This window comes from Nycticebus coucang, chromosome 10, assembly GCF_027406575.1.
Source record: "Nycticebus coucang isolate mNycCou1 chromosome 10, mNycCou1.pri, whole genome shotgun sequence".
Taxonomy (NCBI): Eukaryota; Metazoa; Chordata; class Mammalia; order Primates; family Lorisidae; genus Nycticebus; species Nycticebus coucang.
The window spans coordinates 15,946,098-16,058,838 of NC_069789.1; the positions used below are offsets into that span (position 1 = coordinate 15,946,098).

General features: G+C 43.4%; 2 protein-coding genes across 2 annotated transcripts; one reads left to right on the plus strand and one right to left on the minus strand.

The window, feature by feature from the left end:
* Positions 1-7,477: 7,477 nt before the first annotated feature.
* Positions 7,478-111,882, minus strand: LOC128596346 (tripartite motif-containing protein 67-like). The gene is given in 13 exon segments (XM_053606023.1): positions 7,478-8,865; positions 10,609-10,771; positions 13,497-13,800; positions 15,144-15,282; positions 17,399-17,544; positions 23,829-23,834; positions 26,217-26,281; positions 26,283-26,374; positions 27,415-27,525; positions 28,415-28,537; positions 45,356-45,451; positions 45,601-45,743; positions 111,708-111,882. Coding segments are annotated over 13 exon segments (1,629 nt in total). The 3' UTR covers positions 7,478-8,799.
* On the plus strand, positions 32,163-32,754 carry LOC128595770 (zinc finger protein 677-like). Its single transcript, XM_053604722.1, has one exon. The coding sequence runs from the start codon at positions 32,247-32,249 to the stop codon at positions 32,418-32,420; it is 174 nt and encodes a 57-aa protein (XP_053460697.1). The 5' UTR covers positions 32,163-32,246; the 3' UTR covers positions 32,421-32,754.
* Positions 111,883-112,741: the final 859 nt, after the last annotated feature.

Sequence of the window (112,741 nt, forward strand, 5' to 3'; positions counted from 1 at the left end):
GTGCCACCTCCTGGCACTGCCCACCCTGCCACCAGCTGGTAGCCCAGCTGCTCCCAGCATTGCAGTTGTACCTTGTTTCCTGGATTTTCTCAGCTATGTTGACTGGTCACCTTCTCTCCTCTCCGTATATACTTCAAGCTCAGGCTCTAGTACCTGAGCACTCAGCTGTTTCCTTGTGAGTAATGTTCAAACCCAAACATACCCATACTGAGCCCCGATCTCAAGTCAGAGGACATGCTGGGTGTGAAGAGATACAGATGTGACAGAAGCACAGCGTCCCTGCCCTCCAGGGACTCTTCCTGGGTATGTGTGTGATGACGTGGGTGGCCCTGACACAGGTTGAGTTTCACCTGAGCGAGTCCAGGCAGGTTTCCTAAGAGGATCTTGAAGTCTTGACCAGTTCTGGATTCTTCCTCTGTGTTGTGTCAATCCTGCCTAGGGCCCAGGGACTGTGAAGAAGTGCTGGTCGGGGGGAAGCACGTACCAAGAGGGCAGGGACTGGGCAGGTTCAGGCAGCGGAAACTATTCAGGGTGGAAGGACCATCAAGGTCCGGTTGTGAAGGTTTCTGAGTCACTTGAAGGAATCCATGTGTGATTGGCTTCAAGGGAGGCGCAGGAGAGGTGTGATCCAGTGGATGTTCAAAGGGATTGGTAGCAGGACCGTGAGAGGAGGAACACTGGCTGGAGCCTGAGTCCTGAGCCTGGGAACTTAGGGAATCACAATAGCTACAGAAAAACCAGCTAGTGGGCCCTAACACCAGTGACCATGAGTCCAGAACACCCGTGATGAGCCGGAGTCTATGAGACCCACCAGGTCACAAAGTTGGGTAGGTCCAACATCAATCCCCAGGACACCCAGGGTTAAGTATAAGCAGGCTGTATGGCCCAGGCACCTGTATCATCCCACGTCACAGTGCCTTTCCCCCTTTGGCCCACACCCGACACCATGTGGCAAAGGGGGTAAGATCCTCTGTGCGTGGACGGGTTCAACCCTGATGTGGATGGTGGCACTGTTACATTCTCTTGGCCATGGATCCAAGTCCCACTGCTGCTGAATGGAGTCCAACACTGGTCTCTAGTTATGGGCCTGCCTCTTTGGAGATCAACCAGCCGCCTGGTGGCATGATGGCTACAGTGAATTCTTTGCACCCTTAAAGGGGAAGTAAACCATTTTGATGGGAATAGATACCCATTCATATCATAGGTTTTCCTTTCTTGCCTGAGGACTCTCCACAAGCTCCATTATCTCAAGGGCATGTAGTGTTTGATCATCCCTGGCACAGGGTCCCACAAGGCAACACTGCTTCCAACTGAGAGACCATTTGACAGCAAAGGAGGTGTGAGACTGGCTGTATGCTCTGGGGCCCACTGTCCTGAATCGCTGGCCTGATGGAACAAGGGGGAGGCCTGTCGCGGGTGCACTGAAGTGCCCTTTCAGAGGTGACGCTTTGTGAGCAGGAGGTAGCATTTTCCAGGGAGCAGCCTATTGCCCTAAATCACCTTGAATATCATCACATTTACTATGTATAAAGTGCTGTGTCCCTAAGGGAAAAAAACCATGACTCTTAGGGACCCATTCAGGGAACTGGGGATTCCCAGCCCTACCTCTTTTGGCCCTGTGGACTTAAGAGGTCCTGCTTTGCAAGGGAAGTGTCCCACTGAACTTAGCTTGTTGCCTGGGCAACAAGAGCCACCAACATACAGGGCTGACTGATCATGAATGTCAAGAGGACAGTGCTTCTATCACAGGATGGTAGGAAGGAACATGTTGCCCTAAGGCCATCCATTTGGGCATCGATGGACACTGCTTTTGTCCAAGTTCAATGGTTAACTAGACAAGTGCAGCAACTCTTCACAGAGAGCTCAGGGAGCACAGGCTGACTTCCCCAGGGCTGAGGGCCTGGGTCACAACACCAGGTCACACCGAGGTCACACACACACCCCAAGGTCAGCAGGAGGCAGTGAGTATCAGTTACAGCACCAAGGCAGGGAATGTCATTTGTCACCTTACCTTGTTCTTGTGCCTTATTGGAATTCTGGCAGAGCTTCTCCTTCACACTGTGTAAAGCACAGACTTGTGTGGCCCTGCTGGCAGATTATGATGGACACCATGATGGCCCACTGGATGCCCTTTCAGAGAGGAGAGACTTCTTCCCTCAGCTGCTGAGAGGGGTTAGGGCAGATGGGCTTCAGGTGTTAGCAATTCCCTCAGCCCTTTCTGGGGGGTGGTCCACATGAGGGTGTTGAAGCCCAGGCCTCTCTTCCCAACTTGGGACAACTCCAGAGTCGAGTTGGCCGAGGCCTCTGTTAGGTCTGCACTGAGGCCCCATGCCTCCCTCCAGCCAATCCTGCTTCTGTCCCTTGGCTTCTGTGGGTGTGGACCCCAAGAGCACCCCCTAAGAAGCATTCCACTCTCTAACCTCCGAATCTGCCCCCACCCAGCTGAGCCCACCCACTGAGCCTGTAGGAAGCTGGTCTCAGAGGCTGCCAGAGACCATGTAAGGTGGCTGCCCCAGGGGTCATGACTGAAGAAAGGCAGCGGGGCCAAGTCTTCAGGTCAGACCATCTGGTCTCAGTCTGTGTGGTTCAAGGGGCTGCTTAGTCTCCTAGATGCTCATTGGTTAGGGTGTGTCCCCAACTCACTGTGTGGAACCTGTGACCTGTTTTGGCACCCATAGATTTATCCATATGTCAACTATTAGGTATCTCCAGCCTTCTTACCTGTTGCAGAAATGAATTCCCTGAGCCCGCTGTTGAAGTGGTGCCTTATAATTAAAGTCATATGTCGCCACCTCAAGATTTCCTGGGCACACAAAGCAGAACCACAGTGACCCTGCTGCCCAGCAAGGCCTCCCCTCCAGTAGCCACTGCCCCTCCTAGGGGGTAGCTGGAAGGGTGTGGAGAAAAGTAGATCTTGGTGCTGAGCAGGAATTACAGACTATGCCTTGTCTTTCAGTTGTTGGCAGTGTCAAAAGAATTTATTTCAAATCTGCTTAAGAGTGTGGTAAAACTAAGGTTTTTCAAAAGGTAATACAGAAAGTTCAACCAACCCCCAAAGACCAGAAAACAGTGTTTGCAATTCAAAAAATACAAAGGTTTGTGGGTATTGATACAAAAATTAGAAAAAGGTTGTTTTCCTTACCACTCCCCCATCCACCCCCATGTTTTCAGTGGAACATGAACAGCAATAGGACCAAGAGCTGCCACCAAATACCAACAAGTGACAAAGTGTATGTGATAGGGGAACAGGTGGGGGGAGGAACACGGGTAAAGGAAGGTAGGGAAATGGAAGTTCTGTGGACAGTCAAAACAAGGACATAAATTCTGGTTAGATTCCTTGGCCAGCGTCAAACACCTCTCATGCTCAATACAACAGCTTAGTGTGAAGGCAGCAAGTCCACATCATGCATTTACACCTTCTGCTTCATCTGCTCCCCACATCCTCTCAGTGCTCAGAGTCTGGGGCACTGGATGGCCAGTCTCCAGGAGTGGGAGAGGCCTGAAGGATTGTCTGGGGCTGGGTCTCACCAGGTAAGCACCTGACATGTTCCTGCTTCAGCAGCTGCAGACAGCAACTACCTTCCCAACCCTGATCTCTGTGAGAGGCTTACCTGTGGGCCTTGACTGGTCTGCGGTACCTACATATCCATGGGCCTTCCCCAGGACTAGGGGGAGCCGCTTTGTCCCCCTTGAGCTGTGCTCCTTGAGAGAACAGGACAAGGGTCTCAACCTCCCACCGATTGAAGTCAATGTGCACACTAAAAAAGCCAGGAGCCCCAGCCCCTCAGCAGCTTGTACCAGTGAAGCCTGGTCATTTTCAGTTGTCTGAAAACAACATGCGATAAACAGCTAGTTCCCTCTGCCTTAGTCCAACCAGCCCCCATGCAGCTGTGCCTGGTCACTCTCCTAGGCACTGGTTTCCAAAACCATTCACACTGCAGGGAGATGCAGGAGACCGGCTATGAGTTGAGAGACCCCTTAAATACCAGAACTTAGGTCAAGGAGGCAGAAAGTCAGTTGTTGAAGGGGACAACTTTGAGGACTAACATGAGATTGGTAATGGGTCTCCTATCCACAGCACTCACACAGATGCCATTAAAACGGCAGCACCAGGAGTGTCACTTCATATGGCATATGAAACCTGTCTTAAATGTCTATTTTAACCACTCAAGACCAGCTCCTTGCACCACTCACAAGGAGACTTGGATGGAAGACATCGTGGTCTGAGAACACTCTGGAAAATCACACAGGTATGATTCATTGAACGTGAGCCATTAGCCTAGGAGCAAGAGATGAAAGTCTGCATTTTTTTCTTTAAAAAATGTTGTTCTCTAATCCTCACAATACAATAGAGGAGGTAGGTTAGAATGACTAGTCCCATTTTCGGGTGGGGATACTGAGGCACAGAAAGATTAAGAGATTTTCCCCGACTCATACCAGGAATCAGAACCAGACACTCTAGGTGTCTGAGTGATGACCTTAGTGTCAGGTCATACATGCTGCCCCAAGCTCCCCTGATACTCTTACAGCCTGCATGTGGCTGCAGCTGCCAGGATCTCTTGGTCGTCAGGAAGGAATTGCCAGGGAAGGCAGTCACTGAGCATAGCTACCAGCTCACCTGCAAAAAAAAGAAAGCCCTGAAATTTCCCAGGATAGTCTTTGACTATCTACTAACAACATATGATCAGTTGTCCTTTTTTGTTGTTTTTAACTAATCGAGGGCAGAAGCCCATTAAGAAGGCCCCATTGCTTCAGTAAAATGTGGCCAAAAAATGGCCACAATGTGTTTTGCCTTCTAGGAAGGCGGATGGTGAGTGGGGGCATCTCCAGCCTGTTTCCCTCTACCTGCCCCGCTGAAGATCTAAGGAGAATCCTGGTAACAGTCCATGCAACAGTGAAGTGGGAGGCCCACAGTCACTCTGTAGATTCACATATGACAAACCACTAGCATGACCTACTTGTCCTCAGCTGGGGGTGGCCCCCAGAAGACATTCGGCAATGTCTATAGATAATTTTGATTGTCACAACTAACTTGGGGGTTGCTACTGGCAGCTAGTGGGTAGGGACCAAGGATGCTACTAAATGTCCTGCAGTATACAGGACCCACCCCACAATGTCAGCAGAGGCTGAGGAACCTGGTTCACCCCCACCAGGGTGTAAGATGCTGAGTGACCCACCCCACAATGCCAGCAGAGGCTGAGGAACCTGGTTCACCCCCACCAGGGTGTAAGATGCTGAGTGACCCACCCCACCATGTCAGCAGAGGCTGAGGAACCTGGTTCACCCCCACCAGGGTGTAAGATGCTGAGTGACCCACCCCATAATGTCAGCAGAGGCTGAGGAACCTGGTTCACCCCCACCAGGGTGTAAGATGCTGAGTGACCCACCCCACAATGTCAGCAGAGGCTGAGGAACCTGGTTCACCCCCACCAGGGTGTAAGATGCTGAGCTCCCCCCAGGATTTGGTCCTCTTTCTCCACCTCGCACTGGCTTCAGCCTCATCAGTGGGTGAGCCACCTGCTCCCTGGTGCTGAAACACGTCTTCCCAGCAGGACCAAGCCTTTCACTTGTGTGTAGAATTAAGGCTTAAATGCAAATGTCCCTGGATGAAGTACACAGAGCTCCTGCATTCTGGCTCTTTCCTGAGAGTGCTCTGGTAGGGCAGAGAATAGGGCACCAAGAGAGAAAGAGCGAGGGGGTGCAGAGAGGAGGGAGGCCTGCCCAGCTCCTGTTGAGCTCCACAGAGCCGCCCAGGCTCACTCTGGAATGAAAGCACAGCCTGCCCCACCCAGGTGAGCTACAGAGTACACACTGGGCTGAAGGTGCAGCCCAGAACTAAACACCATTGATAGCTCTTAGTCAGCTACCTTGTGGGTCCGTGTTACCGGTGTCCTCTTTCATTTCACCGGAATCAGTATTTCCCCAAAGGACGGAGAGGGGAAAAGCAGCCTTGGGAAAGTGTCTTCCCCTGCTTTGCAGGGAGCTGGGATATTACACAATGAGGTGCTAGTGGATATGTTTAAAAGAGATTAATCTGAAAAGGAAAAGGCATACACTTTTACCAAACTTGCTCACTAGCAAAGAGCAAACTGCAGAACTACCTTGTGGAGGTATTATTTACAATACAAGACGCCACGTCTCAAACCACTTTCAATTTTTCTTGCTGAAACAGCTCTACAGATTCATACCAAGTTATTCCTCAGCTAGCCCAACCTAAGCATCATCTAGATGTAACTTTTATGTACAAATGTGCCACCATGTTGTGACATGACAGAGAGTTCCGTGGAGGAGGGGACTCCCAGGACCCGCCTGTTTCTCTGAATCCCAGGGCCTTCCTGGACATGGGGAGTTGTGAAGTTCCTTCTTGGCTCTTTGGGTCCCTCAAAGCCACAAGTGTGTGGCATACGCCTGATCTTCTCTTTGAAGTCTGTTCTTGTCCCTGAAAAGTGTTTTTGTGCTGAAGACATGAGAAGTGTCTGTGAAGGACAGCTGGATACTGTCCATGCTTTCCGCCATATTGCTTCTGGACTCTGGGGGTAGTCAGCCCCAGGCTCACTGCTACAGCAGGGAGAAGGGAGGCTCGCTTGCCCCTCTCTGAACTTGAGAGAATTTTCTTCTTAAAGATGCTACCTGGGTTGGTGGCATTTCCTTCCTGCATTTTGCACATCTCCGCTGACCCGAGTAGTGGCCCCCTGGAGGGTGTTACCAAATCCAGGGTGTCCCTGAGCTGCCCAAGCTCTTAAGACAGGTGTTTCCTCTGCAGAGCTGGCTGCCTGGTGACCCATGGTGGGCTGATTATGAGTCTTCCTGTCTAGCTGATCTTCCCCACCCTCCTTCGATTCTCAGGCTGGGATGCTGGCCTCTCGTTTCCAAAAGAGGGCAGGCATTTCCCAAAGCTGATGGTGTCTGGACTTGCCAGCCATGCTACAGTTTCCTGGGCTCTAGAAAAGTGGTATCCCCTCCACGTCCTCAATCTCTAGGGATCTTCCTCATGCTCTGAGCCGAGGCCACCAGAACTATGGCTAAGGATGAAGCTGCAAGAAAGTGGAAGCACAGAGAGTCAGCCAGATGGGCAAGGACTCAGCAGGTCAGGTCTCATGTGATTCCTTCAAAGCCTCTGGGGCAGGAGGGGGAGAGCCAGAAACCGTCTGCCTGGATGACACAGCACGATCCAGACTTCCATGACGCAGGTGGCTCCTGGGACCCCGGCAGCCACACGGCACTGAGCAGCTCCCTGGTGACCCTGCCCAATGGCCTCACCAGCCACATCACCAGCCTCACCAGCTGTCTCACAAGAGACAGCACACTGGGCAGACTTGTGAGCCAAGAGCATGAGGAGTTTTGAGGTAGGATTGTCGCGTCCACTGGACTGACGGGAGGATCTGCACAGCCCAGGCAAGTGTCACTCAGAAAGCAGGCACAGGGTCCGAACAGGAAGGCAGCTTCTAGGAAGCACGGTTGGCCTACAGGCAGGATTAAGAACATCCAATCCAGCAAATAGGTGAATTATTCCCCAGCCTCAGAGATAAAATGCTACATAGATAAAATACACTCTTTTAAAAAGGAGAGAGAAAGGTTATTACCAGGTAGGGCTGGAGGTGGCAAGTGGCAGGGATGAAGAAAGAAGAGAGGAGAGGAGGGATCTCCGGGAACAGAGCCCCTGGAGAAAGGTGTCTCCAAGAGGTGGGGATGCCTCAGTGAGAACCAATCTTAGAGAGAAGGTTGGTGTTGCCAGGAAGGAGGAGAGCAGCCCTGCCTGGCATGTGGAGCCGGGCACTCCCATTCTGGGAGACAATAGTGCCCTTCTGCTTCCTGCCTTCTCCAAGGGTCATGACACCCCATGAAGGCAGAGCCAGGCCTGCCTGCCAGCCAGCGGGCCATTTGTGTTTGTGTTGCTTTCATGATGGTGGGGGGAGGGTGTTGGATTCGAAACACAGGGTGGACCAGCTGTGAGCAGCTTTCCCAGGGTGGCACATCATAAGAACTTCTGAGTCTGAGAGTGGTACAGCTTAGAAGAGCAACTTGGATATGTGTTTAATTAACGTCTTAGAGGGCCACTTCCAGAAAGAAGCCACCACCAGGTGAAGACTCATCACATAGGCGTTAAAATTCAGGTGTTTTCGTTTGTGTTTAAAATCTAAGAACTAAGTAATGAAAGAATTTCAGCAGACTGTCACACCGATTGGTTGATTAACAAAGGGCCTAAGGAAGAGATTTAGAAGGTTCTCAATAGTTCAGTGAGGCAGGAAAACTCAAGCATTGATGATTAACACCCCTTCATATCAACCCCAAATTAGGTCTGCAAGCAGCAGATCATACTAAAGACGCCAGGACCAGGAAACTGGAGGTGAACTTTCCCAGCAAAGATGAGAACCCGCAGCCTAGGTGCTCTGGGGAGGAAGGATGTCCCAGCAGGGAGCTAACCCTTGGGCATCTGGGATCACCATACACACGGACAGCTCCCTGACACCTGCTCTCAGAAGGCCAATCTCAAAGTCTGCCTTCCTCTCTCCCTCCAAAAAAAAGACAACCTTTGAAGACAGAAGGCAGGAAACAAAGCCAAAATGTGAAAGCCTCCTCACTCCCTTGAGAAAGGTCCTTTTTTGTTGCATTTGTGACATTTGAGTGGAATGGCCTGCAGACCCACTCCCCATCCCCCAAAGGAAACATGTCTCTAAGATATTCCAGGACTGCAGGGTTGCACCCATGACCTTCCCATCCTGCCCTTGTGGGTTATTTGAGCTGCACAAGGATAGCGGGGAGCTCAGTCACAGGCCGGGCTGGATGCTGAGCTGGGAACTAGTTGCCTGAGAGCTTTGGCCTCCCCAGGCTTGTTGGCACTTCCAGTCCTGTGTGCAGGGTGACCTGGAAAAGAAGATGGGAATTTGAGGGTGGGAGAGGCTGCCCCCCGGGCCCTGAGGACTCTGATGGCAGGCCAGCAACACACAGTGTCCTCTGCTTGCTCGAGGGCCATCCCACACAGCAGCCCAGGGCTGCTTGACATCATTGAACAGCTACTTATCACGTTGCTCAGCAGCATGAATTAGGGTCCACGATGGCTTGCCCTCCTTCCTACTAATAGGAAATCACCCCACTGACTGGCCTCTTCTCTGGGCAGACATGCCCGAGACCAGGCAAGGTGACCCTCTGTGCAGTAGGAGCTGTGGTTCTCACGGCTGTATGTTTGAGTCTCCTTTCTTTCCAGGGCCCTCTTTCCCTTCCTATGCTGTTCTATTCATCCTATAGAATAATGGCCCACCTTTCAGGCTGCCTCAAACACCTTTGGCAAATGAGTGAAGGTACAAATCAATCAATGACTGGTCAATATAGACCCATCAATATTCAGTGGGTACCGCCAAGCAGGACCCTCCTCTCCCCACCTCCCATTACCTACCCCAGGGGCAGAGGACTCTACTAGACACAAAGGATGGCACCCCTGTTGCTCTCTCTCCCTCACACGCTCTGTGCTCTCATTTTGTCTGCCTGTTTCAGGCCTCCTGTCCTATCAGCACCTCAAAATTGCCATCACAGAGTCCCTGCTCATTCCAAGTGAATTGTCAGGCCTCGGCTAAAGTAGAAAAATACCAGTTAACTCCTGGCAAATTTCTGGGCTGCAAGTGCTCAACAAAATGAAATAAGTCTAGTTCACTCCCAGGATAAATGAAGAAGTACTAATTGATTTCTTGCTTCTAGTTCACTCCAAGTTTCTTGCTTGGCTAACTCCCTGGGAAATAGACCGGGAGGTACCAACTGTTCCCAGGCTGACCTTTAAACAATACCAGGTGGGGAAAATACCGAAACTAAGATGTATAGAAGGAAAATATTAAAACAAAGATGTATGATGTATGGCTAACTGCAAACTTCTGCTTATGTACAATGCTTCCTTGCTGCCTACCCAAATGCACCTAGACAGCCTGCATGCCAACCAGGATGCAGACCAAGCCTTAAAAACCCAACCCCTTAAGCACTCGAGGCTGCTCTCAAAAACCCCACATTGGGACACTGAGGCAGTCACTGGTCGGCTCTTCAATAAAGGGACTCTGCTATGAATTAGGCTTGTTTGGCAGTGTAGTCTTTGTGGAACTCCTGGGCACAACAGAACAAGTCAGAAAGGACTGCCTGGCCAGGTGTGGTGGCTCACACCTATGATCCCAACACACTGGGAGGCAGAGGGACAAGGACTGCTTGAGGCCAGGAGTTCGAGACCACCCTGAGCAAAATAGCAAAAGACCTTCTCTCTAAAAAAAGAAAGAAAGAAAGAAAAAAACCCTAGCCATGCATGGTGGTGTGCACCTGTAGCTCTAACTGCTTGGGAGGTTGAGGCACAAGGAGATTGGCTGAGCCTAGGAGTTCGAGGCTACAGTGAGCTATAGTCATGCCACTGCACTAGAGCCTGGGTGAGAGAGTAAGATCCCATCTCTGACAAAATTAAAATTGCATAAATAAACAGAAAGGGGCTGTCTCAAGGCAGGCTGATAGGTAAGTTTTGTCTGCAAGGGCACTGTGGTCAGCTTCTCACAGCCCATTTACCCCATGTGCCCTGCAGACAAACAGGGGGAGTAGCCAGGCCAGCACTGCTCCGGGGGTGGGGGGAGCGATGCTTGGTACCTGCACGTTGCGATTGAGGCTGAGGGCCGGCATGAAAACCCCATCCACGTGGCTGAAGGCCGTGGGGCCCTGCTGCTGCCCATTGATGAAGAAGGTCAGGGTGTGCTTGTTCAGGTCCAGCACCACACCAACGGTGGCCCCCTTGCACACACCTCCTTCCGTCCTGGGAAGAGAAGCCTGGGAAGATCCGTCACTATGCTCAGCCTGTGATGCAGGTGGGTACCTCTCAAGAGAATACTCAGGAGAATTACTTAAAAGGATGCAGAGAACACTCTCACCTAAAAACATGGCCCCCAAGGTGGTGGGCCCTATTCTGGGCATATGAGTCCTTTGTGAAAGGGACACACCCTGGTATTGGGCATGCATGAAGATTCTACCCTGCTGCACAACCCCTCCCTTCTGAGAGTGACTGTCTGAGACCTGCACACCAGGCACTCAGGGTTTTGATGAGTGTGTCACCTTTGAAACTGTGGAGCATGGGTAAGAAAGGTGCCTTTACCTGCTAAAGGAAACTACTAACTTGGTGCCCTATTCTGTCAGCCAAGGGAGGATATGGAGCTCAGTGAAGATGCAGACATCCCAGACTTTGAAAAGCCCCCCTGACTTTGGCTCACCTCCTAGACACATCATAGCAGCCCTTGAAATGGCAGGAGGACGGATAATGAATTTGGAGTCCAGTCCTCTGGCTGAGTTGCCATGCCCCTCTGGGCCCCACAGAATGTAAGGGAATCATTAAATGAGGAGCACTCTCCCCAGGGGGCCTTGGCTGATCTTGCCTTGTCCCCAAGAGCCAAATCTCGCTTTAAGGGCTGAAGTCTTCGTCTTCCATCTCTGCTAAGAAAACCACGTTTCTCCTTTCTGATTAGGAATGGGTCGATCAGCTGGAAGGAGCAGTGTGAAGGCTCACAACTGAAAGTCGTGACGAGGACGTGGTGGACGAATGGAGGGTATTTCCTGGAAAGTCAGGTTCCCCCAAGGTGCAGGGGGAGGGGCTGTGGGAGGATGCGGTGGGAGGGAAGCCAGAGTGAAGACTGGGCTGTTTGTGCTATTTGGACGCTGACCCCAAGATGGCAGTAGTGAGCTAGGGCCCAACTTCCTCAGCCCAGGCTTCCTCTCCAATAGCGTTCAGCTCACAAAAGGGCTGCATACCTGGGGGACGTGGGAGGGCGTGCAAGCAGGGCAAACTCCTCCCTTGGCTTTCTCCCAGCCCCTGCTTTCCTTCTGCTCCTCCTATGGAGGAGACACCCAGGGGCTGGCAAGGGCAGTAAGAGCCAGAGAAGCGCTCACTCGCCGGTCCACCCAGACGGTATCATGCCCATGCCCAGGAGAGGGGAGAAGTCTGCCCTACACAGGGGCGGGAATCCTGATTTCAATCCCAATAGTACCACTAATCAGCCATGTAACTCAGGCTGTTATTTGACTTGTCTAAGCACCTAGTCCCATCATCTGTAAAATGATGATGATACTAGAACTTTCACGAGGATTAAGAAATCAAACACTTCAGGTGCTTCTGACAGCATCAGGCCTAAAGTTAAGTGCTCAGTAAATGCTCACTGTTAACAGTCCTGTCAGCAGGCAGGGTATCTGGGTACTGCTTTGGCTTAGGCAAGCAGATGGGGCTGGACTCCGCCCCTCTGTGGGCAGGAGGAGGGAGGAGAGTGATCAGCTGCAGCGTCCAGGCAGAGGGACAGAGCTGCCTGCCTTCCAGCAGACCTCTGGACAGAAGAGGCGTTACCCCTTCTGGTAGGCAAGGCAGGTGGAATCCTGAGTGCTCTCAGACACGTCCCCGGCCCAGACCAGACCTGGATCTCCCATAAGTGAACTCTGGGTCCTCCCAGTGAAGAGAGGGTGCCCTGGGGACTGTTTGCAGAAGCTGCAGGCGGGAGCCTCCAGGGCCAACTGCCCAGAGCTGGGGTCCTCTGCAGTCAGATCCACAGGCTCCTCACCTCTCCTGGGTGGGCAGACCAGGAAGGAGGCCCCAGAACAAGAGGTGGCTCCAGGTGGCTGCTACTGCTGCTCTCTATTTCTGGGTTCCTTGGCCAGTGCTGGTCTGGGGATTCTCTACCCACCGGGTCCACACCACATACATGCTGGCCGGTTGGAGCTAAGAATCCTGGGGGCGGGGGAGGGGTTAAAGATGCTGAGATATGGTGGAAGTGAGGAGGCTTACTGCCTTCTCTTTGTCTGAGGAGAGAGGCCAAGGCACCTACAAATCTCTGGAGGCCCAGACATTTGGGGGTAGCCTTGAAGGGATGAGTCCTTTGTGAAAGGGAGACACCCTGGTATCACCCTCAGGAAGCCCCAGTAGTGACACTGACTTCTCTTCCCCAGAACCTGAGTCTCCAGTGTCCACTGGGTAGCACCATTCCCTCAGGTTGGACCCTCACGTGTGGGCGCCCTTATTAACAGACACATCAGCAGTGGGCACCCAGCCAGGCCCCCCTCCCAGGCCTGCCTGCTGAGGGCTCTGCCAAGGCTCAGGCCCATGGGACACCAGGGTGGTGGCAGGGTTGTTCCAGGCAGACAGCCAACAATGACCTGGTAACAGCTGTGACGATACCAGACACAGTAGTGCCCCATTAATGTTCTGCAGGCACTTAAACTTGGACTGGTAGCTGCAAAGAAAAGTGGAGCAGAACCAGAAAGAAAACCAAGAGCTGAGGTTTCCTACTGTGTGTTTTGATGGGTGACTCAGGAGACACCTGGGCTGGGGCTGTCTGATCACCTGGGCTGCATGTGGAAATGGCCACTTCTACCTGGTCAGAGACAAAGCCTCTGGGGAAACAAGAGACCAGAGTTGCTAAAAACATCCCCCCATTCCTGACAGCTGGCCTTGGGGACAGAAGGAGGGACACTGGCCCGCCCCCAGGCAGTGCCCCCGCACACACCTGTTGGTGTGGGAGTTGCAATGCACGAACCAGCTTCGGTTGTTGTCCACGTACATGGCCCAGACCTTGTCGTCCTTGCCCAGCATCATGTCTTTGACCACACTGGCCCTGGCCACCCCGAAGGCGAGACCTGGATGGCTGTTGTAGGGGTCCACATGCAGCTCCCAGTAGTGCACACCCTTGGAGAACGCGGCCGTGCCCAACACTACCCAGTCATCATAGCTGCTGCAGGTGGCTGTTTGGTTGTCATCGGATAATATGATGTCCCGGTGCCCAGAGTTGGGGTCAAATGTAAACCAGGCCACTGAAAAGGACATGGGGTGAGAGGAGCAGGGTCAGGCAGTGGAATTTGCTAGCTGTCTCTACTGGGCTCAGAGGCCTGGACTCAACTCAGCTCTATTAGAGAATAGCACCCAGCATCAAACTATCTTCCCTGTATAACTGCCATCCACTTCACACACACACACATGCATGCACACACATACAAACACACTTGTGCACCCTGCTATATCCAAGTTCCCAGTCCCATGAACCCAGCCTTGCCAAGGAACAAGGGTTCCTTGGGGTTCAACCCCAAATTGAGATGCCTTACACAGGGGCTGAGTCTCTAACACCCTTCTGAATGTTTCTCCGGGGCTGGAGATCATGTGACATAGATGTAGATGGCCCACCTCATAGGTGGGATGTGGCCGAGGTCACAGAGCTCAATTCTCTGTTCTGCAACCCATCAGGTGGTGTCCCCTTCTATTTTCCAAACCCCTCAGTCTGTGGGAAGTGAGGCCCTTACTCTGAAATTGTGAGCATAACATACAAAGCGAGGACCCCCCCCTTGGGCTGGGGGTGCTGGGGTCAGAGAGCAGATGAGCTCTTCTTCAGAGTGTACACAAAGACTGTGGGCCATGCCATGTCAGAAGAGCTGTGCCCTTCCACACCACCACTGCTGCTCCTCCTCCTCCTCCCCACCCCCGGAAGCTGTCCAGTGGGGTCAGTCAGGGGCCTGTGGACAAGCACAGGACTAGTGCTGACCTTGGGGCTGGTGGGAGTGGGAAACTATGAATGAAATGTGAGAGGGGCCACTCCTGGGCAGTGCCTGTGGAGCAGGACTGTCTCTGGAACGTGGCTTTTATGCCACCGTCACTTCTCACTAAAGACTCAGACGATCAAAATTCCACCCAACACTGACGTGCTGTTGTTTCCTATACCTGGAGAGGATGCAGACAGATGCATAAACTGTCAGGCCTGACTCCGGCCCTGGGTACCCCAGGGACATGTTCCCGTGGGAGAGGGAGCCTGCCTGTGCTAACCACATTTAGTCCCCTGTTCCAGGTCCAACAATGCGAGGAAAGAAAAGTTTCTTTCAAGGCTTGTGGGCAGTGAGCTGGGTGTGCAGACTCCGGATGGGTGGGTGCACCCTTTCCAGCCCCTCCTTCCCTCCATTCCCTCCCTCTTCCATCAAAGCAGCTGATCCTGTCCCCCACCCATGGATGAAAGGGGGTTGGGCCTGAGGGTTCACCCAAGGCCCCAGAATGGCCCAGTACGGAGAACATAGCTGCGCCCAGTACCCCCGGTCATCAGGGCCGCTGCAGGTGTGTCGAGTTGGATAAAATGGTGCATCTCTTCCTCCCACTGAAGGCCCCCGGTGCTCACCATCAGACGTCTGCAGGACGACCGTTTTACTGTAGGGCCCGACACCAGAGGAGTTGAAAGCCTTGACCCGGGCGTTGTAGGTGCTATTAAAGTGGAGCCCATCAATGGTGCACAGCGTCTCCTTGCCCACATACACTTCCTGAAAGAGAACCAGGCTGCTCATCAGCCTCCTCCAGCATTGGAAAATTCCTCCTAGGAAACAATCTCTGGAAACACAGGGACATTAAGGTGCCATTGCTCATGGGCAGTCCCAGCTACTTGGGACTTGGGAGGTGGAGGCGGGAGGATCCTCTGAGCACAGGGGTTCAAGGTGAGCCAGGGCAGCATAGTGAAAACTTGCCTCTAAAAAAATTGTTTTTAATTAAAAAAAATTAGAAAATTAAGATAAGTATTATTGCCCTAATAGAACTTAATGAATAAAGAAAATAACAACCAGTTGCGCCCGGGTCACAGGTCGTGACCAAGGCGAGCACTAACACCTTCCTGTGGGCTGCCTGGCCCTCTGCCCGTGAGACTGGAGGAGGGGGCTGGAGCCAACTAGAACATCCTGCCTCTGCTGAGGTCAACCCTCTCAGACAAGACTCTGGACCCCTGGGGAATGTCTGTTTCTTCTCCCACTCTGAGGTTAGCACCTCCCACTCCTTGGCCCTCCTGAATCTGCTATTTTCCCAGTCTCCCCAGAGGAAGAGACATTTGTGCACCCCAATGATCCTTTTCTTGGGATTTACTTTGCTTCCTCCTCTCTGCAAACTTACCCTTGTCCTATATGTCATTCCATTCTGCTTAGTTGGTCTGAAACTTCTTTCCTGCCTGTTCGTCTAGGGGGTGGCTCTTCACTTCTTAGTCACTCCCACATGCATAAATCCAGGTATTGCATAAGGTATTTTAATCTTCACAGAAACCCAGGAGATGGTTGTTACTTTCCTTGTTTTACACACAAGGAGACTCAGAGAAGGACAGGGAACTTGCCTATAACTGCAGTTAATATGTTTAGGAGCCAACGTTCAAATCCAGGTCTGGCCTCATTCAAAGCCCCTGCTTTTCCCACTAAGCGATGCTATTCCTCATCAACCCCAGTCCTTGGGTCTAGTTTGTGTTAGCAGTCGTATCTCAAAGACAAGGGACCATCTTTGAGTCCTGTGGCTGCCTCTTTTAACACTTTCGGTCTCTTTTTCTTCCCATTTTAAAAAACATGGGTTTTCCTCTTGGTTTCTGGCGAAGGACCTCTTTCATTCCCAGCTTATTTGCTCAACAGGAGTGACAGGGGTCCACACCCAGTCGCTGACCTGTCTCCTGGCTCAAGCTACCTCCTGTCACGTCCCTCAAAGCCCATAGTCACGTGGAACTCAGTCATTCCCAAGGAAGGGCTACAGTTATGTCCCCAATGCTTACATTCTTGTATTTTTCAAACAAACATGAAAGTACACATGCATAAATCCATCTCAGCGAGGTTTGCTAAGTACATGCAACTCCCTGAGAGAAGAAATGCAAGGATTGCTATGATTGCAGTGGTTTGCTCTCTGAGTCGTTTGTCTTCTCAGGGCAGAAAAGGAGGTGGTGTGAGGAGGCCCAGAGGTTGTGCTCCCTGATGCTCGTATCAGCCTGACCTCCACTGAGTGAAATATCACTGCAGTGCTCTGCTAGGGATCTGGGGTCTTGGGTCTGGGATCTGGGGGTCTGGGGCTGTCTCAGGGTTTCCAGCAGATGGGGGCGTAGAACATGCATTTCTGGCTAAGTTCCCTCAATGGGGACACGGATGTAGAATGACGTCCCAACAGTCATTTATCAAGCATCTTCTTCAGGCCAGCACCTTGCCAGGTATAGGAGGGCCAGGACTGCCTCCCCTGCTCCAGAAACGTATGCCTCCCCAGACAAGACCAACACAGGTGAAATAATTTGTGACCCAGACAAGGCAAGGGGAGATCTGTCAAGGGAATGGGTGCTCTGTGTGGGGAACCAGGGGTCAGCGAGGAAGGAGGTACATGCAGGTGATGTACTGACAGGGCCTGCATCTGTCCTCCCAGGAAAATCATCCTGACACTCCCTGTGGCAGACCCCTCTACTTGCAGACCGTTCTGCCTGCAGGCCCTGGGCCTGGACCCTGTGCTCAGGAGGGAGGCTCCCGCTCCTGTGAGCCCGGGCCAACCAGTATTGTCGGTTCTTGTGGTCAGTGCCCCTCCGGCTGGCAGCAGGGCTGTGGGCAGCTACCCAGCTGGTACAGGCCCCACCCCAACAAAAAAGCAGCAGGACCTTACCCGGAACTGCCCCCCAGCGCCATCGTCCAGCTCTAGGATATAGCCATCCACAGGGCTGTGGGTGAAGGGAGGTATCCTCCAGGCCAGCGTGACACTGTTATTGCGGGTACAGCACATCTCCAGCTGCAGCAGGGGCACGGGTGGCACTGTGATAGGGGCCCACACAGGTTAGCATACGATGCCTTCAGAGGGGCCCAGCTCTGTCCCCCTGCACCACTCCCACCCCAGGGGCTCCTGGGGCCCAGAGGATCCTAAGGCTGAATTCCTTCCCTGGCTGCCCTTTGGTCACTCTCCACCATACAGGAGTCAGTCTGCAGGTGAGCAGGGGGTGGGGGCAAGCACAGGGGACCCTGAACTTCTCAACTGGAGAGGGTATCCTAGGATCTCAGAGGGCCCAGGGCAGACAAGCCTATAATGCAGTTGGCTCTCATTCCATCTGCCCACTGAGACTTGTGAGGAACAGGCACCTCCAAGGCACAGCATGAGCCAACATGGACATAGTAAGGGCCAGGCCATGGCTGGCACCCAGGACTGGGCAGGGGAGCAGGTAAACTTAAACCTTTGGCTGGGAGCATTTAAAAGGTCAAATGACCTGACCTGGGCAAGGGAAGCAGTCCTAGAGTACTAGACGGTCAACCAGAAGAATTAAGAATCTGAATGAGCTGGAGGCGGAGCAAGATGGCAGCCGAGTAACAGCTTCCTTGCATCTGGGCACCGTGAGTCTGGGGAGATAGGACTCCAGGCATCTCTGGCTGGTGGGAACTGCCTATCATCACTCCTATGAAGATACAGGGAGTCAGCGAGAGACTTCTGGACCCCAAGAGGAGGACTAAAACAGTGGAAAACCGGCAAGTGGTCGCGTGTGTTCAATCCGTCTAAACCCGCCCACAACTGTAAGTTCAGTAGCAGCAAGACTGCAAACCAGAAAGGCCTTACCTGTGAACTGTTTTGATGTTCTTGGACTTGGCACTGAGTTGAACTGCCTTGGGGAAGGCCTGAGCGGGAGTGCGGAGAACTTTGGCCGTTGTCTAGGGCCCCAGTCTGAGCCGCTGAGCCAGACGGAGCTAATAGTGTTTGGCGGTGGGTCACACGGATCCATTGTCAGTGATCTGCCCCGGCAAGCTCCGCCCTCAGGGTCGCAGAGCTAGAAACGGGTGGGAGCTGGTAACCCAGCAACCAAGTAGCCTAAGGGTGGGGTTTGAGCCGCCTTGCAGCCCTAACCCTCAGGGGCAGAGTTAGACCGGTTTTGGCACACTGGGTAAGTGGACAGCCACTTCAGCAGTGATTCCAGCGAGAAAGCTGGGAAAGCTTCTGCTCAGCAAGTTTACAAGTTCAAAGTGCCTTTTAAGTAGGCTGAAGAGAGATTTTGGGTGTCTACCTGCTGGGGTTTGAGAAATCAGCAGCCTCGAGTCGTATCAGAACTGTGACTAACATCTCATACCCCAGAAGACCACGTGTTGCCCAGACAATATTCAATAACATATACAAACTGCTTTGTTTTTGGTTGTGTATTTTTTTCTTTTTTTTTTGGTTTGGTTTTTTTTTTGTTTGTTTATTTTGACGTTGCTGATGTTCTTTTGTTTTTTTAATTTCAATCTTTTCCACACAGATTCCTTTTTCTTTCTCAATTTTTCTAGTTTAATTATAATTTCCCATTGCTGCCTTTTTTAATAACTTCAACTTCATTTTTGCTAGTGTTTCTACCGATATAATTTGGTTTTTCACCCAATTTAATCCCCGTAAAGTTTTCTGTTTGCTTCTTTTGGTTTGATTTATAGCATTTTTGTCTTTCCTCTCTACTTGGTGGAGGTGGGGTACTGTGTCTGATCAGGTTAGCAAAGAGCTGCTGACCTCAAGGGAACCACGCAACTGGGTACCCCCAGAAGGTGGGGTTTTTTAAAGTTGTGTCAAAGTACCCTACTGTACACCTATATTGCCCTGTCTCCCTCTTTCTGTGCCTCTCTTCTTTTTGTCAATATTCCTTATAACCACCCCCTCTCCTTTCTCTATCTTTCTTTTTTTCTTATCACTCGGTCCTCCTTTCTTTCATCCCCTTTTTTTGCTCTTCAACCTTCTCACCCTTCTGGTCCTGTAACCCTTAGTCCACAGGCACAAGAACTTAAAGAGCAAGAGGAAGTGAAAGGAAAATTAGGGCAAGGAAACAGATAAAAGAAATCACTCATGAGGAAGAATCAGCAGAAAACTCCAGGCAACATGAAGAACCAGTCTAGAACAACCCCACCAAGGGACCATGAGGTAGCTACTGCAGATGATTCCACCAGTATAGAAATGTTAGGAATGACAGAAAGGGAATTTAGAATACACATGTTGAAAACAATGAAAGAAATGATGGAAACAATGAAGGAAATTGCTAATAAAGTGGAAAATAATGAAAAGGAAATCCAAAAACAAAATCAAATAAGAGATGAACAATATGAAGAATATAAAAAGGATATAGCAGACCTGAAGGAACTGAAACAGTCAATTAGGGAACTTAAAGATACAATGGAAAGTATCAGCAACAGGTTAGACCATGCAGAAGAAAGAATTTCAGAGGTAGAAGACAAAGTTCTTGAGATAACTCAGACAGTAAAAGAGGCAGAAAAGAAGAGAGAGAAAGCAGAACGTTCACTGTCAGAATTATGGGACTTTATGAAGCGTTCCAACATACGAGTTATAGGAATTCCAGAAGGGGAAGAAGAATGCCCCAGAGGAATGGAAGCCATACTAGAGAATATTATAAAAGAAAATTTCCCAAACATCACCAAAGAGTCTGACACACTGCTTTCAGAGGGATATCGGACCCCAGGTCGCCTCAACTCTAACCGAGCTTCTCCAAGACACATTGTGATGAACCTGTCCAAAGTCAAGACAAAAGAAAAGATTCTGCAAGCTGCCAGGAGTAAGTGCCAGTTGACCTACAGGGGCAAATCCATCAGAGTGACCTCAGACTTCTCTAATGAAACTTTCCAAGCAAGAAGACAATGGTCATCTACCTTTAATCTACTTAAACAGAACAATTTTCAGCCCAGAATTCTGTACCCTGCTAAGCTAAGCTTCAAAATTGACGGAGAAATCAAATCATTTACGGCTATACAAACATTGAGGAAATTCGCCACAACAAGACCAGCTCTACAGGAAATACTTCAACCTGTTCTGCACACTGACCACCACAATGGATCAGCAGCAAAGTAAGAACTCAGAAATCAAAGGACAAAACCTAGCCTCCACACTGATGCAAAAGATAAAACTAAGCAATGGACTCTCACCAAATAAGACGAATAGAATACTACCACACTTATCAATTATCTCAATAAATGTTAATGGCTTGAATTCCCCACTGAAGAGACATAGATTGGCTGACTGGATTAAAAAACACAAGCCATCCATTTGCTGTCTGCAAGAAACACACCTGGCTTCAAAAGACAAATTAAAGCTCCAAGTCAAGGGTTGGAAGACAATTTTTCATGCAAACGGAATTCAGAAGAAAAGAGGAGTTGCAATCTTATTTTCAGATACATGTGGATTTAAAGCAACTAAAGTCAAAAAAGACAAAGATGGTCACTTTATATTGGTCAAGGGAAAACTACAACAAGAAGATATTTCCATTCTAAATATTTATGCACCCAATTTAAATGCTCCCAGATTCTTGAAGCAGACCTTACTCAGTCTGAGCAATATGATATCTGATAATACCATCATAACAGGGGACTTTAACACACCTCTTACAGAGCTGGACAGATTCTCTAAACAGAAATTAAACAAAGATGTAAGAGATTTAAATGAGACCCTAGAACAACTATGCTTGATGGATGCATACAGAACACTCCACCCCAAAGATAAAGAATATAGATTCTTCTCATCACCCCATGGAACATTCTCCAAAATTGATCATATCCTGGGACACAAAACAAATATCAACAGAATCAAAAGAATTGAAATATTACCTTGTATCTTTTCAGACCATAAGGCACTAAAGGTGGAACTCAACTCTAACAAAAATGCTCAAGCCCACCCAAAGGCATGGAAATTAAACAATCTTCTGTTGAATAACAGATGGGTGAAGGAAGAAATAAAACAGGAAATCATTAACTTCCTTGAGCATAACAACAATGAAGACACAAGCTACCAAAACCTGTGGGATACTGCAAAAGCAGTTTTGAGAGGAAAATTCATCGCTTTAGATGCCTACATTCAAAAAACAGAAAGAGAGCACATCAACAATCTCACAAAAGATCTTATGGAATTGGAAAAAGAAGAACAATCTAAGCCTAAACTCAGTAGAAGAAAAGAAATACCCAAAATCAAATCAGAGATCAATGAAATTGAAAACAAAAGAATCATTCAGAAAATTAATGAAACAAGGAGTTGGTTTTTTGAAAAAATAAATAAAATAGATAAACCATTAGCCAGACTAACTAGAAATAGAAAAGTAAAATCTCTAATAACCTCAATCAGAAACGATAAAGGGGAAATGACAACTGATCCCACAGAGATACAAGAGATCATCTCTGAATACTACCAGAAACTCTATGCCCAGAAATTTGACAATGTGAAGGAAATGGATCAATATTTGGAATCACACCCTCTCCCTAGACTTAGCCAGGATGAAACAGACCTCCTGAACAGACCAATTTCAAGCACTGAGATCAAAGAAACAATAAAAAAGCTTCCAACTAAAAAATGCCCTGGTCCAGATGGCTTCACTCCAGAATTCTATCAAACCTTCAAGGAAGAGCTTATTCCTATACTGCAGAAATTATTCCAAAAAAACTGAGGAAGAAGGAATCTTCCCCAACACATTCTATGAAGCAAACATCACCCTGATACCAAAACCAGGAAAAGACCCAAACAAAAAGGAGAATTTCAGACCAATCTCACTCATGAACATAGACGCAAAAATTCTCAACAAAATCCTAGCCAATAGATTACAGCTTATCATCAAAAAAGTCATTCATCATGATCAAGTAGGCTTCATCCCAGGGATGCAAGGCTGGTTTAACATACGCAAGTCTATAAACGTTATCCACCATATTAACAGAGGCAAAAATAAAGATCACATGATCCTCTCAATAGATGCAGAAAAAGCATTTGATAAAATCCAGCATCCTTTTCTAATTAGAACACTGAAGAGTATAGGCATAGGTGGCACATTTCTAAAACTGATTGAAGCTATCTATGACAAACCCACAGCCAATATTTTACTGAATGGAGTAAAACTGAAAGCTTTTCCTCTTAGAACTGGAACCAGACAAGGTTGTCCTCTGTCACCTTTACTATTCAACGTAGTGCTGGAAGTTCTAGCCAATACAATTAGGCAAGACAAGGAAATAAAGGGAATCCAAATGGGAGCAGAGGAGGTCAAACTCTCCCTCTTTGCTGACGACATGATCTTATACTTAGAGAACCCCAAAGACTCAACCACAAGACTCCTAGAAGTCATCAAAAAATACAGTAATGTTTCAGGATATAAAATCAATGTCCACAAGTGAGTAGCCTTTGTATACACCAATAACAGTCAAGATGAGAAGCTAATTAAGGACACAACTCCCTTCACCATAGTTTCAAAGAAAATGAAATACCTAGGAATATACCTAACGAAGGAGGTGAAGGACCTCTATAAAGAAAACTATGAAATCCTCAGAAAGGAAATAGCAGAGGATATTAACAAATGGAAGAACATACCATGCTCATGGATGGGAAGAATCAACATTGTTAAAATGTCTATACTTCCCAAAGCTATCTAGCTATTCAATGCCATTCCTATCAAAGTACCTACATCGTACTTTCAAGATGTGGAAAAAATGATTCTGCGTTTTGTATGGAACCGGAAAAAACCCCGTATAGCTAAGGCAGTTCTTAGTAACAAAAATAAAGCTGGGGGCATCAGCATACCAGATTTTAGTCTGTACTACAAAGCCATAGTGGTCAAGACAGCATGGTACTGGCACAAAAACAGAGACATAGACACTTGGAATTGAATTGAAAACCAAGAAATGAAACTAACATCTTACAACCACCTAATCTTCGATAAACCAAACAAGAACTTACCTTGGGGGAAAGACTCCCTATTCAATAAATGGTGTTGGGAATACTGGATGTCTACATGTAAAAGACTGAAACTGGACCCACACCTTTCCCCACTCACAAAAATTGATTCAAGATGGATAAAGGACTTAAATTTAAGGCATGAAACAATAAAAATCCTCAAAGAAAGCATAGGAAAAACACTGGAAGATATTGGCCTGGGGGAAGACTTCATGAAGAAGACTGCCATGGCAATTGCAACAACAACAAAAATAAACAAATGGGACTTCATTAAACTGAAAAGCTTCTGTACAGCTAAGGACACAATAACCAAAGCAAAGAGACAACCTACACAATGGGAAAGGATATTTGCATATTTTCAGTCAGACAAAAGCTTGATAACCAGGATCTATAGAGAACTCAAATTAATCCACATGAAAAAAGCCAACAATCCCTTATATCAAAGGGCAAGAGACATGAATAGAACTTTCTCTAAAGATGACAGATGAATGGCTAACAAACATATGAAAAAATGTTCATCATCTCTATATATTAGAGAAATGCAAATCAAAACAATCCTGAGATATCATCTAACCCCAGTGAGAATGGCCCACATCACAAAACCTCAAAACTGCAGATGCTGGCGTGGATGTGGAGAGAAGGGAACACTTTTACACTGCTGGTGGGACTGCAAACTAGTACAACCTTTCTGGAAGGAAGTATGGAGAAACCTCAAAGCACTCAACCTAGACCTCCCATTCAATCCTGCAATCCCATTACTGGGCATCTACCCAGAAGGAAAGAAATCCTTTTATCATAAGGACACTTGTACTAGACTGTTTATTGCAGCTCAATTTACCATTGCCAAAATGTGGAAACAGCCTAAATGCCCACCAACCCAGGAATGGATTAACAAGCTGTGGTATATGTATACCATGGAATACTATTCAGCTATTAAAAAAAATGGAGACTTTACATCCTTCATATTAACCTGGATGGAAGTGGAAGACATTATTCTTAGTAAAGCATCACAAAAATGGAGAAGCATGAATCCTATGTACTCAATCTTGATATGAGGACAATTAATGACAATTAAGTTTATGGGGCGGGGAAGCAGAAAGAGGGATGGAGGGAGGAGGGTGGGGCCTTAGTGTGTGTCACACTTTATGGGGGCAAGACATGATTGCAAGAGGGACTTTACCTAACAATTGCAATCAGTGTAACTGGCTTATTGTACCCTCAATGAATCCCCAACAATAAAAAAAAAAAAAAAGAATCTGAATGAGTGGCGTCATACGTTTCTCTCAAGATGAGAGTGGAAGAATTTAAGAAACCTATCTCTATTTAGGCTCAAGACACTTTAGAAATAGATATAGTCCACTCTGAACTTTTTTTAAAGGGAAAATTGCAGGATTGGTTTCTAAAAACTACATATTTTTATATGTAGTTTTATGTAGTGCCCTGCTTGGCATTATCTTCTGGGTTTTAATGGACAGTTTAGTTAGGTGAAATCTCTGCCTTGATCACAGACATGGGCAGAGATTTCATGCCCAGGGCTGGCTGAGAGCAGCCTTACCCCTGGCCCTTGGTGACCAGATTGTGGAAGTCCTCTCTGTCCCCTGGGCTCTGCTGTCCCACTCTCTCATCGCCTTTCTGAACCCTGCAACCCTGTCCACTAAGAAGCAGCATCTGGAGTGTGGAGCCTCCTCCCTCTGCACCCTCAATTTCTGGGGTGACCTCTCCCTTCCACTGAGGCTACCACTCTCTGCCAGCCCCCATGCTCCTGGGCACAGAGTATTATTCACAACTAGGCCAGGCAGTGTTTCCAAATCTCACCCGAGGTGCGAGCCACGTGGGAACGTGCAAGAGACTTGTTTTCTCCTCATTTTAAAAATGGCTACATGTTCTGCAGGTGAGGACACTCTGAGTCACAGATCCCACAGATGTGGCCCCTAGTCCTCAAAAAGCCAAACACCTTTCATTTCCCTTCCCGAATGTCCCCTTGGCACCTCTGGAGAGGCAAAGTGTAGAATAGGACTCTGGTTCTGACTTTCACTTGCTAGCTTGGTAATGGGGCAGATTACACAAACTTTACTTAACCCTTAGTCCTGACTCCCTGAACCTCCATCTGGCTCCCTCTGCTCTCGCCTCTCACCTCTTTGCTCTTCTTGGAACACAGAAACACATTCTTGCCTCAGCACTTTTGCCTTTGCACACACACCCCCGCCCCCACCTCAAGTTTGTCAATTTGTTCACTGCTTCATCCTGAGCACCTAGGACAGTGCCTGGCATGCAGTGGGTGTCCCACAAGCATTGCTGAGTGAACAGTGACTCATTTTCCAAATGGGAAGGCTCAGGCTCAGACTGGCTGTTTTCCGCCCCAGCTAACAAAGCTAGTAGGGCAGAATAGGGCCTTGAACTCAGGCCTACGGCTTGGATTCCCTACCCTCCTTGCATCACGAGTCTCTCAGTGGCACCAAGCTGTGCCCGCAGACTAGGTGCCTCTTTCGGAAGAAGCACTGACTGGGCTGGAAGCCCGTGGCTCACAGCAGGAGGATTGCTTGAGGCCAGGAATTAGAAACCAGCCTGAGCAACATAGTGAGACCCCATTTCTAAAACAATTTTTTTAATTAGCCAGGTGTAGTGTACGTATGTCCCAGTTGTTCAGGAGGCTGAGGCAGGAGGATTGCTTGAGCCGGGAGTTTGAGAAGTTTGCACTCTACCCTGGGTGACTGAGCAAGACTCTCTTACAAGAAAAGGACTGACTGAGCTGGGGCCGACTGCGGCTCACCCCTACATTTCATCTGGAGGAAGTCCAGCTGATGGATGGCCTGCAGCAGTGGCTCACTGTCCAGTCAGGTCAAACTCCGCTGACACTTTTGGCTCCAAGGTGCCTTTGATCCACTGCTCCTGGGACACCTGGACACGCTTGATCAAAGCATCTGAGATCTTGAAGGGGAACAGAGAGTTTAGGGTTTCAATGTACAAAGGAATAAGTGTGCAGCCCACAGTGGATAAAGGTGGGGGCTTTGTCTCTGTGGGGCTCAGGGGTGGAAGGGGCTGTGCCAAGCATGTGCTTAGAAGGCATAGCAGAGATTAACTGACACTGCTCATGTGACACTGGCCATATAAAAATGCATTGTTTTTTTTTTTTGATCATAGTTTAAAAGGGCAATCACGTAAAATGAACAGACACACTTGCTATTTAAAGACATTCAGCCAAAACCTGAAATACATAATACTTCTTTTAATATACAAAAGCATCCTTCATTCTATTGGTTTTGCTAGATCAAGTACTGTGCAAAGTGAAACATATTAGTTGTTTGCTGAAGAAACAGTGTCTGAAGAAAGCACACCCCATGCCTGGAGTTCCTCAGCCTAGTTCTTCTGGCACCCATGGCTCCGCTCTCCTTTGCTGACAAGTCCTGCTTGTCTGCACATCTGCATGTGCCCTGTAGAGCCACGATCCCATGTACTCTTCTTGGGGAACTACCAAGGGGAAAGACACATCATTTTCTCCACAGACAGAGGCTGAATCACTGCCATGTTCCTGAGAGACTCTCATGACACTGAGTTAGCCCAGATGCTGGAGAGATGGGCCCAAGGAGACTGCACCGTCTGCAGGTAGCCAGCCTGCAGGACTCTGCACATGGACTGTGTGCATTGTGCTAACCAGCTTCTCCTTGAGCAATTTCTCTGGCTTGTTTGGGAAAGATGGTCCTTTTCCACGTGTGGGAAAAATATTGCAGGATGGCATTTTGGGGCTGGAGATTATGCCACTTCATCTACTTGGTTAATGGAGGATGCAAAGTTAGGGTCACAGCTTGTGCAAGTCAAAGCACAGGACAGAGCCCTAGGTCTGCGGGCATTGCTGAGCAAAGGAGACTCCCCTTAACAACATGCCATGGAAGGATCTTGCCTAAAACTTGGGCTCGTTTGGGGAGTGGCAGTGGAGTGGGAGGAAGCCCGGCCACCAGGGGCAGGCTCACCAGCAGGAAGCCAGCTGGGTCGTCCTCCTTGATCCCCTCCAGGCAGTACTCCATCAGCCCGGTGGCCTGGCGCAGCTTCAGCGTGCAGTGGTTGATCTGGTCCCAGACCGTCTGCAGTGGGGACACTCTTTAAGCAAATGTTTCATGGAGGGTAGAGCAGCGAGGCCATGACAAGAGCCAAACAAATGGGCCTGCAAGAGGCAACACTGGCCTGGCCACTCACACCCACTCCTCTCTTGGCTCTGCTCCTGAGCTGCCTGGGCTTCTCACTGGGGAATAAATGGACTCACTTCCCTACAAATGGGGCCCCAATGTCCAACATGGCACACATACCAAAGTCTGGACACTAACGCACAGAAAGAGCATAATCTGAAACTCCTTACCACTGGCAACTGGTACTGCAGTAAACGGCTAACTCAGTGAACTCAGCCACTGCCTTGAGAAACCATGGATCACCTCTAACACTCATCCCTGCCTTCCTTGGAAGCAACAGTTTCTGATTTGGTTAGAAACTGTCTCTGGCACAGATGGAGCCCCTCAGACAAGGGCAGCCCTTCATAAAATCAGACAGTCACAGCCCGTACTGCACCAAGAGCTCTATGTGACCTACGGGGAGAACGGTGCCTCCTTTCATGGAAACTGGCTGCCTATTTCTATAGCCTACTAATGTGTGCAGGAGATGCCAGGAAGAACTTAAAGAAGGGGACACAGCCAGAGGCTTGTTCAAAGTTACCGTCATTGGTCACTTCTGACACACAAGATGAGAACAAGAGAGGTCCAAGGTGGGCTTCTGACTTGAAGCCAGCAAGACACAGAGCCTCTGAATCCACTTTGGAGACAGGGCACAGGCATTTAATGGCCTCTGCCAAGCCACACCAAGCTGACAGTGCAGCTTTCCTTGACTCATTCGTTCATTCATTCATTCACTCATTGGCACCCAGTGCCTGCTGAGTGAGGAGGACATGACAGACAGTAAGTACACCAGTCCCCAGGTACCCACCTTCAGTTTATGTTCCCTCTCCTTTGTGACCTTGGTGAGCAGCTTGGCTTTCTGCCAAGTTAAAGCATCAACCAGGGCATCGGACTGAGCGACCAGGCAGGCTTCGTAGTCCAGTCCATTTTCCTGGGTGGTGAGGGAAGCAGAGAGCTTTAGAAGGAAGGTGTTGAAATCTGGGGAGTGCTATAGATAGGAGTGTACTTCAGAGAAGCTGGCCTCGGGGTTACCTATGACATTGTTAAGTTGGAAGCAATATAAATATGAATTAGGAGACATACTATGGATCTCAGACTTGTAAGCAGCAGGAGGGTCTGAGTCACTCAAATCTGGTTCACAGAGCTGAGAAGAAAAAAGGGTAGAATGTGAGTTATGCATAGCATGATCCTATGAAAGGTGTGTGTGCACATGTCTGTATAGGTGTGTACATGGTGTGTGTATGTGTGTGTCTAAGGAACGGGATGGCACATGTCAGAACGTGGGAGTGTTCACCTCTGGGTATCAGATACTGATGAACTTTTTCTCAGTTCTATTTTTCCCTACTTTCCAAAATTTCTGTAACACAAACTTGTGCTTTTTATAATCCAAAAAAAAAAAAAAAAAAAGTAAGACAAAAAATGGTGCTGCCACCATAGGGACCCTCTCTCCCAATCTATAAAAGAATCCTTGTGGGTCTTTAAGATCGGCTGGATCTAGAGATACGTCAAGTTACAGGCCAAATTGTGTCTCCTAAACTTCATATATTGACATCCTGACTGCCTCCTAGCAGGACCTCTGAATGTGACTGCTTTTGGAGAGAGGGCCTCTAACTAGGTAACTAAGTTAAAATGACGTCACATGTGGGTGCCCAAGCCAATGTGACCCATGTCCTTGTGAGAAGAGGAGATCAAGACACAAGATGGTCAAATGATGACACAGAGAGAGAACCATCTGCAAGCTGGAGAGAGTGGCCTCAGGGAGAGACAGCCCTGCCAGACTTTGCTCTCAGACTTCCAGCTTCTGGAACTATGAGAAAATAAATGTCTGTTGTTTAAGCCATCAATCTCTGGTATTTTGTCATGCAGCCCTAACAAAATAATACTTCTGTTGCCTGTAAAACACTAGAAACATTGGAAACATCATGATTTAAAATGCTATGTGGGGCTCGGTGCCCGTGGCTCAAGCAGCTAAGGTACCAGCAACATACACCTGAGCTGGTGGGTTCGAATCCAGCCCAGGCCCACCAAACAGCAATGATGGCTACAACCAAAAAAAAAAAAAATAGCCAGGTGTTGTGGTGGGCACCTGTAGTCCTAGCTATTTGGGAGGTGCAGGCAGGAGAATTGCTTGAGCCCAGAAGTTGGAGGTTACTGTGAGCTGTGATGCCATGGCACTCTACCCAGGGTGATAGCTTAAGTCTCTGTCTCAACAACAAAAAGTAAATAAACAAAATAAAATGCCATATGGCACTCTAACTTGTTAGAAAGGATGGATCTTGAGTTTGAGACCAGCCTCAGCCTGAGTGAGACACTGTCTCTAAAAATAGCTTGGTGGCGGTGGGGATGGAGCAAGACATTGAACTAGAAGAATAGTTCAGCTGAGCTCTCCTCCAACCACTGGGGAAAAATAGAGAACCCAGACACACCTGGCACAGGGACCTTACCCAGAGTCATAGCTCAGGGAGAACAGTGAGGAGGTGATGATCAGAGTACAGTGTATGATCCAGAGTGGGGGAAATCTGACGAATTAGGCAAGTGATTGCAACCAGCTGGGATTAGTTTCTCAGTTCTATTTTTCCCTACTTTCCAAAATTTCTGTAACACCTGGACCCCCACAGAGCTCCAGGATGGGAGGAGGCCTTTCTGAAGTTTTCAGTTGTTGGGGGAAGTTGCAAATTTAGTGGAAAACTTGGAAGGGTGGGCGGACTCAAACAGTATACAGCAACCTGATTTCAATGCCAGTTGGAGTGGATTTCCCATAGGTTTGGTGGCTGGCAAGACAGCCATACTAAGAAGGTCTCAGAGGGCAGGAGGCTGCCATTGTGGAGAGGACATGAGAAGGTCTTAGCAGGGGCCTAAAGCACAGCTGTCTTAATTCCACCTTCTAGGATCAGAACTCCCCTCATGGGACAGGCTGAGGGACTCCCACACTCCCAGAGGAACGAGAGTAAGAGGGCACTGTGAGCCCTGCCCCTGAAGGATTTTTCTGAGCTTTACTATACCAACCTGACAGGGTCTGAATTCTGAGGAAACAATCAGGTGATCACCAAAGACAACTAATTTTGGAATATGGACCATAGAGGTTGCTGGCTGTGCTCTCTGCTCTCTGTCTCCTAAAAAAAACCCATAGCATCACCTGGTGTTCTAGCAACACCTTGCAACATACTGCCATCAAGAGCAAGGACTTCTGTTTGAAACTAAAGAGACAGTGAGCAGGACAAGGGAAGACAAGGAGGTGAGCAAGAAAAAAGAACACATGAGGAGGAATCAACAGAAAAATTCAAGCATCATGAAAAACCAAAACAGAGGAACTCCCCAAAGGGACCATGAGGCAGCTACTGCAGAAGACTCCACCTATAAAGAATTAATGGACTTGACATAAAGGAAATTTAAAATATGGATGATAAAGACAATAAAAGGAATGGATGAGAAAATGGAAAGAGAGAACCAAAAGTCAGATGAAAGATATGTAGAATATAGAAAGCATGAGGCAGAGCTTAAGGAAATGAAGGAGACAATCATGGAATGTAAACACGCAGTAGAAAAATATCAAAAATAAGTTAGACCATGGAGAAGAAAGGACTTCGGAGCTAGAGTATAAAGTTTTCAACCCAGGTAGTTAAAGAGGCAGAAAAGAAGAGGTAGAAAGCAGAACAAGCACTTAGAGAACATGAGACTACAAGAAGTATTCAAATATATGAATAATAGGGATTCCTGAAGGGTAAAAGATTGTCCCAAAGGACGGCAAGCCCTAATAGAGACTATTGTAAATGAAAAACTTCCCAAGTTATATTAAGTAAGACCCTGAAACACTCCTTTCAGATGGATGTCAAACCCCAAGTCATCTCAACTCAAACAGAGCCTCTCCAAGACACACTGTAATTAACTTGTCCAAAGTCAAGATGAAAGAGAAAATTCTGCAAGCAGCCAGGAGTAAGCACCAACTGACCTACAGAGGCAGAGCCGTTAAGATGACAGCAGACTTTTCAACTGAAAACTTCCAAGCCAGAAGATCACAGCCAGCTACACTCAACATTCTCAAACAAAACAATTTTCAGCCCAGTATTTTGTATCCTGCTGAACTAAGCTTCAAAATTGGAGAAATCAAATTTTTACAGGTATACAAGCACCGAGGAAATTCGCCACAGCAAGACCAGCTCCATAGGAACTACTTAGACCTATTCTCAACACTGACCATCACAATGGACCACCAGCAAAGTAAACACCCAGAAGCTAAAGGTCAAAACTGCTTCCACAATGGTGCAAAGGATAAAACTACACAATGGACGTCACAAAATAAGATGAATAGAACTCCACCATACTAATCAATTCTCTCAATAAATGTCAGTGGATTGAATTCACCACTGAAGAGGCACAGGCTGGCTGATTTGATAAAAATGCAAAAGCCATCTATATTCTGGCTCCAGGAGACACAGCTTGCCTTGAAGAACAAATCAAGACTCAGGCATAAGGGATGGAAAACAGAATTTCAAGCAGATGGAAGTCAGAAGAAAGGTGGAGTTGCAATTTTCAGATACAAAGTGGATTTAGAAGCAGATGCTGAGGGGCAACAGGCGCGCTCGGACTAATCTTACCTGAGAAAGAAATCCAGAGGAAGAGCAAAGAAAGAAGAGGAGGGAATGGCACTTTGCCAGGGACTGTTTACATTTAAGGATGTGGCCATAGAATTCTCCCAAGAGGAGTGGGAGTGCCTGGACCCTGCTCAGAAGGCCTTGTACAGGGATGTGATGTTGGAGAATTATAGGAACCTGCTCTCCCTGGGAAAGATGCCCCAACTGCAGAGAGTGACATGAAATGGGGAAAACATCGAGATGGGTAGGACTGCGAACACAGATAAGAGCTCACATGGGTATAGGATATTTCTGATGCATTTACAGGCAAGGGATTATCACCAAAGGAAGAAATTAATAAAGAGGAATTATACAATATGGTTATAGTGGAAAGAAATAAAAGCCATGACATCAAGGATTTTGACCTCATGGAATTCTGGGAAAATATGCATAAGTTTGACAGTCAATGGGGATATGATACAAGAAATTACCAAGGAATGCCTTTGACTTACAGAAGAAATCTCACTCATAGAAAAGACCATCAACATAATAAATCTTCAATTAATTTTTCTTTAAAGAATGTTTCTGTATGTGATAGTGCATACCGGCATTTCATCCATGGTAAGCCACTCATAAGGAATTTGTTCAAACTGAAAAATAACATAAGCCATACTGGAAACAGGTATATGAAGTGTTTTGAAAATAGGATTGGATTAAGCTTAAAGATACATCTGGCTGAACTGCAGAGATTTCAGACTGAGGAGAAAACTTATGAATGTAGTCAAGTGGAGAAGTCTGTTGACAATTGTTCCTTAGTTTCATCACTTCAAATAATTCCTTCTAGTGTCAAAAACATTTGTAGCCAATATAGAAAGTTTTTTAAATACCCTTTGTTACCTACACAGTACAGTAGAGCACACAGAGAAAAAGCATACAGATGCGATGACTGTGGAAAGACTTTTAGCAAAAGTTCAAATCTCACCAATCATCAGAGAATTCATTCAGGACAAAGACCCTACAAATGTAATGAGTGTGGCAAAGCCTTTAACCAGTGTTCAAACCTCACAAGACATCAGAGAGTCCATACAGGAGAGAAACCTTATAAATGTAATGTATGTGGCAAGGTTTGTGGTCAAAATTCAAACCTTGCAAGTCATCAGAAAATGCATACTGGGGAAAAGCCTTACAAATGTAATGAATGTGGTAAAGCATTTATCCAGCTTTCACACCTTTGGGGTCATGAGAGAATTCACACTGGAGAGAAACCTTACAAATGTAGTGAATGTGGGAAGGCCTTTGCTGAGCGTTCAAGCCTTACTCAGCACCAAAGAATCCATACTGGAGAGAAACCTTATATATGTAATGAATGTGGCAAAGCTTTTAAGCAGTGCTCACACCTCACTAGACATCAGAATATTCATCCTAGAGAGAAACCGCACAAATGTAATGTGTGTGGCAAGACTTTCATCCAAAGTTCAAGCCTCATGGAACATGAGAGAATTCATACAGGAGAAAAACGTTACAAATGTAATAAACATGATAAGGCTTTTATCAAACGTTCACACCTATGGGGTTATCAGAGGACTCATACTGGAGAGAAACCTTACAAATGTAATGAGTGTGGCAAGACCTTTACTGAACGTTCAAATCTTACTCAACATAAGAAAATCCATACGGGAGAGAAACCTTACAAATGTAGTGAGTGTGGGAAGGCTTTTACCCAATTTGCCAATCTTACTAGACATCAGAAAATACATACTGAAAGGAAACATTGCCAACATAAAATACAGGATTATACTTTTATCCAAAGTTTAAACGTTGGAGATTATCAGAAAACTCATGGTAGAGAGAAACATAAGAAATATAATGAATGAGACAAAATTTAAAAAAACAAAAACAAAGTGCATTTAAAGAAACTAAAGTTAAGAAAGACAAAGATGGACACTTTAGACTGGTCAAAGGAACAATACAACAAGAAGACATTTCAATCTTAAATATTTATGCACCCAACTTAAATGCTCCCAGATTTATGAAACAGACCTTGATGGGTCTGAGCAATATAATACTCCATAACACCATAATAGTCACGGACTTTAACATCCCTCTGACAAAACTGGACAGATCCTCTAAACAGAAACTAAACAAAGATATCAAGGACTTAAATGTGATCCTAGAACAAATTGGATTAATAGACATATACAGAAAACACTATTCCAAAGCTAAGGAATATACATTTTTCTGGGGGGCGCCTATGGCTCAGTGGGTAGGGCACCAGCCCCATATACCGAGGGTGGTGGGTTCAAACCCAGCCCTGGCCAAACTTCAACAACAACAAAAATAGCCGGGTGTTGTGGTGGGCACCTATAGTCCCAGCTACTCGGGAGGCTGAGGCAAGAGAATTGCCTAAGCCCAAGAGCTGGAGGCTGCTGTGAGCAGTGATGCCATGACACTCTACCAAGGGTGACAGAGTAAGATTCTGTCTCTAAAACAAAAAGAAAAAAAAAAAGGAATAGACATTTTCTGGTCAGCCAAATATACATACTCCAAAATCAACCACATCCTAGGATATATATCAAACCCCAGCAAAATTAAAAGAATAGAACTTAGGGCAGCGCCTGTGGCTTAAGGAGTAGGGCGCCGGTCCCATATGCCGGAGGTGGTGGGTTCAAACCTAGCCCCGGCCAAAAACCAAAAAAAAAAAAAAAGGAATAGAACTTATACTTTGTGTCTTCTCAGACCACAAGGCAATAAAGGTGGAACTCAGCTTTAACAAAAATGTTCATCCGCACACAAAGATGTGGAAATCAAACAACCTTATGCTGAATGATAGTTGAGTTCAGGAAGAGATAAAAGAGGAAACCATTAAATTCCTCAAACATAACAACAATGAACACACAAGTTACCAAAAACCTGTGGGATATAGTAAAAGCGTTCTTAAGAGGAAAATTTATTGCATTAGATTCCTACGTTGAAAAAAACAGGAAGAAATCACATCAACAAACTCAGGAACCATCTTATGGAATTGGAAAAAGAAGAACAATGTAGTCCCAAACCCAACAGAAGAAAAGAAATAACCAAAATTAAATCAGAGATTAATGAAATTGAAAACAAAAGAATCATTCAGAAAATTAATAAAACAAAAAGTGGGGTTTTTGAAAAAATACATAAAACTAATAAACCTTTGGCCAGATTAACTAGAAACAGAAAAGTAAAATCTCAGCCTCAATCAGAAATGATAAAGGGGAAATAACAACAGATGCCATAGAATACAAGAGATCATCCCTTGAGTACTACAGGAAAGTCTATGCCCAGAAATTTGACATTCTGGAGGAAATCGATCAATACCCCTAATCATACCCTCTCCCTAGACTTAGCCAAGAAGAAATAGACCTCTTGAAAGCACTCATTTCAAGAACTGAGATCAAAGAAACAATAAAAAAATCTCCCAGCAAAAAATGCCCTGGTCCAGATGGCTTCACACCAGAATTCTATCAAACCTCCAATGAAGAGCTTATACCCATTTTGCAGAAACTATTCAAAAAAATTGAGAAGGAAGGAATCTCCCTCAACACATTCTATGAAGAAAATACTCCCTGATACCAAAACCAGGTAACGATCCAACTAAAAAAGAGAATTTCAGACCAATTTCACTAATGAATTTAGATGCAAAAATTCTCAGTAAAATCCTAGCCAATAGATTACAGCTATACATTAAAAAATCATTGATCACAATCAAGTAGGTTTCATACCAGGGATGCCAGGCTGGTTTAACATGCACAGTCCATAAATGTAATTCACCATATCAACAGAAGCAAAATCAAAGACCATATAATCTTCTCAATAGATGCAGAAAAAGTGTTTGATAAAATTCAGCATCCTTTACTAATTAGAACTCTGAAGAATATAGGTATAGGGTGACACATTTCTGAATCTGATCAAATCCATCTATGACAAATCCACAGCTAATGTTATCCTTAAGGGAATAAAATTGAAAGCTTTTCCACTTAGAACTGGGACCAGAAAAAGTTGTCTTCAATTGCCACTACTATTCAACATAGTGCGGGAAGTTCTAGCCAATGCAATCAGGCAAGAGAAGGAAGTAAAGGGGATCCAAATGGGTACAGAGAAGGTCAAACTTTCACTCTTTGCTGGCGATATGATCTTATACTTAGAGAACTCCAAAGACTCAACCACGAGACTCCAGGAAGTGATCAAAAAAAAAAAAATACAGTAATGTCTCCAGGTATAAAATCAATGTCAACAAATAGGTAGCCTTTGGATATGCCCATAACAACCAAGAGGAGAAGCTAATCAAGGACACAATTCCCTTCACAATAGCTTAAAAAAAAAAAAAAAAGAAAAGAAATACCTAGGAATATACATAACAAAAGAGGTGAAAGAAAGAAAATTACAAGAAATTTACCAAAAAAATCACAAAACCATAAGAGAAGAAATAGCAGAAGATATTAACAAATGAAAGAACATACCATGCTCATGGCTGGGAAGAATCAACATTGTGAAAATGTCTATACTTGCCAAAGTAGTCTATAGATTCAATGCAATCCTTCATTAAAATACCATCATCATACTTTCACAATTTGGAAAAAATAATTCTTCATTTTGTGTGGAAGAAACATTGGATAGCCAAGGCAATATTTAGTAATAAAAACAAAGCCAGTGGTAATACCCTACCAGACTTTTGGCTACACTTCAAGGCTATAATGATCAAAACAGCATGGTACTGGCACAAAAATATAGACATAGACATTTAGAACTGAATAGAAAACCATGAGATGCAACTAACCTCTTACAGCCACCTGATGTTTGATAAACCAAACAAGAATATACACCAGGGAAAATAAACGGTGTTGGAAGAAATGGATAATTGCATGTAAAAGACTGAACCTAGACCTACACCTCTCACTACTTACAAAAATTGATTCAAGATGGATAAAATATTTAAATCTAAGAAATGAAACACTAAACATCATTTTTTTTTTTTTGAGACAGTCTCAAGCTATTGCCCTGGGTAGAGTGCCATGGTGTTATAGCTCACATCAACCTCCTGCTCTTGAGCATAAGCAATCCTCTTGCTTCAGTCTTTCTATTTTTAATAGCAACAGGGTCTTGCTTCTGCTCAGACTGGTCTTAAACTCGTGAGTTCAAGCAATCCACTGGCCTCAGACTCCCAGATTGCTAGGATTATAGGAATGAGCCACTGTGCCTGGGTGAAACACAAAAAATCCTTGAAGAAAGTGTGGGGAAAACACTTGAAGATATGGGTCTGGGGAAAGGTTTTATGAAGAAGACTTCCATGGCAATTGCAACAATAACAAAAGTACACAAATTGGACTTAATTAAACTGAATAGCATCTGTACAGCTAGGGAAACAACAACCAAAGCTAACAGACAACCTACAGAATGGGAAAAAATATTTGCTTATTATGAATTGGACAAAAGCTTGATAACTAGGATCTATAGAGAACTCAATTAATCAACAAAAGAAGACCAAACAATCCCATATATCACTGGGCAAGAGACATGAATAGAACCTTCCCTAAAGAAAACAGACGAATATCTAACAGACATATGAAAAAATGCAGGTGTAGATTAAAGATGGCCACCGAGTAACACCTTCCCTGCAACTGGGCACAGTTACTCTGGGGAGATAAGACTGCAGACATCTCTGGCTGGTAGGATCTGCCTATAATCTGCCTTTTGAGGATACATGGAGTCAGCAAGGGACTTCTGGACCCCAAGAGGAGGACAAAAACAGTGGGAAACTGGCAAGTGGTTGCATGTGTTCAATCGACCTAATCACTCCGGCAACCATAAGTACAAGTAGCAGTGAGACTGCAAACCAGAAAGGCCTTACCTGTGAACTGTTTTGGTGTTTTTGGACTTGGCACTCAGTTGAACTGCCTTGGAAAGAGCTTGAGCAAGAGTGCAGAGAACTTTGGGCATTGTCTGCGGCCCCAGAGAGAGCCACTGAGCTGGGCTGCAGGGAGCCATTGTGTGAGAGAACTGCCCCGGCAATCTCCCCCCTCAGAGTCCCAGAGCAAGGATTGGGTGGGACCTAGTAACCTAGTGACTGAGCAGCCTAATGGTGCAGATTGAGCTGCCTTACAGCCTTAACCCTTAGGGGCAGAGTGAGACGGTTTTGGCACACTGGAGGCACGGGCTGTTGTCCTGGGTAGAGTGCCGTGGTGTCACAGCTCATAGAAACTTCAAATTTCTGGGGCTTGGCACTGCCCGGACCTCCATAAGATCCGTGCTGTGACCCTGCACCAACCGGGCCTCCACATGCCCTGACCAGGAACTGCAGGAGCTGTTCAACCCTGCATCCTCCCTCCTGTGTCCTCCCAGCCTCCACACTGGCCCGCTCATCTGGCCAGGGATACTGGTAGCCACATGCCCTCTGGAGCCCTCCCTGCCTCTGTGCAGAGCCCTTCTCCTGGCCAGAGACTGCTGGAGCCTTGGGCTCTCTGTGCCAAAGTCACTGGGAGCCAGGAACTCCCAGAACCGTGCGCACAGCCAGCCACCCTGTTGCTGGAGCCGGGTATGTCACATGCTGGAGCTGCTTCCACAACGAGAACTCCCTAGCTGCAGCAGCCCCAGAGGAACTACACAGGGTCACTCCCTACAAAGATCAAGCAACAATATAGGGATCCTGCTGCGGTCTAATCTTGGATAGACATCTCCCCAACTCTGAGGACAACCAGAGGCAATGGTGAAAAACAATCATGAGGCAAAATCAACAGAAAAAAATCTAGCAATATGAATAATCAGAGTAGATCAACTCCCCCAAGGAACAATGGGGCAGACACAGCACAAGATCCCATGCACAAACAAATAGCTCAGATATCAGAAATCAAATTGAGAATCTGGATAGCAAATAAGATTGAATTAGAACTCCAAGCAGTAACCCAAAAGATATCTCAAGAATTCAAATAATTCAAAGACCAAATGACCAAAGATTTTGACACATTGAGACAAGAAGTTGCAGCCCTCAAAGATCTGAGAAACACAGTAGAATCCCTCAGTAACAGAACGGAGCAAGCAGAAGAAAGGATTTCTGACATTGAAGACAAAGTTTTTGAACGCTCCCAAACTCTCAAAGAGGATGAGAAATGGAGGGCAAAAACAGATCACTCTCTCAGAGAGCTCTGGGATAATTGGAAGAAAATTAATATTCATCTTATAGGGATCCCTGAAAGCAACGAAGTGGCTTCACAAGACACAGAGTCTCTTCTCCATGAGATTATGAAGGAGAACTTTCCACACATGCCAAGAGATTCTGAAATTCAGATAGCAGACAGTTTCAAAACTCCAGCACGACTCAACCCAAATAAGACATCCCCCAGACACATCGTAATCAATTTCACTAAAGTTAATATAAAGGAGAAAATTCTGAAAGTTGCCAGACGAAAGAAAACCATTACCTACAAGGGGACGAATATTAGAATAACTGCAGATCTCTCTGCTGAAACCTTTCAAGCTAGAAGAGGATGGTCATCTACTTTTAATCTCCTAAAACAAAATAACTTTCAACCCAGGATCCTATACCCAGCTAAACTGAGTTTCATTTATGACGGAGAAATTAAATACTTCAATGACAGTCACATGTTGAAGAAATTTGCCATAACTAAACCAGCTCTCCAGGATATTCTCAGACCTATCCTCCATAAAGACCAGTGTAATCTTCCAGCACAAAAGTAAACTCACCCAGAAAATTTTGATCAAATTCCAACTTCCACAGTAGCATAAGGATAAAAAGTGTCCACCAGACTCTCGAAAGGCTTATCAATATTCTCAATTAATGTGAATGGTTTAAACTGTCCTCTAAAGAGGCACAGGTTGGCTGACTGGATACAGAAACTCAAGCCTGATATCTGCTGCATACAAGAATTGCATCTTACATTAAAAGACAAATATAGACTCAAGGTGAAGGATGGTCATCTATATTCCAGGCAAATGGAAAGCAGAAAAAAGCAGGTGTTGCAATCTTGTTTGCAGATGCAATCGGCTTTAAACCAACCAAAATAATCAAGGATAAGGATGGACACTTCATATTTGTTAAAGGTAATACTCAATATGATGAGTTCTCTATTATTAATATTTATGCACCAAACCACAATGCACCTCAATTTATAAGAGAAATTCTAACAGACATGAGTAACTTGATTTTCTCCACTTCCATAGTAGTTGGAGATTTTAACACCCCTTTAGCAGTGCTGGATAGATCCTCCAAAAAGAAGCTAAGCAAAGAAATCTTAGATTTAAACTCAACCATTCAACATCTGGACTTAACAGACATCTACAGAACATTTCATCCCAACAAAATTGAATACATATCTTCTCATCAGCCCATGGAACATACTCCAAAATCGACCACATCCTAGGCCACAAATCTAACCTCAGCAAATTTAAAAAAATAGAAATTATTCCTTGCATCTTCTCAGACCATCATGGAATAAAAGTTGAACTCAATAACAACAGGAACCTGCATACCTATACAAAAACATGGAAGCTAAACAACCTTATGCTGAAGGATAGATGGGTTATAGATGAGATTAAGAAGGAAATCACCAAATTTTTGGAACAAAACAACAATCAAGACACGAATTACCAGAACCTCTGGGATACTGCAAAGGCAGTCCTAAGAGGGAAATTTATAGCACTGCAAGCCTTCCTCAAGAAAACAGAAAGAGAGGAAATTAATAACTTAATGGGACATCTCAAGCAACTGCAGAAGGAAGAACACTCCAACCCCAAACCCAGCACAAGAAAAGAAGTAACCAAAATCAGAGCAGAACTAAATGAAAACAAAAGAATTATACAACAGATCAATAAATCTAAAAGTTGCTTTTTCAAAAAGATCAATAAAATAGATAAACCTTTGGCCAAACTAACCAGGAAAAAAAGAATAAAATCTATAATTTCATCAATCAGAAATGGTAAAGATGAAATAACAATAGACCCCTCAGAAATTCATAAAATCCTTAACAAATACCACAAGAAACTCTACTCTCAGAAATATGAAAATCTGAAAGAAATCAACCAATACCTGGAAGTACGCCACCTACGGAGACTTAGCCAGAACGAAGTGGAAATGTTGAACAGGCCTATATCAAGTTCTGAAATAGCATCAACTATACAGAATCTCCCTAAAAAGAAAAGCCCAGGACCAGATGGCTTTACGTCAGAATTCTACCAAACCTTTAAAGAAGAACTAGTGCCTATACTACTAAACCTCTTCCAAAATATAGAAAAAGAAGGAATATTACCCAACACATTCTACGAAGCAAACATCACCTTGATCCCAAACCAGGGAAAGACCCAATAAGAAAAGAAAATTATAGACCAATATCACTAATAAATATTGATGCTAAAATGCTCAATAAGATCCAAACAAACAGAATCCAACAACACATCAAAAAAATTATACACCATGACCAAGTGGGATTTATCCCAGGGTCTCAAGGCTGGTTCAATATATGTAAATCTATAAATGTAATTCAACACATAAACTAAAAAATAAGGACCATATGATTCTCTCAATCGATTCAGAAAAATCTTTTGATAATACCAGCATCCCTTCATGATCAGAACATTTAAGAAAATTGGTATAGCAGGGACATTTCTTAAACTAATAGAGTCAATCTACAGCAAACCCACAGCCAAAATCATATTGAATGGAGTTAAATTGAAATCATTTCCACTTAGATCAGGAACCAGGCAAGGTTGCCCATTGTCTCCATTGCTCTTTAACATTGTAATGGAAGTTTTAGCCATTGCAATTAGGGAAGAAAAGGCGATCAAGGGTATCCACATGGGGTCAGAAGAGATCAAACTTTCACTCTTCGCAGACGATATGATCGTATATCTGGAAAATACTAGGGATTCTACTACAAAACTTTTAGAAGTGATCAGGGAATACAGCAATGTGTCAGGCTACAAAGTCAACACCCGTAAATCTGTAGCCTTTATATATACCAACAATAACCAAGTTGAAAAAACAGTCAAGGACTTTATTGCTTTCACAGTAGTGCCAAAGAAGATGAAATATTTGGGAGTAAACCTAACAAAGGAAGTGAAAGATCTCTACAAAGAGAACTATGAAACTTTCAGAAAAGAAATACCTGAAGAAATTAACAGATGGAAAAATAGACCATGCTCATGGCTGGGAAGAATCAACATTGTTCAAATGTCCATACTACCCAAAGCAATATATAATTTTAATGCAATTCCTATCAAAGCTCCACTGTCATATTTGAAAGATCTTGAAAAAATAATACTTCGCTTTATATGGAATCAGAAAAAACCTCGAATAGCCAAAACATTACTCAGCAATAAAAACAAAGCAGGAGGAATCATGCTACCAGACCTGAGACTATACTATAAATGGATAGTGATTAAACAGCATGGTACTGGCACAAAAGCAGAGAAGTAGATGTCTGGAACAGAACAGAGAACCAAGAGATGAATCCAGCTACTTACCATTATTTGATCTTTGACAAGCCAATTAAAAACATTCACTGGGGAAAAGATTCCCTATTTAACAAATGGTACTGGGTAAACTGGCTGGCAACCTGTAGAAGATTGAAACTGGACCCACACCTTTCACCATTAACTAAGATAGACTCTCACTGGATAAAAGATTTAAACTTAAGACATGAAACTATAAAAATACTTGAAGAAAGTGCACGGAAAACTGTTGAAGGAATAGGCCTGGGTGAATATTTTATGAGGAGTACTCCCCAGGCAATTGAAGCAGTGTATCAAAAATACACTACTGGGACCTGATCAAAGTAAAAAGCTTCTGCACAACCAAGAACATTGTAAGTAAAACAAGCAGACAGCCCTCAGAATGGGAGAAAATATTTGCAGGTTATACCTCCAATAAATGTCTAATAACCAGAATCCACAGAGAACTCAAACGTATTAGCAAGAAAAGAACACGTGATCCCATCTCAGGCTGGGAAAGGGACTTGAAGAGAAACTTCTCTAAAGAAGACAGATGCACAATCTACAAACACATGAAAAAAAGCTCATCATCCTTAATCATCAGAGAAATGCAAATCAAAACTTCTTTGAGATATCACCTAACCCCAGTAAGAGTAATCCACATAATAAAATCCCAAAACCAGAGACGTTGGCGTGGATGTGGAGAAAAGGGCACACTTCTACACTGCTGGCGGGAATGCACACTAATACGTTCCTTCTGGAAGGATGTTCGGAGAATACTTAGAGACCTAAAAATAGACCTGCCATTCGATCCTATAATTCCTTTACTAGGTTTATACCCAGAAGACCAAAAATCACAATATAACAAAGACATCTGTACCAGAATGTTTATTGTAGCCCAATTTATAATTGCTAAGTCATGGAAGAAGGCCAAGTGTCCATCGACCCACGAATGGACTAGCAAATTGTGGTACATGTATACCACGGAATATTATGCAGCCTTAAAGAAAGATGGAGACTTTACCTCTTTCATGTTTACATGGATGGAGCTGGAACATATTCTTCTGAGCAAAGTATTTCAGGAGTGGAAGAAAAAGTATCCAATGTACTCAGCCCTGCTATGAAGCTAATTTATAACTTTCACATGAAGGCTATAATCCAACTATAGCAAAAGACTATGGGGAAAGGGCCAAGGAAGGGGAAGGGAGGAGGGAGGTTTGGTGGAGGGAAGGTAATGTTTGGGCCACATCTACGGTGCATCTTAGAATGGGTACAGGCGAAACTTACTAAATGCAGAATACAAATGTCTACATACAGTAACTCAGAAAATGCCATGAAGGTAGCTAAGTTGAACAGTTTGATGAGAATATTTCAGATTGTATATGAAACCTGCACATTGTACCCCTTTATTGCACTAATGTACACAGCTATGATTTAACAATAAATATAAATAAATTAAAAAAAAGAAAGAAAAAATGCTCATCATCCGTAATCATCAGAGAAATGCAAATCAAAACTACCCTGAGTACATCACCTAATGTCAGTGAAAAGGGTCCATATAACAAAGTCTCAAAGCTGAAAATGCTGTTGTGGATGTGGAGAGAAGGGAGCACTTTTACACGGCTGGTGGGACTGCAAACTAATACTACCCTTTTGGGAGGAAGGATGGAGAATCCTCAAAGAACTCAAATAAGACCTTCCATTTGATCCTGCAATTCCATTACTAGGCATCTACTCAGAAGAAAAAAAATCCTTTTATCATAAGGACATTTGCACTAGGCTGTTTATCACAGATCAATTTACAATCAACAAAACGTGAAAACTACCTATATACCCACCAACCCAGGAATGGATTAACAAGCTGTGGTATATGTATACCATGGAATACTATTCAGCCACTAAAAAAGATAGAGACTTTACATCTTTTGTATTAAATTGGATGGAGGTGGAAGACATTCTTCTTAGTAAAGCATCACAAGAATGGAGAAGCAAGAATCCAATATACTCTATTCTAATATGAAGGGGAATGAACAAGTGGAGAGAGGGGAGGAGGGAGAGAGTAGAGGGGTCACAGTGTATGGCACAAATCTTGGGGGCGGGACACAATTATAAAAGGGACTTTATCTAATAAATGCAATCAGTGTACTCCCAAACAATAAAAAAATAAATAATTTTAAAAAGAAAGGATGGATCTTAAGGGCTGATTGGTCCCTTTTCTTTATCCAGCTGCAATGTCAATGCTTTATCAGTCCCTTATCTGCATGGACAGCTCCTCCACACATGCTTATCCACATGGAAGCACACGTGTGTGCTCTTTCCCTACAGACAGGGCTCCCTGAGGCCAGAAACTGTGCCTCAGTGATCTCTGCATCCTGTGCTGGGCTCAGCAAATGCATTCATTTAGTAAGTGATGCATTTATGATCACATGGGCATATCTGGGTACAAGGGTGCCATAAGCAGACACAGCAACACAGCACAGGACTACACAGCTATGCAGAATACCAGATCACTGCTCTGTGCTGCACTTCTAATTGTCTCCACCCAATATTTCTTGCCCATAGTGGGTGTTAAATGCATGTCAAAGGATTGAAGACTGCACTGTAGTCTGCTTATCACACATATACACCCAAAAGTGCTTCTTTTTGAAACACTGCATCGTTTGCAAATTTTCCACCCTAAGTGCATCTCCCATAGCCAGAGCCATACTTACCTGGATCTGCTGCAGTATGTTCTTGAGCTGGACCAGAAATTCCTTCGCTTCCTTTGCCTTATCTGAAACTCCATTTAAGGCCTGAGATAGCTGCACCTGAAAAAGACATCATGTATTGAGAAGAGCCCCTGGGGTCTGAGAGTCACACAGCTGGCACTCCATCATAGAGCTTCTGCTCCTACAGGGGATGGAGCAGACCCATGCACGTGCCATCCTCATTGATGAAGAGACCACTACACACTCACGGTCTTTGCAATGTTTGCTTGCTTTTCCAGCAGTGGCTGAGTGTTGAGTGACTGGCAGACACTCTTCTGTCTGGCCCCCAAAGCTGGATAGAGGTAAGGAGCACCCAGCAAATTGGATGAAGCCACCAGGCCCACTTTGATGTCTGCAGAGCCCAAGACAAGAAGACAACTGGAGACCTTGGTCTGCCCTTACCTGTCACTCCCCATGGCAGTTCTATCCCTCATCAGAAGGTGTTAATGTGTGGACATCCCAGACCCCAGACTCCAGGCCATACTCTGTCCACTGCATACTTGCACAGTCACCTTGTGGCCTTGGGTGCACCTGGTGTCTGTTCCCACTCTTTGCCCCAGGGACAGGGGTGTAGCAGTCACTGAGGGGCTCTGCTGGCTGAGCTCAAACCTATAACCTTTGGCATCTGGTTTCTCTTTGATGAACTATATGCACACACACTCTAATTTGTCTTTTAAATTCTATTGAGTATATGGATGACTTTGATTTTTAACACGAGTCTCATCTTTCAAATTAAAAAGTTGAGGGTGGAACAACAGGGAATCAGAAAGGCCAGGATCTCCTTCTGCCTACCACCCATCCCGCAAGTCTCTGTCAAATGTCACCTTGTCAGTAGGCCTATGCTCACAACCCTATAAAATAGCCCTCTCCCAACCTTGCCTTCTTCTTCCTAACATTCATCACCACCCAATCTGGAAGATTTGTTTACTGCCTCTCTCTCCTCCCTAGAATGTCAGTTGCCCAGGACTGGGACTTTGCCTGGATGGTTCTAGCTACATCCCAGCCCTGGACCAGTACCCGGCACATGCACTAAGTAAATATTTGCTGAATGAAGGAATTGGTGAATGTGATTCTTGAGAGCACACCAGTGGTTCTCAGTGTGGTCCTGGACCAGAAGCATCAGCGTTGCCTGGGAACTTGTTAGAAACACACAGTCTCTGGCTCCACCCATATCTACCACTCCAAACAGTGGGGGTGGGGTGGTGGGGAGGGGTAAAACGCAGAGCCCCCTGGGGGATGTTTAATTTCTTATTAAAACCTTCCAACTTGTTTTAACATCTCTGCCGGGGGCTCTGATGCAGTCTGCACCTCGCTGGACTGCACAAATGCAGACTCGGCGGAGAACTTGTGAAAAGCATGGTAAATGAAGCCATGGGGTAGGTGAGAAAACACTGAGAGGAAGGGATGTGGACAGAGAAGGACAGAGCTGTGGACACGGGTGCACCCACATTCAAGGGGAGGCCGGGATCTCGGCTGTCTCGCTGAGACAGAGCTAAGAGTCTCAAACTGATACTAGGTTGAGGTGCAGCTCCTCGGAGAATGTGTCCCTACTCCACTGGCTTCCCCACTCCTAGCCCCAGCCCAGCTGGTTTAGGCCCCTCTACCTCATAGCCCACCTGGGGGCTTACACCTTCCTTTCGTGTAAGCACCTTGGTGGTAAAACGGAACTTACAGGGGTTTCAGATGTGTGCTGCTCTGCCTAGTAGCCATTGGGGCTACTGAGCACTTGAAGATACAGCAGATGTGACTGAAGAGCTGGAGTTTTACATGTTACTTAGTTTAAGTTGCAACTGCTCCCCCAAGAGCACAGGTCTTGACACCCATCTATACTATGTAGGCCACATTCAGCAGGATTCCCAAAGAGTCTCCTGGGACTTGTTGTAACATCCTGTCCCTGAGCTAAGAATCTTTCATGAGTCCATGAAATCTCATGGTGAGTTCCTCAAAACATTGACATACTTACTGATTAACACGTAACCTACCAACCTGGAAAAGAACACTGGTTTGTTTCTGAATCATGAAGTGGAACATCTTAGCCTGCATGTTGTCATCTTTTGCCAATGATTGTACCTTCAGCACTATATCCTCTGAAGTAAAAGGACAAATTTCTTATTAAAAACTTCCAACTTTTTTTTTTTTATTGTTGGAGATTCATTGAGGGTATACTAAACCAGGTTACACTGGTTGCATTTGTTAGGTAGAGTTCCTCTTACAATCATGTCTTGCCCCCAGAAGGTGTGGCATGCACCAAGGCCCCACCCCTCTCCCTCATTCTCTCTCTCTGCTTTTCCTTCCGCCCCCCATGAGCTTAATTGTCATTAATTGTCCTCATTATCAAAATTGAGTACATAGGATTCATGCTTCTCCATTCTTGTGATGCTTAATTAAGAATAATGTCTTCCACTTCCATCCCGGTTAATACAAAGGATGTAATGTCTCCAAAAAAAAAAAAAAAAAAGAATTAAAAAATTCTGAGCCAAAAAAAAAAAAACTTCCAACTTGTGACAGGCCTGGGAACATGCCTTTCTTTGTTGCTATGTCTTCCCCAGGCCAATCCTCCCATCTAGCTTCCAATAAACTTTTATCACATTAGCTTCAACAGCCTTAATTTCAGTCCACACATCCTTAGCCAGCACTCTCTGGTTCCCCCTTCACCTCCTGCCATGAGTAGAAGCTCCACAAAACCCTTACCAGAAGCAGGTGCTGCTGCCAGGTTTCCTGCAAAGCCTGTAGAGCCAGGAACCACATACACCTCTTCTCTTTATAAATAACCCAGGCCCAGGTGTTCTCTTACAGCAGCACAGACTAAGGTGCATGGCCTTTGGTGTGTTAACACTTTGCGTAGGGCACTAACCCCACTGGAGTGTCTCCACCTTCATAACCTCATCTAAACCTAACTGCCTTCCTAAGCCCCCACCTCCTAAGCTCAGCATATTGAGGATTAGGGCTTCAGGCAGTGCCTGTGGCTCAAGGAGTAGGGCGCCGGACCCATATGCTGGAGGTGGCAGGTTCAAACCCAGCCCCAGCCAAAAACCACAAAAAAGAATAAAAATAAAAAAAGAGGATTAGGGCTTCAACATGTGAATCTGAGGGGTAGCAGACACTTGGCCTCCCTCTGTACACAGGTCACAGTAGAGATGTTTTTGTCTCTGCATTTCTAGCCAGCAGCACTGTGCAAAGTAGGACCTCAAACACTATTCTTGGCTGAATGCGAATTCAAATTATTGCTCAATAAATGGTGCATGCAAAGAGTAGGACAGACCCTAGCAGGTCCATCATCACTGCTAGCACCTTCCTGGCAGTGCACAACAAGCTTGCTTGTGCCTAAGAGGCCAGGTTAGTGAGGGTTAGGTAACCTCTGCCCAGCACCCATGGCCAGCACTGCATTTCCTTAGCAGTGCCAGTATCCCAGGTGCCCAGCCCTCCCTGGAACCTGCTGCTGACCTGCTTCTACTTGGCAAGGAGACCAAGGAGGTTGGCAAGACATCTGAGGACAGAGTGGTTTTGAAGGCCATCTGTGACCTCAGGCCTGAAAGGGGAGCAATCCCACAGCTCAGTGGGCACTGCTCCTAGGCCCTCTCCACTCCCCACCTGATTTCCTCTCCGCTGCTTCTTTCTATCCACCCAGAGAGGTCACCACAATGCAAACAGCCACGAGGCCAGCGTGTGCTCAGCTGCATAAAGGCCCCTGTATCCTGGGCTGCTGGCTGTAGAAGAGCCTGGGACAGACACTGTGTAGGGTGGCGGTCATTGAAGGATGTCCTCACAAGCACATAGCCTACCTTTCCTCCCTTTCAGGTCCCTCATGTATGAGATGATCTCTCTTCACTCAGGGAGCAACAGACCAGATTGTTCAAGTAGGAAAGGAGCAAAGGTTTCTGGAGCCAAGGAGCAACTAACTTCTTTATTGGCATATTTTGCTTCGGCAATCTTTTTTTTTTTTTGAGACCAAGTCTCACTATGTAGCCCTCAGTAGAGTGCTATAGCGTCACAGCTCACAGCAACCTCAATCCCTTGGGCTTAAGCGATTCTCTTGCCTCAGCCTCCCAAGTAGCTGGGACTATCCGCCGCAACGCCCAGCTATTTTTTTGCTGCAGTTGTTTAGCTGGCTGGGGCCAGGTTGGAACCTGCCACCCTCAGTGTATGTGGCTGGCACTGTAACCACTGTGCTAGGGGTGCCAAGCCTGCTTCAGCTTTTTTGACACACACTTATTTTTATTTGCCATAGGGACTATTTCAAGAATTCTCAGAAGATGCTGAAAAGTGTCCCTTTCTGGTCTGCAGGAAGACCCTGACACCCTAGGAGTGAGATAAATCAGTTTGTCCCTGTGGGTGTCAATTATACCAAACTCCAGGAAAGAATGGAACTATCTGGACAGAAGATATAAACTGTGGTTGAATGCATTTTATTTTATTTTATTTCTTTATTTATTTTAGTTTTTGGCCGGGGCCAGATTTGAACCCACCACCTCCAGTATATGGGGCCAGCACCTTACTCCTTGAGCCGCAGGCGCCACCAGAATGCATTTTAACGTGTATCAAAAACTGACGTTTATGCCTTTCTATTCCTTTCAGGTTAGAATTATGTTCCTATAAAGTCTCTGAGTTTAGCCAAACAGCTTAAAAGCATAAGTACTTCCTCACTGGGTCGGACTGGCAGGAGGCCCAGCAGGAGGTCTTTACCACCAGTTCACAGGATGTCTCCTGGGTGCACTGGAGACCTAGTCCTTCAATCTGTGCTTGTGTTTCAGATGGTATGAGCAATAGTGCATTGTGTGAGAGCTCTGGGCTTATGGGATTCAAATCCTGGCTCTGTCACTTCCTAGCTGTGTGTCTTAGGAAGACAATTCGTTTCTTTAAACTATGGTGACCATTCCCCCTAAGGAGGGAATAATAATAACCCCTACCTCATAAATGTTCTTACTACTATGCTTTGTGATATAACCCAAGCCTGTTTTAGTTCCTGTTTAATTGTTCCATCTGGGTTTATGATCTATGAATTTCTCTAAACCACCCAACTGGGACCCACCTATATTTTCAGTCCATACAGCCTCTCAGATAAACCTCATATATTTGCTGTGGTCTCAGTGGAGAAGCCTTTATGTCAGCACCTTTTAAATTTGGTTCCTGGCTTGGTGCCCATAGCACAGTGGTTAGGGCATGGGCCACAAACACTGAGGCTGGTGGGTTCAAACCCAGCCTGAGCCTGCTAACCAATGACAACTGCAAAAAAAAAAAAAGTAGCTGGGCATTGTTGTAGATGCCTGTAGTCCCAGCTACTTGGGAAGCTGAAGCAAGAGAATTGCTTCAGCCCAAGAGTTTGAGGTTGCTGTGAGCTATGATACCACAGCACTCTACTGAGGGTGACATAGTGAGACTTTGTCTCAAAAAAGAAAAAAATTTGGCTCGGTGCCTATAGCTTAGTGGTTAGGACGCTGGCCACACACACTGGGGCTGGCAGGTTCGAATAAGTACTTATGGGCTTATGGGATTCAAATCCTGGCTCTGTCACTTTCTAGCTGTGTGTCTTAGGAAGACAATTCATTTCTTTAAACCATGGTGACCATTCCCCCTAAGGAGGGAATAATAATAATAACCTGGCACAAGCCTCCTAAAAACAATGGCAAGTATAACAAAAAAATAGCCTGGCATTGTGGTGGGCACCTATAGTCCCAGCTACTTGGGAGGCTGAGGCAAGAGAATCACTTGAGCCCAAGAGTTTGAGGTTGCTGTGAGCTGTGCTGCCGTAGAACTTTACTGAGGCGACATAGTAAGACTCTGTCTTAAAACAAACAAACAAATAATTTTGGTTCCTATCCTTTAATAATGAGACTGCCCAAGAGAAGCACAGAATATTAGATTCCAAAGTCCTTAGAAATGATGTGGCCCAACTTGTCATTTTGTACATAGGAATTGGAGCTTCAGGTAGAATGTGTAAACTATACAGGAATGTACCAGAGCATTCCATTACTTTACCAGTAAATGCCATAATGTACACACAGGAGATGCTCACAAATGTTTATACACACTTCTCTTTCTTTCCACCTAACATTTTCTGTGTCCAAGATCACATAGGCAATGGAAGGCATTCTTAAGTGAATATACAAGGGCTAGAAGGTGAACAGACTATTGTCCCTAGGCCTGAAGGGCATGGGGGCACAAGACCATGTTAGCACAGTTTCTAGCTCTTTGAATGCAGGTGATACCACCTACCAATGCTTGGGGGAACATTGATCACCTATGGAACCTTCCCTTTGTCACTTTGAACTACTGCTAAGTGAGTCGAGATAGCTCCCAAAGAACCACCCATCCCCACCACAGGTCTTGGGTTCAGCGTAGCCCATGTGTTACTGGAGTCGAGGTCCAATCACTTGATGAAGATCCCTGCTTTCAGGTCACTCAGGAAAACTGACTCCCACATATCCAAATAACTTCCTGACTCTTCTATTTCAAACACGGCTCTGATCCTGGTCATTTTCCCACCTAACAATTTCCTCCACTTCCTGCCAAGTCAAGGTATAGCCCCAGGCTGCCATGCTGCTGTTCTCTCTGGCCTTACCTCCCAGCCTATCCACACTGGCTTCTAACCTTTAGTAAAACTGTATTGTTCTTTCCCTGTCTGTTTTAGCTACTATGGTCCTTCAGCTCAAATGGTCTCTCATCCTTGTTGCCTATTGTTGGCTGTCCATCTGTAAAGACCCTTCCCCATTTCCCTTCCTCCTGAAGCTTTTGTTCCCCTTTCCAAATGGAGGGAGCCCTTTGAACTCCCAGAACAAGCCTGGCTTCCAGGGTGTGCCCCGCTTTCTTCAGCTGGGTGGCCCAGAGCTGCTGTATTAGCGTCTTGCCCTATCACCTGACTCTACCCCGAGACCCTCTGCCTGGAGCACTAGGCCTGTCCAACACGGGACATACCCGACAGTGTGTCTATAACTTGATTTTGTTCTAGATCTTTGTCTGACTAGCTCACCCACCTATCTGAGTCTCAGTCCTCTCCCACACTGGGCATGATTACCACGGCCATGTGGTCACAGCAAAGGCATTGTTTCTAGGACACAGAACCCCATGTGGTCCTGCCATCCGGAGTCTGGCCCCACCCAGAAGACTGACATGCTTATGACTTCTGGTGTTAAGTATTTCTAGCTTAACTGCCAGTCATGATCTGGCCCAAATTTAAAACCACTAGACAGAACTTCTGGCGCTACCCGACTCCTTGTCTCTGCAGCAGACCAGAGGGTCCTCCATCTATTTGGTCCTCCTCTCACTCTTCTTGAGCAGCTGGCCAGCAGCTGGTAAAGCCCTGCAAGTAGCACCCCTTGCCCCATAGCAGAAAACAGCATTGCTTCCTCAGTCTTCTCTCAAATGCCCAGGATCAGGGAAAGGATGGTGCCAGGCAGTGTCCTGAGAGGACTTGGGGCAGACTCTTCCCCATGAGCAGTGTAGCTGGACCTCTCAGGCTCTCCTCTCCCACAGTCAGCTGCCAGGATCTTGTACCCACCACTAAGGGCCCAGTGTAGAGACTTTGCTCTGTGAAGCATGAGGATCAATGGTAAGAGACATAGTGGTGAGGGGTGGAAAAGTCCACATAGGGGGAATCGGCTCAGGACTGGCTGTATGGGGAGCAGTGTTGGGTGTCAAGCCCCTGCTGTGTAAGGCTTGGGGGTCACAGGCTGAGGGCCCCCTCCTCTCAGGAAGTGGAAAGAGTCTTTGGCAGAAGAACAAGAAACCAGTGGCTTCCCCAGGGTCTTCTGCCTGCAGTGGCTGTGGCCCAGCGTTAAGGCAGAGTCCCCAGGGCAACACAGTTCAGATCAGCTCCTGTCCTCTTTGCTTTTCAGCCACAGAGCCAGGAAGGAGGGAGGTGGGATTTGAAGGGGATCCTCTAGATGCTAATTTAGTGTCCTGTTCAGTGCACTGAAGCCTCCTCCAACTCCTAGAACCTCTGCCACCCACTGCCATGGTGCTGTCAACACAGGAAAAGTAGTAGTTATCTTTGAAGATGCCACCAACTCTCACTGTCCCCAACCAGGCCTGGTACAAAATAACAGAATGCTCTGAAAGCATCCACCTTTCCTCACTGTCATAGGTTCCTAATGTGAGTTATTATCATTTCCTATCACTTCTGTAACAAGTTGCTATGAACGTTAATAGCCTGAAACAACATAAATTTATTATTTTACAGTTCTAGAAGTCAAAAGTCCCAAATAAGTCTTACACAGGGCTAAAATCAAGGTGTCCACAGGGCCAGGTCCTTCTGGAGGCTCTACAGGGAAATTTTCTTCCTTGCCTGTTCTAGCTTTTAGAAGTCACTGACATTCCTTGGCTTGCCGCTTCCTCCTCACATCACTCAACCTCTTGTGCTGTGGTCTGAATGTTTATGTCCCCTAACATTCATGTGTTTAAGCCTCATCTGTGAGGTGATAGTATTAGGAGGTGGGGCTTTAAAGGGTGATTAGGTCATGAGGATGGAGCCCTCATGGATGGGGTTAGTGCCCTTATAAAAGAGACCCCAGAGAGAGTGCCCTCATCCCTTCTACCATGTGAGGACACAATGAGAAGGTGACATCTATGATTCAGGAGACAAGGCTCTACCAGGCCCTGAATCTGGTAGTGTCTTATCTTAGACTTTCCAGCCTCCAGAACTGTGTGAAATAAATCCTGTTGTCTGTGAGCCACCTGGGCTGTGCTGTTTTGTTATAGCAGGCTGACATCTAAGGTGTCATACTTCCACCTTCACATCTCCCACTACTAACTCTTGTTCTACTGCCTCCCTCTCACAGTGGCCTATGTGGTGACTCTGGATCCAGCTGTGCAGTCCAGCATAATCTCCCCATCTCAAGATCTTTAACTTGCAAAGTCCCTTTTCCAATGTAAGAGAACATTCTCAGGTTCCAGGATTCAAATATCAGCTTCCTTGAAGCTGATCGTTAAGCCTGCCACAATTGGCAATTGAATTTATTCTTGTTTTAAAACCTCATTTCATGTGTGACCACTGAATTTTTTAATGTCTGCTGCCTCAGAAAACTGCACACTCACTGCAGCCTTGTGGAATTCATCTGGCATCATAGTCCCACCTCTGGGCCCAGAGCCTGGTTCACAGGGCTCAGCATGACTGAAGGTAGTCTGTCTCCCCTGGGTGGACAGGTTCCATACTGATGAGGGGTAGTGATCAAGACAAGACCCACCCACAGAACCGAAGGCCACTCCACAAGATTTAAGGGTGGGCCATTCTTGTGCCATAGGGTAAAACTATGGCTACCTGAAACCAGCCACAATCTGGATTTTGTGGCCTTTCCTCTCCTATGGTGGGATAGGATCAATAGCAACTGGTGACTTCCAGTTAAATGCAACAGTGATGATAAATGACACATTACCAAGTGCTAAGCTCTTTGCCTGCCTAGTTTAGTTGAATTTAGTTGATTTTCCACAACCTATCCAGAAGGTGTCTTATTATTCCCATTTGACAGAAGAGAGGACTGAGGCTCTGAGAAGTGAAGTAATTTGCTCAAGGTCACACAGCTATTAAGTGGTGGAGCCAGGATTCACACATAGGTTTTTCTGAGTCCAAAGCCCATGGATTTTGCACTCTATTGTACTGCCCTTCAAATAGTCCATCAACATGGAGGAAGCACAAGACCTGTTTCTCCATCAAAATCTCTTGGAGGTAGGGCTGCTAGGCTGGGACAGGCCCCACTCTTCTGTTGCACCCTTGCTATCCAGCAGACTCTGTCCCCAGCATCCTGCATGCTTAGGCCAGGCTGCCTGCCCGCCAGGTTTGAGTTCATCAGACCCAACTCTCTATTCCATAGGTGTCCAATATGCAGCTGCCTAGGGACCCACCATAGCCACTTCCTCAGGTGACAGAGCAATGTCACTGTCAGCCTGGACTAAGTCCCTAGACCACAGTGAGGTCCAGCAGCCTGCACCACAGGAGGGGACACTGAGCACAGCCTCTTTCCTCCTATGTCCCACACAGAGCAGGGCATGTTGGGAAAGGCAGGAATAGCACTAACACCCCCCAATATTAATGCTACCCCACACAACTGATGCAATGGAAGGGTGGAGGGTTCTATATGCTCACAGTCCTAGAGCATGGCTTTCAGAAAGATGTCTCTGTGAGAGTGGAATGGCATGGGAAGCAAGAACCCTTACTGGGCAGGGGTGTGCAGGCAGCTATGCTCTGCACGAGAAGACAGAGACAAGGACTTGCTTTTCTCCACGAAAAGGTGCTCCCAGCAATTCTCTCTGCTATCACTACAACTAGATTTGCTGTTCCAGTCTCCCTGAGGAAGTACTAGGCCAGCCCCTCAGAGACAGCCTGCCCACCTGCCCTGTCACACCCTGGGCTTCCTCCTGGCCTGCCTTTCCTGCCCGACCTCCTGAACCTTGATGCCCCTCTGAGATGGGGCACATGTTAAAAGGAAATTTGTAACGTCACTGAGTGTAGTGTGTGTTCATTAGGCACAGAGGACAAGGTTGTGAGATGGGTGCACAGGCCAGCAGGAGGGCTCTCATCTTTGTAGCTGTCAATCAGTACTAAGGTTTTGGTTTCTCAAATCTATGGCTGATAGTAATCCCAAAAAGAGCTTTATTAAGGAAGGCGGGGGCAAGATGGCTTCCTTTATTAAGGAAGCCAGCTTTCCACAGAGGCTCCCGTCCAGAAGGAGTTAAAGGACAGAAATTTAGCAAGTAACCTGGTGGATTAGAGCTGCACCAAGAGAGAAGGTTGAAGAATGCACATCAACCCCACTGAGGCGAGCGAAGACCCCAAGGATACAAACAAAAGGTACAAAATCCATCACCAAGGAGACTGGTGTCCCCATCCCCCATGAGAACGGCTTGGAGTGCCCCAGAAACAAACGAGTATAGTTCAAAGGTCCTCCCACTACACTCCACTGGGGCGACCCTTTAAAAACTGGACCTACCTCCCTTACTTGGGTGCCACAGCATTCGCCTGCCAAGCATAAAATTGTATAAAACTGTATATATTCTCTACCTGGAATTCTGAGCTCCCAGCACTCCCCTCCACTCTCACTCTGAGGTCCAGAGGCCGGTCCCCTAGGAATTCCGATTCTTGGGTGATTTCTCAAGGGGTGTGGACAGGGCCTACACTGCAGCTGGTCAGTGCTGACTCTGAGGCACAGGAGTGAGGAGAGGATGGTTGGCTGAGGGGGAACCACACAGGAGCGGCAGTGCCCAGAGACGCAGAGCAGCAGCCATCTTTTGGCAACAATAGGGCTCACTCCCGGATTACCAAAGCCACACCCCCTGTCTTCCTGGGCAACCAGAGGAGGCCAGGCATCTACTCAGGTGGCAACCACCACGGAACAGATCTGGGATGGAAACGCAGACCCCGTGAGTAAAGGGTTTGCCTGAGGCGGTACCGGCCTTGGTGGAGTGCTGGGACTAGAAATGCACATGCAGAGCTGGGAAGTTTGCAGGGTGGGGCTGACCCAGAGGACTGCTTTACTGAGCCTATGATGTACCTGGCCCTCAGGGGATCATCAGTCTATAGACAAAGGAAGACAGGAGGCTAGAACTGACAGCTAACCAAATACAAATCTGCAGGAGCAAAGACAGGGCCCGAGGCACAGGCTCTGGGAACTCAAAACAGCTTCTCTTCTGCATGGGAATTTAGCAGGGACAGAAACAAATTCCCACAAAGTTGTTCTGTTCTGTTCTGTCAATAACATCAATCAGGGGTGGGGCTGGAACTGAGTGAACACCCCCCAGCCTCCATCAAGTGCCCGAGGTTGTCAGGCCTCACCTCCCACTACTAGACAGAGGCAGAGCACAGTGGCCTGGCTGAGCAGAAATAGTTTTTGTTGTGATTCAGGCAGGTGCAAACCCCTGGAGTATCTGTGCACTACAGGCAACTGGGTGACAGTCCTGCACGGCTATCAGTGACTGGGTGTGATAGAGGTGCAAGATGGGGACGGAGGCATCAACCTTCCCAGACTGATCTATTTGCTGGTTGGTTCCTCCACACTCCATGGAGCACCGGAGCAAGACATATCTGAGGAGTCACCAGACCCCTGTGATCCAGTTGCCAGAGACCTTTTAAACTCCCCCACCTGAGACAGGTGCTGGCTGAGACAATTGATTTGGACCTTTTGAACTGAGCCAATCACCCGAGGACTACTCAGGTGGTGCCCTGGGTGGGTGGTTGTAGGAAGGTTTGATTTTCCTTTTCCAATTGTCGCCTGTGGGGGGCGGGGTGACTTAATTGCTGGTATTCTCCACAGCCGAGACTTCAACCCATAGTAACTGTTTCACTAGGGTGGAACAGAGTCCAGCTGAAAACAAGACAGAACCACTTAGCCCCACCACACCAAACAGGTCCCCAGTTTCTCAGGCCATATCACTGTACGGGTCCTCGACAAAGCTCCAGGGGAAAAATCAAACAGTCTAAAACAATCATGGGGTGGAATCAGCGGAAAAACTCTGGTAACATAAATAACCAGAATAGATCAACCCCCACCCCCCCCAAGGAAAGATATGGCAGATGTAACTGAAGATCCCATTCATAAACAGCTGGCCAAGATGTTGGAAATCAAATTCAGAATTTGGATTGTAAACAAGATTAATAGAATGGAGGAAAATTGGAAATTAGAAATTCGAGGAGCAATTCAAAAGTCGGAATTAGAAATTCGAGGAGAAATTCAAAAGTTGTCTCAAGAATTTAACGAATTTAAAGACAAAACCACCAAAGATTTTGACACACTAAAGTAAGAATTTGCAGCTATCAAAGATCTGAAAAATACAGTAGAATCCTTCAGTTACAGAGTGGAGCAAGCAGAGGAAAGGATTTCTGACATTGAAGACAAAGCTTTTGAATGCTTCCAAACTCTCAAAGAGGAAGAGAAATGGAGAGCAAAAATGGATCATTCTCTCAGAGAGCTCTGGGATAATTCGAAGAAGGCTAATATCTGCCACATTGGAATCCCTGAAAGTGATGAAGTGGCTTCACAAGGCACAGAGGCCCTTCTCTGTAAAATTATGAAAGAGAATTTTCCACACATGCCAAGAGATTCTGAAATTCAGATAGCAGACAGTTTTAGAACCCCAGCACGACTCAATCCCAATAAGACATCCCCCAGGCATATAATAATTAACTTCACTAAAGTTAATCTGAAGGAGAAAATTCCGAAAGCAGCCAGACATAAAAAATCCATTACCTAAAAAGGGAAAAATACTAGAATGACTAAAGATCTCTCTGCTAAAACTTTTCAAGCCAGAAGAGGGTGTTCATTGACTTTTAATCTCCTAAAGCAAAATAACTTTCAACCCCGGATCATGTATCCAGCTAAACTGAATTTCATTTATGATGGAGAAATTAAATTCTTTAATGACATTCATATGTTGAAGAAATTTGCCATAACCAAAACTGCTCTTCAGGATATTCTCACATCTATCCTCCATAATGATCAGCTCAATCTCTACCACAAAAGTAAACTCACTCAGAAACTTTTGATCAAATTCCAACTTCCACAGTGGCAAAATGATTAAAAATGTCCAGTGCAATTATTCTCTTTAAATCTGTTTCCTATCTGTAAATTAGCCATGGCAATCCTCCCTCCCCCCTCCACCGCCTTTTTTTACCTATCGCACACAGTTGTGGTGAAAATCAAATGAAATAACGTCAAAGTACTTTGAAGACACTTAAAGGTACTATTCCAGTTTACACTATTATTAATTTTATGACATTTCAATCTTGCTTAGGAAGAAAAATTACAGATAAGGGACATAGTTTTATTAGAGAAAAGGCCTTTAGGGAAGAGTGAAGCCCTGAAGCATATCATTAACTTTTTTCACTTGTTCCTCTAGCCATCATCTGAAACAACTGCAGTGTTTTTGAGAATTTTTATACCGCTCAATCATACTACTCCTAGCTTTCTAATACTAGCTCCTTTCTTGATTCTGTATAAAAGCTAGTTCTTTATAATTTCTGTATAATTTGGACAAAAAGGAAAATATAAAAGCATTCAATAACCTAAAAAAAAATGTCCACTGGACTTTCGAAAAACCCAATACCCAAAATTTTACCAGACTTATCAATATTCTCCATTAATATGAACAGCTTAAACTGTCCTCTAAAGAAGCACAGGTTGGCTGACTGGATACAAAAACTCAGGCCAGATATTTATTGCATACAAGAATCACATCTTACCTTAAAAGATAAATATAGATTCAGGTGAAAGGATGGTCATCCATATTTCAGGCAAATGGTAATCAGAAAAAAGCAGGTGTTGCAATTCTATTTGCAGACACAATGGGTTTTAAACCAACAAAAGTAAGGAAGGATAAGAATGGTCACTTCATATTTGTTAAGGGTAATACTCAATATGATGGTATTTCAATTATTCATATTTATGCACCCAAAACAAAACGGTATGGAAAGCCAAGTAAAGTATGATGATGGACTCTATTTAGGGCAATCAAGTGAGACTCTGTCTCAAAAAAATGAAGAAATAAAAACAAATAAAAAAATAAACTTTGAAATTGAGATAATTCTAGATTCATCCCCAGGTGTAAGAAATACTATGGGAGAGATCTCTTATATCCATTTTCCCCAGTGATAACCACAGCATGACATCACAGACACAATTGACATGTATAACATTTATTGAAATTCAGATTTAACAATTTTGTATGTGGTAGGTGTGTAAATGTGGATTTAGTTCTAAGTAAATTTATCACATGAATAGATCCATGGACCACCACCACCACAAGGATCCCTCAGGTTACCCTGTCTTAGTACCAGCACTCCCCTCCTCTTTTCTCCATCATCTTTTAAGTCTCTGCGTAAACATTTACTCAAAGGAATCTTCCTTGATCATCTAGTCTACATTTGTTAAGCCCTTCCATAATAACGCCCCAATTTCTTCATATCTTCATGTCACAATTCTGAATTAGAAGTGATGGTTTTACTGCTCTTGAAATGTCTCTCTATTTACGTTTCCTTATTGTAAGCAGTCTTTCTGTCCTTGCCTGCCGTCTACTCTGCCTGTGATGAAGGCAGGGGACAGATACCATTTCACAAGGAGGAGCTTAGTTGGGCGCGGTGGGTGGTGCCTGTAGTCCCAGCTACTCCAGAGGCCCCAGCCCAGGAGTTTGAGGCTGCAGTGAACTACCATGATGCCACTTCATGCCAGACTGACAGAGACCCTACTTTCAGAAAGAAACAAATGAATAAAAATAAAATAAAGGGAGACTATAATGTGGGGGAAATGTCTTGATCCAGCAGAAAGGGAAGGGTGAAATGTCACCACCTTTGCTGTGGTGGTCTGTGGCAGCAGAAGACAGCAGCGGCAGAAGCCTGTGGTCACATTCACTGCCTGTCTCTTAGTGTGAGGGTGAGGAAGCAGGTGATGTGGGAGGAAGGCAGAAGGAAACCAGCCCTGTTTCCCACGTGGGAGTGTGGAGAGAGATCTCTTTGCTGAATGTGGGGCAGCTACAGGGAGGCAGGCAGGGCCAACCTCTCGGGGCCTCCTGCACAAGCCAGGGCTCCTGTGTCATGGGATGGCTTGGAAGTCCCCATTGTCTCCTGTGACAGGCAGTTCCTGAGGCTGTATGGGAGCAAGGTAGACAGAAAGGCAGAGATACTGGAGTCAGGAGCTGGGGACATGCCTGCCAAGCAGGACTTAAGTGGGTCTGCAGTCAGAGCTGGTATCAGGTTAGGCCAGACTAGTGGGGAGGACCAGCAGGAGGTAGCTCACACGCTGTCTCCAACTTCAGCTGCAGAATCACACAGACCTCCCTAATCATACCCCAGCCCTGGACACTCAGCCCTTTCCTGGTGCCACATGGTTACATACTAAGCCTCCTGCACACCCAGAGGCCACTTTGGAAAGAAGTCAATAAAAAATCAGGAAACCTGAAAAATGAATTCTTCCGAAGGGAACCGAATTTAAAGTGCTGGATTGGACTGAGTTTAACAGACTGGAATAAATTTTTAAATTTCCTTCAGGAATCAGCAGGTGGCTTTGGGGAAGATTAGATCTGGTTTGGGGAAACAAGGAGCCTTTATTTCTTCCCGTAGCTGAGTACACTGTGGATACATTTGCAAGCCTGTCACATATGTATTAGTTGGTATGATTATTTATTTGAAATCTACCTTTTCCATTAAATTCTAAGCTCCATAGGGGAGGAAATGTTTTGTTCTTTTTATTACAATATCTGCAGTGCCTAGCACATGGTAGGTACTTAAACATTGTTTAATACAAAAACTAATAAGTGTCTATAGAGTCAGATGAGCACTTCATTAATGATTCATCCAAGATCAAGGTTTTATTGGCTTAGCTTTTCAGTAAGAAGCCGGTCAAGGACAGTACTTGTTACTGTGTTACACATAAAACATGAATGGCTCTGTGCCTGTCCCCCAAAGTGATGGCTCTGTTCCCAACTCATTATATAATCTGAATAAATAATATAATCTTTTTTGGTAGGAGAGGAAAGTAAGGAGGGCTCTCAATTTTTTTTTATTTCCCTAGGAAGAAAGGAAGACTACCACTAACAAACTTGGCTATGAAACCTGTGGCCGAAGGATACAAGGCCACTAAAAATCCCTCTAAAACAAAGAAGCGCTTTCAACCCCAATAACGCATGCTATTTAAATCCATCCTTTCTAAGGCCGTGCTGGGAAACTCTGGGCCTGATCTTCAACAGAGTTCAGTAAGTCCTGCGTCCCAGAGCAGAGGCAGTTAATCACGCTGGGAGTACAGCTTGCAGACATCAGCAGTGAGGGCTGGTTTCCTCCCAAGCAAGACCTATGGAGCAACTGCAAACCAGCAGCCTCTTCAAGCAGCTGTTCTCTGCTTGAAAGAGAAAAATCACAAGTTACCCTGAGGCACTGGGAACAAAGACGTGGAATGCTGCTAGGACCATGACCTAGTTCCAGCACTTTGAGTAGTTTATACCATACATGACATATACTATTTACTGCAAGCACTAAGGTTCTAGTGCAACTTATTTCTGGCCTAAATCTCGTGTGCTGTTTGTTCCTGAAAGTGTGTAGCTGGATTATACAGCTAAAGACTTTTTACAGATAAGTATGAGAGAATTTTTTTTTAATTTGGCAGTACTCTGGGAGGCCGAGGCACGTGATTTGCTTGGAGCTCAGGAGTTTGAGACCAGCCTGAGCAATAGTGAGACCCTATCTCTACTAAAAATAGAAAAAATTAGCCAGGCATTGTAGTGGGTACCTATAGTCCCAGCTACTCGGGACACTGAGGCAAGAGGATTGTTTGAATCCAGGAGTCTGAGGTTGCTGTGAGCTATGATGATGCCACTGCACTCTAGCCTGGACAGCAAAGTGAGACCATCTCAAAAAAACAAGATTTGTCAATAGGTGTTTACCTCACAGTCTGCTTAACAAAGATCAATTATTTCAGTAGTTGTGCTTTGTCCAGGAATAGAGCATGACTGGATTTTACTTAAAGACTTAATCAATACGTTTGTTAAAGTGCTCATGTGTCTGGGACTATACCAATTCATGATCAAAGTTTTGTTAAGTCTCTTTTGGTTTTAGGTAATAGAAACTTTCTCAAGTTAGCCTGAATAGAGAGTGAGCAGTGGAGCAGAGGGATGTGGGGGTACCTGTGGAACCAAGTGCAAGAATCTGAGCTTCCCATGGGATGGGAAGCAAAACCTGGAAAGCCAGAGAAAGTTTTTCTGTTTCATTTTGGAAGTTTTCAGCCCCTCGGCTCAACTTCTGTTTGAGTTTCTATTTGGTTTTTTCTTTCACAGTCTTAATTTCTTTGCTTTTTTTTTTTTTTTTTTAATGGCTCTTTTGGGTCTCAAAACACTTTCTCACTTCAGGTACTACCAGTCACTAGGAATCCTTTATCCCTATTGCAAATTCCCAGTAAACAAAAACTCCACCTGGTAGTCAGTGGATTGGTTTTCCTGTGGTTGGGGGAACACCCCCTGGTCCGTTTGGAATCTTCTCAGTCGAGGTTTGCTCAGGGAAATAGAAGCCATTCCCTACATGCGATGATGAGGGTTTTACTCCCTGGACTAGGAGAACCATGTGGCTACCACAGAGAACGACATTGGGATGGTCAGACAGCCAAGCACAAATCATCTCACGCAAAAACCACTGTGAATCTCAAGAACTTCAGGGTTACTCTCACTACCTACCTCAGCTTGCAACAGGGTGATTCTCAGTACATTCACCCAGGTGATGCTGCAGTAATCAAGACCCTCTTGGAAGCCCTTACTCTATATTAGCCTACAGCATGAATGAGTGCTTCTCAGAAGTGTCTGCCAGCTCTCAGCTGCCTCTGCTCCCCATCTGGGTGGTTCACAGGAGCTTGCTGAGACTCTCAATCTGCCTGCAAATGCCTTCAAGCTGTACTCACTTCTCTTTCTTTTCTGTCTGCTGAGTCTCACAAGTGCCTCTTAATGGAAAACTCTAACCATAACCCTATGCAGAGGGCCCTTCTGAGTAAGGTTGCTTTGGGTTTCTCTTGTATGCTGTAGAGGAGACGGTAGAAAAGCCAGCTGGTGGAATGAGCTGAAAACAAACAATTGGCATAGCCCTGGGGTTGCTGAAGGGCAGAGTTCCCAATACAAACCCCAGTACAGGACCCACGTGAGTGTGTGCACAAATGTGTGTGTAGGGAGTGCAGACAGGTGGGAACAGACAGGCCACAAGAACTGGGGCACAGTCTGAGCATTATCTACTTCTCAAAGATGGCAGATTTCTCAGCCCTTCCCACTCATTTCCTACACAATCTGAGCCATCCCAGAGGGCTAATAAGTCTTATTTGTGGCTCTTCCCTACCAAAATCTCCTCTTCCTCCTCCTTCTTAAAAGAATTGGCTTGACCTGGCGGACATTTGAGCCAGGACTACTAATCTAACCCCATGGCCCCAGCCTGGGAGCTCAGTGATAAGACAGTGGACTGGGACTCAAATCCAGCTAGTCAGATCCCTCCCTGAGGACGGTTGGAGGAATGCAAAATTAGTGGGATATGAGGCCTGGATCTGTGCTCTCACCCAGACAATACCTTTCCAGAAGTGGAGAGAAATATAGAGCTCCGATGGTCTCTTCTGGGTGCCTAGATCCCACTATATCTGAGGTCAGTTACTGCTGGTATTTTTAATCACATAAATTCATAAATTCCCCATTTTATTTAAGTCAGTTTGAGTTGAATGTCTTGACCAAATATTACAACTACTACATGAGCAAGAGGAAATATGTTCCAGACTATTCTTTTGCTCATGTATTCTCTCAGCCTGTTTCTCTGCCTTATCTCTATCTGCTGAAAACCCTATGACTAAGATATGTTTCTCCTTTCCAAAGGATGCCTGCCCAACTGCCCTAGACTTCTCCCCTCAGGTTGAAGAGCATCTTCTTCCTGCGAGTCCCCTGCCCTGCTTCAGTGTGAGCAGAGCGACATACCAGTGTGAGGCCACCTGGCAGGCAGGAACTCATTCATCTGTGCATTTCCTGATGGCCTAACTGGATTCTTGCATATGGTAGTTTTTAACTAAACACGATTGAATTAGAAAATGTTTGAAATCAGCAGCAGCAACAACAACAAAAAAAAAACAAAAACCAATTCAAACTTGGGCAACAGACTTGAATAGACTTTTCTCCAAAGAAGACATACAAATGGCCAATATGCATGTGAAAAAATGCTCAACATCATTGGTCACTAAGGAAATGCAAATCAAAGGAATGAATAAACACCACATCACATTTATCAGGATGGTTACCACTGCAAATATAGAAAACAAGTGTTGGTGAGGATGGAGGAGAAATTGGAACTCTGGTGCACTGTGAGCACAAATGGAAAATTGTGAAGCCATCGTGGAAAAGAGCATAGCAGTTTCTCAAAAAATTAAATATAAAATTACCATATGATCAGTAATTCCTCTTCTAAATTTGCACCCCACCCCAATGGACAGCAGAGTTGCAAACAGATACTCACACATCTGCATTCATAAGAGTATTATTCAAAGTAGTCAAAAGCGCTCGGCAGCCATAGTTCAGTGGTTAGGGCACCGGCCATACACCCCGGGGCTGGAGGGTTCGAACCTGGCCTGGGCCTGCTAAATGACAATGACAAGTATAACAAAAAAATAGCCAGGCATTGTGGCAGGTGCCTGCAGTCCTAATTACTTGGGAGGCTGAGACAAGAGAATTGCTTAAGCCTAAGGGTTTGAGGTTTCCGTAAGCTGTATGCCACAGCACTATACTGTGGAGGGCGACAAGGTGAGAGATTCTGTCTCAAAAACAAAACAAAACAAAGCAAAAGTAGCCAAAAGGTGGAAATAACTAAGTATCCAGCAACAAATGAGTGGATGAACAAAAGTGATGCATCCGTAGAATAGAATAGTCAACCTTAAGAAGGAAGGAAACTCTGACACCTGCTACAACATGGATAAATCATGAAGACATTATGCTATGTGAATAAGCCAGTCACAAGGGACAAGGCTGTGTGATTCCACTTCTATGAGGCATCCAGAGGAGTCAAATTCATAGAGACAGAAAATAGACTGGTGGTTTCCAGTGGCCAGGGGACAGGAGAGGGGAGCTGTGTTTAATAGGTGTGGGATTTCAGTTTAGGAAGATGAGAAAGTTCTGTAGATGGATGGTGGTGATAGTTGCACAATATCGTGAATGTTCTTAGTGCTACTGACTTATTGCTTTAAAATTACTAAAATGGTAAATTTTTATGCATATTTTAACAGAATAAGAAAAATACCAGAAATGGTGTATAGTATTTTAAACTTATAGACTTTAACACATTCTACATTCTCATCTGATCTCCACAACAACCAGGTAAGGGCAGATGTAATTTATCTCATTCTAAAGGTGAGCATACTGAGGTTCTAAAGATTTATGTTGTATCCAAAGTTAAAGTTATTGTATTGTGAAGCAGGCAGCCTCACTCCAGGGCTTTTTCTTCTACTTCTCCCAGCACTGATTACCTTTGGGTAAGTTTAGAGTTCAAAAGCTAGAACCTCAGACTTGCCATTTGCCTGAAATGCTACTATGGGTGACATGAGTCACCCAGTGTTCCTACTGTCATCAAGAACAGTCTAATCGCTCCCTGGGAATCACAGTGTTGCAGGGATGTCAGGTGTTATAAACTGGATGTTCGTGTCTTATCAAAATAACCCTCAGTATTGCTGTCTGTGGAGAGGAAGCCTCTGAGGAAGTAGCAAAGGTTGAATGAGGTCATATGGGTGGGACCCTGATCTGTCAGGATTGGTGGCCATCTACAAGCCAGGAGAAGAGGCTCCATACTGAACCTACTTTGCCAGCCCCTTGATCTTGGACATCTCAGCCTCCAGAAACATGAGAAAATAAATTTCTGTTGTTTAAACCACCCAATCTTTAGTATTTTGTTATGGAAGCCCAAGCTGATTAATACACCAAGTCAATAAAAGCAATATGATTTCCCCAGTATTTGAGAAACATATCAGAGGAAATCTCCTGGGGATAGGGTTTCTAGCAGCCTTGCTCTTGGCGACCTCCACCTCCTTGTAGAGAATGTGGCTCCATGTTCTGGCTGAGGCAGCAGGCCCCTCGCTTCCAGCATCACATACCCTCCTCCTACCCTCTCGCAGAAAGACAATAACATCCCCAGGACGCTGATCTAGGAGCTTTGCTGCCCACATTTTGGTTACCTGACTTGCCTGAGAGTCTTCTGGCTATCTTCAGCAGAGAGTCACTGCACTGCTTGACTGAGGCACCACCAAAATGGCTCTGATGCCAGCAGCATATTTTCCAGCTCAGTGGGTGCCACTCAACAGTGTGAGCAGGGCCCATACTTTCTAGCTGTCATCATCATATCCTGGTGCTCCTTAAATGGGGAGCTGTCCCTTGCAGCACAGACATGGGCCACATGGGACAATGAAAACAATGAAAAAAATCAGTTATTTTTCTTGAATCATCATGTTGCTAAGAAGCATGGACTCCAAGCAAGCTCCAAGTTCACTATTCTCAAACAGGAGTATGACAGTGAGTACTGAACATCTGTCTTGTGCCAGAAGACAGATGTTCTTATAAGTAAGGCCTTTCCCAAAGGTTATTTAATCCTTCATAACAATTCTTCAGGATAAAAGTTATGATCCTAATTTTAAAAATTATTATTTTCAATTGTAGCAAACATGAAATTTACCATCTTAAACTTTTTTCTTTTTTTAAACATACAGGCTCACTCTGTTCACCCAGTCTGGAGTACAATGGCATGGTCATGGCTCACTGTAGCCTTAAAATCCTGAGCTCAAGTGATCCTCAGCCTCCCAAGTAGCTGGGAATACAGGTGCATGCCACCACACCTGGCTAACTTTTCTTTTTTAATTTGTGAAGAGATGGGGTCTTGCTATGTTGCCAAGACTGATCTTGAACTCCTGGCCTCAAACAATCCTCCTGCCTCAGCCTCCCAAAGTATCAAGATTATAGGTGTGAATCACCATGCCTAGTTCATCTTAATCATTTTAAAGCGTTGATATTAAATTGATATTAAATACGTTCTTAATGTCATGCAACCATTCATACCATCCATCCGCAGAATTCTTCTCATCTTGTAAAACTGAAACTCTGTACTTGTTAAACACTAACTTCCTCCCCTCCCCCGGTCCCTAGCAACCACCATTCTATGAACTTGACTCCTCTGGGTATGTCATAGTAAGTGGAATCATGTGGTCTTTGCCCTTTGTGACTGCCTTATTTCATTTAGCTAACATTCTCAAGGTTCATCCATGTTGTAGCATGCATCATAATTTCCTTCCTTTTTTAAGGCTGAATAATATTTTATTGTGTGCATATACCATGTTATTTTTATCCATTCATCCCACAATGAATACCTGAGTTGCTTTCACCTTTTAGCTATTGAGACTAGTGCTGCTATGAATATAGGTATCCTATTGGCCCTCCATATCCTTGGGTTCTGTTTTTGAGGATTCAGTCAACTGTAGGTCAAAAATATTTGGAAAAAAAGTTAACAAATGGTTGCATCTGTAAGGAACATGTACAGACTTTATTTTCCTGTCATTATTCCCTCAACAATACAGTATAATAACTATTTACATAGCATTTACATTGCATTAGGTATTTTAAGTAATTTAGAAATGATTTAAAGTATATGGGAGGATATGCATAGATTATAACCACACCATTTTTTTTTGATATGCAATTACTTTAATTCTAATAACTTGTCTTGGGATTCCTGCAGAAATATTTATATGTTTGTATGGATGGAGTCTCATCTACATCCCCAGATGTAAAAAATTTATGCAAAAAAAATCCAAAAACTGTTTTTACATACTATTTTCTACACAGAGAAGTACTAGTGTCAAAATCATTAGCACCTAAATTATAAAAGGTCCTAGACAACACTGTTAACATTATTAATTATATAAAACGCAGGCTATTACAATCAAGATTATTTGCAGAATTATGTTCCTCAGTGGATGCTTCTCATATGCAGCTCTTACTGCATACGGAGGTGAGATGGTTATCTTGAGGAAGAGTTCTGTCGAGATTTTATAAATTAGAAGAAATATCAACATTTTTAAAAAATGCAGCATTCAAAACTAGGCAGTTTACTTTGTGATAAGGTTTGGTATAATGAAGCTATATTTCTTGCAGATTTATTTCAGTGTTTGAATGCTCTTAATAAGAGTATGCAGGGAAATCTTGAAAATGTTCTCACATCTTCAGATAAAATTAGTGCTTTCAGAGAAAGATTACTGCTCTGGAAGGAAAGGACTAATAGAGAAAATAACAGTAGAAATGTTTGAACTAGTTAAAAGGTATAAACTGGATAAAAATATTATTGAACAAATTTTACAAACTTTAGATTTATTGTACACAAATTTTGAAAAATACTTTCTTGTACCTACACTTGACAGAATGTCTCTGGAATGGGTGAGAAATCCCTTTAAGTGCATGTACATCAGTAGATTTAAATATTAAAGAAAAAATGACAGAGGACTTGCTGGGTGGGGTGGCTCACACCTATAATTCTAACACTCTGGGAGGCTGAGGGGAGGATTTCTTGAGCTCAGGAGTTTGAGACCAGCCTGAGCAAGAGTCTCTACTAAAAATAGAAAAATTAGCTGGGCTGTGTGACAGGTGCCTTCAGTCTCAGCTTCTTGGGAGGCTGAGATAGGAGGATTGCTTGAACCTAAGAGTTTGAGGTTACTGTGAGCTATGATGCCACAGCACTCTAACCAGGGAGACAGTGTAAGAGTCTGTCTCAAAAAAAAAAAAAAAAAAGAAAAGAAAGAAAAGAAGTGACAGAGGATTATAATTAAAATATTCAGCAACAGGTATTACAACCTTTTGGTTATCTCTCAAGGGTTCAAGGGTGGATTTTCAAATATTACCAAAAAAGCAATAAAAATATTTCTTCCATTCTTAATGTCATATTTGTGTGAAACAAACTTTTCTGCAATGAGTAACATTAAAAACAAAAATTGATCATGGCCAGAATCCTTGGAAGAAGATATAAGAGCATTATCTGTCCAAAATTCAACCTTGCAAAGAAGATACTCTTTAAAAAAGTCAAGCTCAGATACCTCATTAAATGGTACATTATAATAAATAGAAAAATAAATATAAGTCAGTTTTTCAAAGAATTTTAATTATTAGCTTTTTATTACGAATGATAATTGTGCGGTTTTTGGGGGTTTAATGGTGCATTTTGTTTGTGTTAATGAATAAATCAAAAAAAGTATATTTTTCTGTTACTCTTTTTCTTGATCAATATAATTAAATGTGCTACAGAAGTTTAAATATAAGTTCAAGTGTGCTGTAAGATAAAAAAGGTTGAAAAACACTGCTCTAAATCCAATATTATATTTTATACTTTATATTATGTAAATCTTCAAACATATGTAAAAGTAAAGATACTTTGATTGGAAACACCTATGATCTCAGCATCTAGATTTAACTGTGATAAATATTGTGCTATACGTATTTTATTTTATGTTGAAGTATTATAAAACGAATTCCAGAAATAATGACATTTTACCCCTGAATACTTTGGCACTTGTTTCTAAAAACAATGAGGACATTTTTTTTTTTTTATTGTGGGGGATTCATTGAGGGTACAATAAGCCAGGTTACACTGATTGCAATTGTTAGGTAAAGTCCCTCTTGCATTCATGTCTTGCCCCCATAAAGTGTGACACACACCAAGGCCCCACCCACCTCCCTCCTTCCCTCTTTCTGTTTCCCCCCCCATAACCATAATTGTCATTAATTGTCCTCATATCAAAATTGAGTACATAGGATTCATGCTTCTACATTCTTGTGATGCTTTACTAAGAATAATGTCTTTCACGTCCATCCAGGTTAATACGAAGGATGTAAAGTCTCCATTTTTTCTAATGGCTGAATAGTATTCCATGGTTTACATATACCACAGCTTGTTAATCCATTCCTGGGTTGGTGGGATTTAGGCTGTTTCCACATTTTGGCGATTGTAAATTGAGCGGCAATAAACAGTCTAGTACAAGTGTTCTTATGATAAAAGGATTTCTTTCCTTCTGGGTAGATGCCCAGTAATGGGATTGCAGGATCAAATGGGAGGTCTAGCTTGAGTGCTTTGAGGTTTCTCCATACTTCCTTCCAGAAAGGTTGTACTAGTTTGCAGTCCCACCAGCAGTGTAAAAGTGTTCCCTTCTCTCCACATCCACGCCAGCATCTGCAGTTTTGAGATTTTGTGATGTGGGCTATTCTCACTGGGGTTAGAGGATATCTCAGGGTTTTTTTGATTTGCATTTCTCTAATATATAGAGATGATGAACATTTTTTCATGTGTTTCTTAGCCATTTGTCTGTCGTCTTTAGAGAAAGTTCTATTCATGTCTCTTGCCCATTGATATAAGGGATTGTTGACTTTTTTCACGTGGATTAATTTGAGTTCTCTATAGATCCTAGTTATCAAGCTTTTGTCTGATTGAAAATATGCAAATATCCTTTCCCATTGTGTAGGTTGTCTCTTTGCTTTGGTTATTGTCTCCTTAGCTGTACAGAAGCTTTTCAGTTTAATGAAGTCCCATTTGTTTATTTTTGTTGTTGTTGCAATTGCCATGGCAGTCTTCTTCATGAAGTCTTTCCCCAGGCCAATATCTTCCAGTGTTTTTCCTATGCTTTCTTGGAGGATTTTTTAAGGCATGAAACACATGCCTTAAATTTAAGTCCTTTATCCATCTTGAATCAATTTTTGTGAGTGGTGAAAGGTGTGGGTCCAGTTTCAGTCTTTTACATGTAGACATCCAGTTCTCCCAACACCATTTATTGAATAGGGACTCTTTCCCCCAAGGTATGTTCTTGTTTGGTTTATCAAAGATTAGGTGGTTGTAAAATGTTAGTTTCAATTCTTGATTTTCAATTTGATTCCAAGTGTCTATGTCTCTGTTTTTGTGCCAGTACCATGCTGTCTTGAGCATTATGGCTTTGCAGTACAGACTAAAATCTGGTATGCTGATGCCCCCAGCTTTATTTTTGTTACAGAGAACTGCCTTAGCTATACGGGGTTTTTTCCGGTTCCATACAAAATGCAGAATCATTTTTTCCAAATCTTGAAAGTACGATGTTGGTATTTTGATAGGAATGGCATTGAATAGGTAGATTGCTTTGGGAAGTATAGACATTTTAACAATGTTGTTTCTTCCCATCCATGAGCATGGTATATTCTTCCATTTGTTAATATCCTCTGCTATTTCCTTTCTGAGGATTTCATAGTTTTCTTTGTAGAGGTCCTTCACCTCCTTCTTTAGGTATACTCCTAGGTATTTCATTTTCTTTGAAACTATGGTGAAGGGAGTTGTGTCTTTAATTAGCTTCCCATCTTGACTGTTATTGGTGCACACAAAGGCTACTGACTTGTGGACATTGATTTTATATCCTGAAACATTACTGTATTTTTTGATGACTTCTAGGAATCTTGTGATTGAGTCTTTGGGGTTCTCTAAGTATAAGATCATGTCGTCAGCAAAGAGGGAGAGTTTGACCTCCAATGCTCCCATTTGGATTCCCTTTATTTCCTTGTCTTGCCTAATTGTATTGGCTAGAACTTCCAGCACTACGTTGAATAGTAAAGGTGACAGAGGACAACCTTGTCTGGTTCCAGTTCTAAGAGGAAAAGCTTTCAGTTTTACTCCATTCAGTAAAATATTGGCTGTGGGTTTGTCATAGATAGCTTCAATCAGTTTTAGAAATATGCCACCTATGCCTATACTCTTCAGTGTTCTAATTAGAAAAGGATGCTCTTTTTCTGCATCTATTGAGAGGATCATGTGATCTTTATTTTTGCCTCTGTTAATATGGTGGATAATGTTTATAGACTTGCGTATGTTAAACTAGCCTTGCATCCCTGGGATGAAGCCTACTTGATCATGATGAATGCCTTTTTTGATGATAAGCTGTAATCTATTGGCTAGGATTTTGTTGAGAATTTTTGCGTCTATGTTCATGAGTGAGATTGGTCTGAAATTCTCCTTTTTGGTTGGGTCTTTTCCTGGTTTTGGTATCAGGGTGATGTTTGCTTCATAGAATGTGTTGGGGAAGATACCTTCTTCCTCAGTTTTTTGGAATAATTTCTGCAGTACAGGAATAAGCTCTTCCTTGAAGGATTGGTAGAATTCTGGAGTGAAGCCATCTGGACCAGGGCATTTTTTGGTTGGAAGATTTTTTATTGTTTCTTTGATCTGAGTGCTTGAAATTGGTCTGTTCAGGAGCTCTATTTCTTCCTGGCTGAGTCTAGGGAGAGGGTGTGATTCCAAATATTGATCCATTTCTTTCACATTGTCAAATTTCTGGGCATAGAGTTTCTGGTAGTATTCAGAGATGATCTCTTGAATCTCTGTGGGATCAGTTGTTATTTCCCCTTTATCATTTCTGATTGAGGTTACTAGAGATTTTACTTTTCTATTCCTCGTTAGTCTGCCCAATGGTTTATCTATTTTATTTATTTTTTCAAAAAACCAACTCCTTGTTTCATTAATTTTCTGAATGATTCTTTTGTTTTCAATTTCATTGATCTCTGATTTGATTTTGGATATTTCTTTTCTTCTACTGACTTTAGGCTTAGATTGTTCTTCTTTTTCCAATTCCATAATATCTCTTGTGAGATTCTTGATGTGCTCTCTTTCTGTTTTTTGAATGTAGGCATCTAAAGCGATGAATTTTCCTCTCAAAACTGCTTTTACATTATCCCACAGGTTTTGGTAGCTTGTGTCTTCATTGTTGTTATACTCAAGGAAGTTAATGATTTCCTTTTTTATTTCTTCCTTCACCCATCTGTTATTCAACAGAAGATTGTTTAATTTCCATGCCTTTGGGTGGGGTCGAGCATTTTTTTTAGAGTTGAGTTACACCTTTAGTGCCTTATGGTCTGAGAAGATACAAGGTAAAATTTCAATTCTTTTGATTCTGATGATATTTGTTTTGTGTCCCAGGATATGATCAATTTTGGAGAATGTTCCATGGGGTGATGAGAAGAATGTATATTCTTTATCTTTGGGGTGGAGTGTTCTATATGCGTCTATCAAGCACAGTTGTTCTAGGGTCTCATTTAAATCTTTTATATCCTTGTTTAATTTCTGTTTAGAGGATCTGTCCAGCTCTGTAAAAGGAGTGTTAATGTCCCCTGTTATTATGGTATTATCAGATATCATATTGCTCAGACTGAGTAAGGTCTGTTTCAAGAATCTGGGAGCATTTAAATTGGGTGCATAGATACTTAGAATTGAAATGTCTTCTTGTTGTATTTTTTCCTTGACCAATATAAAGTGACCATCTTTGTCTTTTTTGACTTTAGTTGCTTTAAATCCACATGTATCTGAAAATAAGATTGCAACTCCTCTTTTCTTCTGAATTCCATTTGCCTGAAAAATTGTCTTCCAACCCTTGACTTGGAGCTTTAATTTGTCTTTTGAAGCCAGGTGTGTTTCTTGCAGACAGCAAATGGATGGCTTGTGTTTTTTAATCCAGTCAACCAATCTATGTCTCTTCAGTGGGGAATTCAAGCCATTAACATTTATTGAGATAATTGATAAGTGTGGTAGTATTCTATTCGTCTTATTTGGTTATAGTCCATTGCTTAGTTTTATCTTTTACATCAGTGTGGAGGTTAGGTTCTGTCCTTTGATTTCTGAGATCTTACTTTGCTGCTGATCCATTGTGGTGGTCAGTGTGCAGAACAGGTTGAAGTATTTCCTGTAGAGCTGGTCTTGTTGTGGCGAATTTCCTCAATGTTTGTATATCCGTAAATGATTTGATTTCTCCGTCAATTTGGAAGCTTAGCTTAGCAGGGTACAGAATTCTGGGCTGAAAATTGTTCTGTTTAAGTAGATTAAAGGTAGATGACCATTGTCCTCTTGCTTGGAAAGTTTCATTAGAGAAGTCTGCGGTCACTCTGATGGATTTGCCCCTGTAGATCAACTGGCGCTTACTCCTGGCAGCTTGCAGAATCTTTTCTTTTGTCTTGACTTTGGACAGGTTCATCACAATGTGTCTTGGAGAAGCTCAGTTAGAGTTGAGGCGACCTGGGTTCCGATAGCCCTCTGAAAGCAGTGTGTCAGAATCTTTGGTGATATTTGGGAATTTTTCTTTTATAATATTCTCTAGTATGGCTTCCATTCCTCGGGGGCATTCTTCTTCCCCTTCTGGAATTCCTATAACTCGTATGTTGGAACGCTTCATAAAGTCCCATAATTCTGACAGTGAACGTTCTGCTTTCTCTCTCTTCTTTTCTGCCTCTTTTACTATCTGAGTTATCTCAAAAACTTTGTCTTCTACCTCTGAAATTCTTTCTTCTGCATGGTCTAACCTGTTGCTGATACTTTCCATTGCATCTTTAAGTTCCCTGATTGATTGTTTCATTTCCTTCAGCTCTGCTATATCCTTTTTATATTCTTCATATCGTTCATCTCTTATTTGATTCTGTTTTTGAATTTCCTTTTGGTTAATTTCCACTTTATTAGCAGTTTCCTTCATTGTTTCCATCATTTCTTTCATTGTTTGCAACATGTGTATTCTAAATTCCCTTTCTGTCATTCCTAACATTTCTGTATAGGTGGAATCCTCTGCAGTAGCTACCTCATGGTCCCTTGGCGGGGTTGTTCTGGACTGGTTCTTCATGATGCCTGGAGTTTTCTGCTGATTCTTCCTCATGAGTGATTTCTTTTATCTGTTTCCTTGCCCTAATTTTCCTTTCACTTCCTCTTGCTCTTTAAGTTCTCGTGCCTGTAGACTAAGGGTTACAGGAACAGAAGGGTGAGAAGGTTGAAGAGCAAAAAAGGGATGAGAGAAAGGAGGACCAAGTGATAAGAAAAATAGAGAAAGGAGAGGGGGTGGGCAAAAGGAATATTGACAAAAAGAAGAGAGGCACAGAAAGAGGGAGACAGAGCAATATAGGTGTACAGTAGGGTACTTTGATACAACCTTAAAAAAAAAAAACATCTTCTGGGGGTGCCCAGTTGGGTGGTTCCCTTGAGGTCAGCATCTCTTTGCTAACCTGATCAGACACAGTACCCCACCTCCACCAAGTAGAGAGGAAAGACAAAAATGCTATAAATCAAACCAAAAGAAGCAAACAGAAAACTTTATGGGATAAAATTGGCTGGAAAAACCAAATAATAGCGGTAGAAACACTAACAAAAATGAAGTTCTAATTATTGAAATAGGCAGCAATGGGAAATTATAATTAAACTAGAAAAATTGAGAAAGAAAAAGGATCTGTATGGAAAAGGTTGAACTTAAAAAAAGAAAACAACAATCAACAACATCAAAATAAACAAAAAAAAACAACCAATCAAAAAAAAACACACACACAACCAAAAACAAAGCAGTACGTATGTTGTTGAATATTGTCTGGGCAACACATGGTCTCCTGGGCTATGAGATGTTAATCACAGTTCTGATAAGGCTGGAGGCTGCTAGTTTCTCAAACCCCAGCAGGTAGACACACTAAATCTCTCTTCAGCCCACTTAAAAGGCACTTTGAACTTGTAAATTTGCTGAGCAGAAGCTTTCTCAGGGAAGTGCTTGTCGCTAGAATCACTGCTGAAGTGGCTATCCACTTGTCCTGTGTGCCAAAACTGGTCTCCCTCTGCCCCCGAGGGTTAGGGCTGCAAGGCGGCTCAGACCCCGCCCTTTGGCTACTTGGTCACTGGGTTACCAGCTCCCACCCAATTCTAGCTCTGCGACCCTGAGGGTGGAGCTTGCCGGGGCAGATCTCTCACAATGGCTGCCTGTGACCCAGAGCCGAACACTATTAGCTCCATCTGGCTCAGCGGCTCAGACTGGGGCCCTAGACAAAGGCCAAAGTTCTCCGCACTCCCGCTCAGGCTCTCCCCAAGGCAGTTCAGCTGAGTGCCAAGTCCAAAGACATCAAAACAGTTCACAGGTAAGGCCTTTCTGGTTTGCAGTCTCGCTGCTACTGAACTTACAGTTGTGGGCAGGTTTAGATGGGTTGAACACATGCAACCACTTGTCGGTTTTCCACTGTTTTAGTCCTCCTCTTGGGGCCCAGAAGTGTCTCGCTGACTCCCTATATCCTCTCAGGGGTGATGATAGGCAGATCCCACCAGCCAGAGATGCCTGGAGTCCTATCTCCCCAGACTCACGGTGCCCAGATGCAAGGAAGCTGTTACTCGGCTGCCATCTTGCTCCGCCTCCATAACCACACCATTTTATATAAGGAACTTGAACATCCATAAATTTTTATATTTATGAGGAGCGAAGGAGGAAATAATCCCCCACAGATGACTGCATGTCTGTTTGAGTCCCGGATTTCAATTCTTTGGGGTATTTATCTAGAAATGGAATTGCTAATAATTCCATGTTTAATTTTTTCAGAAACTACCATACTATTCCTATAGTGGTTGTATCATTGTAAAGTCCCACCTACAGAGCACCAGATGTCCAATTGTTCAACATACTCATCAACACCTATTATTTTCTGGATTTTTGTTTTTGTTTTTATTTATAGTAGCCATCCTAATGGGTATGAGATAGTCTCATTGTGGTTTTAATTTGCATTTCCCTAATGATTAATGATGTTTGAGCATCTTTTTCTATTTACCCAGTGGCCATTTGTGTCTTTTCTTTGAGGAAATGCCTATTCCAGTCCATTCCCAATTTTTAAATTGGTTTTGTTGTTGTTGTTGTTGTTGTTTGTTGTTGAGTTGCAGGAATTAATTTTATATTTTGGATATAAACCTTATCTTAGTCTGTTTAGTGTTGCTATAAAGGAATGCCTGCAGCTGTGTAATTTATAAAGAAAAAAGGCTTATTTGGCTCACAGTTCTGCAGACTGTACAAGAAGCATGGTCCCAGGCTGCTTCTGTTTATGGTAAAGGACACAGGGGAACTGGCATGTGCAGAGGCAACATGGTGAGAGAGGAAGCAAAGGGTGAAAGGTGCCAGACTCTTTATAATAGCCAGCTGTTGTGGGAACAAACAGAACACGAACTCACTCATCTGAGAACAGCAGCACCCAGACATTCACAAGGGATATGCCCCTATGATCCAAACACCTCATTCTGGGCCCTCTTCTAACATTGGGGGTCAAATTTCAACATTTGAAGGGATCAAACAAATCATATGCAAATGATAGCAAGCCCCTTAGCAGATATATGATTTGCAAATGTTACCCCTCATTCCATGGATTGCCTTTTCTTTCTATTGACTGTGTCCTTCCAAGTGTAGAAGTTTTAAATTTTAATGTATTCCAATTTATCTCTTTTTTCTTTTGTTGCCTGTATTTGGTGTCATAGCCAAGAAATCTTGCCAGATCCAATGTCATGAAGCTCCTCGTCTGTGTTTTCCTCTAAGAGTTTTTATAGTTTTAGGTCCTGTGTTTAGGTCTTTAACCCTTCCTATGGTAATTTTTATCTATGTTGCAAAGTAAGGGAATTCTCTCACATGTGAACCCTGTTTTCCTGTCACCACTGTTGAGAAAACTGCCTCCGCCACTGTATGTCCTGGCAGCCTTGTTGAAATCATCTGACCATAACATGCAAGGGTTCACTCCTGGGCTCTCTAGTCTATTGTATTTGGCCATGTGTCTCCATTTATACCAATACTATACTATTTTGATTACTGTTAGCTGTGTAGTAAGTTTTAAAACTAGAAAATATGAGACCTTCAATTTTGTCTTTCTTTTTTCAAGATTGTTTGGTTATTCAGGATCCCATGGGGTTCCATATGAATTTTAGGATAGGACACAAGTCCCATATACCGAGGGTGGTATGTTTGAACCTGGCCCCAGCCAAACTGCCCAAAAAAAAGATAATTTTTTTCTATTTCTGCCAAAAATGCCACTGGGATTTCAATAAAATTTCCTTTAATCTGTAGGTTACTTTGTGTAGCTTTGACATCTTAACATTATTAGGTTTTCTGAACCATAAACATAAGACATCTTTCCACTTATTAATGTCTTCTTTAATTTTTGTCAGCAACAGTTTATAATTTTCAGTGTAGAAGTTTCCCACCTCCTCGGTTCAGTTAATTCCTAAGTATTTGGGTCTTTTTGGTGCTTTTGTAAATTGAATTTTTTCTTAATTTCCCCTTTTGATTGTTTATTGTTAGTGTATAGAACTGCAAGTGATCTTTGCATGTGGATTCTATATCATGCAACTTTGTGAATCTGCTTGTTAGTTCTAATCAGTCTTCTGGTGCATCTTTAGGTTTTTCTACATAAAAGATCATACCATCTGCAAATAGATAATTTAACTTCTTCCTTTCCAAACTTGGATGCCTTTTATTTATTTATTTTTCCCTCTCCTGATTGTCCTGGCTAGGACTTCCAGAATTTTGCTAACCAGAAGTAGTGAAAGTATGCATCCTTGATTTAGATGTATTCCTGATCTTGGAGGGAAAGCTTTCAGTCTTTCACCATTGAGTATGTTAGCTGTGGGGAGGTCACATGGAGCCTTTGTTACATTGAAGCATTTTCCCTCTATTCCAAGTTTGTTGAGTGTTTTTTTTATCATAAAAGGGTGTTGAATTTTGTCACATGTGTTTTTGGCATCAATTGAAATGATCATGTGACCAACTGAAATGATCATGTGTTTCTTTTTTCCCTTTAATCTGTTAATGTGGTGGATTACATTGATTGATTTTCATATGTTGAACTCATTTTTACAGCCCCAAAATACATTCCATTTGCTCATTGTGTATAATCCTTTTAATGTGTGGTTGAATTCTGTTTGCTAGTGTTTTGTTAAGGAATTATCCTAATTCTTAGATAGATGAGGAAATTTTACCCTGAAGAGGGTTCCCCATGGTCACTCATCTCATAAATGGTCAGAGATGGGGCTCAAACCTAAGCCTGTCTGATACCAGAGTCCCTGCTATTTTCAATATACCAGGCTGTCTGTTATTATCAGAAGGGTGTGTGGGCTACTACCACTGTGGTGTTAGGGAAACAAGGAAAATTTGACGATTTCTGAACTTCAGATTGGTTGTCTATAAAATAGGGATTCTGATGACAACTTTGCAGAATTCTTGCAGTGTTTAGACAAGATAAAGAATGGAACATCCTAGCGTGTCACGGGCTTTTGATAAACATGAGGTCATGTGGCCTCAGCCCCATGCAAGTTGCTCTATGACCTTGGACAGAGACTTACTTTTGACCAAGCTACTCATTTCTTTTCTTTTATATAAATACCTCAGAACATTAAAGCATTTAATAAGTTGTCCTGGGGCTTTATTTTCTGGCCAACAGGGAGGTTTTGATTCCTCTCTAACTCATCTATCCCTTGCTGCAGCTTCTCTCTAAATACCTGCACCATTGAGGTCTCAAATCCCCTTTCAGCTCCCCTTCAGCATGCCCCACTTATGTCTGAAATTGAATTATTTCTCTTCCTTTTCTTTTTTTTTTGACAAGCTTCGTGGCCAGAGAATTTCTAGTGGAGATACCTAGTGTTTATAGGAGCATTTGCCCAGTTCATACGGACCATTTTTGGGCGCAGTATATAAACCAAGTTACCTGGATGCATAATGGTGATGAGATTTTCCAAAACACCCTAAGGCTGCAGTCCTGTATCCCCAGGCTGCAGATCAGTGCTGGCCTGTGGCCTATTAGGAACCTTGCCACACAGCAGGAGGTGAGTGGTGGGTGAGCGAGTGAAGCTTCGTCTGTATTTACAGCTGCTCCCCATTGCTACTGTCACTACCTGAGCTCTGCCTCCTGTCACACAAGGGGTGGCATTAGATCTCATAGGAGGGGGAACCCTACTGTAAACTGTGCATATGAGGAATCTTAGTTGTGTGCTTCTTACAAGAATCTAATGCCTCGTGAGCTGAGGTGAAGCTGCAGACACAAGCAACACACTTCAGGTGCCACCATCTCCATCACCCCCAAATGAAACCATCTAGTTGCAAGATAATAAGCACAGGGCTCCTATTGATTCTGCATTACGGTGAGTTGTATAATTATTTCATTATATATTACAATGTAATAATAATATAAATAAAATGCACAATTAATGTGATAAACTTGAATCATCCAAAACCACCACCCACCCCTGGTCCATGGAATAATTGTATTCCATGTAACTGGTACCAAAAAAGTTGGGGACCACTGCCCTCAGAGGCAAAAAGGAAAAAGAGAATGGCAATTCACAAGTCCTACTCTTGGCTCCCTGGGCTACGTGGTCTTTCACGTAACAAGAACTTAGCCCTTTCTGTGGAAGTGAGAAGCACTATGTACAACATGGATTCTGAGAATGCCCTTTCAGTGTTGCTTTGGGAACCATGTGCTGTATGTCAGCCACAGACAGCAAGCCATAAGCTTCTCAACAAGGCTGCAGTCAGAACCACAATAAACCGCAGACTACATGCAGGAGCATCAGAGAGAACTGAGTTGTAGGAGCTACAGTTTACTTAGTGCTCTCCACCGAATGACCCAAAGCCTTCACCAAAGCTATAAAAACCAGAATCACTTCATAGTTGAAATGCAACCAGTTCTGATCCTTGCTTAAATAGCTCAGAGCTGGCATGTATAATGAATGTATCTGATAAAAGAGGCCCTTATGTGTTTGCCACTGCAGGAGGCCAAAGAGGAGGGTAAGTGGAATGTGCTGGAATGTCTGGCAAATAGTAGAGGCAATTTCTGTAGCTAAGTTGCTTAATGGGCCTGGTGGGGCTGAGTTTTAATTGGTGCCACATGTGGGGTGGCAGTTTACCTGCTAACCTAGCCAGAAAGAGTTAGCATAAAAGTGGGGACTCCCTTCACCCAGCTTTTCGTCCAAAGAGAAATCCAAGGTTGTGTTCTACAACCCTTGTGAGTTTTCGTAGCACTGGTGTTTGCCCTGGCATTTTCCCAGGCTTGAGAGAGGCTTCTCTCTCTCTCTCAGCCCTTCTTTAACCTCCCCTTGTGCTCAACAATGTGGTCTTGGGCATGCCCTCAGTGAGGCCTCCAAGGCTGCACATTGTCTAGTTTATTCATCTATAACTCATTCATGTACTCATTTAACAAAAGATAGTTTGGAGACTGACTATATGTGACATGTGGCTGGGTTCTGAGGATAGAAAAGGGAGCAAGACTGACACGGTCTCTGCTATCAAAACTGCATTTGCTAGTCCGGGAGCAAAGCATAGAAAAATAAATAAATAGAAAACAAATGAATTGCGGATTGTGAAAATTCTTTAAAGAGAGAAAAAACAACATGGTAAATTATAATAAAGAGAAGGGGCTGTGCCACTTGTCTAGGTGGTCGTAGAAGGCTGTCTCCACCAGCCAGGTGAGTGATGTGCATGGGTGGGATGGGTGTAGGGATACTAGGCAGCAGGAAGTTCAAGAGCAAGGGCAGGCAGGAATTGGAAAGGGTTTTGGGTATTCCAGGAGCAGCAAGAAGGCCAGTATGGAAAAGAAGAAGGGAAATTGTCTGTGTGCAGACAATACAATCTTATACAGGGTGTCCCAAAAGTTGTCTCTAAAGTTGCCATACATAGAGAAAATGGAAAATTTTAGCCAAATGTACTTTATGTACAAAGCATTCATTATAAAATTTTATATGTACAAAGCATTCATTACAAAATTTTATAAAGAGGTGGGCAACACGTAGCTACTGTTTTGTAAATATTTTGCACTGTAAGTTCCTATGTTTTCCTATGCATGGCAACTTTAGGGATGACTTTCAGGACATCCTGTATATAGAAAATTTTAAAGATTCCACCAAAAAGCTATTAGAACAAATAAACAAGTTCAATACATTTGTAGGATACATCAACATACAAAAACATCAGTAATGTTTCTATATAACCAGCTCTCTGAAAAACATATTAAAAACTAAAGTATCAATATACTAATGCAGTAGTATTATTATAAATAGTGTTAAAAACTATTTAAAATGGTATCAAAAATTAAAATATTTGTGAATAAATTTAATCAAAGCTATGAAAGATCTCTGCACTGAAAACTATAAAACAACAGTTAATGAAAGAAAGTGAAGACACAAATAAATGGAAAGATGTCACATGATCATGCATTGGAAGAATTAATATTGTTATATGTCTGTACTATGTGAAGTGACCTAAAAATTCAATACAATTGCTATCAAAATGCCAATGACCTTTTCCACGGGGAAAAAAAGCCCTAAAATTCATATGAGCCCACAGAAGACCCCACATAGCTAAAGCAATCTTTAGCAAAAAGAACACAACTGGAGGCATTACACTAACTGCTCTCAAAATCTATTGCAATGAAACAGTACTAAAATAGAATGATACTAGCACAAATACAGATGTATAAACTAGAGAGAGAACCCAGAAATAAATCCATGCATTTATGGTCAACTGATCTCCAACAAAGGTATCAAGAATATGCAATGGGGAAAAAATCATCTCTTCAATAAACATTGTTGGGACAACTTCCAGACATGGAAGAATAAAATTGAACCCATAACTCATCCCATATCAAAAAAATAATTCAAAGTGGATTAAAGACTTAAATGTAAAACCTAAAACTGTAAAAATACTAAAAGTAAACAGGCAAAAAGCTTCTTAACATTGGTTTGGGCAAAGATTTTTTAAAATATGACCCCAAAAGCATAGACAACAAAAGCAAAAATAGACAAATAGGATTTCATCAAACTAAAAAGCTTCTGCACAGCAAAGGAAATAAGCAACAGAGTGAAGAGACAGTCTACAGAATGGAAGAAAATATTTATGAACCACACATCTGATTGAAGACTTACTATCCAAAATATATAAGGAACTCAAACAACTCAACAGCAAGAAAATAAATAAAAAATGTGAAAAGGACTCGAAGAGATGTTTCTTAAGACACACGAATATACAAGAAACTCAAAGAAATCAATAATAAAAATAACCCAATTGAAAATGGGCAAATGATCTAACAGATATCTCTCAAAAGGGAACATACAAATTGCCAAGTATATTTAAAAAGTGCTCACCATCAATAATCATTAGGGCAATGCAAATCAAAGTCCCAGTTAGAATGCCTCACTCCAATTAGAATGCCTATTAGCAAAAAGACAAAGAATTAATAAATGGTACCATGAATGTGGAGAAAGGGAACTCTTACATGCTGTTGGTAGAAATGTAAATTAGCACAGCCATTATGGAAAAGAGTATGGAGGTTTTTCAAATAGCTAAAAATAGAACTACCACATGATCCAGCAATCTCATTTCTGAGTGTGTAGCCAAAAGAAAGGAAATCAGTATGTCAAAGAGATATCTACACTCCCAGATAGTGTGTACTATACATAATATCCAAGATATGGAATTAACCTGATTATCTATCAACAGAGGAGTGGATAAAGGAAATGTAATGTATATACACAGTGGAGTACTGTTCATTCATTTAAAAAGAATGAAATCCTGTCATTTGCAGCAACATGGATGAATCTTAACTTTATGTTAAGTGAAATAAGCTGGGCACAGGGAGATAAATACCACATGTTCTCACTCATATGTGGAAGATAAAAAAGTTGATATCACAGAAGTAGAAAGTAGGATGGTGGCTACTAAAGGCTGGAAAGGATAATAAGGAAGGCAAATAGGAAAAGATTGGTTAATGAATACAAAATTACAGTCAGGTGGGAGGAATAACTTCTAGTGCTCAATAGCCCCAGAGAGATCTATTTATACAATGTGGTCTTATAATCTTAGAGGATGACTGTAGTCATTAACAATCTATTATGTATTTTCAAATAGCTAGAAAAGAGGATCCTGAATGTTCCCAACATAAAGAAATGATAAATGTCTAAGATGATGGATTTGTTAATTACCCGGATTTGATTATTATACATTGTACACATGTATCAAAAATAAACTGTACCTCAGAATTATGTACAATTGTTATGTATTGACTAAACATTTTTCTTTTCTTTTTTTTTTTTTGTTTTTTTTTTTTTGAGACGTAGTTTTACTTTGACACCCTTGGTAGAGTGCAGTGGCATCATAGCTCATAGCAAGCTCAAACTCTTGGGCTCAAGGGATCCTCTTGCCTCAGCCTCCGGAGTAGCTGGGACTATGGTGCCCACCACAATGCCTATTTTAGAAATTGGTTCTTGCTCTGGCTCAGATTGGTCAAACTCCTGAGCTTAAGAGATCAACCCACCTTGGCCTCCCAGAGTGGTAGGATTACAGGCAGGAGCCATCACCCCCGGCAAAAAATTTTGTAATTAAAAAAATAATAATAATAATAACAAGGACAAGAAGAAATGGCCAATAGGTATATGAAAAAATGCTCAACATCACTCATCATCAGGGAAATACAAATTTTTAATGAGATATCACCTCCCACCTCTTAAGATGGCTAATATCAAAAAGACAAAAGATGACAAGTGTTGACAAGGATGCAGAGGAAAGGAAACCCACTTTTGGTGGGAATGTAAATTAATAGAGCCATCACAGAAGCCTGCATGGAGGTTCCTCAAACTATTATAAATGGAACTACCATATAATCCAGCAATCCAGTTTCTGGGTACATATACAACAAAAATGAAATCAGTATGTCAAAGAGACCTATTTGCACTCCCATATTTATTGCAGCACCATTCACAATAGCCAAGTTACAAAATTAACCTATGTCTGTCAAGAGATGAATAAGGAAAATGTATAGAAACACAATGAAATGCTTTTCAGCCTTAAAGGAAATCCTGTCATTTTCCACAAATGGATAAACTTGGAGGAACATTATGCTAAGTGAAATAAGCCAGGCACAGAAAGACAAACACTGCATGATCTCACTTACCATGTGGAATCTAAAAAAACTGAACTCAGAAGCAGAGAGAAGAATGGTGGTTGCCAGGAGCCAGGGGTGGGGAGGTGGGATTAGGGAGAAATTGGTTGAAGAATGCAAAATTTCAGTTAGATAGGAGCAGTAACTTCAGGAAACCTGCTGTACAATATAGTGATTGTAGTTGATAATCATGTGCTGGATACTTGAGAATTGCTGAGAGTATGCTTTAAATGTTCTTGCCACGCAAAAAAGGATAAGCCCAGGATAATAGGTATGTCAATTAGCTATATTTAGTCATTCCACAGGTGTGTGTATTCCACGTGTGTGTGTATATGCACGTGTGTGTATCAAAAAAAACATCATGTTTTACACCATAAATACACACAATTTTCATTTGTTGCTTTAAAAAAAAGTTAGAAAGTAAAAGGATTGAACAGAGAATCAGAAACTGGGGTGCTGGTCCAGATACACAGCCTGGGTCCACACAGCAGAGGACAGGTATGTGGTCTGCCATCTACAAAAGGCACCACATCCCCAGACCATGATTATGCACAGCTTTCTACCAGGTGTACCTAAGGTAACATTTATTGAGTATACTCCTGTGGTGGGAGCAACACAGCCAAGGCTGCTGCTGGGCATTAGTAAGAGAACATTGCACTCAGTGGCTCAAGAGTGGCCTCAGAGAAGCACTGAGGGGCATCTCTTCTGCCTAGCAGACTGGGATCCCTTCTTTTCCACTGCTTCCTTTAAACAGACCACTTGGGCATTTTCCTGTGAACTCGAAGTGACTTAGACTCTATTTCTTTATGCACACTGCTTATACTGCTATTTCCACCCCCAGCTCCCCAAACCTGACTTGTCCTTCCCAAGTCACGTGACCCAGGGACACAGGACTTCATGCTGACTCATTATGCCCTCCCCACCCAGGATCTGCAAGTAAAAAATCATCCTTGATCTTGTTTCTCATCATGGTGGCATATTGAATTTACACCAGCCATCTGAAGAGCCAGGGGCTGCCCCAGGCCAGGCCCCCCCAGGTCCCTGGGGAGAACACAGTTCCAGAGCAGGGACCAAACAGGCCTATACTGGAGAAACTGGATCCGGGTCAGACAAGTCACAAGGCCGTCTTCCAGTCTAAACAGGTTTCCTGTGTGAGGGCCCCTGGTCACCAGGTGACATGAGGCTGTCCAGCACAGAAAGAAGTAGCTGTGATGGACACACTGTCGACACCCACACCCAGCTCCCCTTCATTTCTTGTTGGGAAGGCTGATAATCACTCTGGGACTGGAACCCCATTTTAGTTGCGGACTATCAAAACATTAGCTCATGCCAGCAATTGTGCCAAACATCAACTTTGTGTCCCACTCACTATAATCCTAGGAGGTAAGTCAGTCCTAGACATCAGTCCTATTTTACAGATGTGAACCTCGAGACTCAAATTGTGTAGTTTGCCCAGGGGCTCAAAGCTGGTATGTGGTGGAGTCAGGAAAGAATCCTAGGTGTGTCTCACCCTAGAACCCCTACCCTTTCCACATAGCACCTTGCCTCTGCTAAGCTCAGCTCAGGATTGAGTAGAGACCAGGTGTGGGCTGGGACATCAGTGCTGACTCCTGTAGGGTCTTTGGGAGCAGCCAGTGTTCACCATTCTACCTGCTGCACAGTCTGGGTGTCATCCCTGCTGGGCTCCTTTCTCTGTGGGCTGTGACGGGGGAGTAGATCAATGGCCTTTTGTCTTCTGACTCCTAAATCCCAGAACTTTCTACTGCTTCCTACCATAGAAAAGGTGTGCCCAGAACTTCTGTGGGATTGAAGGACAGATTCCTGCCCCAGGACCATTTCTTATGAGGTATGATTCTGATCCACCTATGGTTCTGTCTCGCTTCTGCAGGAGCCTCATCTTAGACCTCAGACTAGTGCTTTGCATTTTTTTTACCCAATAGCACATTTTAAAAATGATAATATTGGTAGAGCTTGCTGGGGTGGGCAGAAGAGGCTGGTCCAGCAGCAATGTGGTTGAGAAGTTCTGCCCTAGACATGTGAACAGAGATGACATATGGGTTCACAAATGTCACCCACATTTTTGGTTCTCTTCTTCTCTGCCTTGTAGAGACAGAATCCCAGAATGGCCCAGCTTTGCTTTCTGCCATTCCCCACTCCCAGCACTGTGTGTTGGACCTTGTGTCTGCCTTCTATCCCTCTCTACTCCCACCCTACCATTTCCTTTGAATCGGAGGCCATTTGATGCTTTAGATATGTAAAATGTTTCCCATATGTTAGCCTAGCCCCCCTCTGAACTACCCTAACATATGTACCAGGAAAATAACTACATCATATCCCAACAACATATCCCGTATATTCTGAGACAGTGCCAAATTTAAATAAGTCATGTACACTATAATGACATTTTAGTAAGGTACATATATGATGGTGGTCCTGAAAGATATAATATCCTACTTTCACTGTACCTTTTCTAAGAGTAGATATGTTTAGATACATAAATACTCACTGTTGTGTGACAACTGCTTATGGCATCTGGTATAGTAACATTCTGTATCCTAGAAGCAATAAGCCAACCCATACAGTCCAGGTGTGCAGTAGCCTGTACCATCTAGGTTTGTGTAGGTAACTCTGTGATAGCCACACAGTGACAAAATCACCTAATGACACATTTCTCAGAATTTATCCCCAAAGTAACACATGACTGTAATTTTGGCCTTTTCACAAAGGTAACATTTTTAATGTATAATTACAGGCAATTTAATTTTTTTCTTAATATTAAATCATAGCTGTGTAAATCAATGCGATCATGGGGCATCATACACTGGTTTTATAAATAATTGGACACATTTTCATCACACTGGATAAAGCCTTCCTGGCATTTTCTTAGTTATTGTGTTAAGACAATTATATTATACATTTATTAAGTTTCACATGTACCCTTGTAAGATGCACTGCAGGTGTAATCCCACCAATCACCCTCCCTCTGCCATTCTCCCCCCTCCTTCCCCTCCCTCTCCTCCTACCCCATATTCTTAGGTTATAACTGGGTTATAGCTTTCATATGAAAGCCATGAATTAGTTTCATAGTAGGGCTGAGTACAATGGATACTTTTTCTTCCATTTTTTTTTTTTGTTAATTAAATCATAGCTGTGTACATTAATGCGATCATGGGGCACCATACACTGGTTTTATAGACTGTTTGACACATTTTCATCACACTGGTTAACATAGCCTTCCTGGCATTTTCTTAGTTATTGTGCTAAGACATTTACATTCTACATTTACTAAGTTTCACATATACCCTTGTAAGATGCACCGCAGGTGTAATCCCACCAATCACCCTCCTGCCACCCACCTCCCCTCTCCCTCCCCTCCCCCCTGCCCCTATTCTTAGGTTATAACTAGGTTATAGCTTTCATGTGAAAGCCATAAATTAGTTTCATAGTAGGGCTGAGTACATTGGATACTTTTTCTTCCATTCTTGAGATACTTTACTAAGAAAAATATGTTCCAGCTCCATCCATGTAAACATGAAAGAGGTAAAGTCTCCATCTTTCCTTAAGGCTGCATAATATTCCATGGTGTACATATACCACAATTCATTAATCCATTCGTGGATCGATGGGCACTTGGGCTTTTTCCATGAATTAGCAATTATGAATTGGGCTGCAATAAACATTCTGATACAAATATCTTTGTTATGATGTGATTTTTGGTCTTCTGGGTATATGCCTAGTAGAGGAATGATAGGATTGAATGGCAGATCTATTTTTAGATCGCTAAGTGTTCTCCAAACACCTTTCCAAAAGGAATGTATTAATTTGCATTCCCACCAGCAGTGTAGAAGTGTTCCCTTTTCTCCACATCCACACCAACATCTCTGGTCTTGGGATTTTGTGATATGGGCTATTCTTACTGGAGTTAGATGGTATCTCAAGGTAGTGTTGATTTGCATTTCTCTGATGATTAAAGATGATGAGCATTTTTTCATATGTCTGTAGGTGGCACGCCTGTCTTCTTCAGAGAAGTTTCTCTTCAAGTCCCTTGCTCAACCTGCGATGGGGTCACTTGTTCTTTTCTTGCTTATACGTTTGAGTTCTCTGTGGATTCTGGTTATTAAACTTCTGTCAGAGACATAACCTGCAAATATCTTCTCCCATTCTGAGGGCTGTCTGCTTGTTTTACTTACTGTATTCTTGGCTGTCCAGAAGCTTTTTAGTTTGATCAGGTCCCAGTAGAGTATTTTTGAAGCTGCTTCAATTGCCCAGGGGGTCCTCCTCATAAAATACTCACCCAGACCAATTTCTTCAAGGGTTTTCCCTGCACTCTCTTCTAGTATTTTTTAGTTTCATGTCTTAAGTTTAAATCTTTAATCCAGTGAGAGTCTATCTTAGTTAATGGTGAAAGGTGTGGGTTCAGTTTCAGTCTTCTACAGATTGCCAGCCAGTTCACCCAGCACCATTTGTTAAATAGGGAATCTTTTCCCCACTGAATGTTTTTAATTGGCTTGTCAAAGATCAAATAACGGTAAGTAGCTGGATTCATCTCTTGGTTCTCTATTCTGTTCCAGACATCTACCTTTCTGTTTTTGTGCCATGCTGTTCTGATCACTATCAATTTGTAGTATAGTCTGAGGTCCAGTGGCCTGATTCCTCCTGCTTTGTTTTTATTTCTGAGTAATGTCTTGGCTATTCGAGGTTTTTTCTGATTCCATATAAAATGAAGTATTGTTTTTTCAAGCTCTTTAAAGTATGACAGTGGAGCTTTAATAGGGATTGCATTAAAATTGTATATTGCTTTGGGTAGTATGGACATTTTAACAATGTTGATTCTTCCCAGCCATGAGCATGGTATGTTTTTCCATTTGTTAACGTTTTCAGCTATTTCTTTTCTTAGAGTTTCATAGTTGTCTTTATAGAGATCTTTCACATCCTTTGTTAGATAAACTCCCAAATATTTCATCTTCTTTGGCACTACTGTGAACGGAATAGAGTCCTAAACTGTTTTTTCAGCTTGACTATTGTTGGTATATATAAAGGCTACAGGCAATTTAATTTTTAAAGAAATATTTATGTAACCATTGTGTGAGGAGAATTCTAAGAAGGTCTCAAGGATTCAGTCCCCTGTTTATGCCCTGAGTAATCCCCAGGACTAAGACGATGATGAATTTTGCATCTCATGATAACTTATTTTACATGGCACAGTTGATCTTAACACAGAGAGATCATCCAAGTGGGCTTCACCTTATTTCATGAGCCCTTTAAAGCCGAGCGTTTTCTCTGGCTGGTAGCAGACTAAGAAGGCAGAGATTAGAAGCCCAGGAAGGATTTAATGTGCTTTTCATTGAAGTGGTTCAGACACTGACATTTAATGTAATTGTTAATATGCTCGAATTACATCTACCATCTTGCTATTTGTTTTTGATATGTCACATCTGCTTTTTGATGTTTTTTTCCCCTTTTCTTATCTTCTTCTGAAATGGGCATTAAAAAAATGATTCCATTTTATCCCCATTATTGACCTTGTTCTTGAGTTTAATGGGAAAAAGCATTCAATTTTTCACCCTTGAGTATCCTGTTAGCTGCAGGTTTTCTATAGATGTACTTCATCAGGCTGAGGAAGTTTCCTTCTATTCTTAGTTTGCCGAGAGTTTTTAACCATGAGTGAATCTTACTTTTTTTTCATCTATTGGGATAACTATATGTTTGCTGTTGTTTTTTTTCAGAGCATTGATAGGGTAAGTTATATTGATTGATTTTATAATATTGAAATAGACTTGAATTTTGCAAAAAACCTCACTTGATCATGAATTATCATCCTTTTTGTATATTAAAGGATTTAATTGTTAATATTTTAAGAATTTTTGATACTGTGTTTATGAGGAATATGAGACTGTAACTTTCTTTTCTTGTAAAGTTTTTGTCTTGATTCAGCACCAGCGTCATGCTGGTCTCAAAAATGAGTTGGAAAATGGTGCTTTCTTTTATATTTTCTGGAAAAGTTTATGTAAATTTGGTATTCTTTTTTTTGTTTAGACAAAGTCTCACTATGTTGCCCGTGGTAGAGTGCCATGGCATCACAGCTCACAGCAACCTCAAACTCTTGGGCTTAAGCAATTCTCTTGCCTCAGCCTCCCAGATAGCTGGGACTACAGGTGCCTGCCACAATGCCTGGCTATTTTCTATTGTGTTTGTCATTGTTGTTTAGCTGGTCCGGGCAAGGTTCGAATCAGCCAGCCTTGGTGTATGCGGCTGGCACCGTAACCATTGTGCTATGGGCACTGAGTCTGGTATTATTTTCTTAATTTTTTGGCAGAATTCAGCAGTGAGGCCAGTAGGGCTTGGAGTGTTCTTTGTGGAAAGATTTTTTTTTTTTTTTTTTTTTTTGAGACAGAATCTCACTTTGTCACCCTGAATAAAGTGCCATGGTGTCATAGCTCATAGCAACCTCAAACTTTTGGGCTCAAGTTTGCTTCACCCTTACAGTAGCTGGGACTAGAGATGCCCACCACAATGCCCAAGTTTTTCTATTTTTAGTAGAGACAGGGCTGGTTTCCTGAGGTCAACTAACTACCCACTTCAGCCTCCCAGATCAAGCAATCTACCCACTTCAGTTTCCCAGAGTGCTAGGATTCCCATACCTGACCATAGTGGGAAGATTTTTTTTATGAGTTTATTTTATTTAATAAATAAGGACTAATAAGGTAATCTATTTCTTCTTGAGTTAGCTTTAGGAGTTGTATCTTTTAAAGAATCTATCTATTTGGCATAGTATTGTTCACAACATCCTCTTTTTTTAATGGCTAGGTATCTATGGCAGTATTTCCTCTGCAATTCCTGATGCTGACAATTTTTATCCTCTCCCTTTTGCTAATCAGTCTTGCTAGTATTTTATCAGTTTTATTGATTTTAAAGAGTTGACTTTTGGATTTATGATTTCCCTACTTTTTTCTGGTTTTTATTCCATTTAAAGGTGCTCTGATCTTCATTATTGCCTTTCTTCTGCTTACTATGGTTATAATTTGCTATTTTATTTCTAATTCCTTAAAGTGGACACTCAGGTCATTGATTTAAGATATTTTCTCTTTTCTGATAGAGGCATTTGGTGCTATAAATTTCCCATAATCACTGCCTTTTCTCTAAATTGTAATGCACTTTTTTTTTTTGGAGTCAAATCTTATAATTAGCTTTGAAACCAAACAAGCTGTATCTGACAAACTGGGAGAAATATTTGCAAAATACAGGACATGGAATAAATACTAACAGCAATAACAAGGGCTTTTACAAATCAATAACAATTACGAGTACACCATATTAGCAACAGAAACAAATAAAACATACTAACAAAACAAAAGAAATGGCTATGAATATAAATAAATATGCTCAATCTCTTTAATGATAAAAGAAATGCAAATCAAAACAATGAGGCATCATTACATATCAAACTTGAAAATTACTTAGAATGATTATTCCTAGTGTGAGCTAGAAGCAAGGAAAGGAACACTTTTATAACTTTTATATACCATTAATACAAACTTATAGGTGGATCAATTTGGAAAAAATCTAACAAAATTGAAACATAGATTCTTTTTTTTTTTTTTTTTTTGAGACAGAGCCTCAAACTGTCACCCTGGATAGAGTGCTGTGTCATCACAGCTCACAGCAACCTCCAACTCCTGGGCTCAAGTGATTCTCCTGCCTCAGCCTCCCAAGTAGCTGGGACTACAGGCGCCCGCCACAGCACCTGGCTATTTTTTGGTTGCAGTCATCATTATTGTTTGGTGGGCCGGGCTGGATTTGAACCCGCCAGCTCTGGTGTATGTGGCTGGCGCCTTAGCCCCTTGAGCCACAGGCACCAAGCCATAACATAGATTCTTTTTAACACAGCAATCTCCTCTAGGGATTTCTCCTACAGAAATACATATATGTGCAGATTTATTTACAGAAATGTTCATTATGGTATTGTATTGGTAATAACTTAAATATCTAGCAAATAGCAGTTAGGTTAAATTATGATATATTAATTCAGCAAAATTCTATACAGCTGTTAAAATAACTTAAAATGGGAAAATGTACACAATTTGAGTGGAGAAAAGCAAAGGACACAACCATATGCATATTATGCTCCTACTTTTATATGAAAATATAAAGTTCATATGAGAGTTTTAACTGAAGGTTATAGGTAGTTGTTAGGGGAAGAGGCCGATACAGTTAGGCTCAAAGCCATTACTTCCAAATTTTCATTTCCTTATATTCAGAGTCAGATTTACCCAAAGCTAATGAAGGCCCAGTTTCAGGGTTTCTCACTTGTGTGAACTTCTGTTAAGGCCCTGGGAGGGGCCTTCGCAATGTATTCACATAGTCAGATGGTTTTGCAAATTTGTAAAAGTAAAATAATGCAAATTCAATCAGTTAAGAAAATGATTTCAGGGCGGCACCTGTGGCTCAGTGGGTTGGGTGCCGGCCCCATATACTGGGGGTGGTGGGTTTGAACCCAGCCACAGCCAAACTGCAACAAAAAAATAGCTGGGCATCATGGTAGGCACCTGTAGTCCCAGCTACTTGGAGGCTGAGGCAAGAGAATCACCTAAGCCCAAGAGCTGGAGGTTGTTGTGAGCTGTGCTGCCACAGCACTCTACCGAGGGTGACAAAGTGAGACTCTGTCTAAAAAAAAAGAAAAAAGAAAACTATTTCAGTTGAGGCCTCTCTGTCACATTTCCTCTCATGTTGGGCACTGTAGAGTTATTTTTCTACAAAAGTCTTCTCCTAAGGCAAGGTTTTTAAACATGCTTTGACTTCCATTCAAACTTTTCTGTCTCTTTATTATTACTTACTGTTTATTACAGGTCCTCAATCCCTTATCTGCAATTCCACAATTTTGGTATGTGTTTTTATTGCCATTAAATTCAAAATACTAACTAATTTCCCTTTTGATTTTTCTCTGATCCATGGATTTTTTTGAAGTGCATTATTTAGTTTCCATGTGTTTGGGAATTTTCCAGCTATCTTTCTGCTACTGATTTCTAAATTAATTTCATTGTGGTTAGAAACTATAGTTTATATGATTGAGTCATTTTAAATTTATTGAGATTTATTTCATGGACAAGAATATAGACTAATTTTGGTAAGTGTTTTGTATACGCTTGAGAAGATAGTGTATTCTGCTTATGTTGAACGGAGTATCTATAAATGTTAACTAGGTCAAGTTGGTTAATAGCATTGTTCAAATCTTTAATAGCATAATTTTTTATCTATTTGTTTTATCCATCAAAGGAGAAGGGCAATGCTTCCAACTATAACTGTGGACTTGCCTATTTCTTTTTTCAATTCTTTTCATTTTTTTCCTTCATGTATTTTGAAGTTCTGTTAATACACTCTGCATACACATTTGAGATTATAATATTTTCTTGAACTTATCCTTTTCAAATAATATATAATTATTTTCCTTTTTATTTCTGGTAATATTTACAATTCCTAATATACTTCTGTTAATGTTAATATTGCCCCTTAGGGTTTCTTTTCATTAGTATTTACCTGGTATAATCTTTGTATATACTTTACTTTTCACCTATTTGCATGTCTTTATATTTAAGGTGGGTTTCTTGATTTTTTTTTTTTTTTAAGTCCAGACTGGCAAATCTTTGCCTTTTCATTGAAGTGGTTAGAACACTAATATTTAATGTAATTGTCAATAGGCTTGGGGTTAAATCTACCATCTTGGGTTTTTTTCTTTTCTTTTTTTTTTTTTTTTTTTTGAGATAGAGTCTCACTCTATCACTCTAGGTAGAGTGCCATGGCATAATCATAGTTCACAGCAACCTCATACTCTTGGGCTCAAGTGATCCTCTTGTTTCAGCCTCCTGGGTAGCTAGGACTATAGGTACCCACCACAATACCTGGCTAATTTTTTCTATTTTTGACAGAGATGGAGTCTTGCTCTTGCTCACACTGGTCTCAAACTCCTGAGCTCAAGCAAACCACCCGTTAGGATTACAGGTATGAGCTACCGTGCCCAGCCCTATCTTGCTATTGGCTTTTAATATGTCTCATCTGCTCTTTGATCCTTTTTTCCTATTTTCTTTTCTTCTGAATTGAGAATTTTTTTAAAAAGATTCCATTTTGTCTCCAATATTGACCTGGTTTGATTTTTAGTGGCTGTCCTAAGGTTTGCAATATAGATTTCTAAGTTACCATGGCCTATCCAGCTCCCTCTTTTCCTCTTGCAACTTTGTCCTGAAGGAGCTAAGAAAATTTCACCCCAAAATATGATTCCTTGATATAAAGATTATTTCAAATTAAAGGGTATTCATAATCCTCTATGTTAAAGGGCTGCTAGACTCCTTATCACATGCACATTTGAAGCACAGTACCTGTCTCTCAGGTTAATTCACAAACCAATTTGTTTTCCCTCCATCTACCCATCCCCCCTTAGCAACCACTTGCTACTTTCTGGTTTCTCTCTCCCCTTCCCTTCTAAAAGGCATCTTTAAAAGCCACTGACTAACAGTAAAACTTTGGGAAATCATTCTTGTGGTTCCCCCTGTGTACATGGTATTTGGAAATAAACCTTTCTCTTATTAGTCTACTATAACTGTGAGTGAGCCAACCTAGGGGAAAAGGGCAAGTTTCCCTAAGACTCCCGTTCAGTTCCCCATCTCTTAGAGCTGTATCACATTCTTCTAACCTCTTTGGTAAGCTGGGCCAGTTGTCCTCATGAAGATGGAGTGAATTGGAATGACAGGAGCAGGGTTGAGCTATAGGAGGACTAAGATTTGAGCCATTTATGTTAGACAGGAATTCAGAGGGTACGTTGCTAACAGCAGAAGTCAGCCAAACTAGTCAAGCACAGGTCCAAAGGGCTTAATTCTTGAGTCCAATTATTAGCTTAGAGTCAGAGAGAGGGAAGAATGAGCAGTTAGGAAACTCATGGGGAGCTGGGTTCTGTGTTGTAGCAGATGGCCACTGCAGAGGTGACTTTAAGAATGTCAGCACCCTATGAATTCTTAAAAACTCTGTAAAGGGCTTTGGACTGTCCGAAAATATGGACTCACTAATTTTAATCAAAAATATATAGATTTAAAGAGGAAAGAATTCCATAGATAATCTATCTGTTATACATTTTAAATTTCTGTCTCCCCCACTGGATCTGGGAGTTCTGTGAAGACAGGAGTAATATCTGCCTTTTTCACTAGCAGTGCCAGACATATAACAGGTATGCAAGTATTCCAAGGTGAATGATGACATGAAATGAGAAGGCATGGGTTAAATTTTAATCCTGCCACTTAATAGCCAAGCACCCTTGAGCAGTCACTTAATCTTTTCCACGCCTCATGTTCTCATCTATAACGTGAGATGATCACCATCTCACTTTACATGGTTGTCATGATAACTAAATGGTGGAATATATGAATCAGGTATGAATATCATGGTCTAAACATAAGGCGACAAGTAAGGTAGCTTCTTTTTATAGTTTCTGTAAATGAATTTAGCTTCTATCTCAGTCACCACTGTGCTGGATCATGGAAATTTATTCTCAGTCAAGTAAGTGTTTTCTCAGTCATTTCCAGGCAAATGCTCACCCCTCACCTCCTCCCTGGGGGAAATCTCAGTGCTGGAGGGTTTCCATTGTGGGAGTGTGCGCCTGTGTGGGGAGCATCCCGGCTCTGCTCACTGTTGTCCTCAAACACTCTGGTTTCCTGTCTGGCTTCTTGTCATACTGCTCTTGTAGATTCCAACTCAAAGGCCATTTAGGACTTTCCTTGCCTTTCCTTTCCTTAGTCTAACTTGATCACTCTCAGTAGAGTGCCAGGATGTGTTAGCTCACAGCAACCTCAAACTCTTGGGTTCAAGCAATCCTCTTGCCTCAGCCTCCAAAGTAGCTGGGACTACAGGCATTTGCCACAATGCCCAGCTATTTTTTAAAGATGGGGGTCTTGCTTTTGCTCAGGCTTGTCTCGAACCTGTGAGTTTAGGCAATCCACCTGCATTGGTCTCCCAAGTGCAAGTGTTGGGATTACAGGTGTGAGCCACCACACCTAGCCTCAATTTGCCTATTTTCTGAGAAGAATACATACTGGTGCTTCTGGGGCACTTGTAGGGAGTGTAAGGACCCCTCTGGGTTGCCTTGGCCTATCTGGACCCATCTATTTCAGGTATGCTACGGCATAAAACTAGGGATTTTCAACCTACACCCAGGAAATCAAGTTGCTCATGTCTGTTAGAGTTTCTCTTACAAATTGAGGTGCATTCTGGTTGGGTGCATAGATATTAATAATTGAAATCTCATCATATTGAGTATTACCCTTAACAAATAAGAAGTGACCATTCTTATCCTTCCTTACTTTTGTTGGGTTAAAGCCTATTGTATCTACAAATAAAATTGCAACACCTGCTTTTTTCTGATTACCATTTGCCTGAAATATGGATGACCATCCTTTCACCCTGAGTCTATAATTGTCTTTTAAGGTAAGATGTGACTTTTGTCTGCAACAAATATCTGGCCTAAGTTTTTATATCCAGTCAGCTAACCTATACCTCTTTAGAGGACAGTTTAAGCCGTTCACATTAAGTTCACATCACTTATCAATATCATAATATTGGTAAGTCTGGTAAAATTTTGGGTATCGAGTTTTTCAAAAGTCCAGTGGACATTTTTAATACTTTCTCCACTGTGGAAGTTGGAGTTTGATCAAAGGTTCTGAGTGAGTTTACTTTTGTGGTAGAGGATTGGGTTGGTAGTTATGGAAGATAGGTCTGAGAATATCCTGAAGAGCTGGTTTGGTTATGGCAAATTTCTTCAACAGATGAGTGTCATTAAAGTATTTAATTTCTGCATCATAAATGAAACTCAGTTTAGCTGGATACAGGATCCAGGGTTGAAAGTTATTTTACTTTAGGAGATTAAAAGTCGATGACCACCCTCTTCTGGCTTGAAAAGTTTCAGCAGAGAGATCTGTAGTCATTCTAATATTCTTCCCTTTGTAGGTAATGGCTTTCTTACGTCTGGCTGCTTTGAGAATTTTCTCCTTCATATTAACTTTAGTGAAGTTAATTATGATGTGCCTGGGGCATGTCTTATTGGGATTGAGTCGTGCTGGGGTTCTGAAACTGTCTGCTATCTGAATTTCAGAATCTCTAGGTATGCCTGGAAAATTCTCTTTCATAATTTCATGGAGAAGGGTCTCTGTTCCTAGTGAGGCCACTTCATTGGATTCAGGGATTCCAATGAGGCGGATATTAGCCTTCTTTGAATTATCCCAGAGTTCTCTGAGAGAATGATCCATTTTTGCTCTCCATCTCTCTTCCTCTTTGAGAGTTTGGGAGCGTTCAAAGGCTTTGGCTTCGATGTCAGAAATCCTTTCTTCTGCTTGCTCCACTCTGTTACAGAGGGATTCTACTGTATTTTCCAGATCTTTGAGGGCTGCAAATTCTTGCTTCAGTGTGTCTAAATCTTTGGTGGTTTTGTCTTTAAATTTGTTAAATTCTTGAGACAACTTTTGAATTTCTCCTCGAATTCCTAATTCTGACTTTTGAATTGCTGCTTGAAGTTCTAATTCCAAATTTTCCTCCACTTTATTAATCTTCTTTCCAATCCAAATTCTGAATTTGATTTCTAACATCTCAGCCAGTTGTTTATGATTAGGATCTTCAATTACATCTGCCATATCTTTCCTTGCGGGGGTTGCTCTATTCTGGTTATTCATGTTACCAGAGTTTTTCAGCTGATTCTGCCCCATGATTGTTTTACCCCCTTTGATTTTTCCCCTGGAGCTTTGTCAAGGACCCGTACGGTGCTATGGCCTGAGAAACTGGGGCACTGTTTGGTGTGGTGGGGCTAAGTGGTTCTGTCTTGTTTTCAGCTGGTTTCTGTTCGACCCTAGTGAAACAGTTATTTTGGGTTGAAGTCTCAGCTGTGGAGAAATACCAGAAATTAAGTCACCAGCCCACCACAGGCAACAATTGGAAAAGGAAAATCAAACCTTCCTACAACCACACACCCAGGGCACCAACGGAATAGTCCTCAGGCAATTGGCTCAGTTCAAAAGGTCCAAATCAATTGTCGCAGTCAGCACCTGTCTCAGATGGGAGAGTTTAAGAGGTCTCTGGGAACTGGATCACAGGGGTCTGGTGACTACTCTGATATGGCTTGCTCCAGTGCTGCGTGGAGTCAGGAGGAGCCACCCCACAAATAGATCAGTCTGGGAAGGTTGATCTCTCCTTCCCCACCTTGCACCTCTGTCACACCCAGTCACTGATAGCCCTGCAGTTGGCTGACCCAGTTTCCTGTAGTGAACAGATACTCCAGGGGTTTGCACCTGCCTGAATCACAACAAAAACTATTTATGTTCGTCCAGGCTGCTGCGCTCTGCCTCTACCTAGCAGGAGGATGTGAGGCCTGACAACTTTGGGCGCTTGACGAAGGCTGGGGGGTGTTCACTCAGTTCCAGCCCACCCCTGATTGATGTTACTGACAGAACAGAACAGAACAACTTTGTGGGATTTTGTTTCTGTTTCTGCTAAACTCCCCTGTAGAGTAGAAGTTGTTTTGAGTTCCCAGAGCCTGTGCCTCAGGCCCTGTCTTTGCTCCTGAAGGTTGTATTTGGTTACCTGTCAGTTCTATCCTGCTGCCATCCTTTGTCTATAGGCTGACGATCTCCTGAGGGCCAGGTGTGTCTTAGGCTCAGTAAAGCAGTCCTCTTGGTCAGCCCTGCCCTGGGAACTTCCAGGGTCTGCGAGTATGTTTCTAGTCCCTGCGCTCCACCCAGGTCTGTACCACCTCAGGCAAATCCTTTACTCATGGGGCCTGCGTTTCCATCCCAGATCTGTTCGTGGTGGTTGCTGGCCTCCTCTGGTTGCCCAGGGAGACAGGGGTGTGTGGCTTCAGTATATCTGGGAGTGAGCCATATTGTTGCTAAAAGATGTCTGCTGCTCTGTGCCTCAGGGAACTGCTGCTCTGGTGTGGTTTCCTCTCAGCTGACCATGCTCTCCTCAATCCCATGCCCCAGAGTCAGCACTGACCAGCTGCAGTTTAGGCACTGTCCACACCCCTCAAGAAATCACCCAAGAATCTGGACTCCTGGGGGACAGGGCTCCAGACTTCAGAGTGAGAGTGGAGGGGAGTGCTGGGAGCTTAGAGTTGCAGGTAGAGAATATATACAGTTTTATACAGTTTTATGCCTGGCAGGAGAACGCCATGGCACCCTAGTAGGGGAGGTAGGTCCAGTTTTTAGAGAGTCTCTCCCGTGGAGTGTAATGGGACAACCTTTGAACGCTGCCTGTTTGTTTTTTGGGCACTCTGAGCTGTTCTCATGGGGGAGAGAACTCCCGTCCACTTGGTGATGGATTTTGTACCTTTTATTTGTATCCTTGTGGTCATAGCTCGCCTCAGCAGGGTTGATGTTCGTTCTTCAACCTTCTCTCTTGGCGCAGCTCTAATCCACCAGGTTACTTGCTAAATTTCTGTCCTTTAACTCTCCTTCTGGACGGGAGCCTCTGTGGAAAGCTGGCTTCAGTCAGCCATCTTGTCTCCGCCCCCTTTTCTAAGTATTTTGTATGTGTTATTTTGTTGCATTGTTCCAACTCTTTTGATATATATCCTTTTATTATCTATGTTTTACAGTTGAGCATTTCAAGACTTTGAGAAGTTAAACATATTGCTAAAGTTTTCCCAGCTAGTAAGCAATGGAACCAGATTTCCAACTCAAGAGGCCCATGTCCCAAGCCCACACTGTCTTATGCTACTTCCTGAACTCAGGCAGTTTGACAAAATTCTATCAAAACATGAGGGATACTTATATGGAAATTATGCAGTCTTAATTCTGATTAGGACACCAGCCATGATCCTGAAGTTTGTAGTGGCTTCCTTGTCATAAAGTGATGCTGTTGGCTACTGAAATGAATGTTAATATGGTTCTGAATAAACTTTAGCACTTTGCCATGTCAAAGATGACCTGCCTGGTGGCATAGTTTTTATTTCCCCTGGTGGTAGAGACTTGCAGGGGAGATGGCAGAATAAAGCTCTCAGAGTTTGAAAGAATGGCCACACAATATCCCACAACTTTTATTCTTGTATCTCTTATTCCACCAAGGAACTTATCCTGATACAGCACTCTATAACTTCACAAACCTTTGGGGTTTCCTCTTTGTTTAAAAAGGGGTGGCTATTGGACATATGGGCACCTCCAAGAGTGTTCTAGTATCTCATCGATTTCCTGTCTAAGAGAATATTGAGAGGAGAGAGCAGAGACACCATGGAGCTGGGGCTCTTGCTGCAGTCAGAGAGAGGGAACAGGGAGCCCAACAAGGGAAGGAAGTGGAGCATTAGAGAGGTGGTTCAGGTGAAAGCCAAAGGGAAAGGTGGGGCTTAACAGACAGAAAAAGTCAAGCTATGTATGGGTAGAAAACAGCATCCAAGAATGAAAAGGGAAGCACCAGTGAACAGTCAAAGTCAGAGTCCACTAGAGACAGTTTGAGGAGCAGAGACATTTTAACATCCAGAGAGAATCTAATTAAATAAGGGGGTGCCCTTAACTGATTGTGTAAGCAGATGGGCCAACCAATCTTATCTTCAGAGAGAGAGACAAAACATAGGAAAAAAAGAGGGAAAGGAAGAAAGAAAAAAAGGAAAGTATGTTTACCTTAAGAGCAGATGGGCATTTTATGGAACCCAAGGCCATGAATATAGCTGAGTCTCAGAAGTGAGGTTATAAGACCATATAGAGGCCTCTTCTCTTTTCTGTTTCCTTTTCTGCTTTATTCTTCACTCTTTGCTTCTTTTGGTGTTTTCCAGGGTCAGGACAATTCTTTAAAATGGATATTAAAGGCCCATCTAGGGCGGCACCTGTGGCTCAAAGAGTAGGGTGCCAGCCCCGTATATGGGAGGTGGTGGGTTCAAACTTGGCCCTGGCCAAAAAATAAAAAAGAGAGAGAGAAAGAATATACATATAAGAAAAAAAATTAGAAATATTAAAGGCCGATCAAGGTGTTTACTCTGGATTCCAACTCTACATTCCAGGAAGAAAATATTCTGACTGGCCCAGCCTAATCAGGTGCCCACCCCTAGACTGAGCAATGGTGCCTAGGTTTGGTATCAAACCGTATTAACACATTTGGGGAAGAGAGAGGATACCCAGGAAGAGTGAGGTCTAGGCTGAGGAATTGTTTCAAATTCAAATTTCCTGTGTCATTGGAAATTAAATACCTTCAGGCTAAAAGCAAACTTCTAGAACTTTAATTAGAAAGCTAATATGTCCATAAGTATTGCTAACCTAACTTCAAACAGAACAGAAATCAGTTACATGGAACTGGGTTGGTTTAATTGCAGGAAGATGAGGCCCAATAGAGAGAAAGAGCACCCAAACACAATATTTATAAGAGGAAGGGCTTTATTTTAGCCAGCAGAGCTTAAAGAATAGAAGAATTCAAAATGGCTGTGCTCCCCAACTCGCTTGGTCTTTCTCTTTTTATCTCTAGTCTAAAAGCTCCAACCCACAGGTACCTTTCTCATTGGTCAGTTTGAATCAAGCAGGAGATGCTGTTCCAGCCCCCACACAACTACAGGATTTCTCAAAAGTGGAAATTTCCAAGTTCCAAGAAGTTAAATCTACAAATTCCTAAGAGCTGAGTCACCCTGAGAGGACCCTGCAGGTGTATCCTTGTGGTCTCCTTGAGAAGACCTGTTCTCCTAGACCTCACCCTTCCCTGGTATCCTTTCTCAGTTTGTTATGGCTTTTTGTTTGAAACATTGCTGATTCTTTGTGTTCTGTTTTCCAGAAGTCAAGAAAGCCATTTTCTGTCTCTTGAGCTATTTCAGCAATGTATGTACTATGGGCAGAATTTGAAAGATTTATTTTTTTCTCTCTCCTTGATTTCTTTGGAATTTGAAAGCCATTTGTAAGTATTCTTAATGTCTGATAATACAGTTATTTGCATAAGTTCAATAAGAATCTGATGAAGGCACTAGTTATTTTACCAAAGCTGTGACTGAAATTGCATTTTCATAGGTGCCCAGACTGCATTAAGGAATTAAGGTTGACTTTATAAGGCCAATTTAAAAAAGCCCTTTGGAAAAACTGGCCAGATACCCATCAATAACATTTCCTGATCTGTGGTAAGTAATGAAAGGTCACTTTCTGTCAGGTCTAGAAATCTCAATTTGCTTGGGGACCTCAAGATAAGAGGAATTTACCCAATGCATACAGGTATCTAATGGCACAGATGAAACCTGGGCTCATGGAAGGCTTTCAAGTCTAACCTGAGATTCCTTATAAAAGGTTCCAGCAAAGCCAATTTTAAAGAGAAGAAAAGCCTGGATGGCTAATAATTATTCTTGCTGTACTTCATACAAATAATCAGACGCAATATACTGAAGATACAGTTTATTTTTGGCAACTAAATTAGTTCTGCTATAATTTGTCTTTAGTGGAGAGAAAAATCCGAGAGAAATGGTCCAAATTGGAAAAAAACTATGGCCCACCTGTATTAGATTCCAGCTTTGTCTGCAATGCCAGCTCATAAAATGAGACATAGCTGGTTTACTAAACTGATCTGTTAAATGGGACTAAGAGACTGGCCAGAGAGTGTACAATTATATATAGTGGTTACATTTACTCTGAAGCCTTAAGGCTCAACAAAGGTTGCCTGTTGTCTACACTGGAGAAATTTGTGCAGTATTAAATGTTATCTGCTATATCTATATAGATACCTCAGGAAAAATTAGAACCTGAATGAGAATTTCCAGTAAATGGTAACATGGCCTCATAAGTGGCAATAAATATTTCTGAACAGATGTTCAGAAATATTTATTTAAATTGTCCAGAACTTTGAATCAGTTCTTTAGGGACTCTTAAAGCTAGGTATCATCTTAAGAACTGTGCTAAGTCTGTGAGTAGGAATACTAATGTTCTCATTATGTAAACCTTAGCCTCAAAATCCATAACTTGTAGATATTTGTAGGTAACTGCTAAATGGTTTCATTCTCTTACACTGAACTCAACTTTGACTTTGTCCTTGTCAGTGTAAGGAAGCCAGAAAGCCACAAACATATGCAAGGAGGCTGAGGTCATGCAGAAGCCAGATGAAAGGCCTAAGAATTTCTGGGAAAGATTGTGTGAAACATACACACTGGCCAAACCATTGTATGAAGTTACTAAGGGGGGAGAGAATAGGTCAATTGAGTAGAAATCCAGCTACCAAAGCCTTTAAGAGGCTAAAGGAAAAACTGTGGGTGGTCCTAGTGCCAGGCTTCCCTGACCTGGCCAAGCCTTTTTGAACTGTATGTATCAGTGAAAGAAATAAATAGAACAGCTGGAAGTGCTCACCCAGAATGTAGCATCCTGGGCAGGACCAATTGCTTATCTAAGCAACTTGACAGGGTCTCAAAAGGATGGCCCCCATGCACTTGCAGCCACTGCCATGCTGGTGCAAGAGGCTGATAAGTTGACTTTGGGACAAAACTTAAGAGTCTGGGTACCATACACAGTGGTCACTCTTATGTACACTGAGAGGTATCATTGGTTGACCAACTCATGCTTCACCAAATATCAAAGCTTACTGTGTAAAAATCTCAAGTTAGTTATAGAGATTGTATGCATGAGGCCATGCACTTAGAACAGAGGCAAAAGAAAATTAAGAGGCTTCTGGGGAGACACTTTTACATTCCCCTATTGGCCACCCTTGCCAAGAAAGTCAGCCAGCATTATGTGGCACGCAACCAACACAATGCTAGACATCCCTGCCACCTGAAATTCAGTCCTACAGGGAAGCCCCTTTTAAAAATGTGTGAATGGACTATACTGAGTTTTCCAGATGTAGAGGAAACTGGTGCTTACTAGTTCTGGTCTACATATACTTGGAATAGGTGGAAGCCTTCCCCACCAGGATGAAGAGGGCTCCTGAAGTAGTAAAAGTGTTTCCCAGAGAAATCATCCCATGGTTTAGGTTGCCACTCTGGTTTAAATTTGACAATGGGCTAACCTTCATAACAGAAATAGTGCAAATGATAGCTAAAGCTTTGAATATCACCTGGATCCATATGTGACACATAGGCCTCAAAACTTAGGCAAGGTAGGGTGCATGAACAAGGCCATAAGAGCAGGAATCTGTAAACTCTTCTAGGAAGCAAAGCTTAATTGGATACAGTCCTTGCCACTGGTGTTGTCAAAGAGGCCCCTGTCAATCCTCTGCAATTTAGCAGGGACTTCTAAAAGAACTGAGAGAGACTGAATTGAACAGACAAAAGCCCTAGGAAGAGTAGCAAAGAAGATCTCCACTTGGGTAATTAACCGTGTTCTGTTTAGTCTTTTGTGTCTGTACATCCTTCTCTCTGGGGGATCAAGGGAATCAAATCGACATCAAGGATTAGAACCCGGTCCCCCTCAAACCAGGGTAGAAGAGAGTCTACGCCATTATCCTGACCACATGCATGGCAGCGAAGGTGGAAGGGATCCTTGCCTGGATTCCTCACAGCCAGCTGAAGAGAGCTTCACTACCCCATGGGAAGCAAAGGTAACTTTTAAGACAGTCAACATGCCCTGCTCCAGACACATACTGGGAGCTGACTGGTCAATGCAAGGCTGAAGCCTGAGGAAGCTCCTCATGGGACTTGTCTTAATTGGACTTTTGGAAAAGGGAAAGAAAGATATGACACAGGGAAAAGTGAAAGCCCGTATGTATATTAGCCCCCCTCCCACACGGTATAATTAAGGCCTGAGTAGAGAACCCAAGGGGAGTTACAGTCCCTGAAATCTGAATGTTGGTCCAGGGAAATAGGAAAGCCCAGCCAGGTGACTCTGAAGTTTATTGCCTGTAGCACCATGCAAGGATGCTGCAACAGAAAGAACTGGGAAAGAAAACTATAGGACAGATCAGAAATACTTCTATGCCTTAGATTTTGTAAAAAGAATGATGTAAAGTTGAATGTGAAAAGTGATTAGTACCAGCTCCTGTAGCAGCAAACTGATATTGAGACCCCAAAATAAAATACATATGGAGTCTCAAAATGGAGGAATGAGAGAGGATACCTGGAAAGGGTGAGGTCTAGGAGAACAGGTCTTCTCAAGGAGACCACAAGGATACACCTGCAGGGTCCTCTCCATGGTGACTCAGCTCTTAGGAATTTGTAGACTTAACTTCTTAAAACCTGGAAATTTCCACTTCTGTGAAATCCTGTAGTTATTTCGGAGAAAGGTACCTGTGGGTTGGAACTTTTTGACTGGAGATAAAAAGAGAAAGACCAAGCCAGTCAGGAAGGATGTCGGGAAGGGTGGCCATTTTGAATTCTTCTATGTCATAAGCTCTGCCGGCTGAAATAAAATGCTTTTTTCCTCTTAAGTGTGGTGTTTGAGTGCTCTTTCTCTCCATTGGCCTTTGTCTTCCTGCAACAGGGAGAACCTACCATGTAGGTTGGGGTCTTTCCTTCAGTTTCACCATTCTCCAAACCAGTCTATATTGTTGTGAGGGTCAAATGAAATCATATATATGAGAGTGTGACTGAAAGTGCAATGAGTGAGCTTGGTGCTGTGGCTCAGCACATTCTGCGAGACCAAGGCAGAAGGATCACTTAAACCCTTGAGCCCAGGAGTTTTTGAGACCAGCCTGGGTGAAATAGACCCTCCCCTTGCATTCTCGCACCCCACCTCTACAAAAAAAAAAAAAAAAAAAAACAACAGATAAAATTTAAAAAATAATTTGCCTTCCTTTTGGCATGAGACGCCATCTTCCAGTAATTCACCAAAATGACAAACACAATGGGAAAGAGGAGAGGCATCTGATACATGTTCTGTAGGCCTTTTAGAAAACATGGAGTTGTTCCTTTGGCCACATATATGTGAATCTACAAGAAAGGTAATATTGTAGACATCAAGGGAATGGGTACTGTTCAAAAAGGCATGCCACACAAATGTTACCATGGCAAAACTGGAAGAGTCACAGTGTTAGCCAGCATGCTGTTGGCATTGTTGTAAACAAACAAGTTAAGGGCAAGATCCTTGCCAAGAGGATTAATGTTCATATTGAGCATATTAAGCACTCTAAGAGCTGAGATAGCTTCCTGAAACGTGTGAAGGAAAATGATCAGAAAAAGAAGGAAGCCAAAGAGAAAGGTACCTGGGTTCAACTGAAGCGCCAGCCTGTGCCACCCAGAGAAGCCCACTTTGTGAGAACTAATGGAAAGGAGCCTGAGCTCCTGGAACCCATCCCTATGAATTCATGGCATAATAAGCATATAACATAGCACACAGGAGTACCAGTGAAACCATGTGTTTAGGTGCTAGAACCTATTTATTCCCCATGAGCTCATGGCATAATAGGTGTACAGCACAGCACACAGGATAACCAAAAGAATCCATGTAACAATGATACAAGGTGCTGGAACCTATTTCCCATGAATTCATGGCATGGTAGATACAAATAATAGCGTAAAAATATTTCTTGTTCATTCACTACAAGTGTGATTTTTTTTCCCCAAAGAAGTATTAAAGCAAATTTTAATGTGTCCTAAAATAATAATAATAATAATAATAATTTGCGAAGTGTGGTGGCATGCACCTGTAGTCCCAGCTATTCTGGAGGCTGAGCGGGAAGGATTGCTCAAGCCTATGAGTTCAAGGTTACAATGAACTATGATCACACCAATGCATGGGCAACAGAATGAGATCCTGTCTCTTTTTTTAAAAAGTGTAAAATACTACTATGATTCTTAAGACTAACATTTGTAACCAGAAGGAAATACATGAAGCAAAAAAATGCCTTTGTGGTAATATTACTTTTCATGTATTACAAAGATACTGTGGGCATATAAAGAATCTTGCAAATTGAAATCAATTTGCTTCATCTGGGATTTGATTCTAAAGTCTTTTTTCTTGCAAAATATGCCATAAGGGAAGAGGAGGCTTTCTAAGATCAGGTCACCTGATGTGTAGACAAGGTGGCTCTCAGTATTAGAGGGGGGGTGGGCATCATTTGTAAAAATTAAAACAGAAGTTATTAAACACTAATCAAAGATGTGTGAAAAGGGAAGTAGCTAGATGTTACAATTAGTAAATAGAATTAGTTTTCTGGAAAAGAGACCAATTGTATATCCCGGAGAGAGTGCTTTGTGTAGCCGATGATGTGTTCCCCATTAACTGTGCCACAGAGAAGCTTTGGTGCACCATGCAAATATGTTGGTTGGAATCACTTTCTTTGTGTTAATTGCAAACCACTTTAGATCACATGACCCCTGGGCCGTATATTTCTACAAATTCCCTAAATTTATCAACACCAGAAAAATAAAACAAAACCAAAAATCCCCAAATAACCAAGAAAAGCTCCAAAAACAAAACTAAAAAGAAAAAAAAACATTTAATTAAAACATTTGTTTTAGAGATTCTTATACTTGAGATTATAATACCTAATTTTAGCTGATAAAGACTTAAATTGCATTCTTCTTCATGCTTGAGATTCAAAGGCTTCTGAAGGCAATGCAGAGTGACTTAATTCTAACTTGCTGTGTAAGCTGCAGTAAATTATTTAACTTATTTGTGCTTTTTTTTTGGAGGAGAAGTTACATTAGTCTGCCTCTTGAGTGTTTCTAGGACACTTATGTGCAAAAATCATTCTGAAATACATTATCCAAAGTAGAGGGTAGAGTCTGTTTTCCCTCCTTTGATGCCAATGGACTGTGGAGTTTTAATTACTAATGTACTTTCCCAAGATTCTAAGTGATTTAAGACACATTGTCAGTTTAAAAGACATGTTCAAGGTCATGGGAAGAAGAGGAGAAGTGTGCATCAATTGTAGTAAATACTTTCTGATGTCAATAACCTTAAAATGTAAAACTATGTATATCTTTAAGTTGAGGACATGCTGTGATGCCTACTTCACAGGGTTGCTGGGAGGATTAATCTTTTCATGGGTGAGAATATCATTTTATGCTGTAAAGAGCTATTAAGCAAATATTACTAGCCTCGCTCATTGCATAGCTCAGTCTTTAATAATATATTTTAGTGACATGAAAAAAATGGGTATGTCATTCAATTTTGGTTTCTTCTTGAGATTTCTTCATGAGAGTCTTTATAGAGGGGTATATATCATTCTTTCTTTCTTTCTTTTTTTTTCAGTTTCTTTGTTTTGGCCTGGGGCTGGGTTTGAAGCGCTGGCATGTGGGGCGAACGCCCTACTCCTTTGAGCCACAGGCACTGCCTGGATATGTCATTCTTAACAACAACTAATACACAGAGACTTTAGAACCATAAGAAAACATAAGGTGCAATGAATTTTAACTGCAAACTTTATAATAGGGAAAAACAGGTTCAGGGAAATAAAATGACATCTTGATATACATATGGTTTATGGCACAGCTAGGGCAGAAAGAGCACTTTTTATAGATGACATTGACCTTTGTGGTTATATATAGTGCCGAAGCATTAAAGCTGGCCATGTAACCTTGGCTCAAACAAAGCAGCTGTAGGATGACAGTCCCCCAAATGCACAACTTCTGGGTAACAGTACACAGGGCAAGGCCAAGCTGATTTAGGTCATGAAATTGAGGTGGTAGGGCTTGAGGGCATGAAAATTGTCAGAATCCAAATGACGTCACTAATGGTAAAATATCCTGACAATGAAGAGCTGTAGAAGGCAAGGAAGGGAGGGCCCTCATGGATATGCCTGCTAATAAAAACTGTCACAGATGCCACCCACTTGCACAAAGGCCATCACAGCCTTACACCAAAAATACTCTTTCAAGGACATCTGCCCAACAACTGCCTGTCCAATCTTCAACTGGCATCACCTTGTTATTGATCTTTGTACCAAGGATGATTTCAAAACAATTGTTTAATCCTCCTCATTTTTTCCTTTAAACACCTTTGTCTTCCTTTACCTCGCTGAATACACGCATAGCCTACATGGCATGTGTCTTTCCATTGCCATGCTTAATTCCCAAATCAATACCTTTTCTTTGTTATTTAGTCGGATGAGGGCATGTGAATGATGCATATGAGCGGATTTCTGGTGTATTAGGGAATTTCCTGCCCATGGAAAACAAAATCATGCTCAACCATACTGGAGCTCCTTGAATTTTGAGTCCTGAACAAGGAAGTGGTTACCTGCCTCTCCAGAAGGCCAACCCTACCTCCAAGCAATTTGCCTTGGTCTGAAAATGACAAAGCTAAAGGGGTCTCAGGCACATGACTGTTGGTCAGGGGCAGCCCTGTTCATAGTAAGAACCACTGTGACTTCTTTGTAGTCATCAGGAGGCTGGCCTGGGCTGCAGTGAATGATCACACTGCCGGAGTCACAGAAATGCACCTTTCAGTTCACTCAGTTACAGACCCACCTATACCTACACCCCAGCATCTGGCACAAGACTGTATGTAGATTTTCCAGCACTTTCTGGAAGGCTTATCCAAGAGTTGCAGACAGGATCCAGCTCACTATGGCTTTATCCATGCAAGGCAGATGGGGACAGGGCAGGCATCGTCTCCCACCTGGAGTTACTGATGCCAAATAATTGCCCTCCCCCCACCTGGCTGACGGGGTGCCGGTTTCTTGATGCCGTGTGATGTCCCCAGCTGGCATCGCTTTGCTGCTCTACAACCTTTACACAAACCGGAAGCAAGCTGAAGATTCACGGGATTTTAAAACAGAAAGTGGGACATGCTGTCTGTATTTGTAACTGCCCCATTTGATTATGGGGTAATTAGTCAATATTACAATATTCACTTGACAGGTCGGGGTGCCAGTCTAGGATCGCGATGCTCGGGTTAGTGCTGCTCCCGGGAGTCCCGAGCGCCCACTTTTCGGCCCCATTGCCTGCAGCCAGGGGTGTGTCGCCACGCCTTTTCCTCCTCCACCTGCACCCCTGTAGTCTCCCTGCTGCGGGCGCCTGTCCCTGGGTCACTCGCACCCAGCCCTAGCAAAGGCAGCAGCTTTCTCCGGGTGTGGCCCGGCCAGCAGGCCGGCGCTGCCCTTCACCCGGAGACCACAGCTCCTACCTTTGGTCTTTGTCTAGAGTGCTGGAAGAAGCTGAGGATAGGGGCCTGCGTGGCTTCAACATTCCTGTTGTTGTTAAGTAAATTGAATCCTGACGCGTGTCTGTTTCATGCCAGCGGGAAACTTCTGCCGGCCCTTCCTTCTGCTCGTCCCCACGCACCCCTGCCTCTCTGCACCCAGCCTTTCTGCGGCGGAGGGAGAGCAGCCGAGCAGACCTCACACCCCGGCTCGCGGGTGGGAGGCTGTTCCCGCCGCTCGTGGCTGGCGTTAGAGAATGTGGAGCTTTTTCCATTCATAAAATTGACTTCTCTGCTTGCCGCCTTCCCGCCCGCCATGCAGCGCCACACCCGGGCCCGGCCGGGCGGGTCTCGGTTGCGAGCGCCCAGCGCCCTGCCCGAGCGTCAGCTCGCGGTTCGCCGAAGCCGGGTTTTACAGCCCCCACGGCGGGTCCTCGCTCGGTCTGTGCACAACACTGACCTCGACCACAGAAGGGCCTGTGTTGAAACGAAGAGACAAGATGGCTTGTGGTTCCATTCGTCAATAAAATCTTACCCTTTGACAGGCTGTCCGACATCTTGTGACTTCCATGTTTTTGCTTTATCATAGTTTTAGAAAGGGGCTGTCAAACCGTGCTGCCTATCCATTCCTAAACAGCTGGCTTTTTAGAACCCGTTTTTAACCCTTTTATTGCGGGGGGGTTACGTCGGAGCGAGGGAGATGATGGCAGGGGCGGGGCGGGGCAGGGCATTGTACTAATTCAGGATGCAATTTCCATCCAAATAATGGGTTGTTATTAACAATGATCCTCTCTGAGATATCCTTTAAATTGCCCCTTGATTCCCCTAGCAGCAAGAGCCGAGCGCTCATTCGCTGAGCAGCCGCCGCCTCCCCCTTCCCTCCTCCTCTACTCTCAGGTCTGGAAATTACAACTCCGCGGCGCGGCGCGGGGAGGCGGTGGCTGCCGCGGAGGGAGGCGGGGAGGGGATTCCCGAGCCAGCCAGGCGCTCGCCCTCCGCCCGCCGGCTGCAGCGTCGCGCGGCCAAGGTCAGAGGCGCCGCAGGAGCAACAGCAGCTGGGAACCCGGGAAGCGGGTCAATCCCGGGCGCAGAGAGGAAGCCCCAGAACGTAGTCGGCCCGCGTCCGCAGCCTCCGAGAAGGAGGGTAGGAGGCAGTCTCCGGGCCTAGCTGGCCCCA

Coding starts and splice junctions, on each gene's coding strand:
- LOC128595770 (XM_053604722.1), top strand. CDS start 32,247: ATGGCACTTTGCCAGGGACTGTTTACATTTAAGGATGTGGCCATAGAA.